General features: G+C 41.5%; 1 protein-coding gene and 2 long non-coding RNA genes across 6 annotated transcripts; 1 reads left to right on the top strand and 2 right to left on the bottom strand.

Annotated features, from left to right (window-relative positions):
- GAS1 (growth arrest specific 1) lies at nucleotides 29,494–31,880 on the bottom strand. The gene has a single exon (XM_021064627.1). The coding sequence runs from the start codon at nucleotides 31,785–31,787 to the stop codon at nucleotides 30,738–30,740; it is 1,050 nt and encodes a 349-aa protein (XP_020920286.1). The 5' UTR covers nucleotides 31,788–31,880; the 3' UTR covers nucleotides 29,494–30,737.
- Nucleotides 47,744–79,589, bottom strand: LOC102161091. 2 transcript variants are annotated; one of them, XR_002336302.1, is made up of 5 exons: nucleotides 78,459–79,589; nucleotides 77,620–77,761; nucleotides 52,819–62,588; nucleotides 50,863–50,968; nucleotides 47,744–47,831 (listed from the first exon to the last, which is right to left on the bottom strand). It is a non-coding gene; the product is annotated as an uncharacterized LOC102161091 (long non-coding RNA). The 2 variants fall into 2 exon arrangements; XR_002336301.1 differs by lacking the exon at nucleotides 47,744–47,831 and having other exon boundaries at nucleotides 50,496–50,968.
- Nucleotides 63,331–120,174, top strand: LOC106505126. 3 transcript variants are annotated; one of them, XR_001299235.2, is made up of 8 exons: nucleotides 63,331–63,632; nucleotides 68,187–68,283; nucleotides 75,952–77,681; nucleotides 84,872–84,996; nucleotides 101,881–101,920; nucleotides 107,922–108,006; nucleotides 115,972–116,036; nucleotides 118,739–120,174. It is a non-coding gene; the product is annotated as an uncharacterized LOC106505126 (long non-coding RNA). The 3 variants fall into 3 exon arrangements; XR_002336304.1 differs by having other exon boundaries at nucleotides 84,876–84,996; nucleotides 115,972–120,174; XR_002336303.1 differs by having other exon boundaries at nucleotides 115,972–120,174.

The following is a 144,179-nucleotide window of genomic DNA, read 5'->3' as shown; positions in this document are numbered from 1 at the left end:
ATGGCTTCTCAGTGTGTATTCATATCCAAAAAGATAAAAAATAGGAGTTCCCCTTGTGGCTCAGGGGGAACATACTTCTGGCATCAGTGAGGATGCAGGTTCGATCCCTGGCCTCGCTCAGTGGGTTAAGGATCGAGCCTTGCCGTGAGCTATGGTGTAGTTTGCAGATGCTGCTTGGATCCTGTGTTGCCGTGGATATTTTTCTATTTGCATTTTCTCAGCATCTTCCCAGGAGCTGGGAGAAATGTTTACAATGGGAAGAAATGAAACCCTTCTATCATGTTCTCCAGGGAAGTGAAAGGCAGATATGAGCTGTTGGTTGCGGCGGGGGGATGCTGGAGAGCACTTCCTGTAGGTTAAGGGACACTCCGTCCTTCACAGGAACCCCCTTCTCCCATATTGCCCCACTTTCTGGATGCTCTCCCCACCACCTGGGTCACAACTGAGGAAAGTCTTTCCTGAAAGCTAAAGATCTATGAATTAGATAAAGCCACCCCATGAGGTTGAGAACGGGTTAATATGGACGCTGTGATCACTGTCCAATGAAAAACAAAAAGTTTTGTAGAAACTCAGTTGTGATGGTAACATTGTAAGCAGCCACATTTTATATTGTTATTATCCTTTCATTTGGTGCTTTTGAGGGAACTTCTAAAACCAGAGTGAAGTTTTGACTCTTAGTCTATGGACCAAATGTAAAACCATTGTCAAGGATTAGGAGTAGCCTAGATGAAGATGATATTGCAAGGTGACTCCTTATTTCTGGGGGACAGTGGGTACCTTGGCATTGGAGAGTTCTCTGAAGCTCAGCCCCCTCGTGAAGACAAGGTCACCCATGCGTGAGTGGATAAAGTCACTCTGCTTTTATCTAAGACCCAAGGAGGGAGGGGGTGAACAAGCCCCAACCTTCCTCTTCTTTCCCTAAAGAGCTAGCCTCTAAGGTCCTCAGGCAGCTCCTAAGCAGCTCTGAAGACTTTCAAGGAGGGAATCAAATCTGAGGATGGTGTGAGTTATCCAGCAGCACAGAAGCACGGAGCTTCTTGGCGGCCAACATAATAGTGCTTTCCTTTGAATGAGTATGTTTCTGCAGAGACTTCATTGATGTCTAATGATTGCATAGCACTATCTCAAATATGCTGTTACCTTAAAAAACTCCAACTCAGGTTGCTTTAGCATGGATTCCCCCAAGAGGAGACCCTGAGAGAAGGACATGGGTGCCTGCAGATAATTTGGGGTGTGATTCCAGGAAGGAGGATGAAGAGAAGGGTGAATTGTTAAGATCAGCATGGTGGGATGTAGTTCAATTCCACTGAGACCTCCTAATGCTTCTGCTTAAAGATGGGGGCATTGGTCCATGAGCTGCCTCTTTCCCGCTGGTCAAGGGTGTCTCATGCATATTAATGCCCCTGTCCTTCTGAGCTGGACATTTGCCAAGTAAGGTCACCGTGAACCAGGCTGAGGCCTAGAACAGCAGTGGAGATGTGCAGAGCGAACTTGAGAAATGGCCCCAAGCATTGTACAGTTTGTAAACCCATCATTTCCCAGGGTTCCCAAGGGGAGGTGCTCTCTGCACTTCAGAAATGCAGCTTGGTCACAGGAACACTTTGCCCATGGTACCTGCCTAGTGAGGGATGGCAGTGGGGTTTCAGCCCAGGAAAGGTTCTTTCCACCATCCCTAGATGGCAGATGGTGTCATCCTCAGTTTGGTTTGAACCCTCTTCTCTCTTCACTTTTATTTCTACCCCATTGCTAGTTAACCACCTGAGGACTAGAAACCAAGTGTCCCCTTTGCAGGGATTCTAAAAGGTGCTCCTCTGGTAGTTGTGGTCCTCCCAGAAGCAGAGCCTGAGACATGGTTTAAGAACATAGAGTTTTTGTTTTGTTTTTGGAGATGTAAGGAGGTACAACAGTGGTAAGGGGATGACACAGGGAAGGGAAGGCACCCACGAAGGGATGTATTGTTAAGTGAGCTAATACCAAAGGCAACTGATTCCTTATCTCACCGGAAAGTTCTAGAAAATGTCTAAACACCTATTGCAGAATGATTCCAACCAAGGGGCAAAGGAACGGTGGTACTGCTGCATCATGGTTAATGGGCACTAGGATCAGTGTGACGATAAATTGGTTTCCAGCAGCTTCCCAGCAAAGAGACTAGTGCTGTCCTGGCAGCTGGGCTGATGTGCTTCAGCACAGAAGGACCAAAGGGACGTTGATTAAGTTGGCTGCAATCTCCTCTGCACCTTGACCTTCCAAGAGACAGAAGTGACTTTTGAGGACTGGAGCTTATTGACATAAAATTCCATCAGGCTCTTCCGTAATGAAAACCTAAGCTGTCAAGTGATTGGTGCTGGTCATGGATATCCGTCTCTTTTCTTTCTCAATTATTTGCCTAAGTCTTACCTTCCCTCCATGCTGTTGCTCTTAGCCAGAAAGTGGCAAGATTCAAGTGCCCAAGGCATAGCATCTTTTACCGATGACCTGTTACATGCACGCTCCAAGTGCCTCTTAATCCTAAAACACTAAAAAAAAAAAAAAAAAAAAAAAAAAAAAAAAAAAAAATCTAGCATGTATTTGCTTCAGCTTGAGAGGACATTGGAAAAGATTCAGCTGTAAATGCCACACATGACAAATAGCCTTTACCCACACCTTCGGCTCCTTTGCACAGGTAGTGCTTTGATCCCGTTTCAGGAGTCCCAAGCCGGCTCCGGAGAGGCACCTGTGCTTGTCACATAGATTCCAAATGAATGAGATGCCGCCCGCCCACTACAACACCCAGACTCCTCATGCTCATGGGTTTTGTTCCCAAGACTAGATTATCCAGCTTTGTTTGTCTAGCACATAACTTCACAAATTACCTTATGTCGTCCTTTGGATGGGGAACACGAAGTGCCAGCTTTGTTCTCTGGCAAGTGCCAGCCAAAGAAAAGGGAAATGGCTTTGCACAGTAAGAGCAGCTACGAGAAATTTCACAATTCTTCGAGATGCTGTTCCTAAGATCATCAAATCAAAGGCAGAGTCTATCACAAATGATATTTCTGTCTTGATAAAAATGAACACAAGATACTTTTGGGCGATACGTTTTTAAATTCCGAATTTCACGAGAGATCATTGAGGAAACTTGCCATTTCCATTCATCGATTCTCACATAAATGTTTCAGGCTAGTTGCGAAAATACTTCTCTGTTATAATCTCAGTCATTTAAAATTTTTTTTGTTACCCCTTCCTGAAAGAGCTTAGCTTCAAGCTTATGTTCAAAAAGCCCTGTTTTCGTTTGTATCGGCTGATCCCTGTAGAGAAAGGCAGCGTTTTGTCACTCAAGTACATCAATAGTTACAGCAAGGCTGGTTTATGGAGAACATTCTTTCTCTGATTTTGTTCAAATGCAAGTGCTGATACAATTTGATTAAAGTAGCTGGAAAATATGCTGGGTATGTGGGAGGTAGGAGTATGGAAAGGGTTTGAGAAATCCTAAGCCCAAAGCTCTCAAGACTGCGAGAGTTGGACCCCATCTGGTGTAAATGGATTAAAAATCTTTTCTCATTTCAAAGGTTTGATCTCCACAAGGGCTTGATTTGATGAAATCAAAGTGGCAGCTTGGATTTGAAAACTATTTAGAGTGGAACTTCCTAAAGTTTATATGTGAGGGAAGAATTGGCAGAGGTATAAATGTGGGGTGACGATGTATTTATATGTGTGTTTCACTGGAGGTCTGTTTGCAGAGAAAAAGATGGAAAAAAAATGAAGTTGAGAATGAGGATAAGTATAAGTATCAGGTTACTTGTGTAACGGAAGGATGTTTTTCTAATTCTTTGCTTGGAAGGTAAAAAAGTGTATCCGCTTCAAAAGAACAGATTCTCCTTCTGCAAAAGCTGTTTTGCATATGACCCCCTCTTCCTTCTCCTTAGTCAATACCTGACAAATACTCTCAGGCCTTTGGGCTTCAGGTTGGCCTTGCCCTTAATAGTCTGCTATCATTAGTGACAAATAACCCCCATATAGGCACAGGAGAGAAACCAAAACCAAAACCAAAAATGGTTCAATAATAGATGGTAGATGGAATGTAGGACATAAAGAATTGCCCATATATGTGGTCTTTGAGGCCTAAATTCCTTTTTTTTTTTTTTTGTCTTTTTTGTCCTTTTTTAAGGGCCGCACCTGCAGCATATGGAGGTTCCCAGGCTAGGGGTCTAATTGGAGCTGTAGCCCCTGGCCTACACCACGGCCACAACAATGCCAGATCCGAGCTGCGTCTACAACCTACACCACAGGTCACGTCAATGCCGGATCCTTAACCCACTGATCATGGCCAGGGATCGAACCTGCAACCTCATGGTTCCTAGTCAGATTCATTTCCACTGTGCTATGACGGGAACCGTGAGCCCTAAATTCTTAAAGGTTTCAGTGTTTTCTTTAGACAAAGAATTCGCCTTCTTCCAACTGAGTTGGGACGATGATTAGTCTCACTAATAATGCGCAGCTCTGCTGTCTCTGGGATGATGCAGGAGTATTTGCACAGTTCCCATCCCCCACCACCCCACGCCCAGTGGTAACAAAAACTCTGGCAATTTGTGCCTTTGCCAACGGGCAACGTCTACACAGCATTTGCAAAGGAAAAAGTATTGGAAACAATCTGGTTTGATATTCTGCATACTTTCTGGGATGATGCTAGAGGTGAGCAAGATGGCAGTGTTCAATATGCTGCCTGATGGAACAGAAAGCTGTGACCCAAACCTGTGCTGCTTCTTAGAGTTAGCAAATGAGGGAGAAATCCCTGAGCATATATATATGCATAAGAAACCCCCATGATATAAATGTAGTACCTCTGGACATTTTATGAACTGTCTTAGACTTTAAGTTCACACTTGGCTCTATATCCACCTTGCACATAAAGATGCTATTGAAAGCATTATTCTGCCATAAAGAAGGCACTGAAAGTCCACAATACACTTTCATCCTAGCTGCATTTATAAACCATTCGACTCTCTGCTCTCCCTTCCGTACCTAACTCCTCTTATGTTTTATCATCGGCATATGGGACTACAACTATTGTTTAGCATGTAAATTTAGAATTTCCTGCATAAGTGTCCATAAAGATATGCACCTTCTTTTCCATTGCTGCTATAAGAAATTATCATAAATTAGATGGCTTCAAACTATACAAAATTTTATCTTGCAATTCTGGAGGTCAGAAATCTGAAATGAATCTCATCAAGCTAAAAATAGGATTCCATTTGAGGGGTCTAGGGGAGATGCTTCATCCTTCCCTTTTCAGCTTCTAGAAATGGCAGGCATTCCTTGGCTCATGGTCCCCTTCTATCTTCAAAGCCCACGATTGGATCATTTCAACTTCCTTTTCCTGAGGTTGCCTCTCTCCTGCCTCCTCTCATGCACATAAGGACCACTGTGCTTACATTGGATGCACCTGGGTAATCCAGGATACTCTCCCCGTCTCACAGTCCTTGATCACATCTGCATTTACCTTTTGTCATGTAAGGTAAATAGTCCCAGGTTCTGGGGATTAGGATGAGAATATCTCTGGTGACCTCTTATGTACCTCTGACAGGCACACAAAGTAAAACACACACCCTGACAAACAGGACTCTATCAGACAGGTTTTAGTATGCTAAATTTATTCTTTACCGTATTACCTGAATTTCATTAGTTCTACTATCCAACTTCTTTTCAACTGAAGAAAAGTAGAGCTGTGCGAACTTTCAAGGCTGTTTAATGAGTACTTTTGTGGATCCAAAGTAAGGTTAGGGTCTTCAAGAGTTTAGCTTTGATATTTATTCACTTTAGTCTACTATGATAAGGTGACGACTCCTGCAGTTATCTCCAGTTTTTGTATATAACAACAAACTGAATGAGATAGCACTATTGGACAACTGTTTATGAAAATAATCAGAAAAGGAGAGTGCCAGTGCCAGGGAACTGGTTGGTTATTACAGGTATTTGTCTCTGGCTCATTTAATCCCATTTCAGATGTGAAAGATTAGCTTTCAGAAATTCAGTGGCTGGTGGGATTTACAGAATGGTGGTGAAAACCTCTATAAACCCACTCCTCCATGAAAGAAATAAAATGTTGGCAAAAATTGTCAAAATCCACATTTTCATAACTCTGGAAATTAACCAAAGGCCTGCAATAATCTAAAGAGGGTTTATTTGGGAAAAACTGCTAAACATATTAAGAACTACAGAGTTTGTGTTATTTTTAACTAAATCTACCCATATTTCTGTCTCCTAAGCTACCCTGTAGCCTTGAAAACCAGCATCTAGCCCCACAACCATGGTGACAGCCATAAGGAGGGAAGTCCAGCTTTTGAAGTTCTATCCCTAAACCACAGTCACTATTTGACTTGTCTTGCAGCTTCGTGGAAAATGCCATTTCCAGAGCTATGTCTTCATTTGGCATGTCCTAGTGCTCACTTCACCAGAAAAGCCTTATCTCCACTGCATTTGTTGAAAACAGTCAGAGGCAATTGTTTACCACTGCAGTTATTTGAGTCTGGTATATCAATTAGGGCAAACAAGACACTTAGCCAAAACCTAAAAAGAAGATACAGGGAATGAGCTATCCATAGGGGGCTCTAAAAAACTCTGACATATTCCTGGGACTCTGAATCTACAAGGCTGTATGTATGTAGACTTGTGCATGTAGGGTTGTGCTCATGACCAGGAAAGAGTGAGAGATCTCCATACTCTCACCTCTGCCTAACCTTAAAGCCCTACATAAGCAGGATGTAAAGGCTGAAGCAGAGCTGTAAAATGTTGAGACATCAAGGATACATCCCAACACACATTCAGAGCTTCTTGGCAAAAAATGGAGACTTACTGATTAAAAGTATCTAAAGCAAATCTCTAACCAGGCATTATCTTACCACTAAGCTAACTGAGCAAATACTTCAGTGACTGCACGTTACAAAGACTACAAATTTTACAGCAACAACAAAGCAATAACAAACTGTGGGTTGGAATGGGGCTAATCTGATTTCTAGAGTTGCCACATTATATTATTTAAAAATTTCAGTTCTCAACAAAGTTATAAAACATACAGAAAAACATGCCCCATATAGGGGGAGGCAGAGAGGAATAGTCTGTAGGATGTGCATTTGAAGAGATGCAGATATTTGGCTTACTAAACAAAGACTAAAAAAGCTATTATAAATATGTTCAAAGAATGAAAACAAACTTTATATAAAGAATTAAGCAATGTAGGAAAACAATGTCTCAAAAATAGGGAGTATCAACAAAGAGATAGAAATTACATTAAAAAGGACCACATAGAAATTCTTGATTTAAAAATAAAATAATAGAAATGAAAAGTGTACTAGAGAGACTCAACAACAAAGGTAAATTGGAAGAAAAAAGATCAGAGAACTTAAAGACAGATCCATTGAAATGATCCAGAGTAGTGACTAGAAGCTAAAAAGACTGAGAAAAATTAATAGAGCCTCAGAAACCTGTAAGACACCATTGGGTGTACCAACATATGCATAATGGAGTCCCAGAAGGAGAGGAGAGAAAGAAACACATAGAATATCTGAATAAATATAGTCAAAAAATGTCAAATTTGTTGAAAAAGAATAATTCACAAGATGCTTAAAAACCCCAAGTAAAATAAGCATGAAAAGACTTGCATTTACACACATCATAATCAAGCTGCCAAAATAAAAACCAGAGAGCAGCAATTCCTTCTATGAGGCCAGGATTAACCTTACACCAAGGTTAGACAAAGGCATCACAAGAAAACTTTTGACCAATATCCCCTATGAATATAGATGCCAAGATCTTCAATAGATACTAGCAAACCGAATCCATGAGCATATTTAAAAGGATCATGCATCATGACTAAGTAAGATTTCTCCTATAATTCAAGGTTTGCTTGACATCTAAAATATCAGTTTTGTGAACAGAATAAAGAGCAAAAGCCTGGTAATTATTTCAGTAGAAGACAAACATTTGTCAAAATCCAACAGCTTTTCATGATAAAACACTCAACAAACCAGGAATAGAAGAAAACTTCCTCAACCTAATAAAGGCCCTCTATGGAAGATGCAGCGTTAACATCATACTTAATGTTTAAATGCTTACTCCCAAGATCAAGAACCAGACAAGAATATCTGTTCTTGGACTCAGTATTCTCATCAGCAAAAAGGGCTAAGAGCAACATCCATTCTTCAGGACATGACAGCTGAAATAGCTTGAGACCATGAGACACACAGGTGGTCAGCTGAGTGACAGGTGTACTGAATCTAACTCCACAAAAGCCACCATGAAATAGCCAGCATTCTAGGTCTGCAGTGGGAGCGGGTTCTGTGTGCATGTGTGTGTGCAAGCATGCGTGTCTGTGTGTTCCTGGTGAAAAAACTAGTGTTCTGTATTCACCTTTTCTAAAATGCATGCATGATCCTACGTTGATTAAGATAGGATGCTAACTCATAAAATGTTACCTTATACCTTTCAAATAATGCTGACTTTTTTGTTTGTTTTGAATGGATTTTATTTTTAGAACAGCTTTAGATTTAGAGAAGAATTAAACCGATTTTCACATACCCGTTTATGCAGTTTCTCTTGTTATTGACATTTGTACAGCACGTGTTATAGCCATGAACCACATGGATCAATTATTAACCACAGTCTATAATTTATTCAGATGACCTCAGTTTTTGCCTGATTTATTTTTTTCTGTTCTAGGATCCCATCCAGGATATGTTAATTACATTTCATTTGTCCTCTCTGTAGTCTCCTCTGGGCTGTGAGAGTTTTTCAGACTTCCCTTGTATTTGATGATTATGACAGTTTTGAGGGGTACTGGTCAGCTATTTTAATATTTTACTTTTATTTATTTATTTATTTTTTGCTTTTTAGGGCCACATCCATGGCATATGGAAGTTCCCAGGCTAGAGGTCGAATTGGAGCTAGAGCCGCTGGCCTACACCACAGCCACAGCAACGCCAGATCCGAGGCAGGTCTACAACCTACACCACAGCTCATGGCAATGCCAGATCCTTAACCCACTGAGCGAGGACAGGGATCGAACCTACATCCTCATGGATCATTAACCACTGAGCCATGAGGGGAACTCCCGATGCTCTATTTTTCAATACGGCAGAAAAATTTTCTAACACTTAACTGAGCATTTCCTATGTGATACTTCCTAACACTCAGAGTGGTACCTCCTGTCTCTGTAGCATTATATTGTCATGATTTTGCAAGTGGGGAGACTGAGGCTTTCTTTGCTATTGTGTGACACATTTAACAAAGGAATGCAAGGCTGAGCTGGGGTAGGAGGTCAAGGACAGAAACGTACATTTTACAAACCCGTAAATAAATTCCTTTACTTCTCTGCACTGCATTCCTCACGGGTCTCCAGTCCCTCCACGCCCAGGAGGGCAACTGAAATTTCTCTGGGTGGTTGCTGATCTTGAGCAGCCCACCTCCCTCCCGCTTCTTCAGGCAGGTCGTTCACACCCCAGGTTGTAACATGTAACAGTATGTCACTCCTCAAAGACCTGGGAAAGCTGTCCCCATGTCAGATCCTAGGGCAACCTCAGAAAGCTGCTGTCTGTGGGCTGAATCTGCGCTCAACACCTTCAGCCTGGCCTCTCACCAGCGTCACAGTTAAGCTAAACGTCCGACCATTTTTCATCAGCGAGCAGATAATCATTCAAAAGCCCGGCCCAAAGCAACCTCTCTGAAAGGATCTTATGAAATCATTTCTCTTTGCAAATCCATAAAAATCGCCTCGGACTCCTTATCAATAGGGAGGCTTAGAGGGAGAGCAGAAGTCGTTGGATTATGATGTGCTTGTTTTAATGAAATTCCTCTCCCGCTGAGATGTTCCCTGCAGATTTTCCATATTTCAGCCTGGGAAAGGTTTGATGCGTTCCTGCCGGTGCCAAGAGTTAATTGAAAACATTTCAGGATAAATTTGGCTCGGGGGCCAACGCTTCCAGTCCATCATTATTCTTAGAAATAATAGAGGAGTAATACAATTATTAATAGGCATGTTGTATCCTCTTAAAATGGCCATGGGTCTAGGAACCATGTCTTCAATATTCTTTCTAAAACTGCACACAAAACCCTGAAATAAGAGGCTGGGAACTTAGAAGAGAAACAAGCTTTGCTGCTAAATAATGTACTTTGGCTCTTCCTGTTTGGAGTGGCTGCTGGTTGTAGATGATTGCTGGCTTTTTTTTTTTTTCCCCCAAAGTTCTGTTTTCAAATCTATGATTGGTTTTTGAGCAATACACACTGATAGATATTAAAATGAAATGTAGATATTGGCTAACAATTTATACAATTGTAATTGTGTGAAGCTTTAAGACAGTGCTCCCTGGGGCAACTTACCCTCTATTGACATTGAATTAGCTTTAAATGGAAGATACAGCCTGTTTTACCCTCTATCTGCTATTTAACTGTCTCCTCAACTTTATTGAATAATGTGGAAAACTGATATCTAGTAGTTGTTATGAACAGGAACTCTTATTTTCTTTACTTTTTCGTGGGGTTTGGAATGTTCATTCTTTTATTAACACCTTCCCATCTTGTTTGAAAACCAGTAATCAGATCTTTTCTTGAAACTTGATCTCTCTGTGGTCCTTAGAGAAATGTTAGGGTAACTGAGCAAATTGGAAACACATCTCTGTCCTGGGTGCTGCCTGTTAAACAGATCAATTAATACCATCCGATCTTCAGATCTTCTTCATGTTACGATTCACAGACAAAATGTCTATGAAAGAATAAGTCACAGAGAGGTTTAGCAGTGCTAATTTTCAGAGCAATACCATAGCTTTACACCTCTAATAGGACCTTTCAGTCAATCAATCATTGAAACATGTTTTTGTTCTCTAAAAATGCATACATTTGATACATATACATAAATTTAATGTCTTTTTTTAATATCATCACAAACCCATTATCAATGGAGGGAAAACTGAGACTCACAGTGTATGAGAATAAGGGACCATAGGGGCTAGAATTCGCATTTGCTCTTGGGTTCTTGTTTGCCTTCCCTTCTTGGGGGTAAGCAGTGAGTTCAGGGACAGTTCAATTGCTGCTTTTTCCTCCTCTGCTTAGAAGGGTGCTGAACATGTACTGAATCAGTGAATGAACTGTCTGGCTCTTCTTGACCCTTGCCTTTATTTGGGGAAACAAACCCAATGAGAAATAATTTTCTATTTCATTAAACTAGGATGGTGTGGTTTTTGTGGAGAGGGGTCTCTAAGAAGGTCATTTTGACTTAAGATGCACAGTTAAGTTAGTTCTTTGGGGATATTCTCGTAGTTGTTAGCTAGAAAGCCTCCTGCCTTTACAGTGTGATTTTCAGGACTCTCCATAAAACTGCACTCAAGATGCCTTCAGCTCATTCAATAAGATTCTACAGGAAATGCCACCATTCCTTCTGCTCCTATCTCTGTTCCTTAAAGTGTAATCAAGAGATATCTGTCAAAATAGAGACAGTCATACCTCTGCCCTCAGAGATTCTGGGTCAGTCAGTAGAAGTGTGGAACCTAGGAATCTGCAGGTAGAACAAATCCTTGACACTTCTTTTTTTTTTTTTTTTTTTTTTTTTGTCTTTTTAGGGCTGCACCTGTGGCATATGGAGATTCCCAGGCTAGGGGTCTAATCAGAGCTATAGTGGCCGACCTATGCCAGAGCCACAGCAACACCAGATCCGAGCCATGTCTGCAACCTACACCACAGCTCATGGCAATGCCAGGTCCTTAACCCACTGAGTGAGGTCAAGGATCAAATCTACAATCTCATGGTTCCTAGTCAGATTTGTTTCTGCTGTGCCACAATGGCAACTCCAGCCTAGACAATTCTTATGCACACTAAAGTCTGAGAAACACTGGGTGAGTTTTAACACTTCCCAACATGAAGGTGGCCTTGTGAGGAGCTATTGTCATACATAAGGCAGTATCGTAATATGATATGACATTTGAATTAGGGGGAATAGTCTTGCTCTAAAGTGAAGCCTATGGAGTTCCCATCATGGCTCAATGGAAATGAATCTGGCTAGGATCCATGAGGACTCGGGTTTGATCCCTGACCTTGCTCAGTGGGTTAAGGACCTGGTGATGCCGTGAGCTCTGGTGTAGATTGCAGACATGGCTCCGATGTGACATTGCTGTGGCTGTGGTGTAGGCCAGTGGCTACAGCTCTGATTCAACTTCTACCCTGGAAACCTCCATATGCTGCAGGTGCAGCCCTAAAAAGCAATAAAATAAAATAAAGTGAAGCCTAGCTAAAGAATATAGCACCACTACAAACTTCTTGATAAAAGAAGTAAAAAGTTTAAATCACCACTTTGTCATTCTCCTCAATGCAACTTCCTTTTTTAAAAATTTCAGCTTTGTTGAGGAATTCCCATTGTGGCTCAGCAGGTTAAGAACCTGACATAGTGTCCAAGGCCAATCCCTGGCCTTGCTCAGTGGATTAAGGCTCCCACATTGCAGGAAGCCCTGGCATAGGTCGCAGCTGCAGCTCGGCTCTGGCATTGCTGTGGCTGTGATGTAGGCCTGCAGTGGCAGCTCTGATTCAACTGCTAGCCTGTTACTTCCATATGCTCCATAGATAGATAGATAGACAAACTGATAGATAGGTAGATAATATAGATAGATAGATAGATAGATAGATAGATAGATTTCAGCTTTATTGAATTATAATTGCAATTACAATTGTAAGGTATTTGAGGTGTGCATTGTGGTCATTTGATACACGTATACATTGTGAAAGAATTCCCTTCACTTAAGTTAATTAACACATCCATAACCTCATGGATATACCTTTGTGAGTGTGTGTGAGAGAGAACATTTAAGTTCTGGTCTCTTCTCAAATTTCAATTATCCAGGACAGTGTTATCAACTCCAGTCACCATGTTTTACATTAGACCCTCAGGCCTTATCCATCTTATAGCTGAAAGTTTGTAATTCTTTTATTAAACTCATCTTGTTTTCAAATACCCTGTATGAGTTTGCTAGGGCTGTCATAACAAAGACCACAGACTGAGTGGCTTAATTGTCTCATGGTTCTGAGAGCCAGAAGTCTGAGATGGAGGTATCTGCATGTTGGCTCCTCCTCAGGCCAAGGAAGAATATGTTCCATTCCTCTCCCCTGGATCTGGTGGTTTGCTGTACATCTTCAGAGTTTCTTGGCTTGTAGAAGCATTGCTTCAAACTCTGCCTTCATCTTCACATGTTCTCCCTGTATGCAGGTGACTGTATCCAAATGTCCCCTTTTTATAAGGACACCAGTCATTTTGGTCCATTCCATTATGAGTTTATTTTAACTTCACTAATTACATCTGCAACAATACTATTTCCAAATAAATTCTACATCCCAAGATGCTAAGGGTTAGGAATTCAACATATGAATTTGTGGGAGGGGGGATATAATTCAACCATAACATCCTCCATCCTTGATAAGTAGGCTCCAGGGACACTTGAGCTTGGTGGGCCCATGTCAGGCCCAGGCCAGCTTGTCACCCTCTGCAGCCTGGGTGCACATAAGTGTCCCTGCACTTGCAGCCACATCAAGAGCAGAGCAAACTGTCCAAGAGACTCACAGCCTGAGCTGGCAGGTAAGAGCCATCACTGGGGAGTAGAATCAGGGGAATAAGAAGTGAGGGCAGCAGAGGAGCAAAGGCTGAAGTAGAGGAATTAAGAAGAAGGCTGGAGAAATTGCTACTACCAATGCTATCTCAACATGTGTACATCTGGGAACTTAGGGGCACCAATGACAAGGGAATTTAGGAAAGTTGTCTTGAAATCATACTGACCCAGCAAGCATGTTGCTGTTTTCCTGTAGCTCCTGTTAACATTTATTTGGGTGGCTGGGAGGGAATTGATAGAAGCATGGAGTGGCTGTCACTCCCCCCACCCCATGCCATCCCTCTGCCCTGCTGTTTGTCACTCATCAATGATGAGGATAATGACAATGATAACTGTGACATTGTCTCCATAGTATATAGCATAGTTACTGGCATGTAGAGAAACTTAATATACATTGGTTGAATGAATAGCCCAAAAGGTCTAAGGTCTCACTTAAGACCAAGCATATTTGCTTCCTGGGAAAAACATTCTCCCTGGTGACATCACAAACAAATTAAAGTCAGAGGGCATGGCTGGCATGTGCTTAGCTGACAAAAAAGAACTTATTCCAAAACATTTGGCTTGGTTCTGGGATGTTTCATACAACCCAAAATGAAAGAGGAGTGTTTAACATGAAACTCAGCAATGAGGCTCAGTGTCAGTCTCATATGTAAAGAATCCTTAAACATGATGACTAATGAAAGCTACATCTGCCTCCTTCCCAGAGGGAAATGTTTATATCAGAAGGTGAAGAAGAGAAGTTCCAAGGGCCCGATACATTTAAGACAACTCTATTCCTGAGACTGGGTAGCATGGTTTGTTGTCCCAATAATCATAACGGCACCTCAGATCTGAATGGGTGTCCATAGTACACGGCATTAGCTTCACAGGGTGAACTCTTTGGGGCTGCATTTTCCCCTCTGCCGTAGTGAGGGTTGATAGCCCCATTTCCCAGTGATAGTAACAGCTGCTATTCTTTGATCATCTGCCCATCTTCCTGCACATTAAGATATAGAACCTCCATTCCTGGTCCTAGAGTGAGTCTAAGAGTGCACTCAGTTGCCAGGGTATCATTTTTTCCTAGTCCCTTCTAAATCTAACTTTGTAATTTTCTTCTACTCTCATTCCCCTCTCTGCATCTTGGATATGTTTAATCTACTCCATCCTTAACCCACGAGGAAAGAAAGCTCTTTCTTCTTGAACCACATTTCCATCACTTACAAAAATCAGGAGCATCAAGGAGGGTATAATTTTATAGGAGTTTTATAAATAACAGTGAAGGATGTTGTGTGAGTTCCATACCACAGATAATTTAAAACAAATATTAGGTACTTATTCTCTGCAAGTCTATCCACTATTTCCATCACACGCTGCTTCCATCTCTTGCCGTGATGCCGTGTCTTATCTTGTTCTCCACTTTCTTCCTCTTTTCTCCTTTCACTTCTGATTTTCCCACCACAAGTCATGGTTACTTCTCATAAAAAAGTACTCGAATAATCTTTTTTTTTTCCCAGACAATTTCTCCATTTCAGAGCCTCCCTCTGCTCCACTACCCAACAACTTATCAAGGTTCTTCCTAAATAGACTATTTCTTCCCTAAGAAGAACTTTGTTTTGTTTTTAAAAGGTAAGACGTAGATTTAATGAGAGAGATGGTGTGTGGACCATCTCAGAAGGTGAGAGTGACCTGGAAGATACATATTCCATAGACAGAATGTGGTCAGTCTCAAAAAGTGAGACAGCAGCCTCAAAATATAGGGTAGTTAGTTTTTACAGGGTGAGTAATCTCATAGGCTAATGAGTGGGAATTATTCCAACTATTTCAGGGAAGGGGCGGGGATTTCCAGAAATTAGGCCCCTGCCTACTTTTTGCCCTATTATGGTTGGCCTGGGAACTGTCATGGTGCCTGTGGGCATGCTCTAATACATTAGCGGGATAACACATTATAATGAGTGCATAATGAGGCTCAAGGTCTACTGGAAGTCAAACCTTCCACCATCTCGGGCCTACTCAGTTCTAACCAGTTTTTATTGTATCCTCAATGGCTATGTCATTTTTTTAAAGATTGTGCCCTCCCCCCTTCCCTCCTGTTTCATTTCCTCCTCAGAGACTTTACTCTCATATTCTCATGGGAAGCAGAAGGGTGATTATCCCTCTTCTGTAGTTGTTTCAAAGCTGAGTATGGGCATTGTCCCTGCCCGTCAGGGAGTCAAAAAATCCCTGGAGGCCTGATCTAGGAGCCCCAGTGGCAGGACTGTGCCTTGTTTAATATGGGCTGGAATCCCACTCAGAGGAACTTTGGTTCAAATTGGAAAAATAAGTTTTCTATCTTCCCTTTTAGCTCATAACAATTCTCTAAGAGTAGATATAATTATTTACCTGACTTTGCTGTTCTACACACACACACACACACACACACACACACACACAAATATGTATGGTTAATTCTAAGTAAAGATTGGTTGCAAAGAAAAAATATGAATAGCAAAACTGAGCAATTTATGAAACCACATGGAAGTGATGGAGGGAAGAAGGGCTTAGGAAAAGTGACTGTTTCCTTTAGGAGAGCAATATAGACTAACTTTACATATTGAGAGAAAATAATAGTTAAATATATGGGTTAGATTTCAAGGTAAACAATAGAATAAATAGGGTCGGATGGGGGTCACGCAGCCAAACAGTGGTGTAAAGATGTGATCAGTCCAAGAAAGGCGATCAAAGTCGATTAAAAAACAGGACAAAATAAGAAAACATGGTAAATTTAAAATGCAAACTGAGAATGAAGAATAAATTGAAACAAACCAATAACCAGTAAATATAAACAGACATAAATTTTTATGAAAAGATAAAACTCCACTGCATTAAAAAAGTACTGATCAACTAACCAATCAAATAAATTCTACCCTAACCAACTATGTGCTTTCTATAAGAGTTAAAATTAAAAAACACAGAAGATTGAAAATTAAAAGATTTAAGAAGTTATATCATCCTCCCCAAAAAATTAGTGTTAGTATGTGATTATATTAAATAAAATCTAAAATAAAATGTACATTTTGATTTTGTTCAAATATATTGAAAGGTTATATGTAAATATATATAATCTCCAGGTGTTATTATTTTGGGTTCTTTGATTAACTATCTTCTAAATTTTAAATGTATATTATTACTCTGCAACACAAAAGAGGAAAGTGAAATTTATTTTTTTAAGAAAATATACAGATTAACTAAAAGCATGCATAGCAAGATTATTTTGAGACAAAATAAAGTTAAAGGTCAAAATCATTAAAAAGGCAAAGAGTTATATTTCACATTGCTAAAAAAGATATTTTCTCCCATAAAGATAAAATAGTCATGAACCTAAATTAATTTATATATATATATGCAAAACTTGATAAAAATAAAGGAGAGGCATTTCTATTTTGGCACAGTGGATTAAGGAGCCAGTGTTGTCTCTGTGGTGGTTCCTGGTGCAGTGGGTTAAGGGTCCAGCATTGCCAAGTGGCTCAGATTCTTTCCCTGGCCTAGGAACTTGCATATACCGTCGGCGTGGCAAAAAAAGAAAGGAAGGAAGGAAGGAAAGAAGGAAGGGAAGTTGATGAGTCCACAGTATGTTGGGAGACTTTAACATATCTCTTTAAGAAAACAACAGAAAAGGAAATATAGAGAATTAGTGAAATAACACTAAGTTGCAAAAAAACCCAGAAATTATTACGTTATGTACGTTACCCATTTTAATGAAAATTATAAAATGAGGAAATAATACCTAAAATTTTAAAAAAATTTAAAAAGTAATCTAGTAACTGTGAGGCTAAATAGCCAATCCAAGTGGGAAGTATGTACTCTTTGAAAATGAATTACACGGAGTTCCCATCATGGCTCAGTAGAAACCAATCTGACTAGCATCCATGAGGACTCAGGTTTGATATCTGGCCTTGTCAGTGGGTTAAGGATCCAGCATTGCCATGACTGTGGTGTAGTTTGCAGACACAGCTCAGTTCCTGTGTTGCTGTGGCTGTGGTGTAGGCTGGCAGCTGTAGCTCTGATTCAGCCCCTAGCCTGGGAACCTCCATATGCCATGAGTGTGGCCCTAAAAAGCAAAAAAAAAAAAAAAAAAAAGGAAGAAGAAGAAAATTAATTAAAGTAAAATAATAGCTAAACAAAGTCTGTAGGATGTGACTTAAAAGTTGCATAAAGGAAAAGTAGTATCCAGAAATCAATTTATTAGAATGCTCAAAAAATACAAATAAATGAGCTAATAAGCATTTAGCTCAAGAATACAGGAAAATAAGAACAAAAAATAAAGTGGAAGAATAAAATCAGTAATGGTACAGTAAAAATTAACAACAGAAGAAACAATTCCATCATGAATTTTGTAGGTGAAACTCAAAACTTACTGTTTGAAAAAAAATAAAATAAAATGAACAAAACATCAAAAGTAAAAAGGCACATAAAAGGTTAAAAAAGAATTAATACATAAACCCAAAATTTAGAGATTAAAACTCTTAAGGAGAATATTGATATAATATAATGCGAATGTTTTAGAAATCTAGATGAAATTGATTTTATTTAATAAAAGTGTAAATTATTAACAATAGCTTATGAAATAGAATTCATCAGTAGACCAAAAAACAAAAAATAAACTGAAAAGAAATTTCCTTAATTTCATAAAGCATGTATTAGAAACATATATCAAGCATCATAGTAGATGCCTGGCAATCCTAGCCAGGGCAATATGACATGAAAAGTAATTATGAGGCTTAAATATTATAAATATTAGAAAGTAAAAAATGTATTAGCTGTTTTCAAAGAGTGGTGTACCAATGCCTAGAGCATTCCCAAGATCTTTCAAGCACACTGTGAGGTCAAAACTTCTTTCATAATAATCTCAAGGCACTATTTTCCTTTTTCACTATGTTGATATTTGACTAATAGAGCAAAAGCAATGATGACTAAAATTGGTAGTAGATTTAGCACAAATCAAAGCTACTGCATCAAACTATGCCAGTAGTCATATTTTTTACTGCCATACACTTACACTTAAAAAAAAATTGATAATGTGACCTTAGAATGTCCTTAATAAAACAATAGACATTTTATTTAATCTTTACCCTTGAGTACACATCTTTTTAACATTCTGCATGACAAAATGGGAGGGACACACAATACATTTGAGCTTCATAAAATATTTTTCTCAAGGAAAAACACCTGTGTGTTTGTTTGAGTTGTGAAGTGAACAGCTGATCTTGCCATTTCCCACTGAGCCCTCTTTTTACATAAAGGAATAACTGAAAGACAAACTATTTTTATTCAGATTTGGATATTTGACAAACATTTTATTAGAAATAAACACAATTCAAAGAAAATAATAGGATTTATTGACAACAATAACATTTGATCATGCATGAAAAATGAGAATTTTGGGAAACTTGTCTTCTGCACTGTGAACCTAATATATTTTGAATAATTAGAGAATTTTATGATGAGATTGGTGATATTAACAAACATTGTTTATTTAATGTTATAAATTAATGTGTATTGATATTTGGATAATCTTCATAACTCAGTGACAAATATTTTTCAAAAGACCAATGGATGCTGTTATAAAATCATGCATGGATGAAAGTTCTATTAAAATATCAAGACAGAAGAATGGATTTTAATATCACAGATTATGAAATGTTTTGATATGATTTCACATTCTGCCTTACAACTAGCCTTTGAAAATCTACCACTTATTGAGGGTTGTGTTTCAAAGAAGAATGTCTGCAATTACATGAAAAGATGAATCATTTATGCCATTTATAACTATACACTTTTAGATATATAGTGTAGCTCATATATCATATTGGAACATTAAATGCAGAAGCAGATATAAAAAACTAGCTATATTCTCACTAATTTTTTTTTGAAAAATAAACTTATTTTCCATTAAAATATATTGTTTATATAACACAGAAGTTTATTCTTTAAATGTATTAGATATTAAAAATTTTCATCTGCTTTGATTTCTTTTTCTGGCCTATTTTTGGGGGGGTGGGTGCACCCGTGACATATGGAGGTTCCCAAGCTAGGAGTCGAATTGGAGCTGTAGCTGCCAGCCTACGCCACAGCCACAGCAACACAGGAGATCTGAGCTGCATCCTTGACCTACACCACAGCTCATGGCAATGCTGGATCCTTAACTCACTGAGCAAGGCCAGGGATCAAACCTGCATCCTCATAGATGCTAGTCAGGTTCATTACCGCTGAGCCATGAAGGGAATTCCTGCTTTGATTTCTAATATGGTAAATATGGATTATACATAACTCATCAGGTAGTAAAGAGTTAACCTCGCCTCCAAAGAGGTCTGGCCTTTGCCTTCAGCTTCTAGGAGGTAATTTTTGTTTGTTTGGATGTCTTGGGCTAACCAGGTAGTAAGGAAGTGATTTAAGATGGGGTATGGCCACACATTAGAGTGGGGGCTGGCTATACCAGAAAGGACAATAATGTGATCTATGGATCACATGGTGTCAGTTGGCCTGGAGACTGAGATTAACCACATGGGGGATCAATCAGTCAATCAATTGTATATAAAATGGAGCCCCAATAAAAGCTCCCAACACTGGGCTTACTTTCCTGGATGGTGATTATCTATGTGTAATATCATACACACTCTGACTGTACGAGGAAAGAGCATGAAAGCTCTGCATGTGATACGTCCCCTGATTCTGCTCCACGAACTTTTTCCCTGTAAGAAACTGTGAGTATAAGGGCTTTCAGTGAGTTCTGCGAGTCTTTCTAGTGAATTATTGAATCTCAGGCTTGCCTTGCAACAGATATCAGAAATCAGAGCAGTGTTGGAAATTGTGCCCCCTAGCTCTTTGCACACACATAGCCAAAATCTCAGTAACTTTTTTTTTTTTTTTAGAGCTCTACATGTGGCATATGGAAGTTCCCAGGCGAGGGGTTGAATTAGAGCTGCAGCTGCCAGCCTATGCTACAGCAGCTCGGGATCCAAGCCACATCTTCGACTTACATGGCAGTTCATGGCAACACCAGATCCTTAACCCACTGAGTGAGGCCAGGGATCGAACCTGCATCCTCATGGATCTTAGTCAGGTTTGTTAACTGCTGAGCCACCAGGGGAACTCTGAAATCTTAGTAATTTTTAAGAATATAAAGTTTCCTTAGAAAAGTTTGAGAATCATTAATGTTTTTTATATGTCTAGAAAATCAAAGAGAATCTCCTGCCAATAACTAGAGCCCATAATGGTTCAACGAGGTGTTTAGATGCAAGATCCATGTACAAAAACCAGGTTTCTTATAAACCAGTAACAATGAATCAGGCAATGTAATCATCGTCATTCAATGGAAACTACAAAGGACCTGGAAATAAATCTAAAAAGAAAGAAAAAAAAACCTGAATAAAAAAGAAGACATAAAATTTACAGTAAGAGCTCTTTATGGATTAATGTAATATTTATCGAACTGTAATGATGGAAAGACTCTCTAGTATAAAGCTACCATTCATCTTTATTTTACATTGATCTGTGAATTCTATCCATCCCAATCAAATTTTCAATAAAGGCTTTTTAAAGAAATTTAGAAGCTAATACTAAAATTCTTCTGGAGGGCAAAACTACCATATACATAAAGTAAATTATTTTGAAGTAGGAGAAATTGAAGCAATGGTCCTACTAGACATCAAATCACATTGCAAGTTTTTTTTTTGTAAATAAAAGAGTGGAATGGTATTTCAGGTCTTTTCTAGCTTTTTAGATTTAACATTCTATAACTTCTGAAGATTAAAGCTCTACACTACTCTTATCCATTTCTTTCTCCCTATCATACCCACAGACCCCAAGGAAAAAATATATTATTGTGCAAGTGTTTCTATAATTCTTCCCATCTCTGAATGTATGCCCCTTTGCAATTGCACTTTCCTTTTCTTCTCATCTTTTCTGGAAGCTGGGCCTGGACAGGTGACTTGCTTTGTCCAATGGGAAACTGGAAAACGTGATCCAAGTGCTAGCTTAAAAAGGATGCGCACACTGGGGCTGCCGCACTCTTGCTGCTCAGGGGATCCAGCTGTCATAATAAGAAACTTGGGGAGTTCCCGTCGTGGCGCAGTGGTTAACGAATCCGACTAGGAACCATGAGGTTGCGGGTTCGGTCCCTGCCCTTGCTCAGTGGGTTAACGATCCGGGGTTGCCGTGAGCTGTGGTGTAGGTTGCAGACGCGGCTCGGATCTTGCGTTGCTGTGGCTCTGGCGTAGGCCGGTGGCTACAGCTCCGATTCAACCCCTAGCCTGGGAACCTCCATATGCTGAGGGAGCGGCCCAAGAAATAGCAACAACAACAACAACAAAAGACAAAAAGACAAAAGACAAAAAAAAAAAAAAAAAGAAACTTGGGCTAGTCTGCTAGATGTTAGGTACATGTGTCTCAGAAGCCCTGGTCACACTAGTCAATTGCCAGTCATGTGAATGGCCATCAGGCGCAAAGATCCCCCCACCTGACCCCCAGCTAACCACAGCCAAGCAAGCCTAAAAAAGGTCAGCAGAAAATCTCCCACCAACAAAACTGTGAGCAAATAAATGATAACAGCTTTAAGTCACTAAGCGTTAGAGTGGTCTATTAAGAACAGAAGCCAAGTAATAAAACAACCAATTTCCTGCGGGCACCCTAAATACTAGCAGTTCCTTAAAAAAAAAAAAAATGCTATTTGTTTCAATAGATTGAATTTTGCAAAAAGAAAGAAAAGTCAGGTGACAATGAACAAAGATTCCACTTTATAATTTAAATGAAATATGAGTCTGTTGTTTATTTCTAGAGCTTACTAATGGTTACTTTAAAAAATAATATGCAATATTCAATTTTATTCACTTACTCACAGATAATTTGTTCTTCCAGAATATAATTAGACATTTTCATTTAGGCACATGTCAAGAATTAGGGCATATTTGAACTCCCAAAAGTGCTATAATAATTTTTGGCTAAACTCTTCTATTAGAACTTCGCTAGAAGGAGACAACCGTACAATGAAGTGAAAACTCCAGGATTTATTTCTTCTACTTGTAAAACATAAAAAAAAAAAACCAGAATGATTAGTCATACATATGAAAGTTTATATTGTGCCACATGTATTTCTGAGGCATGAACACATTTGGAGAAAGGAAAGATAAACAAAACACTTCATGAACAGGTGTAGAGAAAGAAGAGGGTGTGGTCATTCTTTCACAGAGGAAGGACGGTCTTGTTACAAGACCACAAAGCAGGAGGGAGTGAGATTCAGAAAACAGATTTCTAGTATGGCCCACACTCTTTGTGGGCAGGAAGGTTCACTTTTTGGTTCGCTTACTAAGAATTACACGTGCCTAGCTTATCACTTGGCCCATTGTAAGAGTTCAGTAAACATTGATTGAATGAGTGGATGAACGAATAGATGAATGAAAGATCTCTTGAGACCCTTCTTGCTCTAACAAGAGGCAATCTTTTTATGACTTATGTTCATTTGTCATGTGCTTTCTCAAACAGACGAATTTCAGTTTGAATTGAGGCTTCAAAAAAGATCACTTCTTCATGAGGATTTGAGGTAGACTAAGCAAAAGAGAAGGGAGAACACAGACCTTTGATGTGAACGTCTGTGCAGTGACCACAGGGGCAAAACTACACTTCTTACTTCTTTTTTATGCTTCTGAATATTATTAGTTAACCATTTAAATCTGAAAGTAGGGTAATATGTATTCATCAGTAAAATTTGGGAAACATGTAAATATATAAGGAAGAAAATAATAATTACCTGCAATGCCACCATTATTGAGAGTTGATATGTATAAAAGCTATGATTTCAATCTCTTGAGATTTTTGTATTCATCAACTTACATACTGAATACCCGTGGTCAAGTTACTTCAATATCAGCTTCTTCATCTATAAAATAGAAATAATAATAAAAACAACATGAAGTGGAGTGCCCATTGTGGTGCAGTGGAAACGAACCTGACTAGTATCCATGAGGATGTGGGTTTGATCTCCAGCCTTGCTCAGTGGATCCAGGATCCGGCATTGCCATGAGCTGTGGTGAAGTTCGCAGATGCTGTTTGGATCTGGAGTCCCTGTGGCTGTGGGGTAGGCCAGCAGCTCTAGCTCCAATTCGAACCATAGCCTGGGAACTCCCATGTGCCCTGCGAGTGTGGCCCTAAAAGGCAAAAAAAAAAAAAAAAAAAAGAAGAAAGAAAGAAAACAACATGGAATTACTGTCCTGAAGAGTTGTTACGTGCTCAGCAACCTACATGGCACATAATAATAATCACTCAGTAATGTTAACTATTATTTTTATTATTAATGTTATTTTAATGCAGTGGCAGAATTTTGGTGATTTTGAATTTTCCTGGAGTTGGTTGTGATGATAATTATGATTACTACTATGCTTATGATGAAGACTATTTTGCTCACATATTTTTCTTGGAAACTCAGTGAATTCATTCTTCTTAAGCAACAGTCTTGGTTTCTTAAGCATTTTCCTGTTTTGGTGTCTATGTCCAGAAACTATATGATTCTTTGCTCCTGTTCCTCCTCAGATGCATCTGACCCTCTCTTATCCCTCTGGGACTCCTCTCCTGGGCCCCCCTTCTCTGCCCATTGGACTCTTTCTCTCTGTGCTTTCTTTGGGTTCATTGCTTTTAACCGTGACCAGTCTATAAGTCTGATGCCTGCCTGGACCTTCAGCCTGCAGCTGGTTTCCTACAGCCCATTGACAAATGGGTGTTTCTTATAGCCTCAAATATATCTCATCCTCCAATCTTTCTTCCTTGAGGACCGAACATGACATCATCCACCAGAAACCCAGCAATCTAGCAGTCCCATTGGCTTGACCACTCTACATTTGACTTTGTATCTTGAATATTCCTTCTTCCTTCTCCCTTCCCACTGCTGCCATGATTTTAACACAGTGCCTGGCTTTTTTTTTTTTTTTTTTTTTTTTTTTTTTTTTTTTTTTTTTTTTTTAATGGGACCTGGCACTCACTGTTGTGCTAGTCTCTGGTCTTCACGCCTTAAAACCATCATGCACTCCGTTCAAGAAGATGAATCTTTGGAACCCTCAACTGGGAATTTTCAGAAGGTTTCCCATCATGAGCCCTGGGCTGGGTACACAGGGTAAAGTCAATGCCCAGAATGACATTCAAGGCACTTATGACCTGGTATTAACCCTTCTTTCAAGCCCCATCCTTGCTACTTCCCACTTTATGTTTTGGTGGTGACAAATGAACACACACACACACACACCCATGCTGGGCTGTTTGATCCCTCCATGCCTTAGGAGATGTGGTTTCTTCTCACGGGAATGTCTTCCTCATCCTCGCTTTTCCTCGTGAAAGCCTATGCCTGTCTTCAGACTCAACTTCAGTGAGCCTTCTCCAAGCTTTCCTTACACCCGGCATCAAGCTGGTCCTCTGCACTTGCCATTTGATGTCATAAGGACGTGTATGCCTGTCTCTCCATCCTGACTACCAGCTTGTCCATTGATGAGACTCTGTTATATACACACTGGTACCTCAGCCCATAGCAGCCCTCAGCAGATGCCGGAGGAACCAAAGCAAACTCTTTTTGTTCCCCATCCCCTCTGCTCACTAGTTCAGGATTACAGATGTAGATCTTAATGATCATAAGAGCTTACTTCAACATTCCCTATAGAAGGATGCTCCAAACAGGTGTACCTACCTGACAGGTAAGAGGTGACAGGGCTTAAAATGAAAGATTAGATGACTGGTGCCTCTATAAAAGAGATGTCTATGAAAAAAGCCTCAGATCTCATTGAAATGTTCCTTATTATGGTGCTTATCCGATCGATAACAAAAAACTACAATAGGATTTAGTTGTGAGATACTACTTCATTCTGGCATCCAAGGACCCACTGATATCTGATATTTAAATGTCAAAATGAACAAAACATAGTGATAACCAGAGGCCACAGAGGTGTCCATAAAGTCTGAAAACAGATAAGACGACTTTATTTTTTGTTGCAGATTGAAGATGCCCTTGATGATATATGTCTTTGCACCTTTTTGCAGACTCACCCAGTTTGCTGATGGGGAACTCAGCAAAGCCACATCCAGTGTATATCAACACCATTGAGAGAGACCGTCTTTGATCCACTTTATAAGACTGGACTCACCGTGTGGCAAAATCACTAAAATATACTTTTGACATATGCCCTGTCAAAAAATGTACACATTCGCTTTTCTTTGGGAAGCCAAGCTCCTGAAATCAGGTAAGGAAATACTTTCGGTCTCATAGCAGCCTGTCTTGCTTCCACTGCATGCATATTACACAGGGTTTGGAGGTAGCTGTCCAAAATATGAGCTGAAAGCTTCCTCGGAAAGCAAATCTTTCCCACATCCTTCCCTGCAGTTCCTCTTTAAGAGGTGTCAGCATGGCTGAAAGAATGAAGTGGCTGCACATTGTTTGGCTGTGCTATTATGTGCTTAACATTTCCATAACAAAAGTGCCACTCGACTTCTCCCCGATTAATGCAGCTCGAGGGCTCTTGTCGTCCTTTAATAAAACATTGTTGAAATCATTTATTTAGAGCCCCTGGTTACTAGTGGGAGAATGACCATCTTTGTGCCAAAATATAGTGTATACAGTCCACTATTTTGTAGTAGATCATTCTGTTATTTAAGAAATTGATTAAATGGATGCCTTAGAAGGTATTTATGCTAATAGCACATTACTTATGTCATTCAGATAGTCAAGGGTGAAGCTTTGCAACTGTCCAGCAGAAGCAATCCCTCAAACAGAATACTGTAACCTCCGACTTGACTTAACTCACGAAGCTGCAAGACCCACTGGAAACCCAAGCCTCCCAGGATGGCTCTTGGGCCACAGGCGTTGCAATAAGGTGCTTCCAACAACCTTTCTTTGGGGAACTGGGAGAAATCGGGTCCACTGATCTTTCTGAAGGTCCTTGGTATAAGAGGTCAAAACCCAATGGTGTATGCTTTTCTCTTTTCCGGGCTCAAAAAGGGGTATATGAGGTTATGTCTGAGAACTTCCACAGTTGAAACCAGTGAGCTCATCATGCGAAGACAACGTTTAAAAGAGAAGGATTTTCAGGGTAGAGTTTGATGGTCTCTGAAAGTTCTCATGGCATTTCCCCTCTTTTTCATCCTATTCCACACAGCATTGCAGGGATGGAGTTGGGGTGCAAAGACTGGGAGTGGTGAGGAAGGGACCCCCCACTCCATATGGTTTCTCTGGAGGCATCAACGGAGAGAGTCTGCTGGCTCTGAGTCACCTTTACCCACGTGGACCTCACTGGAGAGCTGCATTGCATCCCAGCAGTGCCAGAGCGTGGTGGCCCTTAAGTTGGTGGCTGTTGGCACCAGGAGCCGCTTCCTTACTTGTGGACAGTTGCCAGAGCCCTGCCCATGGCTTAGGGATGTGCTGCTACTTGGTGCAAGAATTGAGTTCCCTCCAGCCATTTTTCCACTTGACGTCTGCGTATCGCCCGTGTACATTGCTAGATATTGTTGCAAATAAAGAGAGACCTTATGTTATGTCCATTGTGGTCATGCACAAAAGCATCGCCGTGTGCTTGGGTGGGCAGTGAAGCCTGAACCTCCTTCCATTTACTGTATGGTCACTGTCAGCTCAATGAACTGCCTCCTTGTTCACCACCATTGTCCCACACTCCCTTAAACATTTGTCACTGAAGAGCCTCCAAAGACAAATAAACTGTCACTGCGAATGCAAACCTGCGAACAGGGAAATGGGAGCGGGCCTGGAGAACACAGAGTTTTCCATGAAATCCAAAAGGAGTTGCTCTCGGCCCTGGAAGACTTGCGTTAGAAGTCTGGTGCTTTTTAAGAATCCCCAGGAAAAGCCAGCGATACCTTTGCCTCCAGTAATGGTTCTTCCAGGCATCCTCCACGAGACGTTGGGCCCCCTCGAAGGTCCAGAATTCCTTAAGGCTCCCCAGAGAGCATGAGCTATTACAGATGTCAACATCTGTAAAAATCCTTTCTGCCTGGGAGCAGATGGCAACCTACATCCCATCACCTAACATTCTCGGCAACCTGTTCTGAAGCCACTAGGTCTGCCAGGGCTGGAGGGGGCTCCTGGGCTCCAGGGTAGAATTGTTTAAATTAAAATGGACCACCGATCAATGTTCACTTTCTCTGAGGAAGAGAGCAGAAAGCTTCGTGTCTCCACTCCCCCAAAAGAGAGCTGTGTTGATTTACTCCAGGCAGATGCTTTTGACAGGACCCTGTAAAATCAAGTCGTGAGTTTATTGTAGCAGTTAATTATCAGGCCTTTTCTAGTGCTAATGCCTTTTACTTCTTACTGGGGAAAACTGGGCCTTTTACTGGGACAAAGACTTAACTTTTGGTCAAGAACGTGTTAAAATAACACGAGGAGATGATTTAAATATATTTAAGGACCAGGGCGGAAGCATTTGCTAACTCGTCGTTGTTTTGGGTTTTTTTTTTTTTTTTTTTTTTTTTTTTTTTTTTTGGTAAAGAAAGCTGATTTCATTTACAAGTCTCTTGGAATACTCTTTGTTCACTTCCCAAAGAAACAACGCTTTCAGCTTTATTTTAACAATATGTTTACTCAACCATTCAGGTGACAGGGGTTTAGCCACACACACTCTCCTGGGCTGGTCTGACACAACTACCTCAGACTTTTTGATGCTGTGTGTCTATAAATCTTGGTTTTAGGTCCAAGCGCCTCGAAGCCCGCCCTAAACGTTGGGAAAAAGAGTGAGTTAGAGGCAAAAGAAACCTGAAAGTAGGGGGTGAGAGTGGGTGGGAGGAAGTTGGAAGGGGGCATAGCTTTGTTAATTACTTCAGGCAGCAGAAAAATCTGGTTATGTTTTCTCAGCACATGTTAATATCATATAAAGAGACACGAGATCTTGCTAATCTGTCGACCCCTCAGACAAAGTTTATTTGTGGTGACTTTTAAACTCCTGACTTGCCTTCCAATCACCGAGTTTAAAATGAAAAGCTTTAAATAAACACCAGGAATAGAAGATAAATAAACTTTTTTTTCCCCCTTGCAAGTGCCTAGCTTGGCGAGGTTCAGACTCAAATCCCCAGAGGACAGAGCGCTCTCTTTTGTGTTAATGTTTAAAAGATTTTCCAATGCCGGAGTTTATTCCTACTGCAAACATTTCTATTTACAAGGTCAAGTGTATCAGCACTCGACACAGCTTAAGAGTGTAATTATTTATCTAAGGGCGTTTGAGTGTAGATCAGTAGCTCTGGCAGGAACCCAGCCTTCAGCCCACTGCTAAACAACTCCTCACAACAATATTACAAGTTCTGGTAATTGTTCCTCTCCCCAGTGTGTTTACTTTTGCCCGCCTGAATGTTTTGTAACAAAATTTTATACTTATTCACCCAAAGTGTGAAAATGACTTTGAAGTTGAGTCTCCCAGGTTTTTGAAGACCTATTGGTAACAGATGTTATTGGCATGTTCGATTGTGTGAGGATGTCCCTTAGCCAGAAGAGACACTTCTGAGGGTGGGGGAGGGGGTCCCAGTGGGGAAGGGGGGGAGAAGGCAGTGTCTAAGTTCTCCCCAAATTATCTGAATTCTCTCCACAAACATAAAAACCAGTGGAGACCAGTCAAATTCTATCTTAGCTGCCTCATTTACAGATGTCTAATTGTTCATTAAATTGAAGGCAGAAATAATAGCCCTCATTTCTTCTCTTGTACTGGATTTTAATTTCAGTTGATGGTTGATAGATTCCCTGTGGCCCCTCCGCTCCCCCACCTTCTCACCCATTATTGGATTAACCGCAATGTAGCTCTGGAAAGTAACTACACCATATTCATTATTTAAAACTCTTTACTGATGTACACATTTTAATAAAATCAAAAAACAACAAAAAAAAGTACACAAAGCCATAGTTACTTAAAACATAGGATTTTTTTTAAAAAAAAACAATGTCTATAAAAATACAATGTTTAAGGCAGTTTGGAAATGCATTTATACATTTCTACAATGTCCATAAATTCTCTTAAAAATAAGAATGTTAACTTCAAATCTATAAAATACACTGTACATTTTAAAATGGTTCTAGATAGAGTACACTTCACAATGGACTGTGATTTTGGATTCCTGGTGACAAACAGATTTTGTACATTTCAGAGAAGAAAGGTGTACCATGAATGTGGATTTAAATTTTTAAATTTCTTTTAAAAATAAATTATTTCTGAAGCATACAATTTATAAAAATTCTATATACAAAATACAGCAACTGGTAACAAACCCAGTTTTAATACACTTTATATACGAAGTACCAGGGGTGAGCACCCTGATAAAAGCAGAGGCAATATATGTTCTCCGCATTATTTGTACATACCATTTGATGTAAAGAACCAAAAACGATAATAAAACAAACATCATAAAGAGGCCTTCATAGATGGCAGTGCAGAGCTCTTTCAGATATAAAGTTGCATTGTTCAACACCACTAGCAACTCTTTAGATCAGCATTTTTTGACCCTTAATCCTTAGAAATGTGCTTAGAGATCAGAGTGGTGCCAATGAAATTAAAGTCAAGGGCTCAAAGTTATCCAAAACTAATTCAGCAACATTAACCCCTCTCATGCCCGCCCCCCCCCGCCCGCCCCCGCCAAACTGAGATTTCTGGGCGCGGATACCGAGAGTAAACGAAAGAATCGGTTAGATTGCAATGTCTTCACTGGCCACAATAAAAGTCGATACCGGCACTTTTTTCCCCCCTCGCAGGAGACATGTTAATAACCAGCCCCTTTGCACATAGAAATCCTCCTTCAAAACCCCTGCTCTAAACCCAGTCCCTTGAAACTCTTAAGGCCCCACTGGTCAGCATCTTCTCTTCGGAGTCCAGGACTACGGTTCTGTTCCCCCCCGCGCCGCCGCCCCCCCAAGCCCGTTTCATCCCGGGCGTCCTGAGCTCAAACTAGGAGGGTTTCTGCAAGGAGTTTCTGGAGCCTGGAATGCGGGACAGGGAGGATGTCCAAAAAGTCCTGCGCGGGAGAGGAGGCGGGGGTCGTGCAAGAGTCGGGTGGGTGGGGGAGCCCGACTAGGCAGAATCTACCTAGAGAGCGTCCCCAACCACCCACCCTGTCCCCGAGCCACAGGTGTCCCGGCGCCCGCCCTCCCGCGGGCTAAAAGAGCAGCGGGAGCAGCAGCAGCAGCAGCAGCAAGATGGAGGCAAGCTGGGTCCAGACGCCTCGGGGCGCCGAGCGGCAGCCGCCGCTGCTGCTCCTGCGCCCGGACCCGTAGGGCAGGTCGCCGCGGCCGCCTGCCGCAGCAGCGCCGCCGCCCGGGCGCGGCGGGTGCGGGACGCCGTCGTCGTCGTCCAGCGGCTGCTCCCCGCCCGCGCCCCCAGCGCGCTGTTCGTCGTCATACTCCTCATCGTAGTAGTCGTCCAGGCCCCCGTCCGAGCCGCTACTGCCCGGGCCGTTGCCCAGCTCGGCGCCGAAGCACAGGCGGGCCATGTTCTCCTTGACCGACTCGCAGATGGGCCGCTCCAGGCCGTCGCACACACAGTCATTGAGCAGCGCCGCCTTGGGCACGGCCAGCATATCCTCGATGACCGTGCGGCACTCGTCGGTGCAGCGCAGCCCGTTGAAGAGCTTGCCACAGTAAGTCAGGTAGCGACTGAGCGCCAGGTTGCAGCGGCTGTCGCGGTCGCAGCGCCGCCGGGCCTCGGTGCAGCCCATGACCCCGCCCGCGCCCGGGCCGCCCGCGCCGCCGCCGCTCGTCCGGGGCAGGCACGGCTCAATGGCGCGCTTGGTGGACTTGCAGTTCTCATCCTGCGCGCAATCACAGTCTTCCAAGGCGGGCCCGCGGCGCGTGTGGTTGAGCTGAATGAGGGCCGAGATGCAATGGCTCGGACAGCGCCAGCGCGACGAGAAGGAGGCGGCGGAGGCAGGGAAGGCGGCGGCTGCGGCGGTTCCCGGCGCGTCGCCCCCGCCGCGCTGCGCCAGCACCGGCGCGCACGCCTCGGCGTACTGGTTGTAGGCGTAGCTGCACTCCGGCTCCCCCTGGCACTGCAGCAGCGCCTGCCAGCAGATGAGGCGGCGGCCGTGCGCCAGCCCCGAGCTCCGCGGCGCCGAGCCCAGCAGCTGCAGCAGCGCCATCAGGCACAGCCAGGCGCCCGGCACGGTTCCCCCGCGGGCCCCGCCGCCGCCGCCCAGCAGCCCTGCCACCATCGCGGGCAGCGGCGGCCGCCGGGCGAGGAGCGGAAAGGAGACGAGGCGCGGGGAGCGTCGGACGCGGAGCCGGCGGAAAAGTTTGCCCCTGTCCTGCCAACTTCTTGCATGAGTGTTTTCATAAATCCATGCGCGCCGCCGGCTGGTGCCCCGCTGCTTGCAGAAGGTCGGCTCGCACTCGGGCTGCGGGGGCTTCCTAGAAGTGCACGGCCACTGAGGGCTCCTCCGGTCGGCCCCCGGCGGTGGCGGGAGGCGCTCACTGCCGTCCCGGGGGGCTGCGGGCCGCGGGGCCGCGGCGGGGCTGCGGGACCGCGCGGCGCCGCGGGTGCATTTTGCTCCGCGCCTGCAGATCCGTTGTGCGGCCGCGGCGGCTCCTTCCTCCCGGGCTCAGCGCCGCGCCGCCGCCGCCGCCGCCGCGGTCTCTCGCATCGCGCCGCTTCCTGGCTCGCGGCCGGGCGCTGCCCGCCTTCCCGCGGCCGGGCCGCCCGCGTCCCCTCCCCCTCCGCCCGCGGCGACCCCGGCCTCGGCCGAGCTCCGGGGAGCTCTTTCCGGGAGGCGCGAGGAGAACGAGAAACTTGGCGCGGCCAGAGAGCGGCTCCCGGGCTTGCCTCGGCGGCGGCTTCTCGGGTGACAAGGAGCCCGGGGAGCGGATCCGCTGAGCCGGGCTGCGGACTCGCTCGCAGCGAGGCTTTAAATACAAAAGTGGGCCGGGAGCCCCCGCGTGGTGCCGCGGTGCCCCCTCATTATGCATGCATGGAAAAGCAAACAAACAAAAACATTAGCAACGCTCCTCCGGCTCTCCGAGCTCCGGCCCCGCGCGCTCCGAGCCTGCCCGCTTTCTCCTTTCTCCACTCTCTTTCGCCCTTTGCTCGGCCCCCTTTCCCGGCTTTTCGAGATGCTATTGGTCCCGCCTGTTGTTGTTGAAACTTTTTTTTTTTTTTTTTTTTACGAGCCGCTGGAGTGGGGTTGCGGAGTGGGGGAGGGCGGGGAGGGTGGTGGGCAGCTCACATTCAGGCATTCAGGGCCTGAAAGGAACGGCTTAAGGAGCCTGACAGAGGCCCGGGAGCTCCTCCTACTCTTAAGGAGGCTCAGATATGGAGCCCTCTGCTCGCAGCACAGAACCAGCGGGCAGGGCTTGGGGGCAGCTGCTTGCATCCGGCTCGGCCATGGTCCTTTTTGTTTGGTTCATTATACTGTGTGAGTTTTTTTTTCTTGGGGGGGGGCACTTTTATTAATTCTCCCTGGTCCCAATCTGTGCTTTCTACTGGCTTCAGAGTTCAGTTTGTTTTTCGAGTTTCCCATCTTTGCCGATCATCAACGGGGGTGGGTGTGCCGGGACCGGGGGGTGGGGGGTGGGAGGGAACTCAGAATTTAATGTGGGACTTTGAAACTTGAAAAAATAAAATCCAAATGCACACAAGAGGCACACGCTTAATTAGGAGTACTGATGAGATATTTGCAACCCTCCCTCCACCCCTCCACTCCCCCGCAACCCGATCCCAGTTTACCGATCTGGCAGGTACGGTCCGGGGGCGAGGCATCCTTGTCAACTGCAAGACAGAAATCCAGTAAGGCAATTTATTTTTTTTAAGAATATAAATTTCTAACACAGACGGCGATGAAAAAAACAATCATAGTATTAAACATCTTTAGGAACGTTGAGCCGCGGTCACAACCTAGAAGAAGGGGACAAACCGGCACCCTCCAAGGCTTCTATTAAAGTGTAAGTTTCAATCCCTGGCTCGGTTGAAGAAGGGTAACCGCCCGAGTACTGCAGCCTCTGCAACCCAGGCGCGAGAGTTTGCGAACTACCTTAACTGCGGCGCAACGCAGCCTTCGACCACCAGAGGCACCGGGCGCCTGCGGCCTGTCAAAAACTGGCGCTTTTTTCCTCCCCTTTCCGTGGAGAGACTATCAACTCCATCTGTCACAAAAATTAAGGCTAAATCTCCTTTCTAGAAGCAAAAAGGAATGGGGGCCCCAGTGAGCACTGAGTTCGGCTACCCGCCTCTCCCTGGGGGCTCCGTGAATTTGAAATGGCAAAAGTCAGAACAGAGCCACGGGATCTGGTGACACATCAGGCTACAGCAGCAAAGCCTCCTATTCCTGCGGAGCCTGCTGCATTCCTCAGAGGCTCAGGGTCTGCCTTAGGAAGCTGCACCTCTGCAATCCCCCCAAACAACACTTAAACAAAATAAACCTTAAAAGAGCCAGGTTGAAATAAGACAGACCGCATGGCTCTGACTTGAGTCATAGAAAACATGCAAACAACAATAGCAATCTCTGTTCAAAAAACAAAATAGAGAGGATGCAATTGTATGGCCCGTGTAGAACAACCCTTTCCCAGGTTCTGGGTTTGTTTTATTATTTATTTATGTATTTATTTATTTATTTAAAGTTGCAGTATCCAATTTCTTTATTTTTTCTATCTTTTAAAAAAATTATCATTGATTTACAATGTTCTGTCAATTTCTGCTGTACAGCAAAGTGACCCAGTCATATTATCTATATATGTAATTCTTCTTCTCCTCATGTTATTCTCCATCAAGTATCATCATAAGTGACTAGGTACAGTTCCTGTCCTATTTAGAAGGATCTCATTGCTTATCCACTCCAAATGCAATAGTTTGCATCTACTAACCCCAACTCCCAGTTTATCCCACTCTCTTGGTTCTGGGTTTTATTTAGTTATTTTTTGGTTATTTGGAATGGACCCATGAGAACAGCCATTTCCCGGGTTCCGGGTTTGTTTTATTTTGTTGGTTGGTTGGTTGGCTATTTAGAATTGTAGTCTTGGTCCTGCCAAGAGGGCTTGGACAAGTCACACTCCTTCTCAGTGCCTTGGATCCTTCACATGGAAGCTTCAAAGCCAGCTTGGATGCTTGAAAAAACCTTTCATTTTTAATGCACTGGGATTTTTGGCTCATAAGAACAAAGTCAACAGTCAGCTGCATCTTGAAGCTAATGTTTGTTGAGTTTCTTTAGAACAGTGGGTCTCAAACCTTAGTAAGCATGGGACTCACCTGGTGGCCTTGTTCAAATCCACACTGCTGGGCCCTCTCCTGGAGTTGCTGAAGCAGTGGGATGGGGGCAGGGCAAGAATCTGCATTTCTAACATGTTCTTGTGGCTCAGTGGATTAAGGACCTTGTTTCTTTGGGGATGTAGGTTCAATCCCTGGCCTGGCTCAGTGGGTGGAGGATCCAGCGTTGCCATAGCTGTGGTATAGACTGCAGCTGCAGCTCTGATTCAATCCCTGGCCCAGGAACTTCCCTATGCCACATGTGTGGCCATAAAGAAAAAAAAAATATTCTCACTATAACAACAAAAGGATGGTGATTGTGGGAGGTGAAGAATGTATTCAGTAATCTAATTGTGGTACACATGGCACAGTATATATGCTTAGCAAGTTGTCACCTCATACACTTTAAACTTATACGATGTTCTATGTCCGTTATATCTCAATAAAGCTGGGAAAACAAATCCCAGCTGGCCCTTTTAGGCACAGCCTCCACCTTAGCCCTTTTCAGTTCCGTCTGATTTTTCTTCCATAATCCACATCCCACTAGACCCCGAAGTGAGGAACACAGGCTGTTATTTCTCCCTTGTCCCCACTTCCAAAGCGTTCTCTGCCTTCCTCCTTGGAAATCTCCAGATTCCTTGAACAGCGTGCTGTCAGCTATTCCAAGAGTCACCTACTAGCTTTTCCTCCAGCTACAGCCCTTCTCAACCAGGATTGCTCCTGGAAAACAAGCAGACAGAAAATAAGCTGAGTGTCTCTTTCCTCCCTGCTCTCCAGCATGGTGCATAACCAGTACTGGAACCCCAAGTCATCTTCAGGTAGAGCCATTAAACCTCTAACCTGCCTTCACTGACCAAGCTCACTTTAATTGTTGCTACAGAAAACTTGCATGTCTTCCAAGTGTCATGTAGCCTAAACAATAAGATGTTTGCCCAAGTCATTTTTAAGGAAAACAGCCGTGTCCAGTTTGAGCTCTAACTGGTTAAGACTGGCTTTATCTTTGATCAATATGACCATAGACCAGTGACCCACCAACTGAGCATGCTTGTGTGCCTGCTAAGGAGACCGATCTCTCTCTCTCTCTTTATTTTTTTTTTTTTTTCCTTTTTGGATGCATTCATGACGTGGAATTTCCTGGGCCGGGGAGCAAACCCGAACCACAGCAGCAACCTGAGCCACAGACAGCAGTGACAGTGCTAGATCCTTAACCCACTGAGCCATCAGGGAACTCCTAAGATGACCTCTTGATATCAGAGGGCCAAAAACTCCAGCGTCAGAACATGCTAACATGCCCTGTCACCTTGTCTCAGTGCTGTCACCTCTCACCTGTTCAGGATGTTGCTTTGCAGTTACTTCTTCCACTGCTGTGCCCTTGCTCCGGTTTTACTGTATCATGCCCATCCACTTTGTTCTACCTTAAAACAAAACAAAAAACCCCTTCCTAGACCTCAAGTTCCTACTCAGTAACTCTTCCATTTCAATGAAAACACCTTGAAAAATTTGCTTTTACTCTCTTTCTCTGCTCTCTCTTCAGTTCACAATACTCAGGATTCATCTCACCATTTTTCTCATCAAGGATGACCAAAATCTTGACCTTTCGACTTCACCATGGGCCATGACTGATAACTCTTCTTTTGAAAGTGCTGTTTCATTTGGCTTCTTGGATTCACTACGTTTCTGTTACCCATCATACTGGCTGGGGTCTCCTTCTCTGTCCAAACTCGCTCCTTAGGTGATGTCATTCAGTGCCTAGATTCTAAATTATATCTCTTGATTTCACCATTTCAATCCTAGTCTTTCTTTGATTTTCATGTGTATGTTATTCACTTGGTTGCTCAATGAACCTCACAAACATAGCTTGTCCCAAGAGCACTGCTGATTCTGGGCTCCCAAATCTTCATTGTTTCCTAGTCTTTCAGTGCTATACATTCTCCAAAATTCATCTCCATCGCTTTCCTCCATCCCTTTATATCTGTGCTACTCAGATCGAGAGGCAGAGTCTAATTTCTTTTCCATTCAGTCTTGGGCAGACCTTAGTGACTGACCAATGAGTTGTAGTGACAGTGACTGACATTCTGGGGCTTCTTAGTGAGGGCACAAGAGGTCTTGCAACTTCTACCTGGGCTTCTTGGAATGCTTGCTCGGGAGAAGCCGGTAACCATGTAAGAAATCTGATTACTTTGAGACTGCCAGGCTGTGAGGAAGGCCAGGCTTGCCATGTGGAGAGGCTACATGGAGAGAGAAAGAGATGCCTGGGCGGTTCCCAGCTTTTTCAGCCATGTGAATGAGGAAGGCACAAGACATGCAAGAGAAAAAGCCATCTTGGATGACCAGCCCAATGGAAACTTTCGGTGACTTCAGCTCAGCTGCCATCTGATGGAAAGTATGTGGAAGACACCCCAACCCAGGGCCAGGACTAGGGTGAGAGGAGTGAGATTCCCAGGTACAAGACTGAAGGAGGAGCTCGCTCATCTTGATACTGCAGGGACCTTGAGTACATCCTGTAGCCTAAACACTTCATTCACCTCCCCCTCGTTCTGGTCTTTCCCTCATGAAAGAACAGCACCGCTTAGCCCGGTCAACCCAAAGAATCATGAGAAGTAACAAAAAATATTGTTTTAAGCCACTAAGTTTTGAGGTGGTTTGTTATGCACCAATAGACAATCATATATACACTTTCCATCATATTCAATGGCTTGGCTCAAAGGTCTATCTGGACTCTTCCGTATTCTTCACATCCCATATCCAATTGATGGCCCATCACAGGCAGTCAATGAAACATTCGTTTGGCTGAATGCATGGGAAATCAGAATTTATGGCTTGTCTTCTAGATTAGCCAATTCAGAACGAGGCTAAACCACTTATACTGCAGAAAAGGGAACAGAGATCTTGAGAGGTTAAAGAATACAGAGTAGTTCTGACATTTTAAAAATAGAAAATGATGTTCTCGGAGAGTTCAGTGGTTCAGTGAAAGAATGAAAGAGTCAAGGATAAGTACCACCTACCTCTTGGTGCCTAAACCGTGTGGCAGATAGAAAGCCATAGGAGGCAGGCCCTCTGCCCTTTTGGGGACTTACCATTATGTCAGCTGGTCATGAAAGGATGTCTGGGATACCAGCTGAAGGCTTGTCGTAGACACCTGCTCACTTGTTTTATTTATTTTTGTTTTTATAACTAGAGACTATAAATACTTGGTAGCAGACCACAAGTGGAAACCAAATAACATCTACTCTAGAAGTCTATGTTCTACCTCGTATCCTAAATGTCTACCCCGTTCTTTCTAAAAGTTTTCCCTTGGTCTCTCCATTGCTTTTTTAAGTGTTTTCTAATGATTTTTTTAAAAATTAAAGTATAGTTGATTTACAATGTTGTGCCAATTTCTGCCATACAGCGAAGTGACCCAGTCATACATAGATACATGTTCTTTTTTCTCATATATCTTCCATCATGTTCTATCCCAAGAGGTTGCATACAGTCCCCTGTGCTATTCTTGGGAACAAAATAGAAGGATGGGCGCCCCAAATGGATGGGAACCCCATTCATGCTCAACAAATGTGGGTCATTCCCATAGTTGAAGGTTTGGGGCCTTCTCCTGAACTCATCTCTCTTTATAACTCTCTTAAGGACCATCCCAAGTCTGATTAGCTCCATCTAAGAAAATGTCTCACATCTAACCTTTCTGTATTCTCACTGCCCTGTGTTTTGTTTCTATTTTATTTTATTTTATTTTAAGTTTGCACCATTGCTAACCCTTAGTTTCCCAACTCTTCCCAACTTTTCCTCTAAATCAAAGATTCTTGACAGTGGAAGTGTGTTAGAATCACTTGGGAGGCTTTTTAAAAATAAATGATGCATTTTTAAATAATTATACTTGAATTTTTCCCCGAGGGCCTAGGAGTGTGTATTTTGGAAAAAAAAAATACAAAGGCATATTTCTGGTTAAATAATGCTGCCACTGGTTTGCAGATGTCAAGATTTCATAGATCAGTTCATTAAAAAATTTTTTTGGATTATCTTTGAAAAAAGATACTAACTTCTTAATTGTGTCACATGTTAACAAATTTTCACAATCCTTACTACCATCTATTAACACTAGTGTTTTATTAAATAAAGGAGATTTTGGAGGGAAAGACAGAGAGGAATAACTGGAGATTAGAGGCCTTTAAATTGAATGCATTTAGATTTTTAAAGAACTTAATACCTCGTCCTGCATTTTTTCTCACTTCCGCAGAAAGTTACTATCCAGGGGAAACTGCAGACAGCATTTTGGAATCACTACTTTAAAATAGTCCTCCTCGCTGCTGCTGCTGCGTCTCACTGAATCACTGTTCCGTTTAAAAACTTACTGTAACTCTTTAGGAGAAAGCCCAAAGTCATTACTATCACTGCAAGATGGAATAATTAGGAAAACCCATTCCAAATATTTACCCCCATCTATTCCTGCCTGTGCCCTCAAATACAGACAGGCATGCAGACACTTACACACACGGACACACATATGCACCCATACATACACACGCACCCACACACATGCATGCACGCATGCACAAATGCAGGCACACACACATGCACATACACTCACATGTGCACACATATAAGCACCAATTGGCATTTCTCTTCTGAGCATCCATCATGGCATCCCCCTGCTGCCTTTAATCTGGGACCTTTTGTATGTTTGTCTCTTTATCAGAGAAATGGTTCCCAGCTTGAAGGGAATATGGAAGAGGAGCTCCCTGTAGAACCCTTATTCCCTGGACATTGCACATGATGTCAACATCATCAGCCTCTCTGTATGCACATACTCTTTGTTACACCAGTCAGTGGCAGACTTCCCAGGCTTCCTCTCGTGTGCCTTTAGCTTTCAGGGTCAAATGAGTCAGTGGCTGAGTGGCTGAGCTGTTTGGGTACCACCTGCCCAAGTACAGACAGTATGATCTGTTTTGTTTGTTTGTTTGTTTGTTTGTTTTGTCTTTTTAGGGCTGCACCTGTGGCATATGGAGTTTCCCAGGCTAGGGGTCAAATCAGAGCTGTAGCCACTGGCCTACCCCACAGCCACGGCAATGCCAGATCCAAGCCACATCTGTGACCTACACCACAGCTCACAGCAACGCCGGATCCTTAACCCACTGAGCGAGGCCAGGGATCGAACCTGCGTCCTCATGGATGCTAGTCAGATTCATTTCCTTTGAGCCATGACGGGAACTCCAGACACTATAATCTTGAGACACACAATGTTTCAAAATAATAGCACTCTAAGACCAAGAGGGATTTATCCTAGAGATCTGAATGCAGGAAATGTAGCCATTTAATCTACACCAATAAAGTAAAAGAGAAAAAGATATGATCACATCAAATGATGCTGGAAAGACATATAGTAGAATCAGTAGCCAATGCTAATAAAAACCTACCGCAAAGGAGCAATAGGTAGAAACTAATTATATAAATCATACCAACCAGAAACAGCAAATACTATCCTCAGTCATAAACACTAGAACTATTTGAATTAAAATTAGAAATGACAGGAATAGTCAATGTCAATATTATTTAGCATTTCCTTAGAAGATTTAACCAAGGTAATAAGCACATAAGATGCAATGATAGGCATAAAAATGGAAAAAGAACATATAAATATATCTCTTGGAGTTCTCATGGTGGCTCAGCAGTAATGAACCTGATTAATATTCATGAGGACTTGGGTTCGATGCCTGGACCCACGCAGTGGTTTAAGGATACAGAATTGCCATGAGCTGTGGTGCCATACAGATGTGGCTCGGATCTGGTGTTACTGTGGTGGTGGTGTAGGCCAGCAGCTGCAGCTCCGATTCAACCCCTAGCCTGGGAACTTCCATATGCTACAGGTGCAGCCCTAAAAAAAAAAAAAAAAAAAAAAAAAATCTTTCAGCAAACGTGGCCAATATTACTAGTGCTGGTCAATATTTTAGTTCTCATCATCTTGGCCACACGGATTCTATTTCTCAATTCCTTTTGCAGGTGGGTGGGGAATGTGACTAGTTCTAGTCAATGGGCTGTGATGGGCTGTGATGAAAAGTGACAGCCAGCATTTCTAAGATGAGGCATTTATATCCTCTTGTCCTTTCTTGCTCTGCCCTGTTGAACCTAGAAGACTTCCGTTCTTATGGGGCTGGAGCTGGGAGATGGGCCACAAGATCAAAACAGCTCTGGTGCAAAATCAACACTTGGTGGAATTCCAGACGTGGCTCAGTGAGAACGAGAACAAACCCAACTTGTATCCATGAGGACGCAAGTTTGATCTCTGGCCTCTCTCAGTGGGTCAAGGATCCATTGTTGCCATGAGTTGTGGTGTAGTTCAAAGACATGGCTCAGATCCGGCATTGCTGTGGCTGCGGTGTAGGCTGGCAGCTGCAGATCCAATTTGTCTCCTAGCCTGGGAAGTTCCATATGCTGCGGGTGTGGCCCTAAAAAGCAAAACCAAACAAAAAAAGGAAATTCAACACTTGGAGCACAGCCACCCTGGACACCCAGCAGTTTCTGGGTGTCATCAGTACAGCGTGATGAACCCCTGAGATGTTGATATCATTGTTACTACAGCATAACCTGCCCCCCCAACCAAAAGAGTTAATGGCACAATTGCATGCTAAGAAAACTTGAGATACTTAATAGAAAATTACTAGATTTAATGAGAAAATTTGGTAAAGTCACTACCTATTAGATAAATATAAAAAACTTTTCTGTACTCTAAGGGCGTAAGCCCTTAGAAAGGAAAACTGGAAACATGCTTTGTGTATATTTGTGACAAAAGACATAAAATATTTAGAAACAAATTTTAGAAGGGAGATTTTGGACCCACATGAGTAGTTATAAGATACTATTATGAGAATGAAAGTAAGATTTGAATATATAGAAAAGTATCCACAAAATAAAATGTTTATTCTCCCAAATAATATATAAATCTAATGCAATTCCAATTCAAGTCTCAACACGGTTTGTTTTAGAATTGGATAAAGTTGTATTAAAATTTATGCAGAAGAGTTCTCATTGTGGTGCAGTGGAAATGATTCTGACTAGGCACCATGAGGTTGCTGGTTCAATCCCTGGCCTTGCTCAGTGGGTTAAGGATCCGGCATTGCTGTGGCTCTGGTATAGGCTGCAGACGTGGTTCGGATCTGGTGATGCTGTGGCTGTGGTGTAGCTGGCAGCTATAGCTCTGATTGGACCCCTAGCCTGGGAATCTCCATACACTGGGGGTGCGGCCCTAAAAAGACAAAAGACCAAAAAAAAAAAAAATTATGTAGAAAAAATAATGACTAAAAATACCTAAGAAGATTCCAAACGTGAAATGAGAGATATCAGAACATATGATACAGCCTTGATAATTAAATCAACATGGTGCTGATTAGACTATAACTTTTGCCATATCTTTACTTCACAAAGTTTATGATTTAATCAGAGGGAAAAGTATCGTCTCTTAAATAAATGATGCTGGGCAAAACTCGCCATGTATTTAGAAGGAAATGTAGAAATAACTTCCAGATAAAGTTAAATATAAAAGGTAAAATACAAATCAAATAAGAAAGCCTAGGTTCTGACATATTACCTAGAATGTAGAAATACTCCTGTAACTAAGATTGGAAAATCAGAAGATGCAGAACAAAAGCAGACATATTTGACTATATAGAGAATTAAGAAGTTGTGTAGTTTCTGTTGTGGCACAGTGGAAACGAATCTGGCTAGAAACCATGAGGTTGTGAGGGGGCGGGAATCAAGAAGTTGTGTACAAAAAAGATGACCAGGGACAAAGTTAGTAGACATACAACGAATTTGGAACGAGTATTTATTTATTTACTTATTTATTTATTTTTGCCTTTTAGGGCCACACCTGCGGCATATGAAAGTTCCCAGGCTAGGGGTCCAATTGGAGCTGCAGCTCCTTGGCCTACAGCACAGCCACAGCAAGGCTAGATCCGAGCTGCATCTGCGACCTACACCACAGCTCATGGCAACTCTGGATCCTTAACCCACTGAGCGAGGCCAGGGACAGAACCCTCATCCTCATGGATACTAGTCAGGTTCCTTACTGCTGAGCCATGATGGGAGCTCATGGAAAGAGTAATTATAAAGCAGATAACAAAAGACTCATTTTTTAATAAGCAAAGATCTCTTACAAACTTATAAGAAAAAATAGCCTAAGAGATAATGAGGGAAAGATATAAGTGGACAACTCACAGAAATGTGAATCCAAATGTCAACAGACAAGTGAAAATATATTTAAATTAATTGTAGTCAGATCAAAGGAAATGAGAAAACCATGAGATATCACTTCAACACCCCCTAGACTGGCTGAAATGTGGAAGCACTGTCAGTTCTCCTAAGGATTCCTCCAAACACTGCTGGTGGAAAGGCAAATCCTTTTTGGAAGCTGATCCAGCTACACCTTTAAAATGTAAAATAAATGTAAAATACAACCACGTGGCCCACCAGCTCACTGAGAATCTTTCCAATAATAACACAACCCCCCTCCAACCCCCAAAACAAACACTGTCAAGAAAGGATGCTATGTATATTCCAGCAATCTCAATAGAAGTAATCATCTGCCTCCCAAAGTTCTAGGCAAAGTGCAGGAGTCTCATTTGGCCTGGGTCGTTCACCCAGGTAGCTTGGAAGTGAGAGAGGAGATCCCTAAAGGAAAACCAAGGGTGTCATCAGAAGAAATGGGGAGTTCCTGTTGTGGCTCAGCTGCAATGAATCAGACTAGTGTCCATGAGGACACAAGTTTGATCCCTGGCCTCACTCAGTGGGTTAAGGATCCGGCATGGCCATGAGCTGTGGCGTAGGTTGCAGACACAGCTTGGCTCTGGCATTGCTGTGGCTGTGGTGTAGGCTGGCAGCTATAGCTCCGATTCAACCCCTAGACTAGGAATTTCCACGTGCTGCAGGTGCAGCCCTACAAAGCCAAAAAAAAAAAAAAAAAAAAAAAAGAAGAAGAAGAAGAAGAAATGGTGTCCACTGCATCAGGGATCCACCAACTGCATTTCATGGGTAGGTGCTGGTCCAGGCACCATTCCTCAGTGGCCCATGAGCATGTGGGAGCAAGCATTTGGATACCTGTACAACAATTTGGAAGACTAATTTTATGTCTGTTGAATCAAATAATAAAAATTGGGGGCTTCTACTTTATAGGTATCATTTAATTTGGGTGATACGGTGGCTTGTCTAGAGATAAGAACATTTCCAAGCTAGAAAATATGGAGACCAATGGCCCCTCACCTTGAGCAATTAAATGGCTGCAAGCAGGGAAAAGAGGCTGGGGAATTGACAAGGGTGGTGGCTGTCCTTCCTAAGTGACTCTTCCTACCCTGCATAGATATAGTTCACGTAGGGAGTTCCGGGAATACTGCAGAGACACTGCAGATCCCATTGTGCCACAGAGGGAACTCCTGCCCAATTTATTTATGATATTATTACAGAGCAGGGCTTGCTGCTCCATGTGCAGAGAAGCCAATACCATGGCACCGGCTTGGAGCTTTATTGTGAACTTGACCGGCAAGGAGACAGGAGGCAGGGCTCATTCTGTCTCCTTGATCCAGGGTGCAGGGAGAAATTTAAAGGGTTTGGGGAATTTCAAACTTGGAAGCTGATTGGCTAGTCTTGAATTGGTCCATAGAAGCTACTGCTGCTGGAAGCCAGATTTTTCTTAACGAAGGACTTCTTGCTTGGTTGAGGGCTCTGGTGGCAACATTTCTGAGTTTAATAGACTGAGGGGTCTTAGTTGCCAGGTCATCCTGCAGATGGGTTTCCAGCTTGCACATGCGCAGCATTATTCTGTAAAATAACTCTGCTTGCATCATTGCCAAGACAACATGTTTTTAAACTTTTGGATCTCTGCCAATCTGATAGATGAAAATTATGCTTCGTTGTAGCTTTCATTTTAATTTTTCTTATTATGTGTAAGACAAACGTTATGAGTTAGGTCTTCAGAAAATTAATAGGGTAAAGATTGATGACATTTAAGTTGAAGGAGGTTTAGGGATCCAACATTATCCAACTAGTAAGTGAGAACACTCAAAAAGTGATCTGCTAAGCTTGTCCCCTTGGCCACCGCTCCACCTTTGTTCCATATCACCCTGCACAGTGTGGGATTGATGGCTTAGAGTTTTGCCTTTCTGGAATGTTTTTCCTCCACTTGGTTGGTAATTCTCAAAAAAAGTGTTAAAAGTTGAATTTTATGAGTTCCCACTGAGGCTCAGCGGGTTAAGAGTCTGACTAGTATCCATGAGGATGCAGGTTTGAACCCTGGCCTCTATCCATGGCATTGCCTCAAGCTTTGGTGTAGGCCACAGATGCAGCTCAGATCCTGCATGGCGGTGGCTGTGATGCAGGCAAGCAGCTGCAGCTCCAATTCGACCCCTAGTCTGGGAACTTCCATATGCTACAGGTGCAGCCTTAAAAGAAACAAAAGAAGAAAAGAATGCCTTTTATAGAGGGAAATAAGACTTCTTCCTAAAGTGGCAAGATCAATGAATTCTAAAGAATCCTCTTCCAAATCCCATTAAAATCTTAGGAACTCCCCCCTTAACCTGTGCCTTGAGATTGATCAGAACAAATGTCCCTAGTTTTTATTTTTTGGGTTTTTTTAGGGCCACACCCACGGCATATGGAGGTTCCCAAGCTAGGGGTCGAATTGGAGCTGTAGCCATCAGGCTATGCCACAGCCACAGTAATGCCAGATCTGAGCCACGTCTGCGACCTACACCACAGTTCACAGTGACGTCGGATCCTTAACCCACTGAGCGAGGCCAGGTTGCTAGTCAGGTTCGTTAACCACTGAGCCACAATAGGAACTGCAAATGTCCCTATATTTTTAATCTGAATAAGCACTGAGTGGCTGACCTAAAATGTATGTTCTAGCCTTCCAGTAGAAGTGAAATTATCCTATGATTGATGACCCATAGGATAATTTGCTCTTTCCTCCCCACTTCCCCCTCTGAAACACTCGTTTCCTCCCTCTCTCTATGTGACTTTATTTTATTTTATTTTTTTGTCTTTTTGCCTTTTCTAGGGCTGCTCCTGTGGCATATGGAGGTTCCAAGGCTAGGGGTCCAATAGAGCTGCAGCCACCGGTCTACACCACAGCCACAGCAATGCGGGATCCAAGCCATGTCTGCGACCTTCACCACAGCTCACAGCAATGCCGGATCCTTAACCCACTGAGCAAGGCCAGGGACCGAACCTGCAACCTCATGGTTCCTAGTTGGATTCGTTAACCACTGCGCCACAACGGGAACTCCTCTCTATGTGACTTTAAATTTGGAGCTCTGGGTTCCTTGTGCTATGGAACCCGGAGAACCTGTGGTTCTGGGTGGCAGTTGAAGACTTGGCCTTCATCCACGACTAATATACATACATCATCGGAATTTGTTGTCAGGTGGAGGCTCGTCCCTGACTTGTACTGTCACCTGGCCCAGCCGTCCCAGTCAGTTTGCTGCTGAAAGAGCATTAATTGCTCTGAGATCATTTACCTCAAGTTGGGGTTGAGTTTGGAGACATAAGAGACAGAGCCGTTTGGAGAGAAGAATATTTCTCAGGGCAAGACGGCTTGTGGTAATTTGGCAATTGTTTTTAAAAAGCAACAAAATGGGAGTTCCCATTGTGGCTCAGCAGGTTAAGAACCCAACTAGTATCCATGAGGATCTGGATTCGATCTCTGGCCTCATTCACTGGCTTAAGGATCTGGCATTGCCATGAGCTGTGGTGTAGGTTGCAGATGTGCCTTGGATCCCGTATTGCTGGGGCTGTGGCATAGGCTGGCTGCAGCGCTGACTCAACTCCTAGCCTGGGAACCTCCATATGCCAAATATGCAGCCTAAAAAGCAAAAAATAAAAAATAAAAAAAGAAAGAAAAGAAATGGGGGCCAGTTTTGGAGAACTACAGATGCCCTTAGGCTCAGCCTTATCTCTTTGCTGCTACAAATAAGAGGGGTGGACTGAATTCCTTCCTAAGTAGAGCGCTTCATCTAGATTCCAGGCAGAAAAGTCTACGATTCTCAAAGCCTTGAAAAATATCTGGGGGAAGCACAAATGACAAGGAGAAAAAGCATCCCTTTATAAGCAGGTCAGCCACTTTTCTGCCCAGGGCTTGTCAAAATTGCTCAAGAGAAAGAAAAAAAGAGAAACAAGTGCACATATCCATTTTTAAAGTAGCTAGCAACGGAGACAACACCAATTATTCAACCACAGTAAAGAAACCAGCGGCCAAACCACACTGATTATTTAACCGCGTATCCAAGCGCTGGACACAGCCACAGCCAGCCACGTTAATTTAATGTAAATATCCCGAGTAACCAGCCCCCATGGAGGCAAGAGCTGCTGCAAAGGACATCTCCTCACCTTTCCCTGTCTTGGCTCCAGATGTCTGGAGCTGGAAAACTGGCTATAATCCAACACATACCCCCTTTCCCCCCTTTTTGCATTTTTGTTTCTCTAAAACCCCGATTCATTCTTTCCCTACTGATCTACTGGCCTCAGACACACACACACATTCTCAAGGAAACGTTTCATTTGGTGAACTCTGTTCTTTCCCTCTTGTTTTCTACATTTTCTTTTCTTTCCTTTTCATTTCGATCCTCTTTTCTTCCCCCCTTTTTTTAACCTCACTGCTTTCATTCCGGTGTATTTGATTCCTATTTATTTAATGTTTAGCTCATCATCATACCTGAAGTTTATTCTCAGGAAGGGCTTATCAGGAAACCATGGACTTTCTCCTTTGCTACTTTTGCAACTACAGAATTTGCACTAGGGTGACATTTACTATAAAATAGTTCCTTTTCCCGGGAAATGCCTGACGCAAGGATCTTCTGAGTCCAGACGTCTATGTTGGAAAAGCAGAGTCCTCCTCTTGCTGGCCACAGATGGAAGCATCAGATTCAAAGTCAGCCGACCCATTCGAAATTTGAACCAAGAGACACAGAGAGAGGGACTGCAACATGGTGGTGGGGTGCAGGGAGGGCTTGCTGGCTGGGTGGTGAGCAAATGGAACGGAGCTTAGCTGGAGAGAGAAGCAGAGGGATGCAGAGCTGAAAAGGACCCTGTAGGTCACAGGATAAAAAGCAAAGCAACAGGTAACCATATGCTTCCTTGAAGCAGGGATGGAACACCTACCTCATTTCCCATGAGGCCAGTCTCTACTGGAGTTGCTAAGACCATGAAATTGACATTGCACCTACATTTTATATCCGTGTCCATGGATTATAGGATAAACTCAGGCTCTGGGGTCACTAGCTTTTATCCCTCCCTCTCTTCAATGCCCATCTTTGGTCTGGACATAAAATTGATTTCAAAAAAATGTGTCTGGGGTGTTCCCGTCATGGGTCAGTGGAAATGAATCTGACTAGCATCCATGAGGATGCAGGTTCGATCCCTGGCCTTGCTCAGCGAGTTAAGGATCCGGCATTGCCGTGAGCTGTGGTAGAGATCACAGATGCAGCTTGGGTCTTGCGTTGCTGTGGCTGTGGTGTAAGTCAGCGGCTACAGCTCCAATTCGACCCCTAGCCTGGGAAACTCCGTATGCCGTGGGTGCAGCCCTAAAAAGAAAAAAAAATGATGCTTTGGCATGAAATATCCATCTTCTGTTTTGTGTAGGGAAGTCTCCTGGACATAACATAAGTTCAGTAAGAACTCATGCTTTGTGGACATGGGTCATGGAACTACTCTATGTAAATGATGCTCACAATTCTGTTTATGCCTAATGTCTCAAAGCATACCCCATCACTGGCCGAACACGGTGTTGGGGGACCAAAACTTCTTCCCTCTCCTATTGCCTTTGGGGTGCTCCTTGCTCTATTCTGACTTTTCTCATCAAACCTGACCAGGCTGGGGGTGGGGGTGGGGGGCGGGAAATCAGAATGCTCCCGGGGCAGATTAAGATTGTGATGCTCATTGAACAGTTGAGTGAATAAATACACGGGGAAATCAGAAAAACTGGGATTGGAAATATCAGATCAGACAGAATTTAGCATCAAGGCACTGAAGGCGATGACTAAGGAGTGCATTTACAGAGAGAAAGCGTCCCCAGAGAGTAAACTGGGGGACAGGAGAGCGTGAAGCCAAATGGAAAAGCATTTTGAAAACAAGGGTTTGTATCTCCTAACCCCAAACTATTGCCTTTGGAGTGGGTAAGCAATGAGATCCTGCTGTGTAGCACAGGGAACTAGATCTAGTTACTTGTGATGGAACATGATGGAGAATAATGTGATAAAAAGTATACACACACACACACACACATACACACACACACATATATATATATATGTATGACTGGATCACTTTTCTGTACAGCATAAATTGGCAGAACAATGTAAATCAACTATAATAGAAAAAATAAAAACTTAAAAAAAATTAAAAATGAAAATAAATTAAAAAAAGGAAAGAAGGGTTGATCCGTCATGTCCTGTGGTGCAGAAGTTCTGCAAAAACGAGACTGAGTGACCTTGTGAAAAGATGGTGGATGACAAATGAACCCGTCTACCAAACAGAAACAGATCATGGACATGAAGAGCAGACTTGTGTTTGCCAAGGGGGAGGCGGGGAGAGAAGGGGATGGGGTTGGTGGATGCGAACTATTACATTTAGAATGGATAATGGGGTCCTACTGTACAGCACAGGGACCTGTGTACAGTCTCTTGGGTTAGAACATGATGGGAGACAGTATGAAAAAAAAAGAATGTGTATATATGTGTGTGTTTGTGTGTGTATATACATCATGGTTGGGTCAATTCTCTGTACAGCAGAAATTGAAGGAGCATTGTAAATCAACTACATTTAAAAAATCTTTTTTTTTTGTCTTTTGTTTTTTTCCTAGGGCAGCACCTGTGGCATACGGAGGTTCCCAGGCTAGGGGTCTAATCGGAGCTGGAGCTGGAGCAAGGCCAGGGATCGAACCCGAAACCTCACGGCTCCTAGTCGGGTTCGTTAACCACTGAGCCACGACGGGAACTCCCTAAAAAAATTTTTTTAAGGGTGAATGAAACTTGACTATAAGGAACAAGGCGAGTTCCTGTTGTGGCTGGTTGGTAATGAAACCAACTAGTATCCATGAGGGCTCAGGTTCAATCACTGCCCCCTCAGTGGATTAAGGATCTGGTGTTGCCATGAGCTTTGGTGTGGGTTGCAGATATGGCTCAGATCTGGCATTGCTGTGACTGTGGTGTAGGCCAGCAGCTGTAGCTCTGATCTGACCCCTAGCCTGGGAACTTCCATATGCCACTGGTGTGGCCCTAAAAAGCAAAAATAAAAATAAAAAAGGAACGAGGGAGAACATGAAGAAATCATGGAAAAAGCAAGTGAAAGTAGGTTTTTCAAAGAGTTTTCATAGAAATGGGATAAACACTGAATGGGGACTTCTCCAGAATAGGCTATGGGCACAGACAGCATTTGAATCTCAGGTTTTCCATGGGTTCACTGGACTGTTTTTATCTGTTTGTTTGGATCAGGGAAAGGTTTGTTGCAGAGCCACACAAAGAGACAGGCTAGGGGTCTAATAGGAGCTTCAGCTGTTGGCCTACACCACAGCCACAGCAGCGTGGGATCCAAGCCGCATCTATGACCTACACCACAGCTCGCAGCAATGCCAGATCCTTTAACCCACTGAGTGAGACCAGGGATAGAGCTTGTATTCTCATGGATACTAGTTGGACTTGTTTCGGCTGTGCCACAATGGGAACTCCCATATTAACAATATTAATTCTTCTTTGGGGTTCCCTTGGGGTGCAGTGGATTAAGGATCTGGTGGTGTCACTGCAGGGGCTCAGGTTGCTGCTGTGGTACGGGTATGATCCTTGGGCTGGGCAACTTCCACACGACATGGACACAGCCAATATGTGTGTGTGTATACACACACATATAAATTATTCCAATCCAAGAGTATGGGATATATTTCCATTTCTTTGAATCATCTTTAATTTCCTTTATTAATGTTTTGTAGTTCTCTGCATATACGTTTTTCTGAAAGGGAATGTGAACCATCCCTTTTAAAATCGCATCCAAAAATATAAAATAAAATACTTTGGAATAAACCTCACCAAGGACTGCAGGGTTTTGAGACAGGCTACGCCTCCAGCTCTAGGCTTGCGTGTTTGCTTGCTCAACATTTCCACGTGGAGGTCCGAGAGTCATGGTCAGTGTAGCCTGTCAAACACAGAAGCCCACATTTCAGTCTCCCCCAAACGTGCTGATCACCCCGAACTCCTTCCATCTCAGCCAGTGACAACTCCATTCTCTTGCTTTCTTAAGACAAGACTTTGAAGTGACTGTGATTTCTCCATTTCATGCACAGTCCCAGGAGCAAATCTTTCAGCCTCACTTTGAGAGTTGGCAAACCATCTTTGTATTTTCCACCACCTTCACCACAGCCATCCTGCTCCAATTCCATGTGATCTTTGGCCTAAACTCTTATCGCAGCCTCTTAACTGGTCCCTGCCTCCATTCTTGCTCCTTAAAGTCTATTCAGATCATGAAACATCTCTACTCAGCATCTTCAATGGTTCCCCAGCTCATTCAAAGTGAAAGCCAACGTCCTAACGATGACTCACAAAGTTCTGCAGGCTCTGGCCCTCTAGTATCTCTCTGACCTCATCTCTTCTCATGGACCCAGGAACAGGCTGTGCTAGACATTCAAGCTGGCATGTGGGTGCTGGTGTTGGGCACACAAGCTCTGAACTCTGGCCCTTTCCTCTTATCATTTATTCCCTCTAAGGATGTTGGAGCGATACGTCCTCCCACTCCCTCTCCTCTGTCAAGCCTTTGGCATGTGCAGAGCTCTTCCTCCAGGAATCCACATGATGTATGACGAGTATTCATATTCCAATTAGGTCCATGCCCCGTCTTCACAAAGGCCTTTCATGACCACCCTACACGAAATAACATGATCAAATAACCAGGTGTGACTCTTTAGCCACATTATTATTATTATTTATTTTTACTTTTTGTCTTTTTAGGGCCATACCCCCAGCATATGGAAGTTCCAGGCTAGGGGTTGAAGCAGAGCTGCAGCTGCCGGCCTACACCACAGCCACAGCAATGTGGGATCTGAGCCACATCTGTGACCTCCACCACAGCTCACAGCAATGCTGGATCTTTAAGGCCAGCAATCGAACATGCATCCTCATGGATACTAGTCAGGTTCATTACTCCTGAGCCATGACGGGAACTCCCCACATTATTTTTAAATGAATCTTTCTCACTTGGCATATTATACATTTATCCACTATCAGTTTTCTACAAGCGGAATGTAAAATGCTACCAGAGAGCATTTGTGTACTCTGTTTGGATGGATCCTTGAACAGAGACAGACACATAGCAAACTCTCACCAAACACTTGTTGTGTGAATTGCATAGCCGAATTTAGAGGCAACATAGCTGCTGGTAAAGAATGTGGGATCCTGGGCTGGGAGGACGGATTTTACTTTGCCTCTGCCTCTTACTTGATATGTAATCCTGGACAGGTTTCTTGGCATCTCCATGCCTCAGTTTTCCTATCCGAGTTTCCTAGAACACAGGTCATAATGAGAACAATTGGTAGCATTTAAACAGCAAAAAAAGTGGACATAGGGAGTTTCTGTTGTGGCTCAGCAGAAACAACTCTGATTAGCATCCATGAGGACACAGGTTCGATCCCTGGCCTCGCTCAGTGGGTTAAAGATCCGACGCTGCTGTGAGTTGTGGTGTAGGTTGAAGACACGGCTCAGATCTGGCATTGCTGTGGCTCTGGCATAGGCCAGCAGCTATAGCTCCAATTCAGTCCCTAGCCTGGGAACCTCCCTATGCCACTGGTGCGGCCCTGAAAAGACAAAAACAATTAAAAAATGTGGCCATAAATTCTTTGATACTCCTTCCATCCAGAGGAAGGTCTATGTCCCCTCCCTCTGACTTTGAACAGGCCTATAACTACTCTGACCAGTACGTTATGATGGAAGCAATGCTTCCAAAGCTTGGTCATAAGATGATCTAGCCTCTGCCTTGCTCACTGGAACACTTACTCTTGGAAGCTGGAGGTGCCAAGTAAGATGTTCAAGGACTTTGAAGCTGTGATGTTGTGAGGACACCCAAGCTCCATGGAGAAGTCATATGAGTTGATGTCTTGCTTTGCAGATCCCCCTGAGTCCAGCCTTCCAGTCATCTCAGGCCAGGTGTCAGATGTGTGGGAAGTGGCATCCGGATGCTTCCAGCCCCTGGGAATTTGGTCAGCTACCTCCAGCTGACGAAGTCTTCCCAGCCCAGGTCTCAGATATGGAGTCGAAACTAGTCCTCCTGGCTGGTTTCCTGATTCGCAGAATCTATGACTATGAGAAGATAGTTATTCTTTTATGCCACTAAGGGTAAACTAGTTAGTTCCATAGCAATAGATAATTAGAACCAGAACTCGAAGGTGATTTTGACAACCAAAGAAGTGACTGCATGCGAAATGCTTAAAAGTAGGTCAGGGCCAGCCACAGAGTAAGTTGGTCTTCCTCAGTAAGTGTTAGCTTTCATGATTACTGTGATAAAATTTCTGCTGATAAATATAGGGATAATTAGAGGAATCATTTCACAAAAAATACTCTTCTCTCTCCATCCTTAAAACTTTTTTTAGGGCCGTACCCGACGCATATGGAGTTTCCCAGGCTAAGAGTTGAATCGGAGCTGCAGCTGCTGGGCTCCGCCACAGCCACAGCAATGCAGGATCTGAGCCACATCTGCGATCTACACCACAGCCCATGGCAGCACCGGATCCTTAACCCACCAAGCAAGACCAGGGATTGAACCTATGTCCTCATGGATGCTAGTTGGATTCATTTCCACTGAGCCACTACGGGAACACCGCCATCCTTAAAACATAGTAAGAAAATTTGGAACAGAATTAAGCAGTTCACACATTGTATTAACCCCAAGATCAGTCTTTACATCCTTGGCTAGAGACTGCATAATGATTTTCTTACTAATTTGAAGTCAGATATGATAAAGCTTCTGAAAAACAAAGCCCTCAGCCCCACAACAGATTTTGCTGTGTGGAGGTCTAGACTCTCGCTCACTTTTGTGCTCCTCTGAGCACTTGGCAACAGGACAATGCCCAGAGCAGGCACCCCACCATGTCTGTTTCATTGATTTAATCAATGCACTCGTGCTCATTGTCTTCCAGAAACTTCTTGGAACCCACTGCTTTATTTAGCATTGTCTCTGTTTTTGCCTTTAAATTTGCAATACTTGCTGAGAAGCTGATTAGCAATCTCATAAAATTTAGATTGATGTTTATGGATTATATGGCCAGTATTGTTGAGAATGTACAGCACCGTGTAAACACAAAACTCTTGCACAATCTTTTCCTGGACTTGTGCTTTTTTGAACTGGGTTCAAATCTAAACTGAGCAAGGCCACACAGGGCGTTAGAACAAAAAATGTAAAGCTAGAACGCCCTGAACCTCCTCAATTGGAGGAGTTGGCCTTGGGGGAGGGAATTTTAAGGACATGCTTTTTATTTCTGGTCACCTGGCAAACCAATCTAAGAAAACATACAGCGCAAATGTGCTTTTCCAGCCACACACATTGTCTTTGAGAGAAAAACAACTTCAAACATCACATAGTGTTTTGGAAATTATTTGCTGAATATGTCAACATAGCCCCTGAAAGAAAAGCAGTTGCATAGTTTTTGGACTCTTCTCATGTGCAGATTTCTTCAATTCTGAAATAACAAAATCCTTAATATCATGACTTGGTTGCGTATTACACTTTTAGATGGCCTGTTGAATGCTGTGCCACGAATAATTAAATGTGAGCCATCTATGTGTGAGAGAGCAGATGGAGGAGGAAAAAATACCAGTAGGAGCAGAGAGGGGCAATGAGAAAAGTGGGGGGAGAGAAATACCGAGGCTTAACAGATAGAGCGAGGGTGGCATGAGCAAAGCATAATCTTCTTTGAAATGCCTGTCTCCACCATCTTGATACAGAGAATATTAGGGCTTCTGAGTCATTTACAGCCAGTACAGTACCCTCTACACATCCAAGGTGAACAATATTTGCAACTGGTTTTTCTCAGTAACACTGAAATCAGGGCCAATGGTATTGCTTATGAGTGCCTATTTCTTGTCCCAGTTTGGAATGTTCCTTTGCTGGGGGTTATGGATCCGGATCACCATCACGAATGGAAGAAGTATGGCCTTGAGCTTCACATAAGTAACCTAGGGGCCAAATTTGTCTCAGGCAAGGAAAGCGCACATCGATGAAACAGCCATGAGCAATGCATGTAGCTACTTACACTGTAACTTTATTTTAGGGGCTTGCCCAACATTCCAACATTCCATCTTGCAAAACTCTCTCCTTCATGGATTCTCATTATTGTCATTATCCTCAATGTGCAACTTTGACTAAACATCCACACTTGCAGTGGGTGTCAGTGGTTGAACACAACGTATATGTTACACGGAGTCCTGGGCTTCTGCCTGCACATTCTGCCCTTCATCCTGGCTCCTCTTTCCTGTTTCATGGATGAAAGGTTGAGATGGTTAGTGCCATACAACTAGTAAAGAAGTGGGATTTGGAGCTGGATCTCTCTGACCCTAAAATCTTGTCTCATTGTCCATGACAGGACACAACATGCTTACTTGGAGCAGTGGGTACTAAGAAGCCTGTCTCTAGGAGCCATAACTACTACTCTGGTCTTTAGTTTCTAGCTTAATGTTGGCCAGTGATCCCAGCCAACAGACCAAGCAGATTGAAGAAAGAGGCTGGCTTTGACATCAGCTTGTTGAGACTGGCGCCCCAACCCCAGCTCTGATACCATCCCAGTGAAGTCAGCCTGGCACAGCCCCTGCTTGCTGACTGCCTCAGAATTGTGGTCTAGCCACAGCCAGACACCATCGGCTCAAGGAACTGGTGAAAAGGCTGGGCACATGGCTTGGAGGGAAACGGGCCACCTGAAGGCTATGGGTTTCCCAAGGCTGCCAAGCTTTGCTTTCCTGAAGAGAAGGAAGATTAAGTTGTTGGCTGTCTTGGTCACGTGTGTGCAGAGTGCCCCCCCCCTTTTAAGGCTGCACCCATGGCATATGTAAGCTCCCGAGCCAGGGATTGAATCTGAGCCACAGCTGTGACCTATGGCGCAGCTGCAGCAACGTCAGATCCTTCAATCCGCTGCCGGGCTGGGGAATCGAACCCATACTTCCACAGTGACCCGAGCTGCTGCAGTCAGATTCTTAACCCACTGTGCCACAGTGAGAACTCCCAGAGTGATGCTTTTTGATTATTTAGACAACACTGGAGTAGAAATAACTCTGAAATTACTGGATGTTATTTCAAATATCCCTAGTCCCAGTTTTGTGGGCAAGCTTCCTGGTGACTTCTTTAAGTCATCCTGGTGAATGTGTGTAATACGTAAAACTATATTGAGGAGTTCCCGTCATGGCTCAGTGGAAACAAATCTGACTAGTATCCATGAGGAAGCAGGTTCGATCCCTGGCCTCGCTCAGTGGGTTAAGGATCCTGTGTTGCCATGAGCTGTAGTGTAGGTCACAGACATGGCTCGGATCTGGCACTGCTGTGGCAGTGGCGTAGGCCAGCATCTATAGCTCTAATTTGGCCCCTAGCCTGGGAACTTCCATATGCTGCATGTGCAGCCCTAAAGAACAAAAAAACAAAACAAAACAAAAAACAAAAAAAAAAACCACCCAAACTATGTTGAGCACTCATGCTGTAATGTGTCAGGAACAATATTTTTCCTGAATTTATTTTGCACTCAGTGTTAATATTAACTAAACTGGCACTCCATTTTGGCACGAGAGCTTAACCACCTGCTCTCAGATCCATTTCTAACCTTTCCCCTCCTCTGCCCTGCTTTGTGTCACCAGGAGGTTTACAACCCTGAGGCCAGGCTTCTCCCTCGGTGGTCTTCCAGCAGGGTGTGGCTAATGGGAGGCACTGTGGTGAGATTGTGGGGGAGGAAGGAAGGGAGAAAACAGGTATTTTCTCTTCCCTCTTTTCCATGGGCAGCATCCCCCATGAGAACTGGGTCTCTCCCATGTCTGCAGAGCCACCGTGCTGCCATGATTCTCCTTGCCTCCTGTGACCTTGACTTGGGATTGAGGTAGCATAGGGACCTGACTGCCTCTTCCTCCAGTCTCGGACAGGGTCTCAGACCAGCTCTTGCCAATCTCTGGGTTGTACCACCATGCTGGGTTCTGCTTCTCAGCTTCTGTCATCTATGGAAGGAATTGCATTTTACACACCTCTATTTTACATACCTGGAGTGGTTTGTTTTCCTGGTTGGACCCTGACAGATACAATTACAGTATTTATTTACATCACTCAGAAATTGTTTCATGTGTGTATGAAATGCCTTTTTTTTTTTTTTTTTTTTGTCTTTTTAGGGCCACACCTGTGGCATATGGACGTTCCCAGGCTAGGGGTCAAGTTGGAGCAGCAGCTGCCAGCCTCCACTATAGCTGGATCCAAGCTGAGTCTGTGACCTATACCACAACTCACGGCAATGCTAGATCCTTAACCCATTGAATGATGCCAGGGATCAAAGCTGCATTGTCATGGATACCATTTGGGTTCATTACCCCTGAGCTACAATGGGAACTCCCTGTATGCATCACCTTTGATATAAGATTTTAGTACAATCTGGAGTAGGGGGGAGAGGTCTTTCAATTCTACAAGTGTTCAATGAGTACCTGCGATATACAAAGCAGGTCCATAGGTAACAATTTACTGATTATTACACAATCAGGACCTCAACAACTTGAGATCTGCAAAAAAAAAAAAAAATTTGTGTCAGAGGAATGGAAGTGACTCAATCGATTTTCTGTCTGCATATAACAAGGAGCTATTAGGAGATGGAAACATTTCTGAGTGTTCCTGTTTGAGCAGTATCAATGTCGGGGTTTTATCTGTGGTGGTGCCATCAAATCGTCCCAGAGGGCATGAACGCTTTCACTCCAAAAATTGTCATTTCTACTGATTATCTCAGCAGGATCATACTCAGAAAGGAGGCTAGATCCTCCCACCATCAACACAGGTGCACTGGAGTTGAAGTCAGTGGGCCATTGCCCGAAAAGGTCTGCGAGGTCTACCCACCAGGTAACAAATTTACTAGGAAGGATCAAGACAATAGGGAAGGGCAGCAGAGCAGAGCAGGCGTTAGTAATTTTCTATGACATTTAAATGAGCAAATAAACCACCAGTTAGGATAATCACACATAAACAGGATTGAAGAGTTGTGCATATTTTATTTACCAAAGGACCTGTATCCACATTCCTATATTAAAAATCATAGGATTTTGAGGGTTGTCAGGAAACTGTGTGTTCAATGACTAAAATCACGTGATGTCTCATGGAGGGGAAGGTTATAGCTTGGAGTAACAGGTATCTTTTGCTCCTCTTCCTTGATACTTGCCAGAAGCTTGTTTTCTATTTAGACCTCCTGGTGTCAACCTCAGAGCAGAAGAGGATGTGGAATTTCAGGAGCAGGAGGATGCAGCAGACCTAACGCAGCATCGGAGGGGAGCGTGAAAAGAAGGAAGGAGTGAGAGGGACAGAAAGAGGAGGGGAGGAAGGACAGAGTAACAATCAAGGAACAGGAATGGGGACAGTCATGGCCATTCCAGAGGCTGTGTCTGAGCTAGTTCTGCTTCTCTTGTTGCCTTAGGGATGGAGAGCTCAACCTTTATTGCTTTGGCCCCATAGAGGGATGGGTTACAGGAATCTGGATCTGTTTTCATCTCTTTGCTCAGTTAAGAATTAAGCTTGATTTCCTTACCTTATCCTTTTGTATTTAAAGTGTGCTTGAATTCTTAAAAGGTTAAATGTGAAAACCTCTGTCACCTCCATTTTTCTTTTTGAAAGTCAGCCAGTCTTGTGGGCTAATTGGCTGCCAGTCCTTCATCATCTGGGGACCAAGAGTTTCCAGCTCCCTTTCATGTTTGCTCTGTTAAAAATGCAATTTGCCCCTTAACTAGCTTCAGCAACTGAAGGAAAGGAAGTATATAGTTCACTTGGTTTGTTAAAAAGTAACGCATTTGGGGGTTCTTCAGAAAACTAAATATAGAGCTACCATATGATCAAGCAATCCCACTCCTGGGCATATATCTGGATAAAACTACAATTCGGAGAATACGTGCACCCCTGTGTTCATAGCAGCATTATTCACAATAGCCAAGACTTGGTAACAACCTAAATGTCCGCTGACAGATGAATGGATAAAGATGTGGTACAACTACACAATGGAATACTACTCAGCCATAAAAAAGAACAAAATAATGCCATTTGCAGCAACAAGGCTGCAACTGGAGATTCTCATACTACGTGAAGTCAGAAAGAGGAAGACAGATACCATATGATATCAGCTACATGTGGAATCCAAAATATGGCACAAATGAGCTTATCTATAGAACGGAAACAAACTCACAGACATAGAGAACAGACTTGTGGTTGTGAATGGAGAGAGGAGAGGGAATGGGGCGGACTGGGAATTTGGGATTAGTTGATGCAAACTATTACATTTAGAATGGATGGACAATGGGGTCCTGCACAGGGACTCGTGTCCACTCTTTTGGGATAGAATGTGATGAGGGATGATATGAGAAAAAGAATGTGTGTATTTATACATATGTATATGTATGACTGGGTTACTTTGCGGTATAGCCGAAATTGGCACAACATTGTAAATCAACTATACTTTAATTTAAAAAACGTAGTGCATTTGGGAGTTCCCGTCGTGCCGCAGTGGTTAACTAATCCAACTAGGAACCATGAGGTTTCGGGTTCGATCCCTGCCCTTGCTCAGTGGGTTAAGGATCCGGCGTTGCCGTGAGCTGTGGTGTAGGTCGCAGACGTGGCTCGGATCCCGCATTGCTATGGCTCTGGCGTAGGCTGGCGGCTACAGCTCCAATTCGACCCCTAGCCTGGGAACCTCCATATGCCGTGGGAGCGGCCCAAAGAAATAGCAAAAAAAAACAAAGACAAAAAAAAAAAAAAAGTAGTGCATTTGGATATCAAATTAATTTGGTTCAAATCAAGGGTAAATTTGAATACTGAGCAGGCCTGGAAATGATATTTAAAGCTCCTTTTCCCTCTTGGGTGACCCAATATACCAAAAGGACTTAACAGATGGAGATTTAAAATGGTGGTTGCAGAAGAGGGCACTTCTTTCACTCCCTCCCCAACTTTCCTCTTTAAAGAAGTTCCTGAATTGACTGCATTTAGAGTAGACAATCATAGTAAACAATATTTTGGAAACAATGTGGTCTAGTTGGTGTTGAAAACTTTAAACTTTTAAATGTTCTCTTTGTGAAGGAATTTGCTAATTATCCAGCAGATGTTTTTTCTTTGTATCCCGTATGCGTCATAGTTTCCTTAAAATTCTCTCCCTCCCTCCCTTTCTTTTTCTCTGGCTCTAGCTCCCTCTTGTTCTCTTTTTTAAAGCAGGGACGAGAGGGGCAAGGAATGGCGTAAAGCTTATATCCTTCTGGGAAAAAAGGCTATGCTTCAGAGTCAAAGTCCTAAGGTCCTGTCTTGATGAGAAACCCTCTTCCTTTAATTAGAACCTCTCTCCTAGAAGATTCTCTCCCAACTGAGTGACTCCTGTGTCCTGGAACTAATTTTATTAAAGTGGGTTGCAACATTAAATTGTTTGTTTGGATTTCACCACTCTACCTAAACTTGCAACCCCCTGTGAACATAATCAAATATTGGATTATAAGTCCCTGTACCTTTTTTTTTTTTTTTTTTTCAGGGGATTTAAAACAGAATATTCCTTTACAGTTCTGGCAATGATCAGAGAACTGTCAAAACAACTCAGGATCTTGGCTGGGAATTGATGTTTTTATCCTGGAAAGAAAAAAAGTACCCATTAATAGAACTCTATAAAATAAGCAGCAGAATATTAAAGTCACCTAGTCATTGTGTGTTCATCTTAATCAGTATTTTGTGCTACTCAGTGAATATCCGTTTTTGAAACAAAAGTCAAATGTCTTTGTTTTGATTATGTCATTCCCTTGTCTTTCATAATATGATTGAAGACTCACTATGAATTTATTATTGATGGATTGATTGATTTTTGTCCTTACCTATGGCATGTGCAAGTTTCTGGGCCAGGGATTGAACCCGCACCACAGCTGGAACCTGCGCCACAGCTGCAGCAACGCCAGATCCTTGACTTATTGCCCCACATGTGAGCTTCCATATTATTAATTTTTTTTCTTTTTCCTTTTATCTTTTAGGGCTGGCACCGTCAGCATATGGAATTTCCTGGGCTAGGAGTCAAATAAGAGATGCAGCTGCTAGCCGACACTACAGCCATGGCAATGCTGGATCCAAGCAACAACGCCGGATCCTTAATCCACTGAGCAAGGCTAAGGATTGAACCCACATCCTCATGGATACTAGTTGGGTCCTTAACCTGCTGAGCCACAATGGGAACTCTTGATTTATCCTTAAAGTAGAGATTAATTCTCCATTTTTCCTACACGGTACATTTATTTACAAAGCCTTGAAAACAAATGTCCTACCAACGCAGACTCACTTCTCACTGACCCGGTATAAGCCTGGCGGGTCATGTCTACACCAGTCATTGTCTACACACTGTGATTGTAGTGAGACTTCAACAGCTCCTGCCAGTCTCCTCTCCCTCCACCTTGGTTGAATTTCTCAGACACCCTGTCCCACCCCCTCTGCCCTGCCCACGCCACTTTTGAAAATAGATGCAGAAGCATGAACCCAAGAAGTTACAGTGAGTAAATATTGTTGGTGTGAGTGACTTACTGATTCTCTAGTTTTGTGGGATTCACTGAACCAATGATGTATTGTGCAACCTGATCCCTGGTAAGACACAAAGAGCCAGTGGCATGGATAAGTCTGCTTAAGGCAGGTCCTGAAGCTATAGATCTCCTGTAGTTGTTTTCAGTTCCACACAAAATTGGCCTTTTCCAAGCTATTCTGCCATGAAAAGCCCTTGGTGGCTCTTTCCTGTGCACACCCCCCCACCCCACCCCATGCATCAACTGCTACGATTCCTCCTTCTTTTACTGCTACTGCTTACACACACCCCTACCCCAAGAAAGGGTCACAGAGCTGATGTGAGGACTTGCCTGAGTCACACAACATTCTGAACAGGGTGGCCAACCACTTCAACCTGCAGAAACATGGACGTTTCCTGAAATGTCCCATGTGCCATTCTTTTCAGCGCCTCTGGGGGCATTTGGCCTTGAGAACAGAGCTTCAGTGCTGCCTTTGAGTGATGGTTGATTTTCAAATATTTAACATCTCTTATCCGATGAATACTAACTGGATATGGAATCTTCACCAACACAGGCATTTCTGGTGTAGCTGTCTTACCCCCAAAAAGGACCAACTTTGATGATCCTTGGACAAGAATTTGAGTTCTTTGGCAACTTCAAAGTGGGTATAAAAAGGTATATAGGTGATGGAGTGATTTGACTCAAGCCGTAGGGTTGTTCCCAGTAGATGGCAGAGGAAGAAGAGAGGAGGAAGTGGTTGGGGATTAAAAGATGGTGGTAATAATATAGTGTAATACAGTGAGAGAGGCAGACTTGCAAATGACGGTTTTCATCCCTCTTCCTGATCATTAGTCCTCTGCCTCCTTATAAGTTTTGGTGCTCTTCTCTCTGATATTTAATATATGTCCTCAAGGGGTTCCCATCCTGGCACAGCGCAAACAAATCCAACTAGGAATCATGAGGTTGTGGGTTCGATCCCTGGCCTCGCTCAGTGGGTTAAGGATCCAGCATTGCCGTGAGCTATGGTGTAGGTCGCAGGTGTGGCCCTAAAAAGCAAAAAAATAAAATAAAATATGTCCTCGCGATACGTGTGAGTATGTATGTACAAGCCAGCGGGAGCGCCATCACGTAAAGGTGGATAGATGGCCAGAGAACTATATTTTACAAGACTTAAAATACCAAAGACCAGCCATAATTGTCCCCTCCTAGTGCTCCTTCCTTTCAGAGAGAATTCTAACCTTGAGGAAAGAGGGTGCTGGGTAAAGAAGAGGACAAACCTAGGAGGAGACTGCCAGGACTGGATATGCCTGGAAGGTGTGTGGAATTTCACTTCATGGAGATGCGAAGAATAAATGGTGGAGAGAGAGATGCAAGCCAGGGGGCCAAGGTTAAGACCTTGAGTGTGTCCACAAGGGGACCCTTTGTGAAGATGCTTTGTCTTCCAATTATGAGTGCATTTTCCTAGAACTATGGGAGAAAACAGATTTAGAGGAGTTGTATGTTTCTCTCTTCTAGGATGTAACTAACTGCCTTGTAGCTCCTCCAAATGTTCTGGAAAATCTGATAAGCCTGTCAGTCTTTTCTTTCTTTTTTTTTTTTTTTTCTTTTTAGGGCCATTCCTGTTGCATATGGAAGTTCCCAGGCTAAGGGTCAAATGGGAGCTGCAGCTGCCAGCCTACACCACAGCCACAGCAACGCCAGATCCCAACTGTGTCTGCGACCTACACCATAGCTCACAGCAAAGTCGGATCCTTAACCCATTGAGCGAGGCCAGGGATTGAACCCATGTCCTCATGGATACTATCTGGGTTTGCTACTGCTGAGCCACAATGGGAACTCCCAAACTGTCAGTTTTAAGTGATGTCCAAGAAGAAAAGAGGAAACAGGAAATTGAGGGGAAATGTGGACCGGTGTCAAATCAATGTTCTAACCACCCATGTCCAGTAGTTCCATCAGAGAAAGGACAACACCCTACAAAGTGGAATTTGCCTGGTATTGACCATCAGTGAAGTAAACCCAAGTTCACAGCCATCAGGAGGAGCCCACAGAGCTGAGAAAGGACTGCAAGGGAGACATCCACAAACACTCTGGTGAGTAGAGACTCTTAGATTGAGGACCCAGGGGGAAAAAAGTAAGGCTAAAAGAGATGAATTTGTTAAGAAACACAAGCTAGCTATCCATAAGGCTTTATCTCCCATCTATAAACTCTTCTCCAGTAGTTCCTGTCATGGCTCAGTGAAAAGGAATCTGACTAGCATCCATGAGGACGCAGGTTCAATCCCTGGCCTCACTCAGTGGGTTAAGGATCTGGTGTTGCCGTGAGCTGTGGTGTAGATTGCAGATGTGGCTTGGATCCCATAGTGGCTGTGGCTATGGCATTGTCCAGTGGCTACAGCTCCGATTTGATTCCACTCCTAGCCTGGGAACCTCCATATGCTGCAGGTGTGGCCCTGAAAAGACAAAAGACAAAACAAAACAAAACAAAAAACTCTCCTCTACCCAAATTTATATCTCAGAGTTTCACGCTCATGCTTTATTTTCGACATGAAACTTCTCTACAGAGTCTCACAACTTCAAATGATGTCCAGGATGTCGTAGAGGATTTTGGACTTGGGTTTCAATGATTTTTTAAATCCATCCAAATGGCTTTTCCCTGCTGACAGTTCCACACTGCCCACTCATATAAAAAGACTCACCAGGAGAATAAATTATTTCTTCCCTTGTCAGTGGTAATTTGTGTTCACTAAATTACCTCCAGATCTACTTTCCTGAGTCAAAAATAGCTTCATAGTTTTTTTTTTTTTTCCCTTCCATGTCCACCTTGGAAAGACATATAGATTTTGAAGTTAACCTCTCTCTCTGTTAGATACTCAGAAATAATTAAGCTGGTTTTCTTCTCAAATCAGCCAGATGTTTCATTTTAAGATGGAACAATACATGGTTTATTTGACCCAAGTTCTCATGGAAAGGCCATTGCTTTCTTTTTGATAGTCCTGTTTTGTGAGAGGTAAAAATGAAAAACATCTTTAGGAGAATTCCTTTTTTTTTTTTTTTTTCCTGGGAACAGTGCTTGGTCTCAACAGGAAACCACATTTTTTTTTTTTTTTTTTTTTTTACAGAACATGTAAGTTATTCCTAATGATGCCTCAGAATCTGATCAAACACTTAAAGCTACGACCATCACTGTGGGCCTTTACCATACTGTTTTTCACAAACTTTCCAAGAGATTTAAATGTTTACGACATCAAGATAGGTTTCTGGCATCTATTTCCACTATTTCTTTATCACGTTAGCATTTTCTTCTAATCAAGCTGGGCTAATATGCTGAGGGCACCTTTTATTTTTTGTCTTCAAGAATGCCAATAAATGGTTAAGGGTATTTTTTTACAACATGGTGAGTGTTATTTCACAATGTTTCATGAGCCACAAATCCTCAAGTCACTTTTAAGAATTCCAGATGCCCTACTGTAGGTATTTTTGCAGCTGTTTTGTGGGAAATCATGAAAGTGCAGCACTCTTCGACAAAAAAAAAGGAACATATCTCATTCATGCAGGGATCAGTCTCTTGGACTGTACTTGACTGTAACAAAAAGGGCAACGTAAAGAGCTGTGTACTATCCAAATTCTCCCCATCTGCCTGAAGTTGAGATAGTTAGAATAGCTTCTAATGGGTAAGATACTTTGATTTGCTGCTGAAGGAAGCTTCCCTTTGAATTGGTTATGATAGGTGCTGAAGTTACATTTTTCTTCCTTCCATTTACAGGAAAAAATTAGGCCTAGAGAAATTCTATCTGCCTCTAGTGATTTCGCTTTTGCGGTGCATTTTAGTGCTCTTTGTGATTAGATTTGTAAGTGGAACTCATTCACTCTTTTACCTCTCAGCTGACACATTGAATCTGATTGTCCATAGCTATTGACTCTTCTTAAGGTTGCATATATTTCCTTTGGGAAATAAGATTGAAAATTTGAAAGTTATATTCAGGATATTGTGGATATTTATTCACCAATATCACCTTACACTTCAAGAGTATTTTGGAGCACAGACAGTCACAGTTTGTGAAAGGAAGGAAGGAAGAAATGAAGGAAGGAAGGAAAGAAGAAAGAAAAAAGGTTTTCATTTCATTGTTTCCAATATCATATGATCTGGAAACAATGAAAGAATGAATTATGTAGCAATATTTCATATCTGAATTGTAATGTTCCTGGTGATCATTTATTTCAAACAGAATTAATAAGAAATGTTGAAATTGAGATTTAGGGCTCAATGGCCTTTCTGAAATTCACATTACTGAGATTTTGGCTTCCAAGTCGAGGCTAGGCTAGGAGAACTCTGCTGGTAAGAACCGTGATATAAGGAAAACTGGGCTGGATGGTGATGGGAGGGTCACCCCTGGCTCCAGCTATTTCTAGCTATTGGCAACATCACCTAGAGTTCATTATTTTTAAAAAAAAAATTTATTTATTTATTTTTTATTAAAGTATAGTTGATTTACAATGTTTCCTCAAGGCCTGTTGTACAGCAACACACACAGTTCCCTGTGCTGTGCTGTTCAGTAGGACCCCATGGCCCATCCAGTCCCAATGTAATAGTTTGTATCCTCCAACCTCATGACCCCAAACTCCCTTCCCTGCCCCTGCCAGCAACCACAAGTCTCCATGATCTGTTTCTGGTGTGTAGATAGGATTATCTTTTAACCCTCATGTTTTATAGATGAGGAAACCTAAGCCCTGAAATGCAAAGTTTTATTAGCATTTTAGAATTCTATACTCTAGTTGAAAAATCAGGTCACTAAGGGTAATATTTTTGCCATTGCGTCTTTTATTTTATTGCTTAAACATGGGTCTATAGACCTGAGAGCATGTTTGAATGTGTGTCATTCATCCCAAAAACATGCAAAATGACTTCTTAATGCCGTGGGCACTCCAAGCTGAAAAGAGTGCGTACACTCAGAAGGTTCAACCACTAGTGAGAAATAAACGTGCAGACCAAGGATTCCAATACATCGAGGCAGCTGCCCTGAAGAGGCAGATGTAGAGTTGGAGAGTAGAAAAGGAACAAGAGAAGTCATGTTCAAGGAGGGAGGGCAAACCTGCCAGAGGACACTCTTTGTGATGCTTGAGACAGAAGTTGAGGTGACTTCCCCGGGCAGAGGGAATGACATCTGGAAAATGTTGGAGTAATATTTCTGTTACTCAGCATAGAAGAGTAAAGTGAACAACTCATACAAATCAACAGCAAAAAACCCAAACAACCCAATTGAAAAAATGGGCAGAAGAGCTAAATAGACATTTCTCCAAAGAAAATATACAGATGGCCATCATACACATGAAAAAAAAATATTCAACACTGCTAATTATTAGAGAAATGTAAATCAAAACTACAACGAGGTACCCCCTCACACTGGTCAGAATGGCTATCATTAATAAGTCTAAAAATAGAAAATGTTGGAGAGGGTGTGGGGTAAAGGGAACCCTCTTACATTGTTGGTGGGTATGTTGGTACAACCACTATGGAAAACAGTATGGAGATTCCTCAGGAAACTCAATATAGAACTACCATATGATCCAGCAATATCACTCCTGGGCACTTATCCAGACAAAACTACAATTCAAAACTCATAGCAGCACTATTCACAATAGCCAAAACATGGAAACAACCTAAATGTCCATCAATGGATGAATGGATTAAGAAGATATGGTACGTATACACAATGGAATACTACTCAGCCATAAAAAAGAACAACATAATGCCTTTTGCAGCAACATGGATGCAACTAGAGAGATTCTCATACTAAGTAAAGTAAGTCAGAAAGAAAAAGACAAATACCATATGATATCATTTATGTGTGGTGTCTAATATGACACAAATGAACCTAGCTACAAAACAGAAGCAGACTCACAGATATAGAGAACAAACTTGTGGTCATCAATGGGGAGGGGGAGGGAGTGGGATAGACTGGGAGTTTGGGGTTAGTAGAAGCAAACTATTACCTTTAGGATGGATAAGCAATGAAGTCCTACAGTACAACACAGGAAACTATATCAAATTGCTTGTGATAGAACATGATGGAAGATGGTATGAGAAAAAGAATGTATATATATGAATGACTGGGTCACTTTGTTATACAGCAGAAATTGACAGAACATTGCAAATCAACTATACTTTAATAAAAAATTGTATGGAGTGGTGGGGGTGGGGAGAGGCTGGACAAGTCTCACCTTCTGCATCCTAAAGAAGATTCTAGTAATGCTTTTCTGCTATTGCTACTGCAAGCCTGGCTGGTCTTACTATACATCAGTGATTCGCCTTCCAACCCCATCCAGGGGCTAGTCAGAAAATAACTCTCCCTGGGGACCTCTAAAAAGGGAAAGGAGAAATAACCCCATGCCTTAATCTCCATCTGAGCTATCTCCAAAATATTTAGTTTACAAGTTTCCATTATCATTTTTCTCAAAAGTATTTACTACAACTATTGCTTATGGTACTAATGGTAAGACAATTCTTTCCTTAAATTCAACAACAAATTCAGTTCCCCTAAAGTGTTTGGCTTGTGAAATTGTTCCTGCTTTCCTTTCTTAAATGTTACAGTTTGTTGGAATTTTTATTAGATTTAAGAAATCAATTCCTTTACTTCTATTCCTAGAATCTTTGGGATAAGATGATCCTGAGCCTAAATTCCTGGTCTTCTAAGTAGAAAAAGGAAACTATCAGGATGGTGGTACCTGGGAGGATGAAATAAGGTAACACATTTAAAGCGCTTAGTGCAGTGGAAGAGAGCAAGAGAAGAAGAGAGGAACAGAGAAGAACTACAAAGCATTGATAAAATAACTTTTAAAATGTCAATAAATACATACCTACCAATAATTGCTTTAAATGTAAATGCTCCAACTGAAAGACATGGTATAGCTGAATGAATAAAAACAAGATTCTTATATATGCTGCCTACTAAAGACTCATTTTAGATGTAATTATACACACTAGCTGAAAGTGAGGGGATGGGAGAAAGATGTCTCATGCAAAGGGAAACCAAAGTAAGGCTGGGATAGCTATACTCATATCAAACAAAATAGACTTTAAAACAAAGAGTGTAGTAGGGAATTAAATAGTGATAAAGAGGCAGGGAATCAATGCAAATAGAATATATAACATTTGTTAATATTTATGCACCCAACATAGGAAAATCTAAATATATAAAGCAAATTTAACAGGCCTAGAGGGAGAAATTGACAGCAATATAATCATTGTAGGGGACTTATATCAATGAATGGATCATTGAGACAAGAAAAACCAATAAGAAAATATTGGTCTTAACACATTAGACCAGGTGGACTTAAGGGGTACATCACACACACACACACACACACACACACACACACACACACACACACACACTATTCAATCCAAAAGCAATTTAAAAACCCCACTCTTCTTGAATACACCTGGAAAATCCTCCAGGACAGATTATGTGTGAAACCACAAAACAAGTCTCAATTAACTTGATTGAAATCATATTAAGCATGTTTTCTGACCACGGTGGTATGAAACCAGAAATCGACTACAAGCAAAAAAAACTGGAAATAATCACAAATATAGATTACCAGATAAAACAACCTAGTAGAGAGCAACTAATGGGTCAACAAAAAATAAAAGGATAAATAAAAAGTAACTTGAGACAAATGAATATGTAAATATGATATATCAAAAACCTATAGGGTGCAGCAAAAGCAGATCTAAGAGGGAAGTTCATAGCAATAACAACCTACATCAAGAAACAAGAAATATCTCAAACAATTTAAGTTTACACCTCAATGGAGCTCCCAGTGTAGCACAGTGGAAGTGAGTCTGACTAGGAACCATGAGGTTGTGGGTTTGATCCCTGGCCTCACTCAGTGGGTTAAGGATCCAGCCTGGCCTCGCTCAGTGAGTTAAGGATCCAGCATTGTGGTGAGCTGTGGTGTAGGTCACAGACATGGCTCAGATACCACGTTGCTGTGGCTGTGGTGTAGACCAGCAGCTACAGCTCTGATTGGACCCCTAGCTTGGGAACTTCCATATGCCACAGGTGTGACCCTAGAAAGCCAAAAATGAATAAATAAATTTACACCTCAAGAAAATATAAAAAGAACAAACAAAGCCCAAATAGTAGAAGGAAGGAAATAACAAAGATCAAAGTGAAGATGATTAAAATAGAGGCTAAAAGACAATAACAAAGAACAATGAAACTAAGAGATGGTTCTTCGAAAAGATAAATAAAATTCATAAACCATTAGCTAGACTCACCAAGAAAAAAAAAGAGTGCTCAAATAAATAAAATCAGAATTGAAAGAGAAGTAACAAATGATACCACAGACATACAAAGGATCGTAAGAGAATACAATGAACAATTGTATGCCAACAGATTGGACAACCTAGAAGAAATGGATAAATTCCAAGAAACATACAATCTTCCAAGACAGAAACATAAAAAAATAAAAAATAAAAATAGATTTATTACTAGAAAGGAGATTGAATCATTAAAAAACTATTTCCCTGCAAACAAAAGACCAGGACCATATGACTTTACTAGTAAATTCTACTAAACATTCAGAATATTTAATAACTATCCTTCTCAAACTCTTCCAAAAAATTGAAGAAGGAATGCTTCCAAACTTATTTTACCAGGCCAGCATTACCTTATAACAAACAAGACAAGGACACCACAAAAAATAAATTACAGGCCAACATTTCTGGTGAACATGAATGTAAAAGTCCAAAACAAAATAGTAGCAAGCCAAATTCAACAGTGCATTAAAAGGATTATACAAGATGATCAAGTGGAATTTATTTCAATGATGCAAGAATCCTTTAACATTCACAAATTAGTGTGATAAACCACACTAACAAATAAAAGATAAAAAAATATATGATTATCTCAATAGATGTAGAAAAATCTTCTGAAAACATTAAACATACATTTATGATAAAAACTCTCAACAAAGTAGGTATATAATATACCTAAGTATATTAAAGGTCATATATGACAAGCCCACAGCTAACTTCATATGCAGCAGTGAAAAACTGAAGGTTTTTCTTCTAAAATCAGGAATAAGGCTAGGATGCCTACCCTTACCAGTTTTTTCCACTCAACATAGTACTGGAAGTCCTAGCCAGAACAATTAGACAAGAAAAAAGATATAAAAAGCATCAAAGTTGGAAAGGAAGAAGTAAAACTGTCACCTTTTGTGGGTGAAATGATTTTATATGTATAAAACCCTAAAGTCTCCACCCAAACACTGTTAGAAATAATCACTAAATTTAGTAAAGGTGCAGGATACAAAATCAATATACACACATCTGTCATATCTCTAATCACTACCAACAAACCATTAGAGAGAGAGAGAGAGAGAAATAAAGAAAAGAATTCCATCTATAATGGCATCAAAAAGAATGAAATACTTAGGAATAAATTTAATCAAAGAGGGGACAGACCTGTGCACTGAAAATTATAGAACATTGATGAAAAATATTGACGAAGACACAAATTAATGGATAGTCCATACTCATGGATTGGAAGAATTAATATTGCTAAATGCCCATATTATCCAAAGCAATCCACACAGATTCAGGCAAAAAAATATCAAAATTCAATGGCATTTTTCATAGAAATAGATGCTAAATTTTATATAGGACTCCAAAAGACTCTGAATAGACAAAGCAGTATTGAGAAAGATGAGCAAAGTTGGAAGCATCATAATCCTTGATTTTAAACTATATTACAAAGCAAACATAATTGAAAGAGTATGGTATTGGCATAGAAACAGACACATGGATCAATGCAACAGAATAGAGAGTCCACAAACTCATATATATGTCCAAACTGGGAAAGGAGAGCCTTGCCAATAAATAATCTGCAAACTGGTGATAGCCACAAGCAAAAGAATAAAACTAGACTACTATCTTATACCAAATATAAATTTAAAACCAAAGTGGATTAAAGACTTGAATATAAGACCAGAAACCATAAAACCCTTGAAAGAAACCATTGGCAATAAGCCCTTTGACATTGGTCTTGGCAATGATTTTTCAGATCTGACTCGAAAAGCAAAGGCTTCAAAAGCAAAAATGAATAAGCGGGATTACCTCAAACTAAACAGCTTCTGCACAGCAAAGACAACTACCAACAAAATGAAAAGACAACTTATTGAATGGGAGAAAATATTTGCAAATCATAAATCTGGTGAGGGGTTCATGTTGAAAATATATAACGGATTCAGGAGTTCCCTTCGTGACTCAGTGGTTAACAAACCCGATTAGGGTCCACAAGGACATGGGTTTGATCCCTGGCCTCACTTGATGGGTTAAGGATCTGGCATTGCCGTGTGCTGTGTTGTAGGTGGCAGACAAAGCTTGGATCCCTAGTTGCAATGCATGTGGTGTAGGCCAGCGGCCGTAGCTCTGATTTGACCCCTACTAGCTTGGGAACTTCCATATGCTGCAGGTGCAGCCCTAAAAAGCAATCTATCTATCTATCTATCTATCTATCTATCTATCTATCTATCTATATCTATATATAGATATCTATCGAAATAGACAGATATTGATAGATATCCAGATATACATAGATAGATATAGATAGATTACAGATATAGATAGTATATTTATAGTATTCATAGATATATATATAGTATTCATAACTCAGTAGTGAACAAAACACGTTTGATTAAAAACTGGTTAGAGGATCTGAATAGACATTTTTTCCCCAAAGAAAACCAAAGATGATCAACGGACACATGAAAAAATGCTCAACATCACTAATCAGGAAAATGCAAATCACCTCACATCTTAGAATGGCTATTATCAAAAAGGCAAAAACGAACAAGAGTTGATAAGGATGATGTGCAGTGTTGGTGAGAATGTAAATCGGTGCAGCCACTGTGGAAAACAGTATGGAGTTTTCTCACAGAGTTAAAAAGAGAACTAATCTCCAATCCAGCAATTCCATTTCTGGGTATTTATCCAAAGAAAAGGAAACCTAGCACCCCTAGATTTATATATACATATATATGATATTGTGTACTGAGTTGCATACTATTTAGCCAAAACCAGAATGAAATCTTGACATTTGTGACAACATGGATAGACCGAGAAGGTCTTCTGCTGAGGGAAATAAAGCAGACAAAGACAAATACCGTATGATTTCACATATATGTGAAATCTATAAACAACAAAGACAGATTTACAGAGCACATTGGTGTTTGCCAGAGGGGTAGGTGTCAGGGGTATGACGGCAGGAAAATTGGTAAAGGAAGTTAAGAGGTACAAACTTCCAGTTATAAAATAAATAAGTCATGGGGATGTAATTTATGGTATAGTGACTATAGTCAATATTCTTGTAGGGCATATTCATAAGTTATTAAAAGCATGCATCTTAAAATTTTTTATTATTCCCACACACATAAAATTGTTACTTTTTATGGTGACAGATGGTAAATAGACTTATTGTGGTGATCATTTCACAGTGTATACAAACACTGAATCATAAATGTTGTATATCTGAAACTAATATAATGTTACGTGTCAATTAGACTTCAAATTAAAAAAGATGGAGTCAGGCCTCATCAAGCAAGGTGAAATACTTAAGATGTATCATTTTATTTATTTCAGATAAATGTAATAACTTAAACTATGTTAAGCAGGAGCTTCCTAGCAGGGAAAAGTGAAATGCCTAGCTTAATACAGCAAATTAATAAATTTGTTACTAGAATTTAGAATGTTAAGAATTCATCTAAAGTGATTGTGAAAAGCTTGTTTTCTTAACTGGTTTTAAAAAGCCTCTGAAAGATTTTTTTTCTTTTTTACATTGTTAATTTATTCAGCTAACTTTTCCTTCCTGGACTGTGAAACTACAAACTTCAGTGCAGCTGCTGCTCAAATGTTCACCAATTCCCAAGTGAAGTCTGTACTAATGATGCTATACAAAATTCAGGGGTAAAAGACTTGGGCCACATCATTTGCAAACTATTCACAGACATGGAAGATAAAATAGATTCTTAATCAGTTGAGACTCTTGGAAACTATGTTCAAAGGATCTTGCTCTTTTCCTCTTGAAATATGGGGTGTCACGAAACACATGTGCTTACATGGCTCAGATACATGGGCTAGGAATGGGCTTTTAAATTAAAAAAAGGTTAGAGAAAGGAAACATCCTTTAATTAAAAACGATCTCCAACAATATAAGGAGAATCACATGTCAGTATCTGGGGGCTTCCCATCGCCTACCGTGAGACACAGGATGTGACATTTGAATAATTAATGGAAAGTCTTTGTAAGTTCAGTAATTATCCCTTTCCAGAAAAGCAAAGGGAGGGCCCACATTCCATGTCCCAATCTGGCTCCATCCTGTGCATTCAGACGATCTCACCAAGGCCTCTGACTGCATCCCGGTGACACGACCCTCACAATGGTCACAGTCACCAAGGCAATGCTGGCGCCAGCAAGCTTTAGTTTGTTAGGGGAAAAAAATACTACTTTCCATGTATGTTTAAATAATACAGACACATAATATTAAAAAAACAGAAGCTCTGAGTGTGTAATGTGACTCTCAGCCTTTGCAAAATAGGCAAAGATCCAAATATTTCTCTCTGCTAAAAGAGTTTAAAATATGTTTCCAGGGGTAGCTTGGCTGGAGAGGCTACCACTTGAGATGGGTGAGCTGAAAAGTTGGATGAGGGGATAATCTGCATTTTCCAAGACAGAAGCACAAGGGCTCTTAGGGGTCGCTGAGGTCCCGAAAGGAGGGTAGACTCTGCAACGGAACTTCCCAAGTTACTGCCAAGTGCTTGTACATGGCGGTGGGGGTGAAGAATTGAGTGGAGGGGGTTTTGGCGGGGGTGGTTGGGGCAGGATCAGAGGGGATGAGACACGTTATTTTCGAAGTTTTATTTACTTATTTATTTTTTTGCTTTTCAGGGCCGAACCCATGGCCTATGGAAGTTCGCAGGCAAGGGATTGAATCGGAGGTGCAGCTGCCAGCCTGCACCCCAACCACCGCAACATGGGATCTGAGCCGCCTCTGTGACCTACACCACAGTTCATGGCAACCCCGGATGCCCAACCTGAGGGAGGCCAGGGATTGAACCCTCATCCTCATGAATACTAAACGGATTCATTTCTGCTGCACCACATTGGGAACTCTTTTCCCTTATCTTAAGCTCAGCTGATTATCAACCTTCATTGCATAACATAATCATAGGCAGCACCCAAGTGGGTAGAGGTCACGGGAGCCAAAGCCTTGCTGTGCTTTCATGATGTTAAGAGATGTGGGGAGCAGTACGAAGTAGAATTCGAATCATGTCCATATTAAGCACCTACGAGGTGCTAAGTATGACTCAAGTTTGGAAACACAAGGTAAATCAGAATCCATTTCTTCCTCAAAGCGTCTCCAAGAGAGGAAGGCAGGCTTCTTTGCAAATAATTATGATACAATAAGCTATTTGCAAAACTGATGACCAACATGAAAAAATTTGTGGTTTTATTTCGATAGGCTATTGAATTTCACAAGTTGGCATATAGTATTTAGGACCATAATCAAAGTTGGTGTGAGTAAAGCATTGGCTGAAAATTCTGCAAAATGGGATGAGATTGAAGGGAACCCCATTCTCATCTGCCCCCTTGTCCTCATCCACAGCGCTGTCTCTGACCACCCATCCTGCTTTCGACTCGACACCCAACTTGGAATATCCTCTTCTTTCCATCACAATACAGAAATGGTGTTTAAAGGCAGAAAAACCAGATAAAAAGAGCCACGTTCCATTGGGGATTTTGAAGCTCATGTCCCACTTACAGACCCCCTCTCCCCATGGCGTATTCTCTGTTTCTCCCACAGCCAGTCTGCTTTCCTCGTCTATCACCTGTTACTCAATTGTACATTTGATAAGGGACTGAGGACCAGAGGCATTTTCTTAGTTTGGGAATCTTCTCTTAGCCTCCCCACCTGAGACCTAACAATGTTACAGACGGTGAAGCCACAGAAGCCATTCAATAAAGTTTTAGTAAATAACTTTCTTAAAAAGAGAAAGAAAAACAAAATGATGGAGTTCCCTTTGCGGTACAACAGAATGAATCTGAGTAGGAATGTTGAGGTTGCGGGTTCCATCCCTGGCCTCGCTCATTGGGTTAAGTATCCGGCATTGCCGTGAGCTGTGGTGTAGGTTGCAGATGCCGCTTGGATCCCACATAGCTGTGGCTGTGGTGTAGGCCGGCAGCTGTAGCTCTGATTGGACCCCCGGCCTGGGAACTTCCATATGCTGTGGGTGTGGCCCTAAAAAGTAAAAAAAAAAAAAAAAAAAAAAAAAGAATTCCTTGTTTATAGGGACTTTAAATGGGTATATAGGAAGTGCCGTTTGCTACTGAATCTTTTTGTTTTTCAGGCCAAGATGCAAAATGAGTGGCTAAATGGTGAGAACAGGGTGAGCCTCAGAAGATGAGGGAAGAATAATACAGCTGAAAACAACTTCCTGTGGTTGAGCTGTGGTGTAGTTTGCAGACGAGGCACGGATCTGGCATTGCTGTGGCTGCGATGTAGGCTGGCAGCAGCAGCTCCTATTCGACCCCTAGCCTGGGGACTTCTATATGCTGCAGGAGTGGCTGTTAAAAAAAAAAAAAAAAAAAAAGTTGAAAAGATGATGGTTGCCCTGATCTGAGGAAGGAGGGCAACTTCTAAGAGCTGGAAAAGGCAGGAAACAGCTTCTTCTCAAGAGTTTTGAGAAAGGAATGCCACCTTGCCAACATCTTGATTTTAGCCCATTGAGAAAGGGGTCAGACTTCTAACCTCTTGGACTGTGAGGTAACAAATCTGTGTTGTTTCAAGCTGCTAAATTGGTGGTAATTTGCTACCATATCCATAGAAAGCAAATAACTGTAGACTTGGTCAACCCCCAGTGCGTGCTGACCGTGGTGGAAGATGCAAAGGATGCATTGTGGGTAAGCAGCGCTTCTGGTTGGCTATTCTCAATGCAGAAGGACTGAGTGACAGACCCTCCAAGATGTCCCAGGGAAAAGGTCATTGTAACTCCCCACCCATGAGAGCCCCAGACGGTGGGGCTCTCTGGGACAAATGCTCAAGTCCTAAACTGTTCCAGAGGTTAAAAACTGCCACTCTAGAAGCCCGATTCAGCAATCTGACTCTGTCCCTTGTATAGAGAATTTTTAAAAAATTTGAATTCGTGGCCAACATTTAAAGATTCCACCTAAGCATCAAGATTTCTGAATTTTCTTGGGAAAAAAAAAATCAGAAAATATTGCCATACTTGGTTCTCACGGGAGTAGAGGTGTGGCTGTCCCTTTAGATCGAGCATGCTCACTCACACTGCTGTCTCCATCCCTGTCACTGGACTGTCACTTACCCTCTCTGTGTAACCCTATCACTTAGCCCTGTGGGCACCAGTGTGTAACTCCTGGTACTCTGCCCATGTACAATACACACTTCAGAACTGGCCTAACCAGGGAAAGCTCATAAGGGTATCAAGCCGGTTTCAGTACTTTATCATGTATGATAGCAAAGAATGCCTATGTTGATTTCAGCAGAAAAAAAATCTCGAAGGTGAAACAGTTTGGTTCATTTCTCCACTCCTTCCAAATTCTTAGCCTAAGCAGTACCAAGAAATACCAGCATTTGGTGCCTGATAAGGTATTTTCAGGCCTAATTATGTCTTTGATTCTGCTCAGCCAAAGTTTGGCTTCTTTAAGCATTTCTATAAATCTGACTTCCACAGATAAGCAGGGAATTTTCAAAAGGATATAAATCAATCTGGGGCCCTTTCAAGATGGTGGATGATGCACTCAAACAGAATGTCAAACGGTTGGACAGCATTTTCCTGTGTGCACGGCCAAGGTTGAGAGAAATCCCTGGGCACTTTCAGGAGATTAAAAACACGCAAGCTCTGACATCAGCTGCAACATGACCTGCTCTTGCAAAATGCACTCAGGAATCCTGACGCGTTAATTGTTATGTTTGGCTTTATGACCGACGTATCTTTTTACTCATATCTGAATGCCGATGGTTACAGCCCCAAATTTTCTGAAAAGTGATATCTTACAAGCTCACACTTGCAATGGCTCCAAACAGTGATGGAAGGTCATAGATACAGGACCAAGAGAGGTGAGTCGGTCACAAAGGGGCAGTGTCCTGAGCGGCTGGGCAGGAATGCACCTTTTCCATCACAGGCTCTGGTCTTCAGCCTACAATGGAGAGAATAATCAGCCAGAGACGGGCAGGGGAGAGGCCAGGCTGGGCTTTGACATGGCCTCTGTGGGCGTGATGGATGTGCATAAATTCAACCCCGCCCAGGGGGTCAGGTGGCACCACCAAGACAAAGAGGGCAAATAATTTGGTTCTGGAAAAGAACGGTCCCTATTTTCTTTTCTTTCTTTCTTTGTTTCCTTTTTTCTTTTTCTTTCTTCTTTTTTTTTTTTCCTCTATTTGGGCCCAAACAGTACAGTATCCCTATTAAACTGAAAATCCATGCAAGAAGGAAAAATGAAGCCCAAATGAACTCTAAATAGAAACAGTTCCTGGATAGATGATAGTTAATTTTGTAGAAGTTTCTGTATGAAGAGAAATAAAGGAAGGAAGACAGGAGAAAGAAAGAAAAAGAAAAAGAAGGAAAGAAAGAAAGAAAGAGAAAGAAAAGAAAGAAAGAAAGAGAAAGAAAGAAAGAAGAAAGAGAAAGAAAGAAGGAAGGAAGGGAAGAAAGAAGGAAGGAAGTAAAGAAAGAAGGAAAAAAGAGGAAGGAAGGAAGAGAGGAAGAAAGGAAGGAAGGATGTAAGAAAGGAGGAAGGAAAGAAGGAAGGAAAGAAAAAGAAAGAAAAGAAAGAGAAAGAAAGAAAAGAAAGAGAAAGAAAGAAAGAAATTAAAAAGAAAGAAAATGCCACTCACATCTTGCTTCCAAGCCCCGTCCAAAAACATCTGCTTTCTGGATTACAGAAGGAGACACTATCCAAGTCTGTGAAAAAACAAGATCTCTCAAATCTTTCCTTTGGAGGCTTTGGGTAAAAACAAGTGAGGGGAGAGTGATTTTCCTGCTGGCCCCGAGGGCAGCCTGAGCAGACAGAGAAACAGAGTACGTGCCTGCCCACTGTCCCAACTGGTAAACAACCTTGAGAAAAATTTCTTCAGCCTTTTCATTGCCTCCTTCCATCTCTGAGCAGGGATTCAGACAGGACCTGGATTTCTTTGAGCTTTTGATAACCTACATACCACGATCCCCTCCTCCCCGTTCCCCAACTCAGGTCCCAGAGAGTTTTGAGAAATATCTATAAATTCTCCTACTTGCCAGACAGTTTTTTTCCACTGCTAGGCAACCGGCTGTAATGTCAGGCCTGTGACATCAGGGGCTTGTAGTTGACAGCTCCCAAATGTTAAAGGGGACTTGGGTTTTACCTGCTTTTCTTAGTCCAACTCCCAGCCTTGGAGCAAATTGGCTTTTTAAGTCCTGGTCTGAGTGGGCGGAAATGTGCCACTTTAGGAGGGACGCTGGGGAGGTGACAATGGCAGGCACCTGCTGTGTGCCAGGCAACAAGCTGAGTTTTGCCTCACTTGATGGTCAGGAACACCTCAGAGGTCAATTTTGTCAGTGTGTTTAGACAGCTAAGGACCTCCGAGAAATTAAATAGGCTGATAATCTTAAGCCAGTAAGTGGCAATGCTGGCATTCCAAACCCAGGCCTCCTGCCTCTGAAGTTTTACTTGTCTATACAGCCTTGATAAGGACAAGATCTCTTGGTTTCTTACTCCCTGTAGAAACATCTCAAAAGATACTCTGATGCTTGCTCTTTTGAACTTTTTATCACTTATCCCTAGGAACAGAGAATTCCCACACAGAGAATTGCATACAGCAATAAGAGCTTTGCAGAAGAAATTATTAACATACCTCAGCTCAAAATTAATTTCCTCTTTGAAACCCCAGACAATATCTCAGAGGGAGAGGGTCAGGATAGAAGGTGAGGGTTGCCATAGAATGCAAGTGACTTGGGTCATTCTACCAGCACCGCCCCCCCCCCCCCCCCCCGCCGCCCGCAGCCATCACGTTGTTCATGTCACTATCCGTGTATGGGTCCTTTTAAATAAGTAAGAATTTGGATTTTGACAGGTTTATGGGAAATTGGCAGAGGCAGAGCTGATTCTGAGGGACTGGTTCAATGGGCAGCCGAACAATCTCATTTTGTGTGTCTATACAAAAGGACAGGGCAGTAACATGCAAAGGTCATGGGCTGTGGAATTAGAATACCTGATTTCAAATTACTGAACCACATTGAAATACTGTGTGATCTTGGGCTAATTACCTAACCTCTCTGGGCCCTTCTTTGTCCTACTGATAGCTCTAAGTCTTGCTGAGACCATGTAAATAACAGGGTGCCTAGCTCACAGGAGGCATCTAAAACATACTTTTTCTCGTCACTCTTCTCATTTTCTTTTTTCAGGAATGCCTCAATCCTAAGGTGTTTCTTTTTTCTTTTTCTTTTTCTTTCTTTCTTTTTTTCTTTTTTCTTTTTTTTTTTTTTTTGCAAGCTTCAGATATTCTTAGTTTGGTGGTGGTGTTGAAGATTGAAACCTTCAAATCCACTTGGATGTGTAATCCTAAAGGTATTGTTTAAGATCTTGGAGCCTCTATTTTTTTTTTTTTTTTGTCTTTTTGCCTTTTCTAGGGCCACTCCCGCAGCATACGGAGGTTCCCAGGCTAGGGGTCCAATTGGAGCTGTAGCCACCAGCCTACACCAGAGCCACAGCAATGCAGGATCCAACCTGCATCTGTGACCTACACCACAGCTCATGGCAACGTGGGATCCTTAACCCACTGAGCGAGGCCAGGGATCGAACCTGCAACCTCATGGTTCCTAGTCAGGTTCATTAACCACTGCGCCACGACGGGAACTCCATATTTTTTTAGTTATAAACTGGTGATGATAATTGTAATAGTACCTTCTCTGCCTCAGGACCTAGATTTGGGGATCAGATAACTGGCAGACATCTCTCAAACTCAGGGAAGATCCAGGCCCAGGGGACAAATTCTAACCACAGACAGCAATCATAATTCCCTCTCCTTCCCCAGGGCGGGCTTCTAAAGATGGGTATAAATAATGCACACTTCCGGCCAAAGAAATGGAACGGGAATTACTTGGGCTGTTTACGTAGGCTGCTCCTGGTGGACGTGATGCCTGGAGAGCTGGCAGCCGTCTGAATCCATGAGGTGTCCTTCCCAAGGATGCAACCACCGTGCTGAAGAAGGTGGAAGAAAGGCTGGGGAGACCTCGAAGGGCCCTTAGTGACACTGCGGCACTGCTGAATGAGTCCTTGTCTGTCCCTCTTCATACTTGTTGTCCTGTGAGATAATGAATGCTTAAGCGACTTCAAGCAAAGATTTTCTTACCTGCACCTAAAGGTTTGACCAGTTCTACGATGTCTGCTTCTTAGACCTGCTCTGAGAATTATGAGCAACATATGGAAAGCACCTAGAAAATGCCTGTCATTTGTAAACACCTGATTATTGTATAATAATTGTAGAGCTGATATTTGTTGTCGTTGTTAACATACAGGCTCTCTAGGGAAGCAGAGGGTCCCTCTTCAAATGGATAATTCCTTGGAGCCTGTGTTAATGGTGTTACAGAGAAAATTCATACACAGGGCCTTGACATCCTAGCATGTTGAGATTCCATGAGATTTTACCCATTGTTACAAACAAAATTGCAATGTGAAGATGTTGCAACTCAGATGAGAAGAAACGGTATGAAACAAACTGCTCTCGTTACTAAAGACTGGGTGATTTTCCTTAACCACGAGTACAGCTCTTTTTTCCAAGCTTTTCTTTCCTCTTCTCTTGGCTGTGAGCTTGTTTGACTTATCTTTTTGGCTTGAGTGGAATTTCAAATCTTCCAGCGTCTCTGACTGTTTGGATAAATAGCTTGCAAGGGAAAGAAGGCTGGAACTGAGTCTAAACTGCCATGTGTTGATTGGGTGAGGATTATAAATTGTCTAGAAAGTGGAAAAAAAAAAGACTAAAAATGCTAATTGTGGGCTGAGATAGTTCATTCACAAATTCAGTCAACATGTATGAAGGTCTTATTCCTGGCACTGGGAAAACAAGGTCAAACAAGTCAGAGCCCTGTCATTATGGGCTTAGAGATAACCCAGGAGAGAAAGGCATGTGAACAAGTGTATGCAAAAAAATCTATTAAAATGGCCAAAATAGTCATGATACAATGATGTTGAAACCAGAACATCGACTGGGATCACTGCTCTTCACAGCTACTGGTGACTCTGGTGACCGAGTACTTCCCCTGCATCCAGTTTAAGTTCTTCTTTTTTTTTTTTTTTTTTTTTTTGCTTTTTTTCGGAACATACCTGTGGCATATGGAAGTTCCCAGGCTAGGGGTCCAATCAGAGCTATAGCTGCTGGTCTGCACCACAACCACAGCAATGTGGTATCCGAGCTGTGTCTGTGACCTACACCATAGCTCACAGCATGCTGGATCTTTAACCCACTGAGCGGTGCCACGGATCGAACCTGCATCCTCATGGATCCTAGCCGGGTTCATTACTGCTGAGTAACGATCTCCCTGTCTTACGTTCTTCATCTCCACTGTTTCTGCTGATCTTCATCACAATTCTTTGTGATGTCTGTTTGTTATGTCCTTTTAGAGATGAGCACAACTGAGGCCCAAATGCACACTATTAGTTAGTGGAGGAGCTAGAATTCACATCCAGCACCTGCTAAGCACAAAGCTCACAATCCTCACTCGGTCATGACAGAGGTTGGAACAGGGTAAAATGGAGGAAATGGAGAAAAAAAATATTCTCAACTTGTTCTCTTTATGTTCCACTAATAAGCCCAACTCTTTTCATTCTCAAGGTCTCTATATGTATTGTTTATTTTTCCCCCTTTTATTCTCTCTGTAATTGTTTCTTTGTTTGGATTCTTTTTCTTTTTCTTTTCTTTTCTTTCTTTTTTTTTTCTTTTTTGTCTTTTTACCTTTTCTAGGGCTGCTCCCGTGGCATATGGAGGTTCCCAGTCTAGGGGTCGAATCTGAGCTATAGCCACCAGCTTACACCACAGCCACAGCAACACAGGATCCGAGCCACATCTGCGACCTACACCACAGCTCACGGCAACGCCAGATCCTTAACCCACTGAGCAAGGCCAGGGATCGAACCTGAAACTTCATGGTTCCTAGTCAGATACGTTAACCACTGAGCCATGACAGGAACTCTGATCCTTTTTATTTTTCATATCTCAGATCAAATGTCAGATGTTTCCATTTCAGAAAATGGGATCACCATTCACCCATTTATGCAGACAAAAAACCTGGGAGATGATTTATCTGTTTTCCCAGCCTTTCCATATCCAGGGCATCACCCTGTCCTGGTGATTCTGCCTCTAAGTTTTACCTGGAATTCGACCCCATCCTGTCACATCCACTGTAAACTCTTGTCTAAGTTACTGCTCTCTTTCATCTGGGTTAACAGACAGTCTCTTCTCATTACAACTTAGTGCGCCATAACTGATACAGAAAACTGGTACCTTAAAAGAAGGTGCTGCTATGATACAAACTTACTGTAGGTGGTATTTATTGACTTGGTCCAAAACTAGATGGAGGAGAAATAAATAAAAGAGAGTAAAAAAATAGACCCTCAGCTCATGCAGTAACAGAACATTTGATCAAATTGCTGCCTGCAAACACTTAGAAGGCAGGACACAGGCTTACTGCGTCTGTTGAAAATGAAAGGAATTTCGTTAGAAAGAATGTTATGCTATGTTTCTTGCTGTTACAGTTGCTGTTTATACAAAGAGATTGCAAGAAAGAGATGAGATGATTCAAGAATTGGCTGATTTGCAATTAGCAATTAAAGGCTTTGCGAGGTTGGAAAAGCCACTTGCTTTTGGACCGAAAGAGTGGGAAATGAAATAAATAAATAAGACTAAAAGGCCTTCATGTGACAGAGGCTTGGTGAGAAAGCTCAGCTATAAGCAGGTTACTGCCCATCTAAACTAAATCATGTTTCAGTAAACTGACAGAGGAAATATAGGGGATATGAAGCCTAGAGATAAAGCACCTGTAAGAATAAAGTCTGTGAAAGAAGGTTGTTTGGAAGCAGATAGATTAGAAGCTTTCTAAGTGTTTGAAGAAATTATATTGCCAAAGAAAGCATGAGCCTGTTTAAGCCATAAAAGAATCCTTGGGCCCTTTAACTTATACCTGTAGGAAGCAATTGAAAATGTATACTTCTCATGGAGTTCCCATTGGGACTCAGTGGATTAAGAACCCAACATAATGTCCATGAGGATTCGGGTTCGATCCCTGGCCTTGCTCAGTGGATTAAGGATCCAGCATTGCCTTGAACTGCAGTGCAGGTCACAGATGTGGATTGGATCTGGTGAAGGCCAGCAGCTGCAGCTCCGATCCAACCCCTAGCCTGGGAACTTCCATGTGCTGTAGGTGCAGATGTAATTTAAAAAAAAAAAAAAAAGGAAAAATGAAAATGCATAGTTCTCAAGGAGAGGATACTCACCACTTTCTATAATTTAGATGTATCCCCAGGGAGAGAAATAACAGGAAGAACCAGAAACTTCCTGGAGTGAAATTGATAAGGGTGTTCCTTTCGGAGAGCAGAATCACTGTCAAATCATGAGCAGGACAGGAGGTCTGCCCTTCTAATGTCAGCCAAGAAGACTCCATCATTGCTACGGACCAGGGACTGCCATGCGTTTCCCAAGCTTTTTCTTTTCTGAGTTCATATCATGGTTATCCTACCTCTGCCCCACCCCTGCATTTCATGGTAGTGTGATGAGTCGGGGGAACAAGCTCTTTGTCGTTTGGTTTATGGACTAAGGAACCAAGACTGGATCTGATGGAGGGAATTGCACATCACCTAGAGATCATGGATATTACGTTGCCCGCAGTGAATGGGTGGGGCATTTGGCTCTTTCCGGTGACAGTCAAGTGAGCCTGTTCCTTGGGAAGAAAGAATCATATGTATTTTGGGTGGTCAGAGAGGCCGATGGGTCAAGATTGCTAGCTGGCCCTCCACTTCAGCAAGCTCTTCCAGTCCTGGGGCTGACCTGGATGATCTTTCTGAGATCTCTGCATGGATGCCCTTTTCTTGCTTTTGCAACATTTTCAGTGTAAATGTCATCTCTTCAGCAAGGACTTTCATCACCACCAGAGCTAAGTGGTCCTCACCCCAGGCATTTCCAACCCATTACTGTTTTGTTTTCTTCTTAGCACTTAATCGTTATCTGACATTCTTCCATTGATTTGCTGCTTTCTGTGTTTATTGCATGTTTCTTTTGTCTAGACAGTGAGCTCTATGAAGACGAGACTTTGTCTGGATTAAAGATCAGTTCACTTCTGAGTTCCCGGAGTTTATCACGACCTGCCTAAAGATGGCCTTGGTTGACTGAATGAATGAAGCCAAACTAGGTAAGAAACAAGGAATTCAGATCCTTTGCTAACACTTGTAAGGTAGTTTCTCCAGCCAAATATCCAAGACTATGAAATTCATTTACTATTTTCTTTTATTTGCATAAACCTTGACTTGAGCGGGGGCCCATAATTTTCCATGAAGTAATTGTCAGATATTTTTTCAGTTGGACGAGGTGTTTGACTATCAGGGAGACATAGTACTGAGAAGCTAATTTTAATTCTTCCTATAATTTTAAAGTTTTCCCAAATTGCCTACTCATATTAGCTGATGGTGCCTTGGTCCATCAAGTGTTCTGCAGGCAGTTTAGTAGCTTAAGAGAACAAAAACCAAATATTTCTGTCTAAAACACCGAAGTCTATCTCTTCATTGTCAGTTTATTTATCATTTTGTTTTAGGTGCATCTTTTATAAACACAAGCAAACGTCAATACAAACTTTAAAAGTTGAGGTGTGTTTGTTGACTCTGATAATGGTTTTGTGTGTTCTTTTTTTCCCCCATGGGAGGAGTTAAGCCATTTACCTTTGTTTTCCTAAGAGATATCTGTTGCATTACTACCATCTTTTTGTTTTTGTTTTCTGTCTTGTGTGCTTTGCTAAATTGCCTTCTTTTTAACCTTATGTGTTTATTCTATTAACGGCTAACATTTGCCCAAAAATATACCATAATATTTTCATGGTTAAATGTGTAAAGAACATTTATTTTCAGTTTAAGAGGGGTATATATACTGAGGAGTGGAATTGCTGAAACATATGGTAATTTTTTGTTTAAATTTTTTTAACTCTAAATTCCCCTTGATTTCTTTTAATTTCTTTTATTTTTAAAAATTATTTCCCCAATACATTTTTTTTAACCATACAGCATGGTGACCCAGTTACACATACATGTGCACATTCTATTTTCTCTCATTATCATGCTCCATCATAAGTGATTAGACATAGTTCCCAGTGCTATACAGTAGGATCTCATTGCTAACCCATTCCAAAGGCAATAGTTGCATCTATTAACCCCAAGCTCCCAATCCACCCCACTCTCTCCCCCTCCCCCTTGGCAACCACAAGTCTATTCTCCAAGTCCATGATTTTCTTTTCTGTGGAAAGGTTCATTTGTGCCATATATTAGATTCCAGATATAAGTGATATATATGGTATTTGTCTTTGTCTTTCTGACTGACTTCACTTAGTATGTGTCTCTAGTTCCATCCATGTTGCTGCAAATGGCATTATTTTTTTTTACGGCTCAGTAGTATTCCATTGTGTATATATACCACATCTTCCTAATCCAATCATCTGTTGATGGACTTTGGGTTGTTTCCATGTCTTGGCTATTGTGAATAGTGCTTCAGTGAACATGTGGGTGCATGTGTCTTTTTTAAGGAAGGTTTTGTCTGGATATATGCCCAAGAGTGGGATTGCTAGGTCATATGGTAGTTCTATGTATAGATTTCTAAGGTACCTCCATACTGTTTTCCATAGTGGCTGTACCAGCTTACATTCCCACAAATAGTGCAGGAGGGTTCCCTTTTCTCCATACCCTCTCCAGCATTTGTTATTTGTGGTCTTATTAATGATGACCATTCTGTCTGGTGTGAGGTGGTATCTTGTAGTAGTTTCGATCTGCATTTCTCTAATCATCAGTGATATTGAGCATTTTTTTCATGTGCTCGTTGGCCATCTGTACATCTTCCTTGGAAAAATGTCTATTCAGGTCTTTTTCCCATTTTTCATTTGGGTTGTTGGCTTTTGTGGTGTTAAGTTGCTTGTACATTCTAGAGATTAAGCCCTTGTCAGTTGTATCATTTGAAACTATTTTCTCCCATTCTGTAAGTTGTCTTTTTGTTTTCTTTTTGGTTTCCTTTGCTGTGCAAAAGCTTGTCAGTTTGACTAGGTCCCACTGGTTTATTTTTGCTCTTATTTCTATTGCCTTGGGAAAATATTCATAAGGTTGATGTCAGAGAAAATGTTTTGCCTATGTTCTTTTCCAGAAATTTGGTGGTGTCTTGTCTTATATTTAAGTCTTTCAGCCATTTTGAGTTTATTTTCACACATGGTGTGAGGGTGTGTTCTAGTTTCATTGATTTGCATGCACCTATCCAGGTTTCCCAGCAATCCTTGCTGAAAAGACTCTCTTTTTCCCATTTTATGTTCTTGCCTCCTTTGTCAAAGATTAATTGACCATGGGTGTCTGGGTTTATTTCTGGGTTCTCTATTCTGTTCCATTGGTCTCTATGTCTGTTTTGGTACCAGTAGCACACTGTATTGTCTTGATTTTGGTAGCTTTGTAGTATTGCCTGAAGTCTGGGAGAGTTATGCCTCCTGCTTGGTTTTTGTTCCTCAGAATTGCTTTGGCAATTCTGGGTCTTTTGTGGTACCACATAAATTTTTGGATTGTTTGTTCTAGTTCTATGAAAAATGTCATGTGTAATTTTATAGAGATTGCATTGAATCTGCAGATTGCTTTGGGTAGAATGGCCATTTTTACAATATTAACTTTGCCAACCCAGGAGTGTGGAATATCTTTCCATTTCTTTACATCTTCTTTAATTTCCTTTATTAATGTTTTATAATTCTCGTCATATAAGTCCTTTAACTCCTTGGTCAGATATATTCCCAGGTATTTGATTTTTTTGGGTGCAATTATAAAAGGTATTGTATTTTTGTATTCCTTTCCTAATATTTCATTGTTAGTATAAAAAAATGCAGCCGATTTCAGAATGTTAATCTTATATCCTGCTACTTTGCTGAATTTGTTGATCAGTTCAAGTAATTTTTGGATTGAGTCCTTAGGGTTTTCTATATATAGTATCATGTCATCTGCATACAGGACAGTTTTACCTCTTCTCTTCCTTTTTTTTTTTTTTCTTCATCTTTTCTGGGGCCGCACCCGCAGCATATGGAGGTTCCCAGGCTAGGTGTCTAATCAGAGCTGTAGCCACCAGTCTTTGCCAGAGGCACAGCAAAGCCAGATCCAAGCTGCATCTGTGACCTACACCATAGCTCATGGCAATGCCAGATCCTTGACTCATTGAGCAAGGCCAGGGATCGAACCCGCAACCTCATGGTTCCTAGTCAGATTTGTTAACCACTGAGCCATAACGGGAACTCCTTCTCTTCCTATTTGGATGCCTTTAATTCTTTTGTTTCTCTGATTGCTGTGGCTAGGACTTCCAATACTATGTTGAATAACAGTGGTGAGAGTGGGCATCCCTGTCTTGTTCCATATTTGAGTGAGAAGGCTTCAGATTTTCTCCATTGAGTATTATATTTGCTGCGGGTTTGTATAAATGGCTTTAATTATGTTAAGGAATGTTCCCTCTCTGTACACTTTGGTAAGAGTTTTCATCATGAAGGGACGTTGGACTTTGTCAAATGCTTTTTCTGCATCTATTGAGTTGATCATGTGATTTTTGACTTTTCTTTTGTTAATGTGGTGCATGATGTTGATTGATTTGCATATGCTGAAGCATCCCATGAACCTGGGATGAATCCCACCTGGTCGTGATGTACAATCTTTTTGATATGTTGTTGCATTCAGTTAGCTAAAATTTTGTTGAGAAATTTTTGCGTCTATACCCGTCAAAGATATTGGCCAACAGTTTTCTTTTTTGGTGGCATCATAGAATGTCTTTGGGAGTGTTCCTTCTTCTTCAACCTTTTGAAAAAATTTAAGGAAGAGGGGTATAAGTTCCCCATTGAATGTTTGGTAGAATTCTCCTGTGAAGCCATCTGGCCCTGGACTTTTATTAGTAGGGAGTGTTTTTATGACATATTCAATTTCATTTCTAGTGATGGGTCTGTTCAGTTGATCTATTTCTTCTTGATTCAGTTTTGGCAAGCTGTAAGTCTCAAGAAAGTTGTCCATTTCTTCTAGGTTGTCAAATTTGTTGGCATATAATTGTTTATAGTATTCTCATATGGTTTTATTGTATTTCTGTAGTATCCGTTGTTATTTCTCCTTTTTCATTTCTTATTTTGTTTATTTGGGTTTTTTCTCTCCTCTTCTTGGGGAGTCTAGCCAGAGGTTTGTCAATTTTGTTTACCTTTTCAAAGACCCAGCTCTTGGTTTAATTGATTTTGTCTATTGTTTTTTGAATCTCTATTTTATTGATTTCCTCTTTGATCTTTATGATTTCCTTCCGTCTGCTGATTTTAGGTTTTTCTAGTTCTTCTTTTTCTAATTCATTTAGGTGGTGGGTTAAGTTGTGGATTTGAGATTTTTCTTCTTTTTTGAGGAAGGATTGTATTGCTATGAGCTTCCCCCTGAGCACTGCTTTTGCAGCATCCCATAGATTTTGGGTGGTTGTGTCTTCATTATCATTTGTCTCCAGGTATTTTTTAATTTCCTTCCTGATTTCCTCATTGACCCATTGGCTTTTTAGTATCATGTTGTTTAGTCTCCATGTTGAAGGTTTTTTTCTCATTTCTCTCCCTGTGGTTGATTTCTAGTTTCATGCCATTGTGGTCAGAGATTATACTTGAAATGACTTCTATACTCTTAAATTTGTTGAGGTTAGCTTTGTGCACCAATATGTGATCAGTTCTTGAGAATGTTCCATGTGCACTTGAGAAGAATGTGTATTCTGATTTTCTTGGATGTAATGTCCTAAAAATATTGATTAAGTTTAACTTTTCTATTGTTTCCTTTAGCATCTCTTTGCTTTATTGATGTTCTGTCTAGAAGATCTGTCCATTGATGTGAGTGGGTGTTGAAATCTCCTGCTGTGATTGTATTCCCATCAATTTCTCCTTTTATGTCTGTTAGAATTTGTTGTAGGTATCTCGGTGCTCCTATATTAGAGGCATATATGTTGACAATTGTAATATCCTCTTCTTGAATGGATCCTTTAACCGTTAAATAGTGTCCTTCTTTGTCTGTCTTTATGGCCTTTGTTTTAAAGTCTATTTTGTCTGAAGTGAGTATTGCGACTCCTGCTTTCCTGTCTTGTCCATTGGCATGAAATATCTTTTCCCATCCCCTCACTTTCAATCTATATGTATCCTTTGCCCTAAGGTGAGTTTCTTGTAGGCAGCAGATTGAAGGTTTTTGCTTTTTTATCCAATTTGCCACTCTGCGTCTTTTGATTAGAGCATTCCGTCCATTGACATTTAAAGTGATTATCGATAGATACTTATTTATTGCCATTTTAAGACTTGTTTTCCAGTTGACTCTATGTTTCTCTTTTCTTCTTTTCTTTTTTTTTTCTTGGTTGGATAGTTTCCATTTATTTTATCTTTGAGTATTTTTCTTTTCAGTTTTTGTGAATGTAATGTTTGGCTTTGATTTGTGGTTGCCCTGTTTTTTTAAGTGTTTTAACACCTTCCTATATCTGCTTACTTTAGCCTGATAATCATATAGGCTCAAACACATCATTAAGATTAAAAAAAAAAGAATCTATTTTTTCTTACTTCCTTTACACACATTGCATGATTTTGATGTCTTTTTTTTTTTTTTTTTTAACATCTTCATGTTTGGACTTGTATGCTGGCTTATTTAAGTGATTGCTTTCCAATTGTGGTTTCATCCATTCCTCTATCCTGGTTCTTACTTTTTTTTTTTAATTTAGAGAAGCTCTTTTAGTATTTCTTTTAGAATGGATTTCGTCTTGCTGTACTCTTTTAGCTTTTGTTTGTTGGAGAAATTCTTTATTTCGCCTTCTATTTTAAATGATATTCTTGCTGGACAGAGTATTCTAGGTTGCAGATTTTGTCTTTTCAGCATTTTAAATATATCTTGCCACTCCTTCTGGCCTGTAGTGTTTCTGTAGAGAAATCAGCTGATAGCTTTATTGGGGTTCCCTTGTAATTAACACTTTGCCTTTCTCTTGCTGCCTTTAGAATCCTCTCTTTATCTTTAACTTTTACCACTTTTATTATAATATGTCTTGGTGTGGGCCTGTTTGGGTTCAACTTGTCTGGGGCCCTCTGTGCTTCCTGTATCTTGAAATCAGTATTCTTTAGATTTGGGAATTTTCCAGTGATAATTTCTTCAAATATATTTTCAATCTTTTTTTTATTTTTCTTCTCCTTCTGGAATTCCTATTATGCATAGATTGGCCCACTTTATATCATCCCATAGGTCTCTTATACTGCTTTCATATTTTTTTCATTTGATTTTGTGTCTGCTGTCCTGTTTGGGTGATTTCCATTATTCTATTTCCACATCACTAATTCGTTACTCTACATTATTCATTCTGGTCTTTATTGCCTTTAGTTCAGTTTGTACCACTGCAAATGAGTTTTCTAGTTTATCTTGGCTCCTCTTTATATTTTCTACCTCCTTTCTGAGGGGATTTGCATTACTGTTCATATCCTCTCTTAATTCCTTCAATATTTTCACTATCTCCCTTTTGAACTCACAGTCTGTCAGTCTGCAAAGGTCTGTTTCATTGTACTGCTTTAGGTGAATTCTCCTGTTGCTTTTACTGGGAATGGTTTCTGAGCTTCATCATCATGCTTGTGTTTTTCTTTTTCTGAGAATTTGGGGAAGCCAAACAGGTAGTTTGGCACAGTACGGGGTGGTCTGGCAGGGTGGCTCTGTGAGGGCGGGGTGTGGGTACCAGGAGTGGGTGAAGGTGCCTGCAGGCCAGATCCATGCAGGCTGGGCGCAGGTGCTGGGAGCAGGCAAGTGTGCTGGCAGGGCCGGATCTGTGTGGGTGGGGCTGGATCTGCCTGGGCTGGGCGCAGGCACGAGGAGTGTGCAAGGGTGCCAGCAGGGCCAGATCCGTGCACACGGCCAGATCTGCATGGTGGGGTGCAGGCACCAGGAAGGGGCGCTCAGCTCTCTGTGATCCAGTCGGCAAGCATGCACACTGGGGCCCAAGGAGTTTTCTATGGCAGCCTGCCCCTTCTCCTCTCCCCTTCCCAACAGTGGCACCTTGCCTCTCCTTCAGGTCCAGACCTTCTCCCGGCCATGGCTTTCCACTCTCCAGCCCTTAGCATACCATTCCCCCACCAGCAGCATACTGTTCCCTAGTCCCTTAGGTTGACTCCACACCACCAACCCCAGCCCACTCCCCGGGACTGACCTCCAGAGCCTAAGTCTCAGCACCCAGCCCCCCACCAAGCATCTCAGCCTGTGGTGTCTGTGCCAGTGGTTCAGATGGTCTGTGCATCTCTCACTCTGCTTTCTGGATCTCAGACCTGCTGCTGTGCTTTTCTCAGCTTCTTGGAGTTCTCTCTGACTCCGCCCATCTTTCTGTTGGTTAGGTGGCTTCCCAGGGTGTAAGTTCCCTTTCTCCTTCACAACTCCCTCACAGGAATGTTAGACCCATCGTGACTCCTTTTCTATCTCTCTCTATTTTTCTTTTGTTCTACGCAGTTCTGTCAAGTGTTCTTTGCCCTTTTTAGAGGTTTAAGTTCTTCTGCCAGCATTCAGGTGCTATTCTGTGCGAATCATTTTACATGTAGATGTGTTTTTTTGATGTTTGTGGGAGAGGGTGAGCATGTCCTCTTACTCTTCCACCATCTTGCCAGCCTTCCCCTTTTGTTTAATTTTTTGAAGATCCACCAAACTTTTCCACAGTAGCTGAATCATTTTATATTTTTACACACAGAGTATGAAGTTTTCAGTTTCTTCCAAACTTGCTGAAGCTTATTACATTAAAAAAAAAAATTCTAACCATCATAGTGGATGTGAAGTGGTCCTTCATTGTGGCTTTGATTTGTATTTCCTTAATGACAAATAAAGTTGAGCATCTTTTCATGGGCTTATTGGCTCTTCGTATGTCTTTGTTGGGGAAACGTGTTCAAGTCCTTTGCCCATTTAAAAAATTGGGCTGTTTGTTATTTTGTTGTTGAGTTGTAAGAGTTCTTTATATACTTTGGACACAGGTCCCTTGTACCTATATTTGCAAATATTTTCTCCTGTTCTGTGAATTATCTTTTCAGTTGCTTGATGTTATCATTTGCAGCACAAACATCGTTAATTTCAATTAAATCCAGTTTATCCATTTTTTTTATTGTTGTTTCTTGTGCTTTTGGTGTCATATCTTAGAATCCATTGTTAAGTCTAAAATCATAAAGATATACCCCTGTGGTTTCTTCTAAGAGTTTGAAAACAGGTACTCAAACTATTGTGAATAGTGCTGCTATTCATATATATATATATATATATATGAACACACATTCATATATATATATATATATATATGAACACACATATATGTTTTCTTTGTTTCACCTGTTCTTGGATCGGCTTAGAACACATTTTTTTTCATCCTCAAAACTCCCTAAATTTTGTTCTGATGTAACAGTTCTCAAATCTAGCTTCAAGTTAGAATCTAATAATATTAGATAAAATATAATAGTCTGACTCTACCTCCAAACCAATTAAGTTATACTCTTTATGGAGTTCCCATTGTGGCACATCAGAAATGAATCCGACTAGGGACCATGAGGTTTCATGTTCAATGCCTGGCCTTGCTCAGTGGGTAAAAGCTCTGGCATTTCCGTAAGCTGTGGTGTAGGTTGCGGATGCAGCTTGGATCTTGCATTGCTGTGGCTGTGGTGTAGGCCAGCAGCTGTAGCTCTGATTTGACCCCTAATCTGGGAATTTCCATACGCTGTGGCTGTGGCCCTAAAAAGCAAAACAAAAACAAAAACAAATTTATATTCTTTATGAGTGAAGCTTGGGCATCAGGATTTTAAAAAGTTTTCTAAATGCCCACCACCCACAGTATTTACTTACTTTTATTGTGTTTTATAAAAATTTTCAAAGTTTTTTTTTCATGAGAATATAAATAAAGATAGTGTATTTTTTTCTGGATGAATTTATTTTTCTTTTTTGGCCACACCACAGCATATGGAAGTTCCTGGGCCAAGGATCAAATACAAGCCAGAGCTGCAACCTATGCCACAGCTGCAGCAGTGCCAGTTCCTTAATGTACTGTGCTGGGTTGGGCCAAGGATGGAACCCATGCCTCCACAGAGACAAGCTGGATCATTTACCCACTGTGCAACAGCAGGAAATCCAATTCTTTCTTTCTTTCTTTTTTTGGTCTTTTTGCCTTTTCTAGGGCCACTCCCTCGGCACATGGAGGTTCCCAGGCTAGGGGTCTAATCCGAGCTGTAGCTGCCAGCCTACACCAGAGCCACAGCAACACAGGATCCGAGCCGAGTGTGCAACCTACACCACAGCTCACGGCAATGCCAGATCCTTAACCCACTGAGTGAGGCCAGGGATTGAACCCACAACCTCATGGTTCCTAGTCAGATTTGTTAACCACTGAGCCATGATAGGAACTTCGGAACTCCAATTCTTTTGAAGTGAATTTGTGATCTCTTTGCATATACTCTCTGCTTCTCACTGCCATCTTTGGAGTTTTAAATTACACAAATCTGTTTTTTTTAAAAACTCCCTGCTGCCTATCTTTATCCCAAGTGGCATTTTCCCCTCTTCTAAATGCCTATTTTGTATTTAATATTTTTTATTTTTTAATTTTTTTATTTTTAATTTTTTAATTATTATTATTATTATTATTTTTTGTCTTTTTGCCTTTTCTTGAGCCACTCCTGTGGCATATGGAGGTTCCCAGGCTAGGCGTCTAATTAGAGCTGTAGCCACCAGCCTACGCCACAGCCACAGCAACATGGGATCCGAGCCAAGTCTGTGACCCACACCACAGCTCGTGGCAGCACCGAATCCTTAACCCACTGAGCAAGGCCAGGGATTGAACCCGAAACCTCATGGTTCCTAGTAGGATTCGTTAACCACTGCGCCACGACGGGAACTCCTTATATTTTTTTAAATTTTTTTCCCACTGTACAGCAAGGGGATCAAGTTATCCTTACATGTATACATTTTTTCCCCCACCCTTTGTTCTGCTGCAATATGAGTGTGTAGACATAGTTCTCAATGCTACTCAGCAGGTATCTTCAAGAATATAAATTTTCAGACATTCCTGTTGTGGCTCAGCAGTAACGAACCCAACTATGGATCTTGAGGACATGGGTTCAACCCCTGGCCCCGCTCAGCGGGTTAAGGTTTCAGTGTTGCCAGGAGCTGTGGTGTAGGTCACAGTGATGCTCAGATCCCTCATTGCTGTGGCTGTGGTATAAGCTGGCATCTGTAGTTCCAACTGGACCCCTAGCCTGGGGAACCTCCATATGCTGTGGGCGTGGTACTAAAAAGCAAAAAAAAAAAAAAAAAAAAAAAATTATTTTTGACTTTCTTAAGCTCATTTCCTGACATATTACACATAGTAATTCTGTTTCCTGATGTAGTTTCTGACTTCTTAGAACTGCTAAAAAACACTTCTAAGTTTTGTGCCTTGAACAAATTTGGCTGTAGAAGAGAACATAGGCAAAATACTTTTTGACATAAATAACACCAATATTTTTCTAGACCTGTTGCCAAAAGAAATAAAGCAAAAATAAACAAGTGACATCTACTTAAAAGTTTTTGCACAGCAAAGGAAGCCATGGACAAAATGAGAAAATAACCTACTGAATGGGAGAAAATATTTACAAATAATGTGACTGATAAGGGATTAATATTCTACATATCTAAACAGCTCATGCACCTTAATATTAAACAAACCCAAAGAACCCAATTTAAAAATGGGAAGATAGCCTGAAAAGGCGTTTTCCAAAGATATACACAATGGCCAACAGGTAGATGAAAAGATGATCAACACTGCCAATCATCGGAGAAGGCAAATCAAAACCGCAGTGAGATACACCTCACACTTGTCAAAATGGCTATCATCAAAAAGTCTACAAATAGTAAATGCTGGTAAGGACATGTACATCTCACCCCAGTACATTGTTAGTGGTGTAAATTGGCATAGCCACCGGAAAACATTATGGAGGTTTCTCAAAAAATTAAGAAGAGAACCACCATGTGACCCAGAAATTCCAGTGCTGGGTATATATCTGAAGAAAATGAAAACACTAACTGGAAATGATACCTGCACCCCAGTATTCATGGCAGTGTCATTTACAAGAGCCAAGATATGGAAGCAAACTGAATGCCTGTCAACAGAGAAATGGATAAGGAAGATGTGATACACACACACACACACACACACACACACACTACTTGGCCATAAAAAAAGAATGAAATTCTGCCATTTGCAACAATGTGGATGGACTTGGAGGGTATTATGCCAGTGAAATAACTCAAACATGGAAAGACAATTACTTTGTTATCACTTATATGTAGAATCTAAAAAATAAAACAAATGTGTCTAACAAAACAGAAACAGACTTACAGATAGAGAGAACTAGTGGTTACCAGTAGGAAGAGGGAAGGGGGAGGGGGAGGTAGGCTATACAATTAAGAGATACAAACTATTGTGTATAAAGTGAATGAACAACAAGGATATACTGTACAGCACAGGGAAATATAGTCTTTTTTTGGTAATAACTTTAAATGGAATATAATCTCTAAAAATATTGAATCACTATGTTGTACACCTGAAACTAAGATAATATTGTAAATCAACTGTTCTTCAATTTAAAAAAAAAATCTGATAATTTGTTTCCACTGTCTTAACCCACAGAGGAAATTTCTATTTTACCTCTTTGGAACACCAAGGAAGGTTTTTTTTAGCGGTCTACTGGCTTAAGTACAGAAAGGAAAAGATAAGATTTTCTCTCACTTTATTATGTTTGTACAGAGTTTCAGAAAATAGGAAGAAATAAGAAAGGAGCTGGAACCAGAGATATAAAGAGTTTTCCCTGTTTGTTCCTGGTTCCCTAGCTGAGACTGATGCTCCCACAGGTTTGGCCTCAGGTGTTAGGAAGGCTTTGGTGATTGAGGATTCCTGGAGATAGGGGGGGAAACAGAAGATGGGGATGTACACATCTTGAGTCTCCTATGATTACTATTTGTGCAGTCTCATTTTATACTCATGGTATGATGTTGATAGCAATGATTTTTATTTATTATTTGTCAGACTCTATGCTAAGTTTAACGCACATTAACTTCCATAATCGCCGGGATCACTTTAGGAATGTTTATTCATTGTAAACATTCTAATTTTATTTATTTATTTATTTTTGCTTTTTAGGGCTCCCAGGCCAGGGGTCGAATTGGAGCTGCAGCTGCCAGCCTACACCACAGCCATAGCAACGCCAGATCTGAGCCTTGTCTGCGACCTACACAAGAGCTCATGGCAACACCGGATCCCTAACTTACTAAGCGGGGCCAGGGATGTAACCTACATCCTCAAGGATACTAGGAAAGTTCATTGCTGCTGAACCACAGCGGACACTCCAATTCTGATTTTAGAAGTAATGGAAATGAAGCATGAGGATATTAAGTAATTTGTTCAAAGTGACATGGCTGAGTCTGCCTGGGGCTGGGGTTCAGACTATGCAGCCTGATTCTAGAACATAGGCTTTTAGGCATCAGATTCTCTGGACCTGGGGTGGGGAGGAGCAACTATAATGATAAGCACATTTTTAGAAGTGCAAGAATTGAGAATAGAAAGAATAAATAATTTGCCTATGATAAATAGTAAAATTGGGACTCTAGCCTTTACCTGGTTTCAACCCTGCTACATGAAGCGACCTCTAGGTGCTCAAAATCAGACAAGCTTACAATTAAGAGCCAGAAATAATCTCGGAGATTATACCATTTCAAAGCACAGACCCTCATTTTACAAATAATCTATAATCACGAACATCTCTAACCTCAACCAATCAGATGTCAGTTCGACCTAGCACAGCAACGTTATATAGCAAAGGAGAGTTACTGTTTGAAATGTTACTTCTCTTTTAAAGAAGTCATGAGGGATCCAATGCTTGATGGCAACGCAGCCCTTCATTGAAAATTCAAGGGCCTCATTGTTTCCCTGCAACAGGAAGACAACTTGGAAAGGATTCTCTAGACACTGAGCCCATTGTAGGAAGCTGTGCGACCCAAAGATTTTCATGAGCATGAACTTGCCCTTTGAGATCAAAGCCGATTGTCTTCTGAGAGGTGTCCAGTGGGCCATCCTCTGAAAAGTGACCCACTGTTCAGCACAGCTCTTTCCAGGACACTGAATTGGAGCCAGCTGGTGCCTGGAACGTACCTTGTATGTCACTTTCTGATCTCTGAAGGCCAACTGTATGTGATTAAGCCTAACAGACACAGAGCTTGTGTTAAGCCCAGGATGTCGCTTGGTGAGTGAATAGCAATTGACTTGAAAATTGGGCAAATGGATTGAGTTTCTTCTCTCAGTCTCCCTCTTTCTCTCTTCTTTTTAATAGAGCAAGATTAAATTCAGGGGGCTAGTCATATCAGTGCTTGCTATTTCTGAGAAGGATACTCTCGTGGCAATAGTACCTCAGAATACTAACTGGGCTTTGAGTAGGATGAGATTTTTATCCAGACACGTGTGACACCCAGTGAGGATGGCAGCAAATGGCACCAAGTGAAAGTGTGTTTTAATCTTTTGGCATTTCCTTTATACTGACCAAATAAGGCAAAGGCATTTCTCTCTCTCTCTCTCTCTCTTTTTTTTAAGCTCTTGCTTTTTCTCAAAATTACTCTCACGTTGGAATCACCTTGAAAATTAAAAAAAAAAAAAGAAAACACTGATGCCACTGATTCTACCCCACATATTTTAAGTTAATTGGTAAAGTGTGAATTTACCCTTTAGGTTATCAATTTAATTTAATTGGTAAATCATACAGAGTCTTTACACTGCACTGAGAACAGGGATTTTTAAAGCCCCTGAAGCAATTCTAATGCACAGCACAGTCTGCAAACCACTGGGAACCATTTTTAAGCCCAATCACTCTGATGAGGCTCCAGCTGCAAGCATGTTTTACACTATGCTTGCAGAGTATAATAAACATCACAGTGCAAACTCTTACACCCTAGAACCCTGGGCTGCTTGGGGACAATCTTTGAAAAAGTTTGAATTTGTAAACTGATAATAGATATAATTCCATGGGCTCCATATGGTTCCTGTTATGCTGAGGGAACTATACACATTTGCCTTGCCCCAGGATAAAAAGATAAAGAACAGATGTGGATAATTTTTATCATACTTGTAGTGAACAATAATAGAAAAATAAGAAAGAAAAGGGGCAGTGAGAAAAGTAAAACACATGAATATAAAACTCAAATCCATCATTCTAGGTTATATCTTTGTATATAAAAAATCCAATTGTGGAGTTCCCATCATGGCTCAGTGGTTAAGGAATCTGACTAGCATCCATGAGGATGTGGGTTTGATCCCTGCCCTTCCTCAGTGGGTTAAGGAACCGGCATTGCCATGAGCTGCGGTGTAGTTTGCAGACAAGGCTTGGATCTGGAGTTGCTGTGGCTCTGGAGGAGGCCTGTGGCTACAGCTCTGATTCAACCCTTAGCCTGGCAACCTCCATATGCCGCAGATGTGGCCCTAGAAAGCAAAAAAAAAAAAAAAAAAAAAAAAAAAAAAAAAAAAAAAAAAAAGAAAAGAAAAGAAAAAAAGAAAAAGAAGTAAAAATCCAATTGTATAATAGATAAGAAATAACTGTGTCATACAATTCTCCATTTCTTAGGAAGGTGGTCTCCACAATGATGAGAAACAATATTAAAACTGGGGGATGTTAACAGAATACTCTTAAGTGATTGATGACGATGGTAACTGAAATTTATAAATAGTTTTCCATGCAGCCTTAAAAATTTTTAAAAAGATTTTATGATATTCATAAAATGATTTGGGGAAAGTGTCCTCTTTCTATGGGCTGCAATAATTTCTGTATTATTAGAATATTTGTTCCTTGAATACTTAGCTAATTTTACCATTTTACCATGAAACCATTTAATTCTAGATTTCTTCTTCTTCTTTTTTTTTTTTTTTTTTTTTTTTTGTCTTTTAAGGCCTGCACCTGTGGCATATGGAAGGTCCCAGGCTAGGCGTCAAATTGGAGCTGTAGCTGCCGGCTTACACCACAGTCACAGCAATGCAGGATCTGAGCCATGTCTTAGACCTAAACCACAGCTCATGGCAATGCCGGATCCTTAACCCACTGAGCCAGGCCAGGGATTGAGCATGCAATCTCATGGCTCCTAGTCGAATTCGTTTCTGCCGCACCATGACGGAAACTCCAAATCTTAGAGATTTTTGAAGGAAGATTTTTAAATATTGATTCAATTCTTTAAATATTTATTCTAAGTTTATTTTTCTGGAAATTTCTTTTCATTTAAATATTCAAATCTACTGGTCTAAAGTTGTTCTAATAACTATTACTTTTTAAAAAGACTTGTTTTTTCTATTAGAGAAGTGCACAGGAAATTGAGTAGAAGGTAAAGATTTTCTCCACATACCCCCTCCACACATGAGTAGCCTCCTCTCTTATCACCATCCTGCACCGCCTGCAACCCCCAGTGATACATTTGTTGCACTTGATGAACCTACATTGACAGATCATTTACATTACATTAAGGTTGACTTTTGGTGTTGTCTTCATGTGGTCAAGACTATAGTGACTCTGGTCTGTGGGCTGGAAAAAAGTATAAATGACATGCATCCACCATTATAGTATCATACGGACTATTTACACTGTCCTAAAATTCTTCTGTACCTCACCTATCCATTCATCCCTCCCCCTGACCCTGGTAACCACTGGTCATTTTACTGTCTCCATAGTTTTACTTCCTCCAAAATGCCATTTGGATGGGACCATAAAGTATGTAGCCTTTTCAGACTGGTTTCTTTCACTTAGTAATAGGCATGCCTTTTCCTCCATGTCTTTTCATGGGTTGATAGCTCATTTCTTTTTAGCTCTGAATAATATTCCATCATCTAGATGTATCATTTTTTAATTTATTCACCTACTGAAGAACATCTTGGTTGCTTTCAAGTTTTGGTAATCATGATTAAAGCTGCTATAAACAACCATGTGTAGGTTTTTGCATGGACATACGTTTTCAGCACTTTTAGGTAGATACCAAGGAGATGATTGTTGGGTCATGTGGTAAGAGTATGTTTCATTTTGTAAAAAGCCACCTGTCTTCCAAAGTGGCTGCACTATTTTGCATTCCCACAAGCAATGAACGAGAGTTACTGTGTTCTACATGCTTATCAGCATTTGGTGTTGTCAGTGATCTGGGTTTTGGTTATTCTAACAGGTGTATAGCAGGACTTGTGGTGGTTTTAATCTGAATTTCTTTAATGATATACCATGGAACATCTTTTCATATACTTAGTTGCCATCAGTTAATCTTCTTTGGTGAGGGGTCCCTTAAGGGGTTGCCATTTTTTTTTTTGAGAAATATTTTTTCTCTGTGCTTTAGTTCATAGTGTCTCTTGTGATGTGCTCAATTATCTGATCTTTCTTTTTTCAATGTATAATCTTTTGATTGATTTTTCTTCTGATTATGGTTTGCAGTTCCTTGCTTCTTTGTATGCCTGGTTATTTTTGATTGGATGGCAGACATGCTGGATATTTTTGGATTCCTTTAAATATTCTTCATCTTTTATCTGAGATGCTGTGGAGTTACTTGCAGACAGTTCGATTTTAATTCGTGTTAGGAAGGACCAGAGCAGTGTTTAATCCAGTGCTAATTATCCCCACCTCTGAATATTCTCCCCAAAGCTAAATGAATTATGTTGTTTTTTGCACTGATCACTAACTACCCTATTAAATGCATAAAGGAAAACCTCTATAGATTTCTGGAGTTCTCTATCTATGCAACTTCCCTCTTTGTTTGCTTCCCAGTAAACTCCAGCACCTTAGCCTATCAGGATGTTTAGCTTTGGCTCTTCAACCCTGAGGCCCATTCTATGCTTTTCATCCCCATGCAGTAGCCTGGAATCTCTTGCAAGGCACAAATATGCAACAATCCTAGGCCTTATCTTATTTTTCCTATGTCTCTTAGGGATCACTGTCTTTTGTTGTTGATATCCAATGTTGATAACTATTATTTTATATTTTTTCTGTTGTGTTTGCTTGTTGTTTCAGGTGCTCTTGCAAATCCTGTTCCTCATACTCTGTCTTGGTGGTGAGTGGAAGTCCAATCTTCTTTTTTAGAAAAATAATGAACTTTTGTTCAATTTTATCAGAGATTTTGCATTTTTATTGATATTTTCAAATACCCTACAATTTGCTTTGCTTGGGTCTCTTTATGGTATGTTTATTTATAAATATGTTCTTTGTATATTTGTTTTCTGTTATTGATTTCCACTCATTTATCATTATCTCCTTTCAACTGGTCCGGTAGCTTTACACAGATACAAAACATAAACTCATGGAATTCTTACCCAGATTAACCCCAGGGCAGAATAGTCACTCAACAGAGAGTAACTCAGCTCAGAGTAACTCAGGTGGCTCTTCTCTGGCATATAGCATAAATAGGCTCACCTCCAGGCCTGAGGGAATTTCTTGCAGAGCAATAAAGTACAGTATGACAATGCTAATCAAGTGTGCTCACTCCTGAAGGAATGAAGAAACATGGAAACTCCACATATCAAGTGCTCCAAGCTGCAAAGATCCTACCATAGATGAAGTTCCTTAACAAGGAATTGTATGACAGCAGGTGTTCATGTGGATGGGGTTATGTTCAGTCACAGAGAAATACAGGGTTGGATCAAGTGAGAATGGAAACCGGGAGCTGGTGAATTTTCAAGGAAACCAGAATTAACCCTACACTCTACCGTGCCTTGGGCTAAGGGATGAACACACAAAAAAACCATTGCTCCAGGAACTTGGAAGGTGGAGAATTGGGTCATTGGAAGCCAGGGTGATCAAGAAAGTCTTCATTATGTGAATGAAAAAATATATATATATGTTTTTGTCTTGTCTTTTTGCCATTTCTAGGGCTGCGTCTGTGGCATATGGAGGTTCCCAGGCAAGGGGTCTAATCGGAGCTGTAGCCACCAGCCTACACCAGAGCCACTGCAACTCAGGATCTGAGCCACGTCTGTGACCTACACCACAGCTCACGGCAACACCGGATCCTTAACCCACTAAGCAAGGCCAGGGATCAAACCCGAAACCTCATGGTTCCTAGTTGGATTCGTTAACCACTGAGCCGTGACGGGAACTCCTGAATGGAAATATCTTGAAACTAGTACTGAATCGAACATTTATTAACTCAATATTTGAATTTCTTTTGGACCATTTTTCAAGAAAACAGCCCCTAATACCAACGTCATGAGTGTTTATGCTTTTTTTTTTTTTTTCCTGGATTTTTTTCTCACAGATTTCTGTAAGATAACATTCCCAGGCCCTGTGGCATAGACTCTGTTTCCTAATACAAATATCGAATAGCTACTAATTGTGTTTTCAGAACCTAATGCTTGCAGAAAAACTGCCTATATCTTCCCTTTTCTACACAGATTAAAGAGTCTGGGATTGATTCTTTGGATAGAGAAGGCCACTAAAGATCCATAATCAGGCAAAGTCCACATAATTCTGTGCCATTAAATCAAGCTGACAAAGTCACATGTCATATGACCTTCACTCAACAATAGGAAGCTGTGTTTGTTCCTTTCCCATTCATGGCAAAAGTCCTGGATAAGCCAAATGTGCTGCCATGTGCTGCAGGAGGTACTGTGATAAATATGGCCACCTCAAGGTCATGGTCTTGAGAGGAAGTCTTATAAACCAAAAAAAATCTAGCAAAGGCCTGTTTTTGTTGTATTTACTTGAATGGCCTAGATAGTTATGGAGATCTATCTGTGGTGATGCATCAGACAGAGGCACTATAGATAATGGGATCCTCAAAATGATATTTCCATTGATGTTAAATCTGTATTTTTTTTATGGCCATACCCAGGGCATATGGAAGTTCCTCAGCCAGGATTGAAGCCGAGCCACAGCTGCAATCTACTCGGCAGCTGCAGCAAAACCAGATCCTTTAACCCACTGCATGAGGCCAGAGATCGAACCTGCACCTCTGAAGTGACCCATGTTGTTTTAGTTGGATTCTCAACCTACTGAGCTACAGTGGGAACTCCAATGTTAAATCTTAGTGTTAAATGAGCTATAACAACTAGGAATGGCCACCCTGGTTGGTCTTTACAAAGCCCCTGCACTTAAATGAATAGGACTTGAATTATGGAAGATCTGGAAAGAAAATCAATACTACAAGTAGAGAAGAAAGTGTTGGACTATTTCTTTATGATATTCTGATCATTTAATTGTTATACAGATCAGTGAAATGTAGTAAAACAATTCTAAGGAAATGAGAACTCTATTGTCTAAGTCACATGCTGTGTGTATTTATTTCACTGTTTATGTACCAATCTATGATACTTATTGAATATTCACTTTGTACCAAAGAATGTGCTAAGTGTTTTGTATATACTGTCTCCCCGAAGACTTGTAGCAACCCCATGATACAGGTATGGTCAGCATACTTATTTTATAGAAGAGAAAAATTAATGCTTTCAGTAACTTCAGGATCAGGATTAGATAACTTCTAATCTATAATAGAAAACTCAAAAACTTCAGGATTTAAATGTGGAAAGGTAGCCTTAATTTTGGCTGGTTGCACTGTTCTCACCACACAGCTGTCATGTATGAATCACAGACATAGATATCTTCAGCCAGAGAAAGTGTCAGTGTTTCCAGCCACTAAAGGTAAATCAGATCACCTTTGTAGTAGCATTTCTGAAAGAAAAAAAGTATATAAATTAACAGAAAGCTAATCACTTCCATTATAACATATAAATAAACACTGAAAAATTATGTCTATTTTTTGTCAATGAAAAAAAAAAAAGATAGAAACCTGCAAGATCGTGAAATAGGAAGACCCTGAGCTCATCTCCCAAGAGACCTATCAATGAGAAAGGTAGAAAAAGCACAGACAATGCTTGAAAATGAAGCACAGAGAGTCCCAAACAAGATGAATCCAAAGAGATCCATTCCAAGACACACTGTAATCAAAATGGCAAAAAATTAAAAATAAAGAGAAAAATCTTAAAAACAACTAGTTACATACAAGGAAACTACCATAAGACTGTCAGCTGAATTTTCAGAAGAAACTTTTCAGACCAGAGGGGAGTAGCATGATGTATTTAAAGTGATTAAAAGAAAAAAAAACTGTAACCAAGAACATTCTTCAAAAATTTCATTTAGATTTGAAGAAGCAAAGAATTACACAGCCAAGCAAAAGCTAAGAGTTCAACACCACTATACCAGCTTTACAGGAAATATTAAAGGGACTTCTCTAAGTAAAATCATCTATAGCCAGAATAACCTGTTAAACAAAAATATGAAAAAATATAATGTCAAAAACAGTAAACATGGAGGAGGAGGTAGTAAAAATTCAGGTTTTTAGATTCATTTAAACTTAAGAGATTGGCAACTGAAAATGATCATATATATACAAATCTCAAGATAACCAAAAATCTATAATATAAACACACACAAAAAAGAGAGAGGAATTCAAACATAACACTAAAGATAGTCATCATATCACAGGGAAAGAGAGTAAAAGATGAAGAAAGGAACAAAAATAAACTGTAAAAACAACCCCAAACAATTAACAAAATAGCATTAAGCACATACCTGTAAATAATTAATAATTATGTAACAAGAATGTAAATAGACTAAATCTTCCAATGAAAAAACATTAAGTGTCTGATACAAAAATATGATCTATATGTGAATTAGATGCCCCTGAGGATTCAGGTTCAATTCCTGGCCTCACTTAGTGGGTTAAGGATCTGACATTGCTGCAAGCTGCAGCACAGGTCACAGATGCAGCTTGAATCCAGTGTCGCCTTGGCGATGGCATATGCCTGCAGCTGCAGCTCTGATTTGACTCCCTAGCCCAAATACCACAGGTGTAGCCATTAAAAAAAAAAAAAAAAAAAGAACCACCATGCAATATGGTAATTTTTTTTTTCTGAGTGTTTCTGGGTATTTTTCCAAAGAAAACAAAAACAGCAGTTCAAAAAGATATTCACCCCTATGTTCATTGCAGCATTATTTACAGTAGCCAGGATACAGCAATCAAAGTGTCCAGTGAAAGACAAATGGGTACAGAAGTTGTGATATGTGTATATAATGGAATACTACTCAGCCATAAAGAAGAATGAAATCTTGCCATTTGCAACAACATGCATGAATCTAGAGGGCATGGTGCTAAGTGAAATAAGTCAGATAGAGGAAGACAATTACTACATGATTTCCCTTATATATAAAAACTAAAAAACAAAACAAATGAACAAGCAAAACAAACTGGTTGATATAGGGAATAAACAGTTGTTTGCCAGAGGGGAGGTGTTTGAGGGATTGACTAAAACAGTTGAGGGAAATTACGATCCAGTTAAAAAATAAATGGATTATAGACTGGAAATGCAAAGCATGGGGAATATAGTCAGTAATATTGTAATATATCTGTATTATGACAGCTGGTAACTAGACTTAACTGTGGTAACCCTTTCGTGATGGAAAGAAATAGAGAATCACTGTATTGTGCACCTGAACTAACTCACATAGTGTTGAAAGTCAATTCTTTTTTCTTTTTTTTTTTGTTTTAGGGCTGCACCTGCAGCATATAGAAGTTCCCAGGCTAGGGGTCAAATCAATGCTGCAGCTGCCAGCCTACACCACAGCCACAGCAAGGCCAGATCTGAGCCATGTCTGTGACCTACTAAAACAGCTCATGGCAATGCCAAATCCTTTACCCACTGAGCGAGGCCAGGGATGGAACCCTCATCCTCATGGATACAGTCAAGCTTGTTACTGCTGAGACACAATGGAAACTCCACTTATTCTTAAATAAAACTATTAATTAATATTTTTAAAAGATACAGACCTAACCAGTAATGACATATATGCACCTACATATGTATGTGTATATTTGTGTAAACTTATGGTGTATATATGTACACTATATATTTGTGTAAACTTATAGTATATATGTGTAAACTATATTTGTGTAAATTTATAGTGTTTGTGTAAACTTACAGTGTATAGATGTATAGTATATTGTGTAAACTTATGTGTGTATATATATATATATATATATATATATATATATATATAGTTCATTTAGGGTATAGAAAAATAGTTAAGACCATATATAGACCATCATAAATTGTCAACTATTTATCTTCTAAATTTACCACAATGCCTGAAGATTTAAGAAATATAATTTTAAAGATAGGTTTAAAAGCACAGAGCAGTGTTTTCTCTATGTGGTATCCATACATATAAACACATACATGTACATACATGCATAAACATACATATTTTATGATTCTCTGGGAAGTAAAGGGGGTATTTACTTTACTTGTGGGCTGTTCCATGTCAGTACGTATGGATGTGGCTGCTACTGATGGGGAAGAATTTCAGTTCAGATGTGGCCCTTCCATGAACAAAACTTCCTCCCCCATCCCCCACCCCGGAACAAAACGAATTCCTTTTCTGAACACTTTGTTGGTGTCTCTAAAACAGACCTTTCATGCTGGCTCACATACAGCCCACTGTGCCCACGACTCTCCCCTTTCTGGACCTAAGCAAGGTTAGGGGACCTTTGCCTGGAGTTCCTGTCCTCGCTTGAACGTGCAGGCTGCTCAACAGACACAACATGGGCTTGAATGTTTCTTTCCAAGTGAACCCAATAAGAATGCATTTTTAGAGTTCCCATCATGGCTCAGCGGGTAACAATCTTGACTAGTATTCATGAGGACTCGGGTTTGATCCCTGGCCTTGCTCAGTGGGTTAAGGATCCGGCATAGCCATGAGCTGTGGCGTAGGTCGCAGACATGGCTGGGATCCTGCATTGCTGTGGCTGTGGTGTAGTCTGGCAGCTCCAGCTCTGATTTGACCCCTAGCCTGGAAACTTCCATATGCCGTGGGTGTGGCCCTACAAAGACCAAAAAAAAAAAAAAAAAAAAAAAAACACATTTTTTTGCTTACTACTGATTTCTCTTTGAGATGGAGTCTTTGTTAACGTATCTAGATTTTTAGAGAATGGGGGGTATGTGCCAAAATGGGTACATTCACTTTCTATTTTTTATTTACTTAAAGTTTTCATTTATTTTCAGGCAAGTGGGTTCAATAGATGACTTCCTGCGGTGAGAGGCTAAGAGAGTGGGAGGAATGTCATTTTTCAGTCGACAGAAATAAGAGGTAAATCAATCTGGTGCCCACATGCTCCGTGAATGCTGGCAGCCAGCCAGAGTTCAGGTCTCAATTAAGCAGATTAAGGCCAAAGAAAGCACAACGCCAAACCCAGGCAAATTACCAAAAATTGCTGTTATTCCAGCATTCCGACACACTGGATTTCTGAATATAAACTGTCCCCCCAAAATATTGTGGGTTGAGACTGAGGATGGCAAACCCTCTAGCTGCCTCCAAATCTATCTGCTTGAATTTCAGATACGCAAGCACCCATCTAAGGCTTCTTCCTACCTACCAGGCAGGAGGGTCCCTGAGACTTTGTGTGTGTGTGTTGTGTGTGTGTGTGTGCGCGCGCAGGCGCGCGCACTCGCACTGCAGATTCATCATGTCAAAAGCAGTACTTGCTCTGCAGTCCTCGTTAGAATAACCACATCACACAACGGTTTCTTTCTAAATAAACAGACCAGGAGAGCTGGCCGATAAGGCTCTTATATGGATACGCCAGGCCAAACTCAATCAGCAGCCCCTGAATCACACAGACAAGCAGTCTTCTCTGCTGGCTGGCTTGGGGGACCATACCATCCATCCTGTGCACAGGACCCCATAATTGTATCTCATTCCTGACTCCTGCAAAATAATGACTCCCCCCCTCCTCCCATGGTTTGCAAAACACATGGGGAGGAAATAGCAGATCTGAGCCAACTGGCCCAAGAATTCTAACCAGATGATGGAAAGAATGTTTTGTCAAAGTAAGAGTTCTTTGAATTTTTAAGAACCTTGTATGATTGAATAAACAGTCTTTTCAAGATAAAGTCCAATATGGAGCCAGAGGGACCATCTGCCATTATTTCTATAGCATTTTGCCAATTCTTTTCTTTTGGGTTAGCCAGAGAAGCATACAAACTATAACATTCCTTCTTAGTCCCCTCCCCCTACTTTCCTTTTGGACAAGAGTATAAAAGAGTTTCCTCTTTAAGCAAAATAGTAAATGACATAATCGAAGAAAAAAACTGCCTTGTCAAACTGCATGGTGTTTTCAACTTTATGAAATAACCCTTCCCAAAAAAGTGATTTTAAGAAGTCTATTAACCTACCATTGGATGCTGGCTAGTGTCTAGCTCCCCGGATCAGTGGCCCCTTTTATTTGTTTTGATGTTATGGTGTGTTTTTGGTGTGTTTTTGTCCACACCAATCCCTTCAAACCAGGAAGGACTCTTCAGAGGTTGGTGCTTTTGGACCAGACTCTGGACAGGGAGGGCACCCGGCTGTACCCTGAGCATGTCCTTTGGAACCTCAGAAGGTGATTAGTTTTCCTGCTTTCTGGAGAATGTCTACAGGAACAAACATGCAGTTTGTCTGTTTGGGCAAATCCTTCCTCCTGACCTCTGCCCAATATCCACCCCAGATGTCCATAGTCTCTGTAGGTCAGTCCTGCTGGGGACAAAGCGCCATACTTCATGATTATCTTCATTTCAAGAACTGTTCTTTCCTTTATTGTAGGTAGTTGAAAGCAGGTAGATAATTTCATAACAAGACTGATTCTTATCAGGCTAAGAATGACTGAAACCAGTCTGAGGATTACCCCTTCGAGTCATTTGTTCCTACTTGCAGAATAGAGATATGTATTTCTTTGAGCATTTCATTTGTTTGAACATGAAACATGATCTATTCTTTCTCTGTGTGTCATACCTTAGGTCCCAATTTTATGTTTATTTATTTATTTATTTATTGTCTTTTTAGGGCCACCTGTGGCATTTGGAGGTTCCCAGGCTAGGGGTCCGATTGGAGCTACAGCTGCCAGCCTATGCCAGAGCCACAGCAACGTGGGATCTGAGCCGTGTCTGTGACATATACCATAGCTCTTGGCAAAGCTGGATCCTTAACGCACTGAGTGAGGCCAGGGATCAAACCTGTGTCCTCGTGGATGCTAGTCGGGTTCATTAACTGCTGAGCCATGACTCCTAGGTCCCAATTTTACATATGGAATATATCATCACAATGATATTAATCCCAAAGTGTAACTCTTTATTGATATTCTAAGGACTGTGATTTAAAGAAGACCCCTCCAAACCCCCAGATCTTACCATATTGGAAACTGATGACTCAGATCATCCTATAATAGTCCTATATCTAAACCAGGACCAAGGGCTCTAAGCCTTCCTGAGGAGTCTTTGAAAGATGCCCCCTTTGCACGGGTGATAGAGCAGAGTGGCTTAATATCAGAGGGCATGTTCTAGAGAGCAAGATCAATAAGTGCATAATGAATTCCATATAACCCATTCTCTTCTCTGCTTGGTCAAAAATTTCTTTTTTAAAAATTTTTTAGGAGTTTCCGTCTTGGCGCAGTGGTTAACGAATCCGACTAGGAACCATGAGGTTGCGGGTTCGATCCCTGGCCCCACTCAGTGGGTTAAGGATCCGGCGTTGCCGTGAGCTGTGGTAAAGGTCACAGACACAGCTTGGATCTGGCGTTGCTGTGGCTCTGGGGTAGGTCTCCGATTAGACCCCTAGCCTGGGAACCTCCATATGTCTCGGGTGTGGCCCTAGAAAAGACAAAAAAAATAAATTTTTTTTTACATCTTTAAAAAAATGTTTATTATAATTGATTTGCAATGTTCTGTCAATTTCTGCTGCATTGCAAAGTGACTCAGCTCTACATTCATATACATTCTTTTTTCACATTATCCTCCAACACGTCCCATCACAAGTGATCAGATATAGTTCCCTGTGCTACACAGCAGGACCTCATTGCTTATCCACTCCAAATGCAAGTTTGCATCTATGAACCCCAAACCCCCAGTCCCTCCCAGTCCCTCCTCCTCCCTCTTGGTAACCACAGGTCTGTCTACCATTTGATCCTCCATCGGGAAGTGAATACAGAAGAGATACACTGAGGTAGCTCTTGGCATAGGAAGGGGCTTTCAGAGGACTCTTACAGCTTGTGCGGCTGTAGGACCATTGAAAACAACAGTTAATGTTGGGATAAAATGAGCTGGCGAAAACCTAAAGGCAAGGGACTATATAGCATGAATTTAGGAGTTAAATACCTCAGAGATCTAAATGGCTTTCCTGGTGGAAAATTCATTTATCTTGACCTAAGACAGGAAGTAAGGAGGAGACAGCAGCCACCAAGCAGAAGAAAACTTTAAACATTTGCAGAGAGAAAGTCCATGTGTTCCAGGTGCCTCTAGTGTAAACATTTCAGAAAAAGTTCCCGAAGTTTGATGGGGCTCATGTGTGTCAGTGGAACTGTGCCCTTCCTCCATCTTCGCAGAGCCAGTAAAACCCAACGCAGGTCACCATGCTGGGTGAACTCCTATGGGGAGGAAAAGGGAGCAGATAGAACCAGGGAAACGGAGTGGTACCTCCAGGTATTATTTTCAAGAACATCTTATAATGGGATGGACACCTTATAATGGGATGGACATCTTCAGTGAGGGTCAAAGATGGGGAGCAAATAGCACTGAGAAGAAAGATCCATTAATTAATTAATTTACTTATTTATTTTGCTTTTAAGGGCCACACTTGCTGCATATGGAGGTTCCCAGGCCAGAGGTCAATCGGAACTTTAGCTGCCATCTTATGCCACAGCCATAGCAATGCAGGATCCAGGCCACATCTGAGACCTACATCACAGCTCACGGCAACGCCAGATCCTTAACCTGCTGAATGAGGCCAGGGGTCGAATCCACATCCCCATGGTTACTAGTTGGGTTCGTTACCCCTGAGCCACAATGAGAACTCCAGATCCACAGATTAGAGGAGAAAATTTTGACTTGGAATTCCCAGCCTTGCTCCCCAGTATTTCAAAAGGCCTTTCCTGGTGTTGTCTATCACTACTGTGAAAGTTCAAGTTTTTTGCAAAGTTACTGATGCATCACATACCATGAGGTCTGTGCTCTTTAACTCCCAAGATAATTATTCCCCTCAAAGGAAGGAAGTCATTAGTAGAAATAATTTCTTTTTTTTTCTTTTTATGGACACACCTGTGGCATGTGGAAGTTCCCGGGCTAGAGGTCGAATCGGACGTACATTTGGGGCCTATGCTACAACCACAGTAATGGATCCTTAACACACTGTGTGAGGTCAGGGATCAAACCTACATCCTCACAGAGACAACGTTGGGTCCTTAACCCGGTGAACTGCAACGGGAGCTCCTAGAAAACTTTTAATGTTATTGGATAGCCAATTTGCATTATCCCTTCTGAATTGGTCTGAAGCTCTTGGCAGGAGCTCTATAAAGAGTAAATATAGATTGAAACTCGATTTTTTTTCTCAATAATCTAGAAAGATGATGGGCTGTAAATGTGCTGCAAATGTCCCTTCTCTTCCTAGGACCTATGAAATCTCTCTCCCCATCTCAGGCCATCTGGTGTTTGCATTAAACTTTCATGTGTTTTTTCACTCACAAGACCAGGTCCTCACCCACACTCACTCATGCCAGGAATTTCATCTCAGCAATGCTTTGTCCAGCCCTTCCTCTCCTTCTTTCACGTGTTTCTTGAAGCACCATGATTTCTCTGGTGCTTGTTTTTATTTTTTTTTATTTCAATTTTAAATTTTTTTTTTTTTTTTTGGCCGGTGCCTGTAGTACATGGAAGGTCCCAGGCCAGGGATCGAACTGGTGCCACAGCTGCAACTCCAGCCACTGCAGTGACAACATCAGATCCTTAACCTGTGGAGCCACGCAAGAACTCCCCTCTGGTGCTTTTTTAATGAAAGCTTTTTTTTTTTCTCCCTGTCTTTTTTCTTCTGTAAAACTGCTGGATTTGAAATCAACCATTGTATATAAGTGGGGTACATATATTATTCATTCATTCATGGGTATTGGTTGTGTTTGCATGCATGGTTTGGATGGCCTTTGTGTAATTATTCTCTACTATTTGAGTCAATAATGTCCATGTTCAGTTGTAAACTATTTACAGGTAGAAAGCATATTCTCTAGCAAGTAGTTTTCAAAATGAGAGTATAGATACAGGCATAGGTCTGCTATATAGATATAGATATGGGCTTAGGTATAGATATATAGATATATAGATATAAGTATAGATATATAGACATAGGCATAGGTGTAGATATTTAGATTTAGATATGGATATAGGCATAGGTATAATACATAGATATAGATATATCCCCTAAGAAGCAGAAAGAAAATACTGGAGCTTGTAAATGTTTATATACATGTACAAAAACGCACTTGTATATATTTTATACATTCATTACATATATGTATGTTCATATGCAAATATACATATAGCACTCAAAAAATTAATAGCACTCTTAATAGCCCTCTTTTAAAAATCGTGCATCTATTTCGAAACTTCAAGTTTTTTGTTTGTTTTTTGGTGCAGTTTTGTAAGTATAATTTCTTGATGTTGAAAATGTTTTTCTGCTTGGAGCACATGATCACACAGTGGAGATGCATTTACGCCATCGTGAAGAAACCATAGCTGAGTGCCGTTTGTTAAGGAACCAGTGGTGCTGACAATGATGTTCACTTATTGCCTGCTCTTTGATACTTTAAAAAAATTGGGTCCAATTCTAATGTGAATTTGGCTGCAACAAAGGCAGCAAGTCCTCAAAAAGGAGCTCTTTAGTTGATGGTTAAAAGTCCTGTTTTTTTGTCGGTAAAGGGATGATAAAAGGAGGCTGCCCCTTGGGTCATGTCATGGAGGTTTAAAAGTCCCTGGGAAGAGAAGAAAGACGACCTCTTAATAATTTGATTGGACACTTACATGTGGAATCTAAAATATGACACAGATGGACCTATCTACAGAACAGAAACAGACTCACAGACGTGGGGAGCACACTTGTGGCTGCCAAGGGAGGGAGTAGGATGGACTGGGAGTTAGGGATTCATAAATGCAAACTATTATGTTTAGAATGGAGAAGCAATGAGGTCCTGCTGTACAGCACAGGGAACTATATCTAATCACCTGTGATAGAACATGATGAAAGATAATATGAGAAAAAGAATGTATATCTGTGTATGACTGGGTCACTTAGCGGTATAGAGGAATTCGAAAGAACGTTGTAAATCAACTCTAATAAAAATTAAAAAAAATAATTTGATTGGAAATCTGGAGTCAGTGTACAAGCACACACGAAAAAGCCTTGAAAAGAACCAACATAAAAATATTAACTGTATGGTGAGATTAGAGGTGATTTCATTTGTTTCCTTTAAGTACAAATTCTCGACAATAAGCATGTCTTTTTTTAAACCAAAAAAAAAAAATGCAATGTTAAAATATGCACGCTAACCTGAACACAATAAAATACTTTTAAATAAGTATGTCCTCATGCACACAAAAAGTCTAAACAAATCGAGGTTGCCAGAAATCACAAAAGATGATTTTATTCAAATTAAAGATGTGAGCAATTACTGTCTCATTTTCAGATATTCACAGAATGAAACAGTAGGACCAATTCACGTTTGTGGATGAGGGATGATGATAGGATTGTGTTCTCTGTGTCAGTTGTTTCTCTCTGACCAAGATGACAATTTCCAGAATACCTACTTCTCCATTTCTCTTGCCTTTTATTTTTCCATGGCTGCAAGTTCCTGTAATTACGGGAAAAATTCTTTCCTGGAGCAGTGGCTCCGAGATTAGCCAGTTTGGAGCCAACCTGAATATTCCCAGTGGGTGCTAATAGTCTTCTTTGTAGGAACACAGTTTTCAGGACAGATTCAGTGCTGCTCTGAGCCTTAAAACAGCTGGAAAATGCATGACTGGACATGCATTAGATCTGACAGCATGTGAATCCACTGTTAAATAGTACTTAATACCTATCTGATTTTCTTTTTTTGCATTTTCATTTTCTTGTCCTTAAATAATCACCACAGTATGGAATAGCCGTTATGAATTCCTGACGTGCAACTCAAAATTCTTAATTCTAAAGATCCATGTGATTGCTTGGATAAACAAATGCCAAAGTTCAAGAGTGGGTCAGAAGTTGGGTATTGTCTTTATTTTTGAAGTGCTCTATCTTTAAAGAGCTCACATTTGTTCTTGAACTGTCTGAATTCAAGATGAAGGGACAAAATTCTCCCCGAATTAAGTCCTCTTGCAACTTGGTGATGTATACTTATTTAGGGAAACATGAGAGTGCCCTTTTGTTAATTTTATTTTATGTATTTTTGATTTTTTATTTTTTGTCTTTTTAGGGCCACACCTGCAGCATATGGAAGTTCCCAGCTGTGTTTGTGACCTACACTACAGCTCAGGAAAACACCTGATCCTTAACCCACTAAGCAAGGCCAGGGATTGAACCAGCATCCTCGTGGATACTAGTCAGGTTCATAACCCCCCGCTGAGATACAATGGGAATTCCCCATTTTGTTAATTTTATAACCTTAATCTATACTTCAACATTTAACAAATACGGTTTTGTTAATGACCATTTTTAGTCATTCATTCATTCATTCATTCATCTATTCATTCATTCTAACCTCTCTGGATTACACCAGGGAAAAAAACAAACAAAAATGTCCATGTGGAGCTTCAATTCCAGTGCATGAAGAATAAACATCATAAATAAGTAACATATACAGTATGTTAGGTCCTATGGAAAAAACAGAGAGAGACAGAGGAGATCCGGAGAAGGCAGATGCTAACTTTAGATGACGGCTGGGGGGACGGAGATCTGGGTCCGTCTCACTGAGAAAGGGATTTTTAGAGAAAGACTTGCAAAAGGAAAGTGGGTTGGTTCAGAGAAGGGCATGGCCCAGGCAGACAGAATAAAGGGTGCCAGAGTCCTAAGGAGGTGGGGAGAAAGAGAGAGGGGACAGGTCCAGGACAACAGCGGAGCTCTAGAGAGTGGGCAATGGGTCTGGGGTGGAGGATGAAATCAGGAGAGCAAGGGGGTACAGATTACGTAGGGGCTTCTAGGCCTCCAGGGAGATTTTGACTTTTCCTTTGAAATGGGAGCCATTGTGGGGCTTTAAAAGGAGGGCTGATTTGATGTGCTTTCCAGAGACCGCCCTGGCTGCCATGTTGAGACTAGCTTGCCATGGATAAGAGAAGAATCAAGAAGACCAGGTAAGAAGCAATCGAGGTGCTTCTGGTGTGAGGTGCTTCTGGTGTAAAGTGCTTAGCTGGGGTGGCAGCAGAGAAAGGGGTGGGAGTGGTCAGCCTGAGTCCACTCTGGCACATGGCACTGACGGAGCTTGCTGATGGTGGGAGGTGGGTGTGAGGGGAAGAGAGGAGACAAAGATGAAGTCATCCAAGGACTAGTGGGCTGAGCAATGGGAAGGGTGGAGTTGCCATCCACTGAGTTTGTATTTCTCTGTTTCTGGAACTCAGTGGTAAACTTCTGGCAGACAGGAACCAGCGTCTTGTGTATTCTGTAACCTTCATACAAACATGATCAAAATTATGCTAAATGTAAAATGAAGTTTAAAGTTCCCCTTATAGGGTCTTTTCTGGCCCACAGAGGGGTCTCAACGTTGACCTTGGGGCCAGCCAACCAATGATCGCTCTCCTTTCCATGCTGTGTGGAACCCACTTGCTCCTCTGGTGGTGACTTTTGGATGGCCACGGGGGTAGGTTTCTGCCTATCTAGTCAAACTATTATTTAACCCTTCATATGGGTCCAGGTACTTTCCTGAACAGGAGAATTTCTAGAGAGAGGGATGGAGGCGGAGGGTGGGAAATCAGCTCTCATCCCCTTTAACCATCTTGTTCTCTTCTTGCTGCAAGACTCCAACAAGGTGAACTTAACCCAGAGGATACAAGGAAAACATTTTTGAAGCTTTTTATAGGGCCGGTTCAGTAATGTAAATGTCTGCTTCTGTCCAGGGATAAACAATAGGGAGTAATTGGTACCGATGCAGCAAACCAGAGTCCCAGGCAATTGCTGCTGTGTAGAACTGGAGGTGCAATAAACCAGGCATGTGTGTGAGCCTATTGCAGCCCAGGAACCCCTCCTTCCCCAGCCCTGGCCTGAGCATCAGAGAAGTCCCTTTAAGACCTTCCCTTTCTTCTCATTGTCCTGTTCTTCCCAGAGTCCTCTCTTGGATCCATTCATTGTTGGTGCTCCTTATGCACCATCCTGCATTATTTCCACATTCTTACACCCCCTTAAGAAGTACCTGGGTCCTAGATACTTTCAAGCCTCTATGTCTTGCCAACTGTTTCTGTAAGTGCTGCAGGTGTTTGTCTATTGCTATCAAGTGCATACCGTAAGTTAAAGATACTTTATTGCTACAAAATGTTAACCATCATCTGAGCCTTCAGCAAGTTACAGTAGTAATATCAATGATCGCTGATCACAGATCACCTTAGCAAATATAATAATAATGAAAAAGTTTGAGAATTACCGAAATGTAACACAGAGACACCTAGCGAGCCACTGCTGTAGGAAAAAATGGCACTAATAAACTCGCTGGATGCCACAGCGTTGCCATAAACCTTCAATTTATAAAATTCAATATTGTCAAAGTGTAATAAAATGAGGTATGCCTGTATTTCAACAGTGCTTCTCCTTTAGGGTCTTTCCTTGTAAATTACTGAAACCTCTAGGGGTTCAACCCAAAGGTTCTCACTTAGATTATTTACATAAAGATGTTCATAATCCCATGGAATAACAAATCTTTATTACAAAATTGAGTCTCGTGTTTAGGAATCTTTGGAGAAGGAAGTTTAAATACCAAGAAAGATATATTAAGAAATAAATTGTGGGAAGATCGAGGGAAATTGAGGGGAAAAAAATCCACTGATGAGCATATTTCAATAGAGCTTTGACCTACTGGTAGCTCATCTCTGCACAGCCTCTTCCCATAGCCCTTCCTACATGAGCGCCTCCTCCAGGAAGTGGGGCTGTTTGTTATCAAGCACGTCCATGTGTTCTTTCTCAGTAAACCAAAAGATTTCCAATTTATCGGAGGGATTTCAACTCTAGCAAAATGTTCAGTGTCCCCAAAGCTATTCAATACTCTTCATTATTCTTATAACGATCAGTAGAACACCCTCATTTATGTTTATATTTTTCCAAAGATAAAAATTGGAGCAATTGGAGGAGGGGGAGAGATTCATGGATACAAATGGCTTGATCTTTTCACCTGTTTCACTGGCTCTTTTTTTGAATGTTGACTTAATTTTATACATCTAGGTATTCCCACTTCACCCATTTTGTGGGTGCTTCAGGTGGCCCAAATAGGAAGGGCCTATTTATCGATTTTTTCTTCTGTGAATGTGGCCACTGTCCTCTTAGCCTGTGAACATAAGGTCTGCCGTCCTCTTGCTCTTACTGGTGGGGCATGGGGGAGGGGTTGTACCCTGAAGAGGCAAAAATCATTTCAAATCCCCTGAAGACCAAAATATCAAGAATTAGAGGGCAATGTAATGGCTGGGAGAGGGAAGAAAGGACAGAAGCAAATAGTTGACAGGTCTCTAAAATTTTAATTTTCAGCCCAAAGAATTTCTTGAAAGGCACCTTTGAGGGGGAGGGCTCATTGATTTTCTTTTCTTTTTTTTTGACTTTTTAGGGCCGCACATGTGGTATATGGAAGTTCCCAGACTAGGGGTGGAATCAGAACTGTAGCTGCTTGCCTACAACCACAGTCAAGCAATGCCAGATCCAAACTGTGTCTGTGACCTACACGGCAATTCACAGCAACACTGGATCCTTAACCCACTGAGCGAGGCCAGGGATCGAACCCATATCCTCATGGATCCTAGTTGGCTTCATTACTGCTGAGCTTCAAAGGACACTCTCACTGATTTTTTAAAAATTTCCGTAGTTTCTTTCCAAGTCCTGCTTCTGTGACTGCTGCTGGATGTCAACTCACAAGCGCAAAAGAGGTCACCAAGGTTCCCAAGGCTTTTCAGAGAACAAAAGGGAACCTGCTTCACACTGATAAATGACTTGCCTTAGCACCTGTAAGTCTGTTTCACATTTCACGTCAACCTTTCTTCATGGGCTGATAACAGCAACTGAAAATGAATCCTGACAGCCTGTTGTGATTTCACAGTATCCAGCAGGAAAGCCCAGCTTAATTGTGAGCATATGATTTTTTTTCTTTCAAGCACTGAATTTTCTATTGAGTCCACTGCTCTGATAAAATCTACTTATTTAGCAGTTGCTAATCATTGGGGCATTCATTCTTTTTCTCCCATGATTCTAGCAAGTTGGAGTTTGCTTTCTAACAAGCCACTGAACTGCTCCAAGAAAAAAAAAAAAAGCTGTTGGAATACCAAACAAAGGCCCCTGTGCTGCAGTCTTGCAGGAAGGCAATTCCAGTGGTGTCTAGTTTCAGGCCAGAATACGAAGGTCATAATTTCAGGCCATCGATGGCTCTCCCAGATGTCTTTGGTCAAGTTAATCACAGTTTGCCTGAAGGTTGAGTTTTCAGGTAATCCATCCTGGTGTAATTGTAAACCAAGAGCTCCTTCTAGCTGAAAGTTGGGAGTTTTTAGCTCAGCCTCAGCCTGGGGACAGTTCCCACAGGGCCCCTAGCCTCTATCTTTTTAGTTTTGCCACTGAAGCTGGTTCAGACTCTGGCACAAATGTTGGAAGAAACTCAAGAAGTTACATATCAAGGGAGCACGTGAATATACCATGTCAGCAGGAACAGACCCAAAGTTCTGAGGGCTCAGTGAGACTTAGCCCTGCCTTGGTCTCTCTACAACCCAAGGTGTTCATCCTAAATGATACAGAATGGACGCCCCCAGGAGAGTCCTCAGCCAACCCCACCAGGGAGCCCGCTGACTGCTCTTGTTGCTGAAGATGAAAAGGCACATCTTGTTCCCTTGGGCTTTCCTTCCTCCCCCTCCCCCCACAGCCCTTCTTAAGACAGTGTCATTTTTATCCAGCCTGAAGTTAATCTTTTCCTTGATTCACATTTAATTCCTATTTAGATGAGAAAACCTGACATTGAAGAAATAAACTCTACTCTACCCTGGAGTGTTTCTGTCCTTATTGCTCAAAATGCTACTCATTGGAATCTGATAAAATATATACAAAAATGTTATTCACATGCACAAATACAAACATACCTTTTATTGTATGTTCAGGATACACATCATTTCATAAATCATGTGCTATTACTATCCTTTTTTTAACAGTTGAGGAAATATTAAGTTTAAATAAAACATTGTCTAAACCACCTAGGTGACCATCAACAGATGCATGGATAAAGAAGATGCATATACTATTCACAATAGCCAAGACATGGAAACAACCTAAATGTCCATTGACAGATGGATGGATTAAAAAGATGTGGTATATATACACAGTGGAATACTACTCAGCCATAAAAAGAACAAAATAATGCCATTTGCAGCAACATGGATAGAACTAGAGACTCTCATACTAAGTGAAGTAAGTCAGAAAAAGAAGGACAAATAACATATGATATCAATTCTATCTGGAATCTAATGTACTGTACAAATGCCCCTTTCCACAGAAAAGAAACTCAAGGACTTGGAGAACAGACTCGTGGTTGCCAAGGGAGAGAGGAGGGAGTGGGGTGGACTGGGAATCTGGAGTTAATAGATGCAAACTATTGCCTTTGGAATGAATAAGCGATGAGATCCTGCTGTATAGCACTGGGAACTGTATTTGGTCACTTATGATGGAGGATAATGTGAGAAAAAGAATGTATATATGTATGTGCGACTGGGTCTCTTTGCTGTACTGTAGCAAATTGACAGAACACTGTAAACTGGCTATAATGGAAAAAATAAAAATAAAAAATAAACAATAAGTAAAAATAAAAAATAAAAATCATTTAAAAATAAAAAAATAAAAAAGAAGATATGTACACACACACACACACACACACACACACACACACACAAAAGGAATACTACTCGGTGGTAACAAAAGAATGAAATTTTTGCCCCTTGTAACAACCTGAATGGACTTGGAGGGCATTTTGCTTGAGGGTATCCCCCATCACTTACCTGTAGAAGCTAAAAAAATACAAGCTAGCTAATACAACAAAAAAGAAGCAGACTCGGATATAACTAGTGGTTACCAGTGGAGAGGGGCAGGGAGGGGTAATGTAGGGGTGAGGGGGTGGGAGGTACAAACTACTGGGTGTAAGACAAGCTCAAGGATGTAGTGTACAATGTGCAGAATAGAGCCACTATTTTGTTATCACTGTAAATGAAAAGTAACCTTTAAACATTGTATAAAACTAAAAACTAAAAAAAAAAAAAGAGAGAGAGAGAGAGAAGCCATGTGCACATCATGCAGGACCTTCTCAATGACATGTGCACAGTTAGGATTTAGACCCCAATTTTGATAAATTTTTTTATCAAAATTTCCACGTGTGGGTCCCCGCAGCAGTGAGCTGGTATTTTTAATTCTCTGAGCTCCTTCCTTATCACACACCAGCTGGGAAGCTCTGTTGGAGGGCTTACATGATGCCCTGGCGATGATGTGCCTCCAGGAGCTCTGGCCAGTCTTGCATCATTGGGGAAGGGTGGCTTGGTTTCCTGGCAACCTGAACTTTCCAGTGGTCTCTCTGATAGCCAGGGCAAAGTGAAGGGATTGGGTGGTAGGGGGAATAAGAGCCTGGCTTTCCTTTTTTACCTGTTGTTTCAGGCATAGCTCTAGATATGTGTATAAGAGACTCAACATCGGTGGTTTCTGAAGCCTCAAATCCATGTTACACTCTGCTCAGAAGGACACAGCAGTGACAGTCACAGTGTAAAAGGATATCAGAACTGGAGTACCTGTCGTGGTGCAGTGGTTAATGAATCCAACTAGGAACCATGAGTTTGCAGGTTCGATCCCTGGCCTTGCTCAGTGGGTTAAGGATCTGGCGTTGCCATGAGCAGTGGTGTAGGTCACAGATGCAGCTTGGTTCTGGTGTTGCTGTGGCTCTGGCGTAGGCCGGCAGCTACAGCTCCGATTCGACCCCTAGACTGAGAACCTCCATATGCCGTAGGAGTGGCCCTAGAAAAGCCAAAAAAAAAAAAAAAAAAAAAAAAAGATATCAGAACTGAGGCAGTCATCTCTGTCTCCCCGATTAAGAAAAGCATTTTTTTTTTTTTTTGGTCTTTTTAGAACAGCCCTCATGGCACATGGATGTTCCCAAGCTAGGGTTGAATTGGAGCTGCAGCTGCCAGCCTACCCCACAGCCACAGCCACACCAGATCTGAGCCTTGTCTGCGACCTTCACCACAGGTCACAGCAATGCAGGATCCTCGACCCACTAAGCGAGGCCAGGGATCAAACCTGAGTCCTCATGGATACCAGTCGGGTTCTTTACTGCTGAACCCAAAACGAACTCCTGAAAAGGAATTTTCATTGCTCACTTAGGATGATGCAAACAATCACAGCAAGATAGAGAGTTGTCTTTTTAGCGAAAATATTCTAGTCAGTGCTGTCTCTGGTATAGCTCCTCTCTCTGAATCTCTTTTTAAAATTCTCTCCTTGTATAGTTGGGAGCAAGGGACCAAAAAGGGTTCATGCATGGCGTGAAGGATGGACTAAAGCCACCACTGAGAATAAAGGAACCCCCAGTTCTCAGTCCTCTCTCCTTCCTTCACTTGAGTAGCTCTTATTTAGGGGAAGAAAAGTTGAAAAATGTCCTAGTAAGAGCAGGAGCTTTGTCTGGACTGGAAAAGTACCCCAGGGCTCCTTTGCTGCTCATCAAGTCAGAAGTCAGGTGCACTTTCACTGGATGTTTTCTTGATTAGATGATTTGAATGCAGGTCAATGGGGGCAGGGCATCTCCTCATGTTCATTGTACAAAGTTGAGGTCAGCCACCCTGGCTCCTGTCTACGCTTCTGGGGTTCCCTCTTCAAGAGCCACCACTTGAATGGAGAATAAGAAACTAGTTAAATGGCAGAGCATATCACATTTGCTATTTTATAGGGTGTTTCATTCATCTCCTCCTCTTGGCTCTTCAGAAAACCATAGTTACTGTTTTTAATAAAAAGACTCAACAAACTAAGACTAGAAGTAAACTTTCTCAAGCTGATAAAGGCCATCTGTGAAAACCCCACAGTGAATGCGTTCTCCTAAGATCAGAAACAAGATAAAGATGTCTTGCCACCTCAATTCAATATTGTACTGGAAGTCCTATCCAGAGTTTGTATATGACAAAAAGAAACTGAAATTAAAAGACATTGAGGAGTTCTCACTGTGGATCAGCAGTAACAAAACTGACTAGCATCCATGAGGACATGGGTTCGATCCTTGGCCTCGCCCAGTGGGTTAAGGATGTGGTGTTGCCATGAGCTGTGATGTAGATTGCAGACATGGCTTGGATCTGAGTTTCAGTGGCTGTGGTGTAGGCTGGCAGCTGCAGCTCTAATTCAACCCTTAACCTGGGAAATTCCATATGCTTTGGGTGCAGCCCTGAAAAGACAACAAAACAAAATAAAACAAAAAAACATCCAGGTTGGAATGGAAGAAGTAAAAGCTATCTCTATCCTGAATATTATCTTGTATATAGAAAAATCCTAAGGAATCTATTAAAAAAAGTATTAGAACTAATTAGTGAGTTAAGCAAGGTTGCATAATATAGGATCAGTATACAATGAAAAATCAAAAATAAAATAATTTGGAGTTCCTGTCGTGGTGCAGTGGGTAACGAATCCGACTAGGAACCATGAGGTTGCAGGTTCGATCCCTGGCCTTGCTCAGTGGGTTAATGATCCAGCATTGCTGTGAGCTGTGGTGTAGATCGCAGACGCAGCTCGGATTCCACGTTGCTGTGGCTCTGGTGTAGGCCAGCGGCTACAGCTCCGATTCGACCCCTAGCCTGAGAACTCCGTATGCTGAGGGAGTGGCCCTAGAAAAGGCAAAAAAGAAAAAGAAAAGAAAATAATTTTATTTACAGCAACATCAAAAATAATAAAATATCTACGAATAAATTTAACCGAGGAGTTGAAAGATTTGTACACTGAAAATTATAAAATATTATTGAAAGATTGAACCCTAAATAAATGTAAGGGCATTCTCTGTTCATGGCTCAGAAGACTTATTATTATTAAGAAGGCAACAATCCCTACATTGTCTGTATTCAGGGCAGTCCTGACAAAATTTCAGCTGCCGTTGAAGGGGGGGCAGAAATTGACAAGCCGATCCTAAAATTTATATGGAAATTACCTGGAGTTAGCCAGACTGGACATTCCAGGCACAGACCTCCAAACACTGTTCTCACTTCAGATATCAGTCACAAGACCAGGGATTCTCAAGACTATCCTCACTTCTGGCCAGCTGGCTGCAAATTCAGGGTTCTTATGACCATCCTCGGGTCTGATACTTCTTTAAAACAATTCACAGAACTCCAGAAAGTGCTATCCTTAGGACTACAGTTGCAAATTAGAACAAGCCAAAGGGAGAGATGCACCAGGGAGGATTCAAAATGGCAAATGTCCAATGTCCTCAGAGATGTGCCACCCTCCTAACATCCAAATGCACACATGCTCAACCAGTAGCATCAATCAGGGAAGCTCACCAAGTGTCAGTGTTCAGAGTTTTTATTGAGGCTTCATCACAAAGGTGTGATTGATTGAATCCTTGGCTATGTGGTGAAATTCAATCTTCAGGTCTCCTGCTCTTCCCCAAAGCTGGCCTGATATCATGTGGCTCAAAGCCCCAGTAGTTTAATCACATGATTGGTCTCTTTGGAATGACAAACCCCCATCTCGAGAGTCTTCTTAGCATTAACAATCTGAAGGACAACCATGCCTCACCTTATTAACATAAACAATCACGTGTGGTTCAAAGGGCCCAACATGAATAAGGTAGATACTTTTTTCATTCAGGAAATTCCAAGAATTTAGACGTTACCTCCCAGGGTCTGGGCATAAAGGCAAGCTAAGCTTTTTTCTGTTTTTTTTTTTTTTTAAGGGCCATACCTTAGGTATATGGCAGTTCCCAGGCTCGGGGTTGAATTGGAGCTACAGCTGCCAGCCTACACCACAGCCACAGCCATACCAGATCTGAGCCACATCTGCAACCTACGCCATAGCTCATGGCAACCCTTGATCCTTAACCCACTGAGTGGGCTATGGATCGAACTCCTAATAGTCATAGATATTAGTTGGGTTTGTTACCGCTGAGCCACAATGGGACCTCCCAAGCTAAGCTTTTTAAATAGCTCAAGCAATGTTGAAAAAGGACAAACTTGAAGGACTCAAAACTCCTAATATCAAAACTTATTTCAAAGCTACAGTAACTAAGATGGTGTTGTACCAGTGTAGAAGTAGATGTATCATTCAATGGGATACAATTGAGAATCCAAAAATAAATTATATTTAGGGTCAATTTATCATCTACAGAGCATTGAGACAATTCAATGGGAAAGAATAGTCTTTTCAATACATGGTGCTGGGAAAATTGGATATCCACTTGCACAAAAAGGAAATGGATTCCTACCTCACACCATTAAAAAATTAACTCAAATGGATTGAAAATCTAAATATAGAAGCTAAAATTAAAGAACTGTTAGCAAAAATAGGGACAAATCTTCATGACTTTACATTTGGCAATGGTTTCTTAGATATTACTCTGGAGGCACAAGTGATGAAAGAAAAATTTGATAAACTGTACCTAAACAAGATTTGAAACTTGTAAATTCAAATTTAAAATCCAAAGGTGAAAATAATAGCATCAAGAAAGTAAAAAGACAATCTATAGGATGGGAGTAAGTACTTATATCTATGTGCAAACCATATATCTGATAAGGCATGCAAATGTATAATATATAAACTTGTACAATTCAACAATAAAAGGGCAAATAACTCAATTAAAAAATAACTAAAATTTTTGAACAGACGTTTCTCGAAAGTATATTCAGATGGACAATAAGCACAGGGAAAGCTTTTTACTATCTTTCGTCATTGGGGAAGTGCAAATCAAAACCATAACAAGATGTAACTTCACATTTATGAGAATGGCTAAAATAAAAGAGACAGGTAATAACAAATGTTGACAATGATGTGGAGAAGTTTGAACCTCCACTTATTGCTAATGGGGTTGTATAATGGTACAGCCACTGTGGAAAACAGTTTGGAAATTTCTCAAATCGTTAAATGTAGAGCTACCTTATAACCCAGCAATTTTACACCTTGGTATATTCCCAAGAGAACTGAAATGTATATCCACACAAAAACTTATAAACCAGTATTCCTAGCAGCATTGTTCTTAATTGCCAAAAAGCAGAAATAATTCAAGCGTCCCTCAATTAATGAATGGATAAACAAAATGTGGTACAGCCATCAAACAGAATATTCTTCAGTCATAAAAAGAAATGAAACATGTATACCTGCTATGAAAGGATTGAACCTTAACACCATTATGCTCAGTGAGAGAAGCCAAACAAAAAGGCCACATATTCTATGTTTATATTTATCTGAAATACCCAGAATATGCAAATCCATAGACAAAATGTAGATTATCGGTTGTTGCAGATGGAGGGTGAGTGACAACTGAAGGGTACAGGTTCCTTCTGGGGTGATAAAGAAGTCCTACAATGAGATTTTGGTGATGGCTGCACAATTCTGTGAGTATTTTAAATACCCCTGAAAGGGACACTTAAAATGGTGAATTTGGGAGTTCCCACTGTGGCTCAGTGTTAACTAACCCGACTAGTATCCAAGAGGATTCAGGTTTAATGCTGACCTCGCTCAGTGGGTTAAGGATCCAGCATTGCTGTGAGCTGTGGTATAGGTTGCAGATGCAGCTCAGATCTAGAGTTGCTGTGGCCCACAGCTGCAGCTCCTATTCAACCCCTAGCCTGGGAACTTCCGTATGTCTTGGGTGCAGTCCTAAAAAAAAAAAAAAAAATGTGAATTTTATATTATATATATAGTATACATAATAGATATAAATATATGTATATGTGTGTATGTGTGTGTGTGTGTGTGTGTGTGTGTGTGTGTGCCCCACCCATGGCATATGGAAGTTCCCAGGCTAGGCACTGAATCTGAGCTGCAGCTGCCAGCCTACACCACAGCCACAGCAATTCAGATTCTGAGGCTTGTCAGCTCATGGCAATGCTGGATCCTTAACACACTGAGCGAGGCCAGGGATCAAACCTGCATCCTCATGGATCCTAGTCGGGTTTTTTAACTACTGAGCCACCAGGGGAACTCCCTAGATAAAATATATCTTAATAAAGCTGACATTAAAGAAACCAGTAATCGCTTCCTAAGACAACCTTAGGTTTTGTTTTTTCAAGAAGAAACGTGAAGGGGGCATTGCTGGGGAGTGAGCAGAGTCCTAGTTCTTCTAGATTTTCAAGAGTTATGGGTTAGAGGTCTTATAGCCAAGGGTGCCCCAACTGGGAGAGATAATTAAGGGGGAGATGCTGATTCAGGAAGGAAAAGGATAATTTCAGTTGTGGAATGAAGATTATAATAAATTACTACTTTCCATTCCAAATATAAATAAATATATCACACACAGGTAGGGGAAAAATGGTAAAACAAATCCTGCTGTCATTGCAGATCTATCCTAGAATTACTCCTGCCTTAGTACTGCTTAATATTTGTCCTCTATCTCAGCTGATAAGAATGAGTCCTGGTGAGATCAAAGAAGACAAACAAGACTAATTTTACATCTCATCAGCTGTCAGGGCATCTGGGTTATACCTGGTGAGGTGTCTGATCAAATGTCCTTTCTCTACTAGCCTGCTTCTTCTGGTCCAGCTTTATCTTGTTTTCTCTTTCCTCCTTTAGGGGTCAGCTTCATCTTTCTACTCTCCTCTCCTTTGACCGTGAACACACAGGAGGCCAGCAAGTATGCCCACGTGCTTCCTACACAACCTGCCTGGTGGGAACAGCTTTAGTGCATTTCAGCCATGTCACGCATTCTCTTTTCTGCTGTTGTCAGAAATCAGAGCACTTCAAATTTTTTTTTTAAATTGAAGTACAGTTGATGTACAGTGTTGTGTTAATTTCTGCTGTACAGCAATTGATTCAAATTATATGTATATATACATTCATACACATATATATATATACAGTCTTTTTAAAATATTCTTTGCCATTATGGTTTATCATAGGGTATTGAATATAATTCCTGGGGCTATAACAGTAGGACCTTGTTGTCATCCATTCTCTATGTAATAGTTTTCGTTTGTTAACCCCAACGTCCTGCTTCATCCCCCTGCACCTCCCGCCTTGGCAACCACAAGTCTGCTCTCTAGGTCTGTCTGTGAGTCTGTTTCTGTTTCGTAGATAAGTTCATTTGCGTTAGATTTCACACGTAAGTAATATATAAATATTATATATAATATATAAATATATAAATAATATAATATATAAATATATAAATATAAAAATATATAATATATAAAATATAAATATATATAATATATAAAAATATAAATAAATAAAAATATAAATAAATATATATAAATAAAAATATATAAAATATATAAAATATAAAATATATATAAATAATATATAAATAGGGTATTTGTCTTTCTCTTAGAAATCAGAGCATTTGACAAAGCAGCACATCCACGTTAATGAACACGAAGTCATTATATATAAATAAAGATTGAAATAACATAGCAGGTATATTTAGCCATGTTGAGTTTATGTGACCACGACAATAAACTGTATTTGAGGTAACTTTCTGAGTAGTGTTCTGAGTCTCTAAGAGGAGCAGCCCCTTCTAGATGTTACAGCTGGTTCAGCACCAGGGCGATAGACGGCTCGTGCTGGTGGCAAGTTGACCATCACTTCACCATCACTGAACGGCAAGTTCCTCTGACTGAGAATAGACACTTATTCTAACCCTCCACTGCAGCTCTTCCAAATATTTACAAGAGAAACAATATCCAGTTACATTTCACATCCTACCACAGGATGAAGTTTAGGGAATTAAATATAATTCAGCAAATTAATATTTTAGGATGATGGTTTATTTCAAGTGTGCTGGGAGAGGTCTTGTGCTTCATGGAGTGACATGCAATACAGAGCGAAATGCAGCAGGTAGGGATGGAGAGGAGGCATTCAAATTCTCTGAATCTGCTTCCTTCAAAATCCCTACAGGGAAAGAAAAAAAAAAGGGGGAGGGAGTTCCCGACGTTGTGCAGCAGAAACGAATCAGACTAGGAACCAAGAGGTTGCAGATGTGATCCCTGGCCTCGCTCTCTGGGTTAAGGATCTGGTGTTGCCTTAAGCTGTGGTGTAGGTTGCAGACGCTGCTTAGATCCCGCATTTCTGTGGCTGTGGTGTAGGCTGGACCCCGGCCTTGGAACTTCCATATGCCTCGGGTGCGGCCCTAAAAAGACAAAAGACAAAAAAAAAAAAAAAAAAAAGAAAAGAAAAAAATCCCTACAGGAGTTCCTGTCCTGGCTCAGCAGGAATGAATCTGACTAGTATCCATGAGGACACAGGTTCAATCACTACCCTCACTCAGTGAATTAGGGATCCAGCGTTGCCATGAGTTCTGATGTAGGTTGCAAACACAGCTCAGATCTGGCATTACTGTGGCTGTGGTGTAGTCCAGCAGCCACAGCTCCGATTCCACCCCTAGCCTTGGAACCTCCATATGCCGTGGACGCAACACTAAAAAGACAAAATAAATAAATAATTTTTTTTGCAATATATTTGACTTACAAAGTTGTGTTAATTTCAGGCATATAGCAAAGAAAGTCAGTTATACATATACATATATATGGATATATATATCTACTCATTTTCAGATTCTTTTCCCATGTAGGTTATGACACAGTTTTGAGTAGATTTCTCTGTGCTGTACAGTAGGTCCTTGTTATCCATCTATTTTATTTATACTAGTGTGTATATTTCAATCCCACCCCCCCTTACCCTCCCCCTCCACGTTTCCCCTTTGGCAAACATAAATTTGGTTTCAAAATCTTTGAATCTGTTTCTGTTTTTGTCATTTCTATTCTATCATTTTTATTAGAGTCCACTTATCAGTGATCTCATATATTTGTCTTTTTCTGACTTACTTCACTTAGTTTGGCACTGATTTTCAAAGGATGATACAGCAAAGCTGAGGTGCTAAGTCAAAGACTACATGTATCATTCATTTTAATTGATATTGCCAGACTGTTTCTCTAAGCTATTTATTTGGAATTGAAGAATTCAACAACTGAAGTTGCCTTTGTGGCTCAGGGGTTAACGAACCTGACTAGGATCCATGAGGATGTGGGTTTGATCCCTGGCCTTGCTCAGTGGGTTAAGGATCTGGCCTACATCATGAGCTGTGGTGTAGGTCACAGACGCAGCTCAGATTCAGCATTGCTGTGGCTGTGGTGTAGCCTGGCAGCCATAGCTCTGATGTGACCCTTAGCCTGGAAACCTCCATATGCTGCGGATGTGGTGCCCACCCCCCGCCAAAAAAAAAAAAAAAAGGCAAGAATTCAACAGCTGAAGCCCTGTTTTAGAACCTTGAATTTCCTGGAACAGTTTGAAGATCACTGGCCTTGCAGTTTTAATCATTATGTTTCCCCCGTGGTTGCCTTGGCTAATTGTGAAACTCTGAAAAATACCTCGTTTTCCTCATCTATGATGCAAAATGGAGAAATGAAGAAAAATGCCTTGATGGATAGTAGAGAATTGAATGTGGGCCTGACTTCCTGTCTTCCTGGAGTAATTTTCTGGTTCGGTAAAGTGACCAAAGTTCCCCAGAAGGGGGTAAAAGGATGATTTCACTTACACTGCATTTCAGAACAAGCATCAAGACATGGGAAGTAGTAGAGGAAAGCCCTTCTTCACTGTTTAATGAAACATTTAATTCTGTGGGATTCTGCATGTTATTCTAATGAAGGACCCTTCAGGAACTCAATATCCCAGCATTACTTTGTACAAAACTCGATGAGACAAATCAGATTAAAACAATTACAACTTCTTCTCAAAAGTAACCTCCCACCATCAGTGTGAGCAAAACTAGAAGAAACAAAAACAGTGGTTCTGAAATAAAGTTTGGAACATGCCCTTTGTGAAACACTGATTGCAGCTCACAAGAAAGACCAGGTCTTCATAAACAAAACTAAAAAGCAAATTGGGACCAAATCAAAATACATAAGAAATTCATATCAGCTGCACTGGATGTTTGGGTCTACTTTGAACTTTGGCCCTATAGATCTCATGGATTTTCTACTTAATCCCATAAACTCTTGGGGAGGGCAGCCTAAAGGCCTCTTAAAGAAGCATCTGAATTTCCCCTCTGCAGTCACCATGAATACGTGCTAAGACATCTCTAACAAATCATCCCAGAGAAAGTAAATCCTGAAAAGAAGAAAAGAAGGAAAGGAAGAAGGGAAGGAGGGGAAAAAAACCATTAGCCTAGGAAACCTTCTAAATTTAGATGTAATGACACTGTGTCATTGGACAAAAACAAAAACAAACAAAAGAACCACCCCCAGACAAAAAACCTCCATCTTACACCAAAAGGTGAAACGCTGTCCTCAAAAAAAAAAAAAAAAAAGAAAAAAGAAAGAAAGAAAAGAAAACAGGAAAAGTTACAATAAGCAACTAAGCAAACAAACAAACAAATCTATTGGGTAAAGGCAAACATTGGGTTGCAGCCAATGAATCCCTTTTAGATCAATTAATGCCACTGTTTATTTAATCTCAGAATTCCATCACATGTGGCAGGCAGGCTTGCTGCTCTTCTTTTCAACTGAAACCAGCACAAAACATAGCCTGCATCCAAGGAAATCTTGCCAGAACCCCTGGCAATGTATCACTTTTTTAAGCCCTGTTTTGCTTTTGTGCTCATGGTAACGTTCGCAGCTGTTGAACATGGCTTGGGGCTGTCTGACTCCCTTGAGAGAATTTATGTGTTTTTCTACTTCCTTTCCTTATTAGGAGGCAGGAATCTGTGACACCTATTAGAACAGTATGCATAAAGGGTAATGACCATGCAATTTATTAGTGGTCTGTTCTTCCTCAAATGAGCCCTCAGTCCCCAGCTCCGCGAGGCCATGCCCAAGGTTGAATCACCTCGGCTTTCTGGGCAGCAGGTGGGCAAAGCTGCCTTAATCAAGGGGGTGGGAGAAGACCTTGGCCTCTGGGAAAGCAATTGCTTTCTTTCCAGGCGTGGAAGAACCTTGGTTTGCGTTTCATCCACACCAAGTATTAGCTGACAAAGTGCGTAGGATGGAAGCAAAGCGAAAACAAGAGCCACAAAGTTCTTATTTATTTTTCATTTTTATTTTTTTGTCTTTTCTAGGGCCGCGGCATAAGGAGGTTCCCAGGTTAGGGGTCAAACCAGAGCTGTAGCTGCCAACCTACGCTATAGCCACAGCAACGCCAGATCCGAGCCGTGTCTGCGACATACAACACAGCTCACAGGAACGCTGGATCCTTAACCCACTGAGCAAGGCCAGGGACTGAACCCTCAACCTCATGGTTCCTAGTCGGATTCGTTAACCACTGAGCCATGAGGGGAACTCCCACAAACTTCTTCAAAACAGCTCTGCAGCAGGAGAAGATGTCTCAGATCCTTTGTCTTTTCTTCTAAAATGGGGCGGGGGTGTTTTGGGGTAATTTTTTTTTTTTTTTCAAGACCTGAGTTAAGGAAATGAGACTTTCCCAAGAAGTTTTGAGAAATCTGTTTCCTCTGAGTTTCTGGGGGCTGGGGTGAGGATAACCATTTAGGGAAAGGATGGGCTGACCCCTCCCCCAAATTCTGCCAACAGGACGCAGGAAAGAAGTTACAGTTTCTAATAAATTCACATCCTCAGCCTGAAAATGCCAGGTCCCACTCACCCCTTCCAGGAATCATGGTAAGGTTTAGAGTCCAGACAGAAAGTTCTGGAGAACGAAGTGCTGGGGGACAAATTTGTCTCACCTAAAATCACATGTATGTTCAAGAACATATGATCCATATGGTTTTGATTGGTTCACATGCGACGCACCAAAATGTTTTGGGCTGCCACATACACAAAGCTTAAGTCATTCTTCTTCAAAGCAAGAAACTGGTTTTGGCCACAGAAGGTGGATCCCAGCCTTGGCGGGGCCAGGGTCAACTTGAAACTCTCGAGTCTTAAAACTTGAAAAACGTGAGTCTTAAGGTGTAAGTGGGCTCTGCAGAGAAATTTCAGAATATACACATTTTACTTGTGCAGTTTCTAGGTGGGGGTAGTTACCCAATAGGGTGAGAGAGGCCAGGGGCTAATGGGCTTTTGCACTTTTGAGCCTGATCTATATTGTGAAATGAAGAAAATAATGCAGGAGTTCCCGTTGTGGCTCAGTGGTTAATGAACCTGACTAGCATCCATGAGGATGTGGGTTTGATCCCTGGTCTCCCTCGTAGGTCAAGGCTCCAGTGTTTATGTAAGCTTGCTGTAAGCTGTGGTGTGGGTCGCCGATCCGGCTTGGATCCTGCGTTGCTGTGGCTGTGGCGTGGGCCAGTGGCTACAGCTCCAATTCGACCCCCTTGCCTGGGAAACCTCCATATGCCGCAGGTACAGCCCTAAAAAGACCAAAAATTAATCATTAATTAATTAATTAATGCATTCTAACTCTTATGATAAAAAAGTTAAAATTTCTCCATAAGCAATTCTGTTTTGTTTTGTTTTTTTCTCAAAGATTCTTCCTCTCCTCCAACATCGTCTATGACCCCCTACCCCACAGACTGGTTTTCACATTTCACACATCACATGTCACAGAGTACCTGGCACATTCTAGGAGGCGCTGATAAAGTTGACCTGAACTGAAGTGACATGCGTTTTCAATGTACTGATGCCACACTGAGTGTCATGCCTCTGGCTCAGACAAAGTGATGGCAAACAGCCTGCCTTGTTAAAGCCAGAGAACGTACATTCTGTGTTGAGAAAGTGACAGTGATCCTCAGGAGGAAAAAACACTGGTCCAGGTAAGTGGGCAGAAAGGTAAATGCATAATTTTGGAAGACGTGCTATACCTTGGCTTCTTCTTCCTAATGTTCTCGGGCTTTTAAAAACTGGGGGCATAACACTGGAATAGAGGAGTTCCTGTTGTGGCTCAGTGGAAACGAATCTGACTCGCATCCATGAGGACACCGGTTTGATCCCTGGCCTCGCTCAGTGGGTTAAGGATCCAGTGTTGCCATGAGCTGTGGCGTGGGTCACAGATGTGGCCTCGGATCTGGCTTTGCTGTGGCTGTGGTGTAGGCCGGCAGCTGTAGCTCCGATTGCATCCCGAGCCTGGGAACCTTCGCATGCTGTGGGTTAGGCCCTAAAAAGACAAAAAACAAAAACAAACAACAACAACAAAATAAATACAGTGTAATAGAAAGGGAAAGAAACCTGCTTTAGGGTTTATCCAGAGCAGAAAGAGAGGCCTTCATCGTGGTGCCTCAAGTAACCACCTCAGATTCACCCCCAACTGCATAAATCTCTCAGTAAGCGGCAAATGAGACCCGTGTTTGGGTTTCTGACCTAACTCCTGGCTTATTTTCCCATTTTGCTCAGTCATTTCAGGTAGGCTGGCCAAAGCTGCTAATTAAAGAAGGGATGATTTATGTCATAACTTTCTTTTCCCTTCAGGAAACATAACTCAACTCCAGGCGCTGCAAGTTTACGTTGCCCTATTCAATAAATTACACCCACCTCATTACTGCTTCATTAGGAAACCTGAAAAACCCGTGACAGGACCTCAAGGAGGAAAGGGGTGAGCTAGTTCTGACCCAGAAGGCACAGCGGGCCTGATCGGATGGGCCTTCAGCTCCCAGGCCAGGTGCCTGGCCCGAGGGTCAGCTCGGGTGCCTCGGAGGTTCCTGCCTGACCTGTTCTCCTGCGGTCCTTCCTTCACTCATTTCTTCTTTGTGAGACAAAGGCAAAAAGAACCCTGCCTTAATCTTCTTACAGAATTTTTGTGATTTTAAAAACAGACCCACAGACGTGGAAAACAGATCACGGGACCAAAGCGGGGAGGGGGCAGGTTATATTATGAGTTTGGGATTATTACATACACACTCCTGTATATAAAATAGATAATCAACAAAGCCCTACTGTATAGATAGGGAACTCGACTCAGTATTTTGCAATAAACACTAATAGAAAAGAACCTGAAAAGGAATATTTGTGTGTGTATGACTGAATCACTTATCATTCTGCTGTATACCTAAAACTAACTCCGCCCTGTAAATGGACTACTGCAAACGGTACCATTTGGAATGGATGGGCAACGGGGTCCCACAGGGAACTGTGTGTGTTTGGGTCACTTTGCTGTACAATAGAAATTGAAGATTTTTTTTTTTTTTTGTCTTTGTGCCTTTTCTAGGGCCACTCCTGTGGCATGTGGAGGTTCCCAGGATAGGGGTCTAATCGGAGCTGTAGCTACCGGCCTACGCCAGAGCCACGGCAACTCGGGATCCGAGCTGCGTCTGCGACCTACACCACAGCTCACGGCAACGCTGGATCCTTAACCCACGGAGCAAGGCCAGGGATTGAACCCGCAACCTCATGGTTCCTAGATGGATTCATTAACCACTGGGCCACGACGAGAACTCCAAGAAATTGAAGAAATATTATAAATCAACTATAATTTAAAAGAATAATAATACAATAAAATGTTAAAAAAAAAAACCCACTAAAATGCTTTGGACAATGAAATCTAGAGATCAGTATCTCTTCCTCAACCCAAGTTTCTCCATCAGCAAACACATCATCAACTTCACATTTAAGCTTCAAGAACAAGATTTTTTTTTTTTCCTTTTAATAAAAGAGAGAGGGCCCAGAGCTTAGACTCGGTTGGCTTGGCCTTTCCATATATGAACATGAACTGGAAGAAAGCCAGACCATGCCAGCTCCCTGGGTTCTCTATACATATATGGCAAGTCAGTTCATCAGTGCAATGCAGAGGCAAATATATATGACAGTGAGAAATCTAAAATTAATATCTGCTAAGGTGCTTTGGAGTTTCCAAACCTTCCGCTAATATTTGACCTGAGAGGTATAGAGATGAGACTGCTGTTGCTCCAACTTGAATGTTCACACACAGCGCTCCTGTGGGTCTTGTTCAAAGAAAGATGTGAAAAGGTCTGAGGTAGGACCCAAGAATTTGTATTTCAAAGAAGCTCCCAGATGCTGCTGCTGCTGCTGTTGCTGCTGCACCATGGACCGATCTCTGAGTTATAACAGGCTGGGAAACACCAGTCACCTTCTGGAGTTGCCGAATGGATCTGATGACACGGATGTGAAAAGGTATTAAAAAGCAGGTTGCAGTGTTTATCTCCCTCCTTCTATAAAACCGTCCTCCAGAATAGGGTCAGCAAACTTTTACGAGTTAGCTAGTAACTATTTTAGGCCTTTCCTGCCGTCTAGTCACTGTTGCAAGCACTTAAATTTACCATTGTAGCACAAAAGCAGCCACTGAAAATATGTAAACAAGTGGATATAGCTATGTCCCAGTAAAACTTTACTTATAAAAATGTCAAGGGCCAGATTTGGTCCCTGGGCTGTAGTTTGCCAATTCCTGTTCTTTTTTTAAATTTTTTTTTTAAAAAACATCAACATTTGGAGTTCCCATCGTGGCTCAGCAGTTAATGAATCCGACTAGGAACCATGAGGTTGCCAGTTCAGTCCCTGGCCTTGCTCAGTGGGTTAACGATCTGGCATTGCCATGAGTTGTGGTGTAGGTCGCAGACGTGGCTTGGATCCTGCATTGCTGTAGCTGTGGCGTAGGCCAGTGGCTACAGCTCCGATTTGACCCCTATCCTGGGAACCTCCATATGCATGGGAGCGGCCCAAGAAAATGGCGAAAAGACAAAAAAGAAAACAACATTTGATTTTTTTATTTTTATTTTTTGTCTTTTTAGGGCCTCATCTGCAGCCTATGGATGTTCCTAGGCTAGGGATCGAATCAGAGCTAGAGCCGACAGTGACATAGCTACAGCCACAGTAACACCAGATCCTAGCCGCATCTATGACCTACACCACAGCTCAAGGCAACACTGGATCCCAGACCCACTGAGTGAGGCCAAGGATAGAACCTGTGTCCTCATGGATGCTAGTCAGATTCATTTCTGCTGAGCCATGACGGGAATGCCAATTCCTGTCCTATAACAATGGTTTCCAAAATGTTGTGGCTATACTTTCAGAACAATATGCCTCCCCCATTCATGGGTTTATTTATAAATTCTGCACATAACCTACTGCACTAATGTAAATAGGAATCAGAAAAGAAAGAAAATTAATATAGAGACTCTAATAGTTCTTTTTTCACCCAGATGGAGTATCTTTGCTATTCCCTGCATACACACACTCACCTTAGAAACCAGTGATGTAGAGAACCTTAAAATATGTGTTTTCTCTGCAAACATGATCACAGTGACAGCAGTAATATTTGGGGTCTTGATGGTGTCTGGCGTTCTTGGATGTGGAGCAGCCATAACATATTGAGATCTTTACAGCAAGCAAAGTGAAGGAAAGCACTAACAAGAATTGTTTATGCAAACCACGACCATGACACAGTCACTCTGCCCTCTTGGAGACTCATTTGAGCAATCTACAGGCCAGGTGCTGAACTAAGCACTCTGGACATAGCATCTCATTTAATGCTTACGTAACTGGCTGAGGTGAGCGTGCCTATTATTTCCATCTTAAGAAATAAGACTCAGAGAGGCTGGTACAAGGGAATATAACGAATTCTGTATCCAGTGAGGTGGTTCGTTGGGGTATAAAAGCCACATCTGCTTCATTACAGCACCTTTGCTCTTAATGGCTGCTATTTGTAGCCTCATCAAATTATGATCATTTTCCATCATGTTACTATTTAGTTATGAGGTGATGACATCATGCAGATGGAAAATCCCACTGGTTATAGTGAATGGTTTTAGCAGACCGCTAGACACCTCCCTTTACTCTACCAGAAGTTGCAGTTGCACTTGCAGTTGAAGTTGTGATGGTAATACTAAGCCTCTGTGCTGAGAGAGAGGCAGTTAATTTCAACTCTGCTGTTGGCTTCATTAAAGAGATTGCTTACCGGCATCAAACGTGCTGAGAAATCTCTCTCATCTGAAACGTCATGTGCTGAAAACCTATTCATTACCGAAATTTAATCTAGATGACCAGGATAGGCGAATGCCATGACTATTTCCATGTAAGGAGGAGTTGATCTGTAAAGTTAATAGTTTACTTACTTTGCAGAATGTATTCCTAAAGATCTAATGGAGAGCATCTCCATATGCTTCACTCCAAAGCGACAGTTCTGAATATCGGCATTGGCACTTGTGTAAAGGAAGGTTTTAGAATTACAAAATATGGAGTTCCCGTAGTGCGCAGTGGAAACAAATCCGACTAGGAGCCATGAGGTTGCAGGTTTGATCCCTGGCCTCGCTCAGTGGGTTAAGGATCCTGTGTTGCCGTGAGCTGTGGTGTGGATCAGTCTTGGCTCAGATCTGGTGTTGCTGTGGCTGTGGCATAGGCCAGAGGCTACACCTCCAATTCAACACCTAGCCTAGGAACTTTCACAACCTTGGGTGAGGCCCTAGAAAAGACAGAAAAAAAAAAAAAAAAAGAAATACATAACATGGCTATTTAAGAGAAAAGATTGGGAGTTCCTGTTGTGGTGCAGCAGAAATGAATTGGACTAGTATCCATGAGGATGCAGATTCCATCCCTGGTCTTGCTCAGTTGGTAAAGGATCTGGCATTGCTGTGGCTGTGGTGTAGGCTGGCAGTTGTAGCTCTGATTTGACCTCTAGCCTGGAAATTTCCATATGCCACATGTGTGGCCCTAAGAAGAAAAATAAATAAATAAAAATAAAAACAAACAAAAACTTCTCTAACTTCCAAAATGCTTAGTTTCCATTAGTGATCTAACCAAAAAATGATCTGATGGATTCAGAAAGGAGAGTTCAATAGGGATGTAATGTCTGCTATATCTGTGCTTTAATAGGAAAATAATTTTTCATGTCCAACAACCAAAATCTTCTTTTTCTTTTCAGGAAAAAAAATCCCTTATTGTATGGGGTACTGTGGTAGTTCCATTCTCCATACCTTCGTCTGAATTGTCTTAGAAGCAAACCAAAGGACAAAAACTCCATTGCAAGGAGCTTATTCTGAAAGTGAATCCAAGAGACCCTGGGGAAGGGGTGGGTGGGTAGGAGAGCAAAGGGAAGGTAACCAACTAATCCCACCTTGTCGACTGAGTCACCCTGTGGACAATGGGAGCTTCCTCCCTACGTGGATCTCTGGGAAAGGGTACAACACAATTCTCAGGATTTTCACACTAAAGGGGGAGGGAGTGGGGAGCTTAAGCATGAATGCCATGATGTTTCATTTCACGGGTCAACATGGCTGGGCTAGAGTGCTGAGATGTTGGGTCAAACAGCAGTCTCTGGCAAGGTATTATTCTACTTTTTTAGAGAACAGACTTGTGGTTGCCAAGGTGAGGAGGAGGAAAGGGGATGGACAGGGAGTTTGGGATTAGTAGATGCAAACTATTGCATTTGGAGTGGATAAGCAATGAGATCCTGCTGTGTAGCACATTCTTTTTTTTTTTAAAAAAAGAATGCTGAACATGATTTTAAAATGAGGACAAATATAAGATACTTTTTTCTCTCTATATGAAATGATTATCTAAAGCAAAAAGCAAAAATAGTATCAATGCATGATGATATTTAGAACATCTGTAGGAATAAAATGATGACAAAAATTGCATAGAGAATGGGAAGATGCAACTGGAAATATACAGTCGTGGGTTTCTTTTATAGTACCTGAAGTGCTGTAATATTTTTGAAAATAGTACAATAAAGTCATAAATGGTAAACCTTAGAGCAATCGCTAAAAAATAAGGGATACAACTTACAACGCAAAGGTGGATAAAATAGAAGTATAAAAATAATATTTAATTAATTCATAAGAAGATAGAAAAAGAATTTGGGAGAAAAAGAACACATGGGACATATAAAAACAAATATGAAAATGGTAGGAGTTCCCATCGTGGCGCAGTGGTTAATGTATGCGACTAGGAACCATGAGGTTGCAGGTTCAATCCCTGGCCTGGATCAGTGGGTTAAGGATCAGGCATTGCTGTGAGCTGCGGTGTAGCTTGCAGACTCGGATTGGATCTGGCGTTGCTATGGCTATGGTGCAGGTCGGTGGCTACAGTTCTGATTAGACCCCTAGCTGGGGAACTTCCATATGCCGAGGGAGTGGCCCTAGAAAAGTTGAAAAGTAAAAGAAAAAGAAAATGGTAGATTACAGCTAATAGGATAGCTATAATCAAAACAATAGACAATAACAAGTATTAACAAACATGTGGAGAAGTTGGAACCCTCATACATTCCTGGGAGGAAAGTAAAATGGCACAACTATTTTGGAAAGCAGTTTGGAAGTTTCTCAAAATATTAAATATAAAGTTAACATGACCCACCAATTCCACTCCTAAGTGTATACACAAGAAAATGAAAACACAGGTCCACATAAATCTTGTATCCAAATGTTCATAGCAATATTATTCATGATAGCCCTCAAATGGAAACAGTCCAATATCCATCAACTAATGAATGGAGAACAAGATAGGACATATTCACATAATGAAATATTATTCAGCAATGGATTATTGACATATGCAACAATATAGATGAAGCTTGTAAACATGATGCTAAGTGAAAGATGCCAGTCACAAAAGACCACATATTGTATGATCCCATTTATATAAAACTCCTGAATAAGCAAATATAAAGTCAGAAAATGATTGGTGGCTGCATAAAACTGGAATTGGAGGGAAGAAGGGGTTGACTACTAATGGGTATAGGATTTTGGGGTGGTAGTGGTGGTGATAAAAATGTTCTAAATTTGAGCTATAGTGATAGTTGCAAAACTCTAAATATAATATAACCCATTGATATATGCATTTTATTTTACTTTTTTATTTTTTTATGGCTGCACCTGTGGCATATGGAATTTCTTAGGCTAAGGGTTGAATTGGAGCTGCAGGCAATGCCGGATCTGGCTGCATCTGTGACCTACACCACAATTTACAGCAATGCCGGATCCTTAACCCATTGAGTGGTCTAGGGATCGAACCAGCATCTTCATGGATACTAGTACATTCTTAACCAGCTGAGCCACGACAGGAACTCCCGAGTTACACATTTTAAGTGGATAAATTATGTGGTGGGTGAATTATATCTCTATAAGACTGTTTCTTTAAAAACAACAATGAAAAAGAGAATAGTTGTCAGATTGATTAAAAAAAAAAAAAAAAGTAAGACCCAACGTCCCACTTTCTTTAAGAAAGCACTTGAGTTATAAAGAAGTTAAGTGGGGAAAGATGAGTCTGCAGGCGTGAGCTAGGACACAGCCTTGTGCATTACACCAAAGAGCCTGGATTCTACACAGAGGGACAAAGAGATTTCACAGAAAGGTGGGTATTTTTTCTTTGTTGTTGACATGTAGTTGATTTACGAAGTTGTGTTAATTTCAGCTATACAGCGAAGTGATTCAGTTATATATATATATATATATATGTATATATGTGTGTGTGTATATATATATATACACACACACATATATATGTATATTCTTTTACAGATTCTTTTCCCTTATAGATTGTTACAAAATATTAAGTATGGTCCCCTGTGGTACAGAGTAGGTCCTTGTTGGTTATCTATCTTATATGTAGTAGTGTATATATTTTAATCCTAAACTTTTAATTTGCCCCTCCTCTCCTCCACTTTGGTAACCATATGTTTGTTTTGTATGTCTGTGAGTCTATTTCTGTTTTGTAAATAAGTTCATTTGTATCTTTTTTAAATATTACACATATAAGTGCTATCCTACGATATCTGTCTTTCTCTTTCTGACTGACTTCGTTTAGCATGATAAACTCTAGGTCCATCCCTCTTGCTGCAAATGGCATTATTTCGTTCTTTTTCATGGCTGGGTAATATTCCATTGTGTATATGTACCACATCTTCTTTATCCACTCCTCTGTTGATGGACATTTAGGTTGCTTCCATGTCTTGGCTACTGTAAATAATGCTAAGGGGAAGGTGTCAGTGCTCCAGTGACTTCCGGGAAAAGGGTTGCAGGCTGAGGGGAAGTTAAGGGCAAATATGCCCAATAGGAAGACCAGTGTGGGAATGGGGTAGGGTAAGCAATGAGGCTAGAGAGTCGGGCAAGCCAGATAACACAGGGTCTAGTATACCATTGAAAGGAGATTCAGTTATATTCTAAGTAAGTGGAAAGTCCCTGGAAGGGGAGAGAGTATATAATGGTTGGCATTTCAGAAAGATGATTCTGGTTATTTTATGTAGAATGGTCACCAGGTAGTGGCAACAGTGGAAACAAAAACAGAGATGTCATGACAGTATTTGAGGCAACATCCTATGTTGCTAGGCCCAGGGGGGTAGCAACAGAGGGAGGAGAAATGCTCAGATTGGGGATATGTTTGGAAGACGGTCTCCCGAGGATTTGTTTGTGGATTGGCTACATGTAAGGAGGGACAGAGAAGAGAGGAAGACTCCAAGCTGTTTTGCCCTGAGATTCTGGGATGGATGGTGGTGTCATTTACTGGGAAGGGAATGCAAGAAGGGGAGCAGGGTTTGCATACTTGTCTTTGCTTTGTTTTGTTTTGTTTCTCTTTTTAGGGCCGCGCCTGCAGCATATGGAATTTCCCTGGCCAGGGGTCCAATCGGAAATGCATTTGCCAGCCGAACCACAGTCACAGCCATGCAGGATCTGAGCTGCATCTGCAACCTACACCACAGTTCACAGCAATGCCAGATCCCCAAACCCTGAGTGAGACCGGGGATTGACCCCGAAGCCTCATGGATATTAGTCCGATTTGTTTCCGCTCAGCCACAATGGGAGCTCCCTGCTTACTTGTTACCTTGTTTTGGTTTGTGGGAAAAAAAATCAAGGAACTGGTCTAAGAATCTGGACAAGGACCATGTACTCAGGTAAATGGGGTATGTTTGATAAAGTAGTGACAAGACTTGCCATGAGTGTGATATTGAAAAAAAAGTGAAAGGAATCAAGAAAATATTCAGTATATGCTCAGGCAGGTGAGTGGACAGTCATAGCATGAGAGCTCGTGGTTTATTTATTTCTTTGTCCTTTTTTTTTTTTTTTTAGGGCCACACCCGAGGCGCATGGAGGTTCCCAGGCGCGGGGGTCGAATTGGAGCTATAGCTGCTGGCCTATACCACAGCCACAGTAATGCAGGATCTGAGTCACATCTGCGATCTACACCACAGCTCAGAGCAATGCCGGATCCTTAACCCACTGAACAAGGCCAGGGATCGAACCCATGTCCTCATGGATACTCATCAGGCTCATTACCACTGTGCCACAATGGGAACTCCTAGAGGTCGTGGTTTAAACCTCCACATTTTCAAGCACACCTGAGATGTCCAGGTGGCAGATCTCTAGCTGGTTTTCCAATGAAAATGTCTGAAGCTCAGAGGCGATATCTTGATGGACTAAAGAAATCTAGGGAGACCTCAACCTTAGGTGGGAAAGGGGGAACCGTCCGAGAGTTTGTATTCTGAAATGGGAAGAAGGGATGAAATTCTGGGGGAAAAGAAGACAGAGGCCTGAGCATCCAAACTCTTGTGTGATAATGTAAGGCTACTTCCAGCCTTAGAAAGAGCAAGATGCGGGGGGTGGTGGGGGGGAGTGGAGAGCGCTAGTTGGAGACAGTGGTGCATACTTTAGCAGGTTACCTAAAGCTAGTCTTTAAGGAGAGATGATGGATGATATTACTTTATCAGTATTTCTCAAACTATTCTTTGCCCTTCCCCAGACCTACTGATTTAGAATCCTCTAGAGCAGGACTGGGAATGGGCAGTCTATCTCACTGATGGATGCTAAAGCTTACAAATGATAGTGCCAAGGTTTATGCTCTTGACGAAGGTCTCAGGTCCTCATGCGCATCACTTGGGCTGTGCATGCTTCACACGCGCGAGGGACTCTGTGCCGTTGGCTCATGGAGAGACCTGCTTTTAGATCATGTCGCCAAAGCTCACATCCTAGTCCAGTGAGCCCTGACCTTGTCTGATCACAAGAGTCATCTGGGACCCTTGCTAAAAGCACACATTTCCAAGTCAATTTCCTAGAAGTTCTGATTGGATGATGCCTGGGTCTGTGCCTTTAACAGGTTGTCCCCAGGCGATGCTCACCCTCCGGCAAGGTTGGGAAACTTTGCTTTCGTCAAAAGTATTTTTTTGCCTCCTATGTGAAAATCCAGGAGCAGATCAGAAGCAAAGGGCAAACAAACCCCCAGCTGAAGAAGCAGAATAATACCCGAAGTCTTCCAGATGTTTCCCTGTTTATGAAGTGAATTCTGGTTTCA

This window comes from Sus scrofa, chromosome 10, assembly GCF_000003025.6.
Source record: "Sus scrofa isolate TJ Tabasco breed Duroc chromosome 10, Sscrofa11.1, whole genome shotgun sequence".
Classification (NCBI taxonomy): Eukaryota; Metazoa; Chordata; class Mammalia; order Artiodactyla; family Suidae; genus Sus; species Sus scrofa.
Note: the sequence above shows the minus strand (reverse complement) of the source record. Positions and strands in the feature narration are given on the sequence as shown.

What these genes read in the sequence shown, in the direction of transcription:
- GAS1 (XM_021064627.1), bottom strand. Translation starts at nt 31,787, where the DNA reads ATGGTGGCAGGGCTGCTGGGCGGCGGCGGCGGGGCCCGCGGGGGAACC.